This window comes from Salmo salar, chromosome ssa23 (genome assembly GCF_905237065.1).
Source record: "Salmo salar chromosome ssa23, Ssal_v3.1, whole genome shotgun sequence".
Classification (NCBI taxonomy): Eukaryota; Metazoa; Chordata; class Actinopteri; order Salmoniformes; family Salmonidae; genus Salmo; species Salmo salar.
In genome coordinates, this window is record NC_059464.1 from 17,150,472 (window position 1) to 17,294,650 (window position 144,179).

General features: G+C 42.5%; 4 protein-coding genes across 12 annotated transcripts in view; 1 reads left to right on the forward strand and 3 right to left on the reverse strand.

Moving 5' to 3' along the window:
* Positions 1-12,538: 12,538 nt before the first annotated feature.
* btbd8 (BTB domain containing 8) lies at positions 12,539-64,069 on the reverse strand. Of its 4 annotated transcripts, none has more exons than XM_014169101.2 (19): positions 63,790-64,069; positions 62,814-62,992; positions 60,927-61,121; positions 56,629-56,744; positions 55,761-55,881; positions 44,852-44,941; positions 42,003-42,083; positions 34,936-35,032; positions 33,823-33,911; positions 28,371-28,473; positions 27,166-27,348; positions 26,272-26,442; positions 25,228-25,357; positions 23,720-23,781; positions 21,923-22,553; positions 20,420-20,507; positions 19,911-20,047; positions 17,813-19,810; positions 12,539-13,865 (listed from the first exon to the last, which is right to left on the reverse strand). In XM_014169101.2, the coding sequence occupies exons 2-19, from the start codon at positions 62,915-62,917 to the stop codon at positions 13,330-13,332; spliced, it is 4,932 nt and encodes a 1,643-aa protein (XP_014024576.1). In that variant the 5' UTR covers positions 62,918-62,992; positions 63,790-64,069; the 3' UTR covers positions 12,539-13,329. The 4 variants fall into 4 exon arrangements, with proteins under 4 accessions (XP_014024576.1, XP_014024580.1, XP_014024577.1 ...); XM_014169105.2 differs by having other exon boundaries at positions 21,923-22,550; positions 63,790-63,888; XM_014169102.2 differs by having other exon boundaries at positions 62,814-62,997; positions 63,790-63,886.
* Positions 64,070-64,791: 722 nt separating this feature from the next.
* On the reverse strand, positions 64,792-82,653 carry LOC106584162 (epoxide hydrolase 4). Its single transcript, XM_014169100.2, has 7 exons — positions 82,177-82,653; positions 77,496-77,581; positions 74,211-74,368; positions 73,232-73,360; positions 68,402-68,505; positions 67,673-67,821; positions 64,792-65,916 (listed from the first exon to the last, which is right to left on the reverse strand). Exons 1-7 carry the CDS (start codon positions 82,417-82,419, stop codon positions 65,676-65,678), a joined length of 1,110 nt encoding a protein of 369 aa, XP_014024575.1. The 5' UTR covers positions 82,420-82,653; the 3' UTR covers positions 64,792-65,675.
* A 6,841-nt stretch (positions 82,654-89,494) lies between these two features.
* On the reverse strand, positions 89,495-102,135 carry LOC106584160 (bromodomain testis-specific protein). Of its 6 annotated transcripts, none has more exons than XM_014169094.2 (21): positions 101,815-102,135; positions 98,035-98,331; positions 97,677-97,814; positions 97,408-97,549; positions 97,047-97,177; positions 96,293-96,649; positions 96,002-96,130; positions 95,194-95,424; positions 94,927-95,084; positions 94,441-94,739; positions 94,194-94,313; positions 93,864-94,007; positions 92,513-92,571; positions 92,223-92,367; positions 91,440-91,811; positions 91,088-91,158; positions 90,658-90,781; positions 90,463-90,563; positions 90,147-90,331; positions 89,697-89,979; positions 89,495-89,587 (listed from the first exon to the last, which is right to left on the reverse strand). In XM_014169094.2, exons 2-21 carry the CDS (start codon positions 98,233-98,235, stop codon positions 89,519-89,521), a joined length of 3,459 nt encoding a protein of 1,152 aa, XP_014024569.2. In that variant the 5' UTR covers positions 98,236-98,331; positions 101,815-102,135; the 3' UTR covers positions 89,495-89,518. The 6 variants fall into 6 exon arrangements, with proteins under 6 accessions (XP_014024569.2, XP_014024571.2, XP_014024570.2 ...); XM_014169096.2 differs by lacking the exon at positions 101,815-102,135 and adding an exon at positions 101,418-101,795 and having other exon boundaries at positions 91,440-91,607; XM_014169095.2 differs by lacking the exon at positions 101,815-102,135 and adding an exon at positions 101,418-101,795 and having other exon boundaries at positions 90,658-90,778.
* Positions 102,136-114,918: 12,783 nt separating this feature from the next.
* The window catches only part of tgfbr3 (transforming growth factor, beta receptor III), a 147,055-nt gene continuing 117,794 nt past the window's right edge, over positions 114,919-144,179 (forward strand). The window contains exons 1-2 of the mRNA XM_014169092.2: positions 114,919-115,174; positions 121,076-121,300. Coding sequence (XP_014024567.1) covers positions 121,240-121,300 — 61 coding nt within the window. The 5' untranslated portion in view covers positions 114,919-115,174; positions 121,076-121,239. The remainder of the gene's footprint in view (positions 115,175-121,075; positions 121,301-144,179) is intronic.

Consider the following 144,179-nt stretch of genomic DNA (forward strand, 5'->3'; position numbering starts at 1 on the left):
CACTGCAGTACTTAATGCAGCTGGTGGCCACACCAGATACTGACTGTTACTTTTGACCCCCCCCCCTTTGTTCAGGGACACATTATTCCATTTCTGTTAGTTACATGTCTGTGGAACCTGTTCAGTTTATGTCTCAGTTGTTGAATCTTGTTATGTTCATACAAATATTTACACATGTTAAGTTTGCTGAAAATAAATGCAGTTGACAGTGAGAGGACGTTTCTTTTTTTGCTGAGTTTATAATACAGTTTAGCAATCTACTACTGACCGATCTTTGCCAGAACAATAGTCTACCTGGCAATTTGATTATTAATTGTAATATTTCAGATAGGCCTAGTTTGGGTTGCTGCTACTGACTATATGTCTAAAGATAAGCAGTTGTAACATCGCACTGCCTTCAATATTATGGGATGAAGATGTAAAACATATTATGGCGAATTTACTACGATATTTGTAAGGAAGAACAGGGCTACCTCCAGTGCTTGACTTGGACAGGGGCTGACCTGATCCGAGTACAGGCACCTCAAACTTTCTACTTCTTGAGCTCCTGTTCCTCTTATAGAATATTAGCTACAAATTATTGTGGAGCTCCTGCCCCTAAATATAAACAGTACCAGCCCCCACAATGAGTATCTGCATTTATTTCAGTCCAAGTCAAGCACTGGCTACACCACTGGCAACGAGCACTCTGCAGGCAGGCTGCCCTTCAAAGTGATGTAGCGGTGCAGACAGAACAGGCTTTTCCATCCGATTCTGCAACTTTCGCTACAAGTAGGCCGTGTGATTTTGCTTTTTCTGGTACCAGAGACGTTTCCCACGGGGCCCAGAAACAGATCTGTAGAACAGTATGAGTACAGAGCTAAAGTCCTGGACTAAAAAAGCACTGTCAGAGAGAATTGTGCATACTTCTTCTAGGCTTAATCTGTGTCTGGGAACTGGCCCAAAAGGTCTGTCTAATCAATCCAGCTACCTCTCTCCAGTCTAAAATACACGGCATGGACTGGTGAGCCTGCCCTGCCTCTCTACAAGCTATGAATGTAAGCTTACCCCGATCTGGTCATCATAAATACTGCAGTAGACAGCTGCATATTCTAGCCACATACAGTATATCTGCTGCCCTGCATAAGGCAGATAGAACGTGGGTTACGGCACAGATCTAGATTCTCTAATGAAGATCAGGTTTCATTCCTTGAATCCCTTTCTTTCGAGCAATGTGGATGGTATTCATAGCCAACAAGATATCACAATTCTACGTCCAGTTTAAAACATAGACAGTAGCAAATACACTGAGTGTACAAAACTTTAAGAACCTACTCTTACCAAGACTGACCAGGTGAATCCAGGAATCCTTACTGATGTCACTTGTTAAATCCACTTAAATCAGTGTAGGTGAAGGGGAGGAGACAGGTTAAAGAAGGATTTATAAGCCTTGAGACAATTGAGACATGGATTGCGCATGTGTGCCTTTCAGAGGGTGAATGGGTAAGACAAAAGATTTAAGTGCCTTTGAACGGGGTGTGGTAGTATGTGCCAGGTGCACCGGGTTTGTGTCAGGAACTCTGCTGGGTTTATCACGCTCAACAGTTTCCTGTGTGTATCAAGAATGGTCCACCACCCAAAGGACATCCAGCCAACTTGACACAACTGTGGAAAGCATTGGAGTCAACATGGGCCAGCATCCCTGTGGAATGCTTTCGACACCTTGTAGAGTCCATGAACCAAAAAATGTAGGCTGTTCTGAGGGCAAAAGTGAGGGGTGCAACTCAATATTAGGAAGGTGTCCTTAATGTTTTGTATACTCAATGTAGGTCAACATAAGCTGACTGTCAGATTGTAGTGCTTGATTGAAAATATATACTTTACAAAAATATAAACGCAACATGCAACAATTTCAAAGATTTTACTGAGTTACAGTTCATATGAGGAAACAGTCAATTAAAAATGAATTCATTAGACCTTAATCTATGGATTTCACATGACTGGGAATACAGACGTGCATTTGTTGGTCACAGATACCTTAAAAAATGGTCCTCACAATGGGCCTCAGGATCTCACCACGGTATTTTTGTGCATTCAAATTGCCAGGGATAAAATGCAATTGTGTTAGTTGTCCGTAGCTAATGCCTGCCCATAACACCACCACCAACATGGGGCACTCAGTTCACAAAGTTAACATCAGCAAACAGCTCGCCCAAACGAAGCCATACACATGATCTGCTGTTGTGAGTCTGGTTGGACGTAACGCCAAATTCTCTAAAATGATCTTGGAGGTGGCTTATGGTAGAGAAATTAACATGAAATGCCCTTTTATTGTCCCCAGCACAAGGCACAGTGGCTTGCGAAAGTATTCACCCCCCTTAGCATTTTTCCTATTTTAATGCCTTTACAACCTGGAATTAAAATAGATTTTTGGGGGGTTTGTATCATTTCATTTACACAACATGCCTACCACTTTGAAGATGCAAAATATTTTTTATTGTGAAACAAACAAGAAATAAGACAAAAAAAACAGAAAACTTAAGCGTGCATAACTATTCACCCCCCCAAAGTCAATACTTTGTAGAGCCACCTTTTGCGTCAATTACAGCTGCAAGTCTCTTGGGGTATGTCGCTTGTTGGTTCCATTTTTCTGTGCTCCATTTTTTTACTTAACAAATAAGGAATACTCAAAATGTGCACTTATAAATCATAACAATTTTAATCGAAATACAGCTGTAGAAAGAAGTCAAAGATCAAACATCACACATACAACTGATGTCTCTCCTGAGTTCTGCAAAATAGGAAAGGGTCCAAGTTATTTTATTAAGCCCGAAATCCAGCCCTAGTGATGTCACTGCATACGTCATTACCTTCTACTCACGAGACCAAGCCCATGCATACACAGCTATACAAACAATAGTTTCAGTGTTATCTAAAGGCTCAGCAGTAAATGCCCACTCCCCAAGTTGATTTATAGTGGTATGTCTGACCCTATCATGACCCCAAGTTGACCTCATCACTCTATCAGCTTGGCACATCTAGCCACTGGGATTTTTGCCCATTCTTCAAGGCAAAACTTCGCCAGCTTCTTCAAGTTGGATGGGTTACGCTGGTGTACAGCAATCTTTAAGTCATACCACAGATTCTCAATTGGATTGAGGTCTGGGCTTTGACTAGGCCATTCCAAGACATTTAAATGTTTCCCCTTAAACCACTCAAGTGTTGCTTCAGCAGAATTCTTAGGGTCATTGTCCTGCTGGAAGGTGAACATCCGTCCCAGTCTCAAATCTCTGGAAGACTGAAACAGGTTTTCCTCAAGAATTTCCCTGTATTTAGCACCATCCATCATTCCTTCAATTCTGACCAGTTTCCCAGTCCATGCCGATGAAAAACATCCCCACAGCATGATGCTGCCACCACCATGCTTAACTGTGGGGATGGTGTTCTCGGGGTGATGAGAGGTGTTGGGTTTGCGCCAGACATAGTGTTTTCCTTGATGGCCAAAAAGCTCAATTTTAGTCTCATCTGACCAGAGTACCTTCTTCCATATGTTTGGGGAGTCTCCCACATGCCTTTTGGCGAACACCAAATGTGTTTTCTTATTTTTTTCTTTAATCAATGGCTTTTTTTCTGGCCACTCTTCTATAAAGTCCAGCTCTGTGGAGTGTGCGGCTTAAAGTGGTCCTATGGACAGATACTCCAATCTCCGCTGTGGAGCTTTGCAGCTCCTTCAGGGTTGTCTTTGATCTCTTTGTTGCCTCTCTGATTAATGCCCTCCTTGCCTGGTCTGTGAGTTTTGGTGGACGGCCCTCTCTTGGCAGGTTTGTTGTGGTGCCATATTCTTAAAACATTTTAATAATGGATTTAATGGTGTTCCGTGGGATGTTCAAAGTTTCGGATATTTTTTATAACCCATCTCCACAACTTTGTCCCTGACCTGTTTGGAGAGCTCCTTGGTCTTCATGGTGGCACTTGCTTGGTGGCGCCTCTTTCTTAGTGGTGTTGCAGACTCTGGGGCCTTTCAGAACAGGTGTATATATACTGAGATCATGTGACAGATCATGTGACACTTAGACTGCACACAGGTGGACTTTATTTAACTAATTATGTGACTCTTGAAAGTAATTGGTTGCACCAGATCTTATTTAGGGGCTTCATAGCAAAGGGGGATGAATACATATACACACAACACTTTTCCGTTTTTTATTTTGTATTTTTTTTAAACAAGTTATTTTTTCATTTCACTTCACCAATTTGGACTACTTTGTGTATGCCCATTACATGAAATCCAAATAAAAATCCATTTAAATTAGAGGTTTTAACGCAACAAAATAGGAAAAATACCAAGGGGGATGAATACTTTGCAAGGCAATGTACACCTGTGTACTGATCATGCTGTTTAATCAGCTTCTTGATATGCCACACCTGTCAGGTGGATGAATTATCTTGGCACAAATTGGTGCACAAAATTTGAAAAATAAGCTTTTTGTGCAAATGGAGCATTTCGGGGATATTTTATTTCAGCCCATGAAACATGGGACCAACACTTTAGATATTGCATTTATATTTTTGTTCAGTGTAACATAGTAGATGTTCTTTGTCTATCTCTACCTTAGGGTAACGGAGTGTCTCAATCTGTTTTACGATACCTGCTTATGCGAGACAAGGACTGGTCTTTTTTACAGATTCATATAACTCAAAAGATTAAACTTTGCTACAACAGCCAGTTTAATATATATATATATATATATATATATATATATACAATATGTTTATTATTTTCCAATAAGAAATACATTAAAAAAGACAGCGATACAAACATTGACATTCATTGTACTGTTGAATGGGATGGCAAATTTAGAGGACAAAACAAAACTTAACTCACACATACACAAAATAAAACGAAATCCTATTAGGTGGTACATGTATAAGAAGACAGCATATAGTCATTACAAGCAGTGTAGTTAAGCCAAAAATAAATGTTGAGTGGAGTACAGCACAGAGTAGCAACAGATCATCAACCCAGTTATGAAGTGGGACTAGACCATTTATCCAGTATCGGCTGCCATATTTTGTAAAAAATTGGATTTCTATTGGAGGTATTGTATCAAATCTTTTCCATATGTATTACATTCCATAAATCCCGCAAACACATTTCAAAGGTAGGTACAGTCTCCAATTTCCAAAATTGCAATATGAGCCTTTTTGGCTAATAGAGTGCAAAGAGAGACAGCCTTCCCCTCCTGGTTATTCCCATCAACTGTACCAAACAGATCGATCAATGGGTCTGGGGCTAGAACTCTATCAAAGGCTTTAGATAAGTCATCAAAAATATTTTATGCAGTTACACTTTTGAGTAATGTAACCTGTGTATCACCTTAAACTGAACAAGGTTGTGTCTGGCATTCCCTGAACTGTGGTTTATACATCTGAGATTTGTGAACCAAGTTCTTGTTCCCAAGCCCTTTTAAAAGTGTCTGTGGTTACCTCTATGTGGGCCTGTAGCACATCATACAGTCTAGAGACCGACCCTTTTGAATGGGGTTTGACAAGGATCAGGCTGTCTAATGTAGGATTATTCGTCTTAATGCCATGTTAAGAAAATACCAAATCTGTTTCCAGATCCTAAGAGTGTGACAAATGACTGGGTTAGAGTCATAAGTTGCTTTTTTCACATATGCTGGACTATTAACAAGTGCAGGGAGTGAGGAACGTTGACAGGAGGCCTGCTCAATCAAAAGCCATGCAGGCATATCAGAAATACACAATGTTCAGATTAGCAGCCCAATAATACAGTTTAAAGTGAGGAAGGCCAAAGCCCCCCTCTATCTTGTACTTGCATAAATGCTTCTTTGAAATTCTGGCTGCCTTGTTATCCCATAAAAATGGAATTACTACTGAATCCAGTTTCTTAAAATAGCTTTGTGGTATGAAATTGGGGTAGACATTGGAAGAGGTAAAGAAACCTGGGTAGGACAACCATTTTAAGTGCTTATATGACCAACCAAGGAGATAGGCAGAGTTTTCCAAAAATCTATATTTTGTTTAAGCTAATAAATGTTCATATCCCAATTCGTTTTCAATAGCTGATCCAGTTGTCACTACAATGCCAAGGCGTGTGAACTTGTCCATCACTGTTCTAAATGGGGTAGATTACAGAAATTGCATATCCACAGCAGTTGCGGTTCTAGACCATTTCAACTGGAGGGGCCAAGCTGGGGCCAGTTGAACTGTTAGAGGGGCCAGTTACATTAGACGATATTGTTGTCATATCGTTTTCTTCACGGCATTGCAGGCATTAGCAGGCAAAAGAGTTGCCACTGTCTAATAAGGACGTAAAAAAATAACGATAGCAAAAATTAGTTATGTAAAAATTATTTCATACTCCACATTTAGGGGGGCCACAAGGGGGTCCAAAATTGTTGTCACAGGGGCAAAATTCCATTCCAAACCCGAAATGCTCCAGAACCGACATCATATAGTTCCACTCAATCTGATCAAACACCTTCTCTGCGTCAAGAGCAATTACAACTGCCTCAACGTTATGTTCATGATGCATTACGTTGAAAAGGCGTCTCAAATTGTAGTATATATGTCGGCCTGGGATAAAACCTGTCTGGTCAGGGTGTATATATATTTTTTCAATCGGTTTGCCAATATCTTTGTCGACACCTTATTTTCTATGGTGAGCAACGACGCGGGGGGATAAGACGACATCTCCATGGAATCTCTCTTTTCTTCAAGATCAGTGCTATTGTAGCCTCATACAGTGTTTGCGGGAGTTTGGCATTTTCTTTGGAATGTTTAAACATTCGCAACATAAGTGGAGCTAGACTGGCGCAGTACTTCTTATAGAAATCTATTACATATCCATCGGGCCCAGGGGCCATGCTGTTTGGAAATTGTGCTATCGCTGTGTTCATTTCCTCTAAAGTTATCCCAGCATCGAGTGCAGCAGCTGCCCCCCTGTCTAGTTTAGGAAGTTCACATTCAGTGAGAAAGCGTTCCATAGTTTGTGGATCAGTAGCATCGCATTTTGATTGATATAGCTCTGAGTAAAACTGTGCAAAGCATTTATTAATATCCTGCGGATCTGTTACTATATTACCCTTCTTGTCTTTTATTTTATGAATAGCTCTAGATGCCTGTACATGCCTTAGCTGTCTTGCTAATAATTTATGTGGTTTGTCACCCAGTTCAAAATAACTTTGTTGCGTTCTAGCAAGTAAAGAGCCCATCCGTTTCGAAAGGATGGTATTGTATTCATATTTCAACTTTGTGATCTTCTCAAGGACTGCATTCGAGGAATTCGTCCTAAAAACGTTCTCCTGTTCCCCTAACTCTCTTTCAATTTCTCTCAGCCTAGTATTGGCGCGTTTCTTCCTCTCCGATGTATAAGAAATAATGTAACCTCACAGCATTTAGAGATTCCCAAAGGATGCACTCGTCAACATCCCCCGTGTCGTTAGCTCCGAGGAAAAAGGCAATCTGCACCTTTAAATACTGACAAAAAGTCCAATCTTTCAACAAGTATGCGTCTAAGCGCCACGTCGCCGACCTGAAGACATACTGTCGAGTTTCAGCACCATGGACAGAGGAGAGTGGTCCGTAATTAGAATAGGGTGATAGGTAACCGACACAGCTGCTGAAATTAGTTTGGAGTCCAACAAAAACGAGTCAATTCTGGAATATGATTTATGAACTGACGAAAAGAAAGAATAATCCCTATCTGTTGGTTGCGTCAGTGTCCACATATCAACAATGTTAAGGTTTGTCATCAATGTATTTAGACAGACACTGGCATTTGATTGTAGAAGTGACCTTGATAGCTGTTTATCTAAAAGAGGATCTAACGTACAGTTAAAGTCACCTCCAACAATAACACTTGTATCCGAGATATTTGGTATGGCCTTAAATAATCCTTGGAAAAATAATGGATCATCGAAGTTGGGTCCATTTAAATTGACCAATGTTATTGGTTTCGAATTCAGTGTACCAGCCACAATAATATACCGACCATTAGTATCTGAAATCGAGGCTGAGTAAACAAAAGGAATGTTTTTTCCTTATCAGGATTGCTACCCATCTCGCTTTTGCATCAACATTAGACTGGTATATCAAATCAAATCGAATTTATATAGCCCTTCTTACATCAGCTGATATCTCAAAGTGCTGTACAGAAACCCAGCCTAAAACCCCAAAACAGCAAGCAATGCAGGTGTAGAAGCACTGACCGATCCAGCCAACTCGTAGCTTGGCCTGAGCCGAGCGTTTAATATGAGTTTCTTGAAGAAGCACTGTGTCAGCGCCCAGTGATTTAAGATGAGAAAAAACCTTAGCTCGTTTCACGACATGCCCTAAGCCATTACAGTTCCAGCTGACTATCTTTATTCCACCAGGTCTACTCTGTGCTCGGTCAATATGTGGCATTTCTTATTTTAGAGCAAATTGTTTCGGTCATACAAAACCCAAAAGAAAAACGTCCCGCCGTGCGGGAGCTTGTCATGCCACCTGTATTAAAAGTGAACATAAAACACCATTACTGAGTAACTTCCCCAAACGAAGCACTCCTTGACTAACACACAAACCTTAGGGTGTCTAGACATACAGCTTGAACTAACTCACTGGCCGCTTTAAAAAAGGAACACTAGTCACTTTAATAATGTTTACATACTGCTTTACTCATCTCATATGTATATACTGTATTTTATTCTACTGTATTTTAGTCAATGCCACTCCGACATTGCTCATCCTAATACTTATATATTTCTTAATTCCATTATTTTACTTTTAGATGTGTGTATTGTTGTGAATTGTTAGATACTACTGCAATGTTAGAGCTAGGAACACAAGCATTTCGCTACACCCGCAATAACATTTGCTAAAATATGTGTATGTGACCAATACAATTTGATTTGATGCTAGAGGCGCATTAGTCCAGACTATGATCGTGAAAAATGAGAAGGTATCAGACATGACCCCCAGAGATGCAGTATCATTATTTGAATTGGCACTGACAGTAATAATCATTTCGACTTAACAGGTACTGCAGTGTGCTCTGGTGACCTGATGTAGAGTCTTGCGGTCAATATTGAAGAGATATCAGAGGAAAAAGTGAAAACTGGGACTGCTGTCTAACAGAAATGGCCCAGTCATTCATTTATTGTTGCTTTATTTTAATTGTAAAGTTTTTTTATTCTTATTCGGGCTATTTAATAAATACACAATGTCAAAAAATACTATAGGATTAGTGATTTTCCCAATAGAATCCAATAGGATTAGTGATTTTTACAATAGAATCCTATAGGATTAGTCATTTTTCCAATATAATCCTAAAGGATTAGTGATTTGTCCAATAGAATCCTATAGGATTCTCGCAGTCCTGTAGGATTTTGTGTCACCTGTGTCAGAATCCTATTGGACTATTTTTTTCCTATTGGGAATCAAAAGTAATCCTATTGGACCCTATATGATTCTCGCAATCCTATAGGTTTGTGTATCACCTCTATCAGAATCCTATTGAACTACTTTTTTCCCTTTTTGAAATAAAAAGTAATCAGATTGGATCCTATATGTTTTTGATAAGTATTGTAGGATTTGATCACCCCAATCAGAATCCTATTATTCCTTTTTTCTTAATTGAACCCATTAAATTATAGTTTGTTGAAATGAGTTCCAGTACAATACAACAACATTGCTCGGGAAACATCAGTTTTATATTAATTTCTGTTTTATTCAACTGTAAGAAAGACTATAGCCCTTTAAGAGTGACTGATGGCGTCACAGCTAGCTCAGAGGGGCGCTGTTTCGCTTGGTCGGATGCTTTATCTGAGATTGATGCCTCTTTCTGTCCGTGCGCGTTTTGGTCAAATAAATGATCACTATTTCAATATTTCATTTGAATGGGCAAGGAGGTAAAGCAGGGCAGCCTGAAGTTGAAGCAGCAAGAATGGTGACAGCGGACACTTTCTCTTGAGCTACGTTTTGCATATAGGGTACCTTTTAGGAAGACGATTTGGAGGCAGAGAAATAGATGGCTAAACAATATTAATTGAAAATGAAAGGCGCAACGCGCGCTTTGCGACTTTCCCTTTTCAATGATTCTGAACTTTTTTTGATTGCACCTCGACTCACTTTCGTTGAGTGCCCTCCACTTCTTCCCATTATCAATATTTATTTACAGACACTAGTAAACTATAGTGTAACTGCCAGTGCCACATGATTCTCCGCCCATGCATAGGCAACTTAATCTATTTCATTTGAGACCACACATGTAGCCAGGCGCACTTGAATTCAAACGCGGACTGCGCCACAAGGATCTCTGTCGGAACCACAGAATGCAGCCCTCTAACTGGAGGCAGTGGTTGAAAAATTACCCAACTGTCATACTTGAGTAAAAGTAAAGATTCCTTAATAGAAAATGACTTAAGTAAAAGGAAAGTCACCCAGTAACATAGGCTACTACTTGAGTAAAAATCTTAAAAGTATTAACTTTTAACTTCACTAGGGTAGGGGGCAGCATTTGAAATGTTGGATGAAAAGCGTGCCCAAATTAAACTGCCTGCTACTCAGGCCCAGAAGCTAGGATATGCATATAATTGGTAGATTTGGATAGAAAACACTCTAAAGTTTCCAAAACTGTTAAAATAATGTCTGTGACTATAACAGAACTGATATGGCAGGCGAAAACCTGAGGAAAATCCATCCAGGAAGTACTATTATTTTGAAAGGCTGTTTCTCCATTGAAAGCCTATCCACCATACAAAGACTTAGGACGCAGTTCACGATCTCTATGGCTTCTTCTACATGTGGCCAGTCTTTAGGCATTGTTTCAGGCTTTTACTCTGAAAAATTAGGGAGATACAGCACTTTTAATGAGTGGACAGTGGACATTTCCAGACATGAGTCCAGTGCGCGATCGGGAGCGCGCCTTTCTTGTTTCTCCTTTTCTATTGACGAAGCTTTTGTCCGGTTGAAATATTGATTATTTATGACAAAAACAACCTGAGGATTGATTTTAAAGATCGTTTGACATGTTTCTACGAACTTTTATTGTACTTTTTTGATTTTTCGTCTGTCTTTTGTGACCGCGCTTTGTTCCAATGGATTACTGAACAAAACGCACCAACAAAACTGAGGTTTTTAGACATAAATAGGGACATTATCGAACAAAACAAACATTTATTGTGTAACATGGAGTCTTCGGAGTGCAACCATATGAAGATCAAAGGTAAGGGATACATTTTATCGCTATTTCTGACTTTTGTTACTCCTCTTCTTGGCTACTAACTGTAATGATTTGTCTGCTGGGCGCTGTTCTCAGATAATCACATGGTTTGCTTTCGCCGTAAAGCCTTTTTGAAATCTGACACAGCGGTTGGATTAACAAAAAGTTTCTTTAAGCTGGTGTATAACATTTGTATCTTTTATGTATGTTTATTATGAGAATTTCTGTTTTGAGTTTCACACTGCAATTTCACCGGATGTTGTTTGAGACAGTGGATTATTGAACAAAACGCGCTAACAAAATGGAGGTTTTTGGATATAAACATGGACTTTATTGAACCAAATGAACATTTATTGAGTAAATGGGAGTCTTGTGAGTGCAAACATATGAAGATCATCAAAGGTAAGTGATTACTTTTATCACTATTTCTGACTTGTGTAACTCCTCTACTTGGCTTGTTACTGTTTGTAATGATTTGTCTGCTGGGCGCTGTTCTCAGAAAATCGCATAGTATGTTTCCGCTGTAAAGCCTTTTTGAAATCTGACACCTTAGTTGGAGTAACAAGAAGTTTATCTTTAAACCCATGTATAACACTTTTAGGTTTCATGAATTTTTATGAGTATTTCTGTTTTTGAATTTGGCGCTCTGCAATTTCACTGGATGTTGGCCAGGCTAGCGTCCCACACCCCCTAGTGAGGTTAAATATACTTAAGTATCAAAAGTTAATGTTATTGTCAATATACTTAAGTATCAAAAGTACAAATAATTTCAAAATTCCTTATATTAAGTAAACCAGAAGGCACAACGTGTTTTTTAAATTTAGAGATAGCCTGGAGCACACCCCAACATACTTTACAAATGAAGCATTTGTGTTTAGTAAGTCTGCCAGATCAGGGTCAGTAGTTATGACCAGGGATCTTCTCTTGATAAGTGTGTGAATTGAACAATCTTTCTGTCTCGCTAAGCATTCAAAATGTAACAAGTACTTTTGGGTATCAGGGAAAATGTATTGAGTAAAAAGTACATTATTTTCTAAAGTAGTTGTCAAAAACATAAATAGTAAAGTACAGATACCCCAAAAAACAACTTAAGTAAAAAATATTTAAAGTATTACTTAAGTACTTTACACCACTGCCAAAAGGTGATTCTATTTAGTTCATTAGAAACCGTAACAAATGCTCAAATATTCCTTTTGAAGTGTATTCCTCATTTTAACCTGACATGTGCAATAATAAAATCGATATCATTTCACAAATGATCTCTTCATTTTCTAAAATAGAGTATTGTATTTGAATTAACTGTCACTAAACTAGAAACAATCAATGAAACCATTGTATTTAGAAGCACACATGTTTATTTTCATATACAACAATTAATGTAAAGCCAACATGTTCTCTAGTTTCTGTGAAACTCCACTGTCTAACCATCATAAAGACTAAAGAGCATGAGAAATAAAGCTTTTTTATTTTCTTCTAAATGTTGCAAACACCAAGTAAACATACAAAAAATGTCTGCATGCACAACAGCTCATGTGTCTAAACTCTCAGTCCATTAAGTATTTTGGATATAACGGAAGGTGATGGTCTGAATGCAAACAAACAAGCGCAGCTTGAGAGTCCAAAAAAAAAACCTCAAGAGTTCCATGAAAAGCAGCATAAAAAGCAGTAAATAAATAGAGGAATCAAACATAATGAAATCAAGGTATAAAACGGAAGAATTGTTGTACCGTAGTTGTGGAGAGAGACAGAAGACATGTTGTAAAAGTCCAGACAAAGTGTAACAGCTCCCTGATAGACAGTACTGTAGCAGTGTCAGTCTCCTAAATGCAGTCAGAAGTGTTGTATAGTTCAGCGGTATTCAACCGGGGTACTGCAGCGGCCAGCCCAAAAAAATCTAACGTATGATGGGGGGGGGTAATTGCCAGTTTGCCCGGGAGGGGGTCCCTGGGCAAGAAAAGGTTGGGCACAAAAAGGTTGAAGACACCTGGTACAGTATAGTTGATAAATCCAGAGAGAGGTTAAGAGGCTAGTTTCTCTTTAGTCCTAAAAAGCCATCAATCAGTCAGTGATGTGTTTCTAACGCCATGATGATCCATTAACTTTTAAATTCTGTATAGTCTTTGTCAGTGATGTGTTTCTAGCTCTACAATGGTCCACTCCCCCTGCGGCGAGGCAGCGTCTTCAGGAGAGAAGCTGGTCACAGTTATGCTAGTTGTGGAGTCCTCCAGGGGTGATATGAGCTCTGCCCAGCGTTTAAACGTCTCCTTCTCGTGGGGCAGGAAGATCTGCTGGGCGTCAAGGCAGTCCCGGGAGAGGGACAGGGTCTGCTTGATCAGATACTGGGCTAGGTTCAGGTCCTCAGGGACTGGATTTATGACGCCCAGACTGGACTCCTGGTCTGAGAGGAGTTGCTTCAGCATGCTCCAGTCACGCTCGGCAAACTTACTGCTCTCCTCATTGTAACCTTCATCATTCTCCTCCTCCCCCACTGTGCTCCTCCTGCTCCTGTCCTTGATGTTTTCCGAGGAGCTGAGGTGCTCAAAGGCTTCTCCCACGTCCAGTTCGTAGATGGGAGAGAGGGCTTTGGACGGGCGGCGGTCTTGTGTACAGGTTGGGGTTGTTGTTTGATCCAATCTGTCACAATGTCCCTCATTGTCCCCTAAAAACAATTGACAATACTGCACAATGACTTAACGATTCAGCTTTCCATAAGTCCATAGTCATTACACAGGCATTCTTCTGGTCACTTCTTTCCATTATCATCCCAACATTAACATGACTAAAGTTTCCCCCTTAATGCAACTGTGTCCTCTTAACCATTTAATAATCAATGACTGGATCAGGCAATGGCCTGTATTCTACTAGGAGATGGGGGGGGAGCCCTCGTTTCACCATTGCATTGGTACTCACGTTACAGACCAATGGATTATGATATGATATTGTTGATATACTGTACATTTATATCAGATGTACAAACCACGAGTAATCACTGACCTGGACTGTGGGTGACAGGGAGGATGCACAGCTGCCTTAAAGGTGAAGCACAGAGGGATGTAGTTGTCTGGATGTGTCTCTTTTATCCAGCAGTAATTAACACAGTAAGCCATGCATTGCATTGCCAGCACTGGTTAATTAGCCTAACTCTGCATAACTCCGTTTGCTCAGGCACCAGGGATATGTTTGAAGAAGTAAACCATGCAGGTCTCTCTAACTATTGAGCTGACCTTTTGTATTGTACAGATATGATTATTATACTGTAACAACAATCTAAATGCAGGCAGAAATGATTTCATTTGTAGCACAAAAGGAAGTACGCACATCACTCGTTTTCTCTGACATTTCCCATTTGTTTTTATATACAGTTTCTTTCTATCATAAACACTGCTTCAATATCAGTAAATAAGAGGTCTATACAGTTGTGGCCAAAAGTTTTGAGAATGACACAAATATTAATTTTCACAAAGTCTGCTGCCTCAGTTTGTATGATGGAAATTTGCATATACTCCAGAATGATATGAAGAGTGATCAGATGAATTGCAATTAATTCGAAAGTCCCTCTTTGCCATGCAAATTAACTGAATCCCCCCAAAACATTTCCACTGTATTTCAGCCCTGCCACAAAAGGACCAGCTGACATCATGTCAGTGATTCTCTCGTTAACACAGGTGTGAGTGTTGACGAGGACAAGGCTGGAGATCACTCTGTCATGCTGATTGAGTTCGAATAACAGACTGGAAGCTTCAAAAGGAGGGTGGTGCTTGGAATCATTGTTCTTCCTCTGTCAACCATGGTTACCTGCAAGGAAACGTGTGCCGTCATCATTGCTTTGCACAAAAAGGGCTTCACAGGCAAGGATATTGCTGCCAGTAAGATTGCACCTAAATCAACCATTTATTGGATCATAAAGAACTTCAAGGAGAGCGGTTCAATTGTTGTGAAGAAGGCTTCAGGGTGCCCAAGAAAGTCCAGCAAGCGCCAGGACCATCTCCTAAAGTTGATTCAGCTGCGGGATCAGGGCACCACCAGTACAGAGCTTGCTCAGGAATGGCAGCAGGCAGGTGTGAGTGCATCTGCACACACAGTGAGGCGAAGACTTTTGGAGGATGGCCTGATGTCAAGAAGGGCAGCAAAGAAGCCACTTCTCTCCAGGAAAAACATCAGGGACAGACTGATATTCTGCAAAAGGTACATGGATTGGACTGCTGAGGACTGGGGTAGTCATTTTCTCTGATGAATCCCCTTTCCGATTGTTTGGGGGCATCTGGAAAAAAGCTTGTCCGGAGAAGGTGAGCGCTACCATCAGTCCTGTGTCATGTCAACAGTAAAGTATCCTGAGACCATTCATGTGTGGGGTTGCTTTTCAGCCAAGGGAGTGGACTCACTCACAATTTTGCCTAAGAACACAGCCATGAATAAAGAATGGTACCAACACATCCTCCGATAGCAACTTCTTCCAACCATCCAGGAACAGTTTGGTGACGAACAATGCCTTTTCCAGAATGATGGAGCACCTTGCCATAAGGCAAAAGTGATAACTAAGTGGCTCGGGGAACAAAACATCTATATTTTGTGTCCATGGCCAGGAAACTCCCCAGACCTTAATCCCACTGAGAACTTGGTCAATCCTCAAGAGGCGGGTGGACAAACAAAAACCCACAAATTCTGACAAACCCCAAGCATTGAGTTTGCAAGAATGGGCTGCCATCAGTCAGGATGTGACCCAGAAGTTAATTGACAGCATGCCAGGGCGGATTGCAGAGGCCTTGAAAAAGTAGGGTCAACACTGCAAATATTGACTCTTTGCATCAACTTCATGTAATTGTCAATAAAAGCCTTTGACACTTATGAAATGCTTGTAATAATACTTGTTTTCCATAGTAACATCTGACAAAAATATCTAAAGACACTGAAGCAGCAGACTTTGTGAAAATTAATATTTGTGTCATTCTCAAAACTTTGGGCCACGACTGTACTGGCAAAATATCATAAAAATGTCCACTTATCGCTGTTGACAGCAGAAACAAGATTGACATGTTTTGTACTAGGATACCCCTTACCTAGTATGCATCCCAAATGCCACCATATCCCCTATATAGTGCACAAAGTAGTGCACTATATAGGGAATAGGGTTCCATTTCAGACGTAAACCCCTAACTAAGTAATAGCGCAAGGATTTCCTGTATAACATGAGAGTGAAAAAAGAGAGACATATCAGAACCATGGAAGATAAAGATTGTTCTAGACACACCACACACAGAAGGCTACCAGGCAGCACCACACAAAGGCTATTGAACCAAACCAGCACTACAGAATAAAACTAGTAAAACAAATAAACACAAAAATATTGGGTGGAATAAATAAAAAGACAGACAACAAATGGCTTGTATTACTGGCATGCAGATGTCTTTACTAGATAAGCAGACTGAGGAACAGATACAGGCTAGGAGGATCTGACAAATTACAACAAAAACAAGCAGATCCTGGGTAGGTAAGGGTCCCTGTAGGTAGGTAACACGTAGATTGACATAGACTAAACCTTTTTCAAAAGCAATCTGGCCATCATAACAGCTTAGTACTGTGGTCCATAGTACAATACAGATATTTTGGGATTTACCTTCTAAATCAAATGGCCATATTTTTATGTTATTTGATTTGGTAGTAAAAATCATAGCTTGGTTGCATGTATTTTGCATAAAACACAAATTATAAAGATATCAATCCCAATAAATAATATCATAAGCTATTATCTTATTGGCTTGACATAGACCAGAAGCTGTTGGAGTTCATGGCATTCAATAAAAAAAACATTGAAAAATCATTGAATAGGCCTATTTGCATTTTTATGTACATCAAAGTGCATCAGTACAACTAGGCCTACGTCAATCCGCCACACCTTGTCACAAGGCAGGTGGTTTATAACCAACACATGGCATAGTACTTGACAGTAAAATATTACGTTTTAGTCCCCAAATGGCACCCTATTCCCTACATAGTGCACTACTTTTGACGTCAAAAGTAGTGCATTATAAAGGGAATAGGGTGCCATTTGGGGACTAAAACGTAATATTTTACTGTCAGTTTTCTCATTTAAATTAACATAGCTTTTCCCCCCTTTCCATATGTAATCTGAGTAGTCAGGGTCAGAATGCCTCTGAAAAAGTTGAATCATTAGGCTATATGTTGATTATAGCTAAACTACTCCTGCACATTTTTTTGATTGACCAATCTCCAATGTTTTAAATTGGTGTTGCAAATTCAAATCAATGGACTGGTACACAAATAGATGTTTTGTGTAATGATAGCAAGATTTTAGCTATATGGGCATATACAAAAATGATCCCCTCATTGAATTTGAACTAGTTAAGTAATCTGCATAATATCCTTTTTGAGAGGAATGGGATAGCTAAGTGTACGTTTCATGATGCAAATGAGTAGTCCGAGCATTATATCATATGAGACAGAGGAGATTGTATCTTGCCAAGGGTGAACTAACTAACTATGCCTTGACTGATGGAGTTTGGCTGGGTGGGGAAGGAAAATGGGTGAGGGGTTTGGTTTTAGGGTTTAAATTAGGAGGGGTCCTAAATGTAGATTAGTATACATTACCTGCTGGGGACTGTGGGATAGCTGCATGTGCAGGAGACTCCCCTGTCTGCTGAGGGTAATTTAAGTCTAGATGTAAGTCTGCTCTCTTGCTCTCTGCAGGTACAGATGCTTGGTTAGGCTTGGTTGAGGGGTTCCTGCGTGGTGTCCCTCCGTTGCTGTACTGTTCAGCAGGCCGGAGGTCCAGGTGGCAGGGTCTCTCCCGCTCCTGGGGAGGCAGGTCACTGAGGTCAGGGTCCAGGGGAGGGCAGCCAGGGCTGGGCTCTACTCCCTCCACCTTGGTGGGGTTATGGTCATCTACCAGAGGATCCTGGATCTCAGTGAGGAAAACAATGGGTTTGGTGTTGTACTCCTGCTCGGTACCTTGTTCCTGCTGAGGTGTGCTTTTGGGAAGGTCAGACGCCAGGTGCTCCCCAGAGTTTGACACTGAGTTGGGGGCCGACTGAGGGGCCGGAGGAGGGTCACTCTCGAAGACTTCGCAGGGTGTGAGGGGGTCGTCAGGCTGTTGCTGGGGTGGAGTCTGCGCCCCGCCCTCCTCTGATCCCAGCTCCTCACACTCGTCCACAGAGATCAGAACAGAGCGGCGGAAGTTAGAGGCTGACTGGTAGTCCTGCTGCTCGTTGTCCTGGTCAGGGTCAGCTCCATCCTCGAAGGCCAAGTTGATAATGCCCTGGAACTGAGGGGATGGGTCAGCGGGAGGCAGAGGGGCATGATGACAAGGAAGAACCTCCACCTCTGACTTCTCGTCCTCTTCTTCATCCTCCTCTTCCTCAGACTCCTCCGACTCCTCGGAGAAGAGCTGGCTGTCAGGGACCTGCTTCACTGTAACATTGGCCTCCACTTTCTCTAACTCCTCCTCAACAGGGACCTCCTCTCTGTCCCTGCTCAGCCAGGAGCGTGGCCGTCGCCTCACCCCTTCCTCCTCACTGGTGGTCTCTACCTCGCGCCCCTTCAGCCTCACCTCAACCCGTAGCCCACCGTCCAGCATCTTCAGCTCCTCGGGCGTACTCGTGTCACTACTACTACGGCCCAGGAAGTCATGGCAACGCATGGTTCCGCCTCCCTTGGTTCCGCCGCGGTCGTTGGAGCAGCAGTCGTCCACGTCGTCCTGCGAGCCCCCGGCATCGTAGTCCTCAGAGCGGGGCTTGATGTCGTCTGAGGAGGTGGTGGCGCTGCCGGACTCTGACTCAGGGCTGACCTGGTGGTGCAGGCCGCTCCACGAGTCCTCCAGAGGGTTATCTGTGCTGCCCAGGCTGCCTGGGTTCGGGGTGTCCAGGGGAAGATCTGTGGTTGAGCCAGGAGTGTGTTTACATGTGTGTGTGCCCTCTGTGTGCTTAGCAGGCTCTCCGTTTACAAGAGCATTCCCTTGAGAGACGTGGTTGGTTGCTGGTGGCTGACTGGACAGAGCCCTGATTCCTCCTGTGCTGTTAGGTTTACCTGGTTGTTTGGCAGACTTCTGGGGACTCTGCTTAGGGCTGGTTTTCAGGGGTAAGGAGAGGGAGTCCCCTCCTCCACCGAGGCCCTGGGGGCCTGATAGTAGTATACTGTTATGAGTCGGGCTCTGCTCTGTGGATCCTGCTGCTGGCTCGGAGGCCGCCTCCCTGGGATTTGAATGGGAGGAGACCCTCTCTGCTTCAGCACCAGTGTCATTAGCCTGCGGAGTCTCCGCGGAGGTTTTACCATTATATCCTTCTTTCTCTTTTGAGGAGGAATAGTTTTTAACTGGCCCCGCTAACTTTGGGGAGGCTTTCTCTGTAGGAGATTCAGAGGTACTTTTCTGCTTAGGTCCAGATTTGGCCGTTGCTTGCGGAGGCTGTTTGGAAGGAGCAGAGCTAGAGTTGGATTTTGTTGGTTTAGAAGTAGATTTGGCTGCGGTAGCTGGGGTGGGTTTTGGGGTCTTCCTGGCTGCTTTGTCTGCTGAGGCTTTAGGACCCTCCTTATCCTCCTCTTTCCTGGGAGACGCATGCTTTCTGGCACTCAGGGAGGACCCAGGTCTAGAGACTTAATGAGAGGAGAAACAAGAAAAAGAGAAGACTATTTCAATAATTTGGCCCACAGTGAGATGATGTTAGGATTTGTATTGGCACAAACACGCACGCACCATGGTTCTCAGCGGAGCCTATTGGCGTGCTCCTTCCCTTCGTGTCTGCTCTGGCACCCGTTCCTCTGGTTGTTGTTCTTCCTATAGAGGGAAGCTTGGCTTTATTGGCCTCTCTAGCGCTGGGCTTATTGGTTGGGCTGATAAGGGAGATTAAAAAAGACAATCAAATCAAAAGCATACACAGCCCCAGAGAGCAGAAAATGAAGCCTGACACTCACAAAAATGAAAGTTATTTTTAATTGTAAAAAATATATATTGTAATTTAGGAAAACAACAACAATCAATACATTATGGACACAATATCACAGGGTTTGATAACATTAAGGGACAAAAGCTCATAAACCTCATAAGACCTTAGCATAAACAAGCACTGTGTTGTTTCATCCATCTCTGTTTGGACTAGCAACTACCAATATATAACAGTGGGGGGCAGCAGAGGTTTTTCTACTATTTCTCAGGGATGGTCTATCTAAGTAGGAGGTTCTGATTATGGGTGCAGTGCTGCTTACCTGTTGGTCTTTGCAGTGTCTGTTTTCTGGGGGGGTTTCGTCAGTGGAGATTTGGTCAGAGCTTTAGCCTGTGTTTTTGACTTAAGACCTAAAAACACAGGATTGTTATAGTGTGCTTTAACCTTGAACCAAAACACTGAAATGTATTGTTGGAAAATGAAAACTGCTCACTTTGAATGAGGGGTTAAGAGGAGGAATATGATTAGCTATACAGCTTAGTGGGGAAGAAGAGTGCAACAATAAACAGACATCGTTTTGAGGGGTAAAATGCACATTCATCTAAATAAATTCTCAAACAAAGTACACCAATGATTACATTTAAGGGAGAGCTAACAGGGATGTCAATATCTGACAAACAATGAGTGTTTTTTAATTCATATTCTACGAGCTAGAGGCTAGGAGCTGATAATAGTACTGTACTCCAAAGCCAAAATAATGCACAATCAGGGCCAATAAAAATGACAGAGCTGGAGTAGAGTAGGCGGATAGGGATGACTGGTTTGGTTAGAGAGAGAGAGAGAGCGAGAGGAGGGGGGTGTAGGGAGAGCATATGGCACTCCGACTCTCTCTTCTTCTCTTTTGTATGAAAAAGAGAGACAGGCCGGCTGAGGCCCAGTTCCCCAGACAGACAGAGGGTGTTGCTATCAGTCTACACACCACAGAACTCCCCTCCTTCTCCAAACGAGCATACACCGTCACCACGGGAGCTAGGACCAAACTGGGTGTGGAGAAATAATTGGTCTCACCCCTGTGTGTGAGCTATGTTGGTTTTGACCTTCAGCTCTGCGGCTTTTTGGGGTGCCCGTTGCCAGGCTGTGCTACCCACAGGGATATTTATTTCTGTGGTTCTACATTAAACTGATTAATATGCATGAAAGAAAGGAGTGCTTCTTGATTCATATTCATGCACACCACTACTGTATATAATGTGTTTCTACTTCAATGTATTCTCTTCTGTCTCTCTAGAACCCCTCAGGGTTAAAGCATAACTCATGTTAATCAGTCTGCTACTTATTCTCAACAAAACTTTCTGCCAACTATTTCTGCGTCAAGCTAATTTTTCAGATACTCTAACTTCCTGCCATAAAATATAATTGTCATCATAAGAACAAGAATGAGTGAATTAACCCAGATGGCAAAACTGGTTCGATTGACTTTATTACAGCGTCATTAAAACGTAATTACAAAATAATCATGACGTCTTTTCAACCAGTTTTTCCCATCTGGGAGGCAAGTAAACAACATTGGGATGTTAAACCTGGAAATTACAGTTACCCAGCTGGCAAAACAAGTTGAACATCATTACAACGTCATTATGATGTATTTTCAACCAGTTTTTCCCATCTGGGAGGCAAGTAAACAACATTGGGATGTTAAACCTGGAAATTACAGTTACCCAGCTGGCAAAACAAGTTGAACATCATTACAACGTCATTATGATGTATTTTCAACCAGTTTTGCCCACTGGGGAGCAAGTTAATAATGTTGAATGTTAGACCAGACCTGGGATGGCGTGGCTGTTGCGTGGGCTTCCGGAGCTGTTGTCAGGGGAGGCGCTGCCTGATGTAGAGGGGGTGGTGGTGGCGGGGTGGGCCGTGCTGCTGTCTGCCCCCTGAAGAGAGTCACCCTTCCCTGCCGTACTCTTCTGCAGCTTCCCTGGCCTAGCCTGAGCTGTGGAGGTGGTGCTTGGAGGAGAGGTCTTGGGCCTGGCTCCGGGGTTAGGCCTCCTGTCCTGGTCCTTAGCCCCTTTACCCCCCGTTGGGGAGCCCCTGGATCCGTTAGCAGTGGCTACCTCCTTCCTAGCCCCCCCTGGGCCAGCTGTACCGTTGAGCACTGTGGCGGAGGTTGTAGTCTTTGCTTTAGCTGTGGTGCTTCGGTGGTCGCCTGGCTGCTTGGTCTTGCCATTCTTTGCCCTGGATGGGTCACTGTCTCCAGGCTTGGTAGCGTTAGTCCCTCTCTCTGCAGTGGCTGGGAGGACTGGCGTGCCCAGCCCGTCTGACTTCATGGTGCTTGATGATGCAGCCGTAGTGCAACTTCCTGTTCCTGTGTTCCTGAAGACCCGATTGGTCCTGTGGACAGGAGGGCTCTCACACGGAGCTGCAGGACCTGAGGCGCATCTTACACCCCTTGGCTGCTAAAAATAGACAAGAGAGGTTGGAATGGAAAAGTTCGGATCACACAACATCATTTAAAATAATGGCGTAGTGGTCTACGGACTCGACTTAACAGCTAAATACCGAGAAGAAGGAAGTCTGACCTAAACTGGAATTAACACGCAATCTAGAAACTGATTAGCCAGATTTTGTAGATACTGGCTAAGAATGTTTTACTTGTAATGATCGTGATACGTTGTTATTTAACCTACATTAGTTGAATCAATGGACTGAATGACTAAGTTGATCGCGATAAGAGCTTCCGCTAAATTACTCAAATGAAATGTAATGGAATTGAATAATACTGTTGAGGATGCCTGCAAGCTACTGAGCTGTACAGTATACTCAGGCTTGTAAAACAAAAGCAGCCCCGGCCCTCATCACATCCTTCCAGGTGCTCGCTGCCTTGTGTTACAGTTCATCAGTCTGATAAGACACAAGGTCTGTGTATTTATCACTCTGAGGGGCTGAAAGGTAATTGCTTTCTGTGTCAATTACGAAATGACAGCCGTCAGCAGCACTGTGTTGGGGTCAGCAGAGCGACATAAGTATAGCATCCCAAATGGCACCCTGTTTCCTATATAGTGCACTAATTTGGACCAAAGCCCTATGAGCTCTGGTCAAAAGTAGTGCACTATATAGCCAGGCGGAGAGAAACTTACTTCCAGGCGCCTGCTCCGCATCACAGCACTTCTTGTCAATATCTGTCAGGTTGCTGTTGGCGGGGCCCCTCTCAGCCACTCACGTCACACACACACACACACACACTCACGTCACACACACACACACACACACACACACCGCCTCCAGTGTGTGTGTGTGAGGCTGGCTCTAGGTTTTCCACCATTCACATCTCTGTGATGTGTGCAGTGATTGCAGGCTTTCAAGAGCCAAAAGCCACCCTCCTAGATCATAATCACACCATTACATCCACATTTGTGTCATTTAGCATCTAGATGTGCTTATCCAGAGTATAATTTGTGCATTCAACTAAAGTAGGTATCACAACCACATATCATAATCATTACACAGGTTTCTCGGTGTTATAGATGGGTTCATATCACCCGACTAAGTGATTTAACGACGCAAAAGAGGAATAAAACAATTGCTTTTAAATGAGACTAAATAAGCTTTTATCATACATTACCTGTGAGCTGGTAAAAACAGGCTTTTTCCCAAGTCTTCTACTGTCTCCTTTATCAAGAGCAGCTATAGGAGAGAACACACAATTAAAGCAACGTTTAAAACATGTTTCAATTACCATTACATTCAGAAACCTTCAGGGTACCATACTCATTCATAAAACAGGTCAGCACAAACATCTTTTGGAGGGACATTGACATGGTTGTGTCTTTGTATTCTCAACATAAAGAGCATGCAATTTGATGATGGATTTTTCCCATGTGAAATATAGCAATGTTCCTGAAATATGAAATCCAAGACGTGTCCATTGAAGAGACTGATACTGCAATGGGGCTATTCCACCTCAGGCTTCCTGATTTTCATCTAAATGAGATACAGTGGGTGAAACAATGCGTACAATCCTGATGTGGTGAGATTTTCATTTAATCAATGAAACATCCGTCAACTGTGTCTGCCGAGCAAGAAAAGATTTCACAGCTTATCTTACCATTTCCCCAGAGATGCTCCAAATCAAGACCAAACTGCTGCACCGGAATGTAGTCGAGTGAGTGTGTGTGTGTGTGTGTGTGTGTCTGATGTGACATGTGTGACTAGATTACTGTATGCAACTAGCAGTATGCATATTCATTCTATGTGCCTTGCCGTGTGCATGCATGTGTAAACTAGGGTCTCTATGTGAGAGACAGAGAGGGAGATTCCATCAGTATGGAATGTCAGTGGAATTCTAAAACCGAGTTCAACAAATCATTCATGCAATGCATTTCAATGGATCGCAAAGCTAAACAGTCAAAACGAAGCAGTACTTTATTCGTTTCTCAGAGAATGCATGTAATTATGTGAGAAATCCACAAAGAGAGAGAAATTCAACCATCCACCCCCGCCCCTTTCTTTTTACAACACAGAACATGCAGAGTATGCTGCAGTTACCATGTTAGCCTTGACTACGATTGGCTGAAAATGGGGTGAGAGAGACTGAGGCGGCACCCTCCTCGCCCAAACAATAGATGGACCTTCAGGTTGAGGCTGTGTGTGCTCTGTTCTGTTCTGCAGCTGTGCTGAAAGCAGCTATTAATTGTGTGATGTTACCCAGAGGCAGCGGCAACAACATATGCGTCGGGGGGGCTTTGGTTCCTTCCTCTCTAACGATAAAGAGACAGACGTTGTGCTCCATCACTGAAGCCTGGTTCCAGGTCTGTTTGTGTTGTCCCTTACCATCTCCTATGGTCATTGTCACTATAGCCTGGTCCCAGATCTGTTTTGTGCTGTCGCTTGTCATCTCCTATGGTCATTGTCACGCCAAACAAGATCAAACAGACAAAACCGATCTGGGACCATGCTACCATCACTATGTGGTTGGGTTGAATAGAACAAACAAACACACCCTGCATAATATCCCATCTGAGCCGAGAGGAAGAGAGCTCTGGCTCTCCTCTGCAGTGAGGGACAGATCAGATCACCTCCCAGCTACAGCTAAAGCCCCATAGATTAAAGATGGCCGTTTTCTCGTCTTACCTGCCAGTATCTGCTCTCTGTGCTTGGAGGGCAGGGTCTCCCATCCCCGCGTGTGGCGGACGGCGTAGAATGACTGGAGCAGGAAGGTCCACAACCTAGCGCGCAGCGCACCAATCTCTCGCCTGAACGGCTGGTTTAGAGAGGAAAGGAGAGAGGGGCGAGAGGAGGTGGAGGGGCGAGAGAGGGAGGGGGAAAGAGAGAGAGCACGAGCGAATCAGCAGCTGCTTAAAGTACCCGTCACCATGGTAACCATCACCCCCATCCCCCCTTTCTCTCTCCCTCCCTCTTGCAGAATCCACTTGAGCTCCTTTGAACTAAATGGATGATGTCATTAGCTGAGGCTGCTGCCGTGCTCCCGCCTCCTCATCGCCTCAATGTTTATAAGAAACAGAGCTAGGGGGGGGGGTGAGGAGAAGCTTCCTCCCTCACACAAACCCTCCCTCCATTCAGTCCTCTCTCTCTCGCTCTCCCACCCTCACAGACACACACCCTCCCTCCCTTCCTCTCTCTCTCACCCCCGTCTAACACGCCCACCCTCTTTCCCTTCCTCTCACTCGCTCTGGCTCTCACGCCCTCTGACTACTGGCCACAACACAGAGGCAGATTAGAGAAGGCCACTCCCATGTCTCTACATGCTTTCCCTCCCTCTTTCCAACTCTAATCCATCCTGCCATATCCTGCGTAAGGACGTGTGACTTAACCCAGCCAGCCTAACCCTGGCTGCAGCTCAAACCCAGCCAGGCCTCTACGCCCCTGGGAGTAATTACACAGGAATCATGGGGCTCTGGAACTGTGTATCTCTAACTTTTACCCAATGTGTGTGTGTGTGAGAAGAGGGAAGAGAGAGGCAGAGAGCATAGCAGGGAATGTTTTTAATGTTCACCCTTCACAGCTCTTTCTGTGTCATTTCACCATTATCCTTTGAAATGGAAGAAAACCCTTGTCATGCTTAGTCAACAAATAATAATAAAAAAGGCAAAATTGGAATAACTTGATTTTGGTTTGGGGGACTGTGAGTGAGTGAATGTGAGTACTTGTATTCACCTCCTCCCTCTGACCCCCCTCCTCCAGGGGTGTCTCTCCTTCAAGGTCTTCCTCCCCAGCCAGGTGATCCACAGCAGTGAACAGGTCACAACAGTTACCCACCGTGACCCTGTCCCGTATGGCTGAACACAGCTTCTTCAACAGGGCCGGTTCCCGCGTCGACTCCTCTCTCTAAAACACACGTTATTTTATTCATTAGCACACAGTAAAAGTAGAGGATTTAAATATAACTAAATGTATGTGAAAGGGAGGTCGAGAAACCCAAGATGGATGAAGTTGAGAAACCCCACACCAGACCCTCAGAAACCCCTTGCTTACAACCAAATGGTAATTTTGCTGTAGTACAGAACAATTGCTACACTGCAGTACACTGACCACTACACAGCTCAAACACATTAGGATGGATTAGAATTACATCTCAGACTCCCATGCTAATACATGAACTGAATCAGACCAATTTCAGAGGCTGATGAGGATAATCCTTCAGGAAACCTGTTGTCACCACAGCTGTATAGCTCTGTGTCTGTGATAACAGGGTGGAATGATTGGGATTGTAATGCGTATTTCTATCAGGGCAGAGTCAGACAGTGAGTTGGCACATTGAGGACAGACACCCACAGAATGAAATAGACCATTTACATGATGTATGCAGACGCCAACGATACGAGTGCAAACCTCTTGGACTGTGACTCTGCATCTAGAACAGCCTCAGCGTCCAGCAGGATGTTTACCATGAAGCTTTTATGCATAGCATTAGCCTAATTTAATAAGTAACAATGAACCATCTACAACTGATCAAATGAATCAGTTTATAATTGACTGTGAGTCTCTGTTTATGTTGTGTGTAGGTGTGTGTATCCGTCCTGTGTCTGTCATGCGTGTGTCTTCCCTTACCCGTCGTAGGCTGTGGAAGGCCTGCGTGTGTGTGACCTGGGCCAGGTGTGTGACAATGACAGACAGACACTGGTCCTGCAGCTCTGTAGCCAGCAACACTGTCTGTTTAGCCCACTTGACCTCCGGGAGACTGCCCAGCAACTGCTCACTGCCACACAGCAGAGTCACCGTGTTCTGTACATTCTGGATAGAACAGGATTATTAACTGTTATGTCTTATTTGAGAGACTTTTGTATTTCTCTCCTTCACACCACAACACACCCAGCAGGAGTCCAGCGCTCTGTACAGTCTGGATGGAACAATAAAACATTACATCTCTGAGGAACTATTTTTATCACAGCTCTTATGAGCTCTCTTTCTCTCTACCTCAGAGTAGCAGCGGTTTTAAAGAGGGGGGGGGGGCAACGCAAATAGTCTGGGTAGCCATTTGTTAGCTCTTATGATCTCTTATTTTAGAGACCTTTCTCAGACTCAGTACTTCTCTTTCTCACAACACATACACACATAAAAAGTGTTTCACCAACTATCTCATAATTGATCATTCACAGTCTGTGGAACAAGTTATTACGGCTCTTATGTGACCTGTTATCGTAGAGCCATTTCTCAACACATACAACATAGCTTGTCGAACACCGTGCATCTCATCATTCGTAATTCACAATTCATTATATTATGGACAACAAAACACACGTTTACAGTCTTTAACAGTTGTTAAGACATTTACACCTTCGATCAACTCTACTGTGTCCACCACTGTTGTTCCTTCCGACCCTGCACTTGGCTATCGATGCAGGGGGAAACCCAAATTATGCAACACATTTGGCAGCAGGCAGGCCCTCCTCAGCAGCAGCAGTAGTAGTAGTAGGCTGAGCTCCAGAGTGGTGTACCCAGGGGAGGCAGCCGGAGAGCAGGAGGGAAAGACACTGGTTGTGTCCCAATTCTCTACCCACTTGCACACTCCCTGTCATGGACTCCCTCCAGCCAAAATTAGACCAATCCAATGCTTTTAAATCTGGATTACCCTGCTACATCTGTCTGTACTGGACTACTGAACACGCCTGCCATAAAGGACTGTTATTTAACGAAGATGACCCCACTCAGCTGATTATGTTTGACTTCCAGTGGGGGAACATAATGGAAATTGAGGAGAGGAAGTTGGGGTGTGTGTGTGTGTGTGTAGACTTGTGTGAGTGTGTGTAACCCACCATGGCTCCAGTCACAGCATTTAGACAGGCTCTCTGGACCTCACAAGGCAACAGAGCAAAGTGTCTCTCTGACCAGCTCTTCACATAGTGCTCAGCCACCCACCTGTAACACACAGTACAAACGAGTGTTCGAGAGCCTGTCACTTCAGTACACATTCTGACGTATTGCTTGTTAAACACCTTTTAATTGTGTTTTTATAGAGACGGGTATGAACGAAGGAGAGAAAATATTGAGTTGGGTGGAGCAGGGATTTGATGCCACACAGGCGGGGGGGGGTCGTACATGTGCTGTAAGCAGCAGCCCTAACCACAAGACCAAGCCTGGGTACTCGCTAAACCACTGATATACAGTAACCATCCACAGAGTATCCAGCAAGGCTCAGCGTGACTGTGCACTGTGTGTGATGATGTTCAGTGTGCGACTCTGCGCTGAAGGTCTGGGTGAGTGGGGATTAATGAGACTGTGGGACTCAGTGAGAGAGCATGTGATTTGCATCAGTAAAACGGGTCAGGTCCATGACCCAAACCACTTATACAGCCTGACATCACACAGAGAGAGCTGCCAAACTCTATATAAGACACAGGCAGGAGTCCCAAATGGCACATTATTCCTATAGTGCACTACTTTTGACCAGAGCCCATAGTGTACTATATAGTGAATCGAATGCCATTTGGGACTCATTCATTAACCTCATTGGTCCTGGTGCTAGAAAGGAACTGAAGCCAGAAGTGTCCAAAAACATGGCACAGCTCCCAATTACATATCAAAATCCTGCTGCCCCAAATTTCCCAGGCAATGTGTGGCCGCGTTCCAAATGGTACCCTATTCCCTTTATAGTGCACTTCTTTTGACCAGGGTCCATATACGGCACTATAAGGAATAGGTTGCCATTTGAGACACATCCTAGGAATATAAAACAACTTTTAGTTAAGGCAGCGGCACTGAGAGAAGTGATGAGATCCAGTGTCGTTGCGAAACTTAATGATGTGCCATCTCAGTTGCTCAGTCCCATTTTCTCAGTCCCAGCCTCAGGCCCTCAGGGTAGAGGGGCCAGAGATGGTTGGCTAGCTCCAGAGGCCTGAGGGGTGTGAATCGCCACTGGGCTGTAAGCTCAGTTAAGCTCGCATTACTATCATACACACAAGGGACATGACAAATGTAAATAGAATCTTAATGTTTAAACTGACATTTATTAATGGTTTAAACATTTTTAAAAAATCTATAAAAATAAAATGACGTGAATTCACAATCCTGATATGGTTCTGCATATGACCGCTAGGGGGCAATGCAGTTCAATCTACCACAGTCCTAACTACCTACCTACCAGTCGTCACTAGTTACTTCAGCCACAAAGTCTTAAAGCCTGCCTATTACTACAGTTTGTCTTCTTAAAATGTGATTTTAACCCTAACAATAACGATAACTACACTGCTAACCTTAAATTAAGAGAAAATATATGTTTGTTTTCATACATTTTTACATAGCTAATTTTGACTTTGTGGCTGTGGTAACAAGTGGAAACCCTAACAGTCGGCGCTCACCTTACTGCTGTCCCCCACCCACTCAGCAACAATGGTATTAATGCTGTTTTAGGTTCTCTGTTGTGTGCTTCTCCTTCATGTTCAGAATTGTCAGTACGTACTTCATGTCCGACTTCTCATCAATGTGATGGCTCGTAGCAGTGATGCAAGTCTGCGTGTTTGAGAGCTTGCGCTTTGTACTTGCAGAGCAATCATTGTACAATTTCTCCATCCGGGCTGCCCTGTTTTTTTGGAGATGGGATTTAGTAGTCTGGTTCTAGATATGCCATCAGGGCATTGAAGTCGACATCCTATACATTTGACAATGGCTGCATGTCAACTGCAACCATTTCTGTAGTCAGAGCTGTGATTTTCTCACTCTGCCCCTTATTGCACTGCTGCCAGCAATGGTTTGGGTCTCACAGTGCCGCTCTTTTAGCATTGGACGTGTACTGCCACTGTAGCTCAATTCCACCTCGCAAAATCTGAATTTCATCACCTTCTCATTGAACTTCTCAAAGTATTGCCATACAGGACTTAGCTGCTATCGCCTCCAAGTCGCTCTCTGACATTTTTCCAACTTAACAACGATGTCGTGCGGAGCGCTTTATACCGTGACGAGATCCTGAGGCCCATAGTCGTGCTATTCTTTCATCATCTTATGTTTCAGCATGATAATATATAGCCCCATGTTGCAAGGATCTGTACATAATTCCTGGAAGCTGAAAATGTCCCAGTTCTTCCATGGCCTGCATATTCACCAGACATGACACCCATTGAGCAGGTTTGGGATGCTCTGGATCAACGTGTACGACAGCGTTTTCCAGTTCCCACCAATACCCAGCAACTTCACACAGCCGTTGAAGAGGAGTGGAACAACATTCCACAGGCCGCAATCAACATCCTGATTAACTCTATGCGAAGGTGATGTATCGCGCTGCATGAGGCAAATGGTGGTCACACCAGATACTGACTGGTTTTCTGATCCACACCCTTACCCTTTTTTTAAATGTATCTGTGACCAACAGATGCATATCTGTATTCCCTGTCATGTGAAATCCATAGATAAAGGGCCTAATACATTTATTTAAATTGACTGATTTCCTTCTATCGACTGTAACTAAGTAAAACCTTTGAAAAAGTTTGGATGTTGCATTTCTATTTTTTGTTCAGTAAAATTTGAAAGCTGCATATCTTCTACTTACAGCATTGTTACATTAGGTATTTGTAAAAAAAGAAATACCTTTGCCTTTTGGTTGATGATTGGGATCTATTAATGGTAGTTTTGTGATAACTGCACTGTGATATCAAAACGTTTAATAGAAAAGTGTGAGTTTTGGTTTAGTTGTATTTTTTGTTGTTGTAATGTTAACGATCCCAAATTCGTTTAAAACGTCACACCCCTAACACACACACACACAACTCATCAAAAGCTTTCCCCTCAGCGGAGCAGAAGGCAGGCAGCACAGCTCGGCCCACGCACCACGTTTTAGTTGTTTTATGTCTGTATCTTACTGCCAGATGGAATCCACACACAGATGGTGAAGTCAGAGTTAGCCCTGAATGACCAGACTTAAAACACTATCAAGGCCATAATTATTCATAACACTGCCTGAGGGGTGACTGTTTCTGGCATTAGTGCAATTTAAGTTAAGTTTTCAGAGACTTTTGGACAGCTATTACATAGATAGTGACCTACATAACATAGGGCAACATGGTGACCTTATGTTGACCCTGTTCCTCCATCTATTGTGCTCTGGATTATGCAGATTAAGCCAAACCCTTCTTATACAACTACAGAATGTTGAAGGTGATAAACAGGCGTGGGGTCAATTTTTATTCGTTTTCCAATCAATTTACTTCCTGAAGTGACTGAATTGCAATGGAATTGACCCCAACCTCGTCGATAAAAATCTGTCAAACTGACAGCACCTAACTAAAATATAATGTCCCATAGAAATACACTCTAAAATGCTCCATACACACTAGAGGTCGACGGATTAATCGGAATGGCCGATTAATTAGGGCCGATTTCAAGTTTTCATAACAATCGGAAATCGGTATTTTTGGACGCCGATTTGGCCGTTTTAAAAAAACAATTTTTTTAGACCTTTATTTAACTAGGCAAGTCAGTTAAGAACACATTCTTATTTTCAATGACGGCCAAGGAACGGTGGGTTAACTGCCTTGTTCAGAACGACAGATTTTTACCTTGTCAGCTCAGGGATTCAATCTTGCAACCTTACGGTTAACTAGTCCAACGCTCTAACCACCTGCTTTACATTACACTCCACGAGGAGCCTGCCTGTTACGCAAATGCAGTAAGAAGCCAAGGTAAGTTGCTAGCTAGCATTAAACTTATCTTATAAAAAACAATCAATCATAATCACTAGTTAACTACACATGGTTGATGATATTACTAGTTTATCTAGCCTGTCCTGCGTTGCATATAATCGCTTAGATACATGTTGCTCCAACCATAAACATCAATGCCTTTCTTAAAATCAATACACAAGTATATATTTTTAAACCTGCATATTTAGTTAATATTGCCTGCTAACATGAATTTCTTTTAACTAGGGAAAATGTGTCACTTCTCTTGCAAACAGAGTCAGGGTATATGCAGCAGTTTGGGCCGCCGGGCTCGTTGCAAACTTTGAAGACTATTTCTTCCTAACAAAGACAGCCGACTTCACCAAACGGGGGATGATTTAACAAAAGCGCATTTGCGAAAAAAGCACAATCGTTGCACGACTGTACCTAACCATAAACATCAATGCCTTTCTTAAAATCAATACACAGAAGTATATATTTTTAAACCTGCATATTTAGCTAAAAGAAATCCAGGTTAGCAGGCAATATTAACCAGGTGAAATTGTGTCATTTTGCGTTCATTGCACGCAGTCAGGGTATATCGAACAGTTTGGGCCGCCTGGCTCGTTGCGAACGAATTTGCCAGAATTTTACGTAATTATGACATAACATTGAAGGTTGTGCAATGTAACAGGAATAACGTTTTGTTTTCGAGATGATAGTTTCCGGATTCTACCATATTAATGACATAAGGCTCGTATTTCTGTGTGTTATTATGTTATAATTAAGTCTATGATTTGATAGAGCAGTCTGACTGAGCGATGGTAGGCAGCAGCAGGCTCGTAAGCATTCATTCAAACAGTCCTTCGCAATGCATTGCGCTGTTTATGACTTCAAGCCTGTCAACTCCCAAGATTAGGCTGGTGTAACTGATGTGAAATGGCTAGCTAGTTAGCCGGGTGTGCGCTAATAGCGTTTCAAACGTCACTCGCTCTGAGACTTGGAGTAGTTGTTTCTCCTTGCTCTGCATGGGTAACACTGCTTTGAGGGTGGCTGTTGTCGATGTGTTCCTGGTTTGAGCCCAGGTAGGAGCAAGGAGAGGAACAGAAGCTATACTCTTACACTGGCAATACTAAAGTGCCTATAAGAACATCCAATAGTCAAAGGTATATGAAATACAAATCGTATAGAGAGAAATAGTCCTATAATTCATATAATAACTACGACCTAAAACATCTTACCTGGGAATATTGAAGACTCATGTTAAAAGGAACCACCAGCTTTCATATGTTCTCATGTTCTGAGCAAGGAACTTAAACGTTAGCTTTTTTACATGGCACATATTGCACTTTTACTTTCTTCTCCAACACTTTGTTTTTCCATTATTTAAACCAAATTGAACAAGTTTCATTATTTATTTGAGGCTAAATAGATTTTATTGATGTATTATATTAACTTAAAATAAGTGTTCATTCAGTATTGTTGTAATTGTCATTATTACAAATAAAAAAAAGAATTGTCCGATTAATCGGCATCGGGGTTTTTGGGCCTCCAATAATCGGTATTGGTATCGGCGTTGAAAAATCATAATCGGTCGACCTCTAATACACACACTCACCTCATACACAAACTGTGGAGGCTCTGGAGACCAAGGGTGTGGGTGAGGGAGAGGCACTCGAGGATGGTTTTCTGAACCCCATCTATAGGCTGCAGTAAGAATAAAAGAGAAAACAAACATGTCAAAGTGACGGGACTTTTAATGATAGGCCGTCTTTTCAATTGGACATGGATTATAAGGTACTTGCAAGTAAAGGATCTTGAATAAAAGCCTTAATAAACTAAGGTACAAAAACATATCTACACTGTTTGTAGTTGACACACAGATGAGTAACGTCGTACACTGGTCACAGGAATATTGTTTTGTAATAGGAGTGAAAATAGATCAAAAAGAGAGTTCTCTCTGTGCCTGCTGCGGGGTAAAGTGAAGCTGCCTGTCGCAGGGGGCAGAACGGAACACCCCATATGAACTGTATCTGGGCACATGATGAGGTAAGAGTAATGAAACAGAGGCTGTTCAGAGAACCGGAACACAGCGGGACATTGTTTTAAGGGTGCAGGAATGCCCGTGAGATACAAAACAGTACCAAAACAGCTAAATCTGTTCATACAGATGGCTTTCCTCCTGACGCAGACTGGTATGAGACTACAGGGATCTCTCTGGAGATGTTGCACTGATCTAGGCTGGTCCCAGATCTGTTTTAGCTGTATAGGCAACTCCTATGAAGTTGGCAAGAGAGCACAAACAGATCTGGGACCAAGCTAGGGCAGATCAGAGAAGCACTGCAATGGTAGGAAGAGCTAAAACACTCCACAAGAGAGCCATGTAAAAATAGAAAGAAAAAACTGTTATTGTGTGTGTGAATGGGCGGCAGGTAGCCAAGCAGTTAGAGCGTTGGGCCAGTAACTGAAAAGTTGCTGGTTTGAATACCCAAGCTGTCAAGGTGAAAAATCTGTAGATGTGTCTATTTTCCTCCAGGGGTGTCATCATATTACTATGGCTGACCCTGTAAAACAACACCTATCGGGTGTATTTGACAATAACATTTGATTTTGTGTGTGTGTGTGTGTGTTTGCATGCATCACACAATGCTGCATTAAGACAAAAACAAGTCGGCCAAATTGGCCTGCCAACAGACATGTCAGACGTTTTCCCTCACATTCAGAAACCTACCTTGGGGAAGAAGCGGCAGTAGTCTCTGGTCAGCACCATCTCCACCACGTCCTTCAGTCCCTCCAGACCCAACATGTCTGCTGCCAACACCACCTGACTGGGAGAGAGGAGAGTGGCGAGAGGGCCGGTTGAGGTGGTGTTGTGGTTCTGACTGGGAGAGAAGGCTGGGTGAGGTTGTGGTTCTGACTGGGAGAGAGGGCTGGGTGAGGTTGGGTTGTGGTTCTGACTGGGAGACAGGAGAGATGGCTGGGTGAAGTGTTGTTGTGGTTCTAACTGGGAGAGAGAGACAGGTGAGGTGGTGTTGTGGTTCTAACTGGGAGAGGGGGACAGGTCAAGGGACAGGTAAAGCCCTATAGTAGGTACTGAAGAATTCCACTATTATTAAAAATACTTAGACAACTGAAGCAAGCTAACACACTGACCTCAGGAAATGTACCTTCACTAGATGGGGATATTCATTTTTGTTTCTGATGGATTAATTATTTTCTATTCTATATGTATATGGGTTATTCCACAGAGGTGGTGTAAATTGCTATCCCACCAAAAAATAATTCAAGACAAACATATTGTTAAATTAGTAAAGTTTAAAGTCATTGTTTATACACCTATTTCTAAATGAGAGGTGGCTGTCCCAAACCCTGACTGCTAAACGTCATGTTTAAAAATAAAGCAATTCATGAGTCACTTTTCTAACTAGTATTTCAATAGAACATAGAGTTGTTCTATTATCACATTGAAAGATACTGATCTTATAATTAGTTGATTTATTTTTAAACATCTTTCTCTGAAAATGCTGTCCCCACTTTTGATGTCACTATCAAAACAGACATTATAAAAAAAACTGTCAAATGAATGTGCCTTAAGCCACAACCCTACAAATATAACCAGGTGATGGGATTGCACCCCTCTCCAATATGGCACATTGTCAGTATGTCTAAACATTATGAAGAAAATTAGTAAGCAAGTTGGTAAATCTTAAAGTATTTTTAAGAAGTGTCACTACCGAACATCTGATATACAGTTGAAGTCGGAAGTTTACATAGGTTGGAGTCATTAAAACTTGTTTTTCAACCACTCCACAAATTTCTTGTTAACAAACTAGAGTTTTGGCAAGTCGGTTAGGACATCTACTTTGTGCATGACACAAATCATTTTTTCCAACAATTGTTTACAGACAGATTATTTCACTTATTATTCACTGTATCACAATTCCAGTGGGTCAGAAGTTTACATACACTAAGTTGACTGTGCCTTTAAACAGCTTGGAAAATTCCAGAAATGATGTCATGGCTTTAGAAGCTTGTGATAGGCTAATTGACATCATTTGAGTCAATTGGAGGTGTACCTGTAGATGTATTTCAAGGCCTACCTTCAAACTCAGTGCCTCTTTGCTTAACCTCACTAGGGTATGGGGCAACATTCGGAAGTTTGGATGAAAAGCGCACCCAAAGTAAACTGCATGCTACTCAGGTCCAGAAGCTAGGATATGCATTAAATTGGTAGATTTGGATAGAAAACACTCTAAAGTTTCCAAAACAGTTAAAATAGTGTCTGTGAGTATAACAGAACTGATATGGCAGGCGAAATCCTGAGGAAAATCCATCCAAGAAGTGCCTTTATTTTGAAATGCCTGTTTTTCCATTGAAAGCCTATCCACCATACAAAGACTTATGACGCAGTTCACGATCCCTTATGTATGTTTATTATGAGAATTTCTGTTTTGTTGAGTTTCACGCTCTGCAATTTCACCGGATGTTGTTTGAGACAGTGGATTACTGAACAAAACTGAGGTTTTTGGATATAAAGAGGGACTTGATCGAACAAAACAAACATTTAAGGGGTAACTGGGAGTTTTGTGAGTTTTGTGAGTGTAACCATATCAAGATCATCAAAGGTAAGTGATTAATTTTAATCGCCATTTCTGACTTTTGTTACTCGTCTACTTGGCTGGTTACTGTTTGTAATTATTTGTCTGCTGGGCGCTGTTCTCAGATAATCGCATGGTTTGCTTTTGCCGTAAAGTCTTTTTGAAATCTGACACCGTGGTTGGATTAACAAGAAGTTAATCTTTAAACCGATGGATGTGTAACACTTGTATGTTTCATGAATTTTTATAATGAGTATTTCTGTTTTTGAATATGGCGCTCTGCAATTTCACTGGATGTTGGCCAGGTGGGACGGTAAGGTCCCCCCCCTAGAGAGGTTAACATCATGGGAAAATCAAAAGAAATCAGCCAAGACCTCAGAAAACAATTGTAGACCTCCACAAGTCTGGTTCATCCTTGGGAGCAATTTCCAAACGCCTGAAGGTACCACGTTCATCTGTACAAACAATAGTACACAAGTATAAACACCATGGGACCACGCAGCCGTCACACCGCTCAGGAAGGAGACGCGTTCTGTCTCCTAGAGATTAACGTACTTTGGTGCGAAAAGTGCAAATCAATCCCAGAACAACAGCAAAGGACCTTGTGAAGATGGAGGAAACAGGTACAAAAGGATCAATATCTACAGTAAAACGAGTCCTATATCAACATAACCTGAAAGGCCGCTCAGCAAGGAAGAAGCCACTGCCCCAAAAGTGGTGATCCTAACTGACCTAGGACAGGTAATTTTTACTAGGATTAAATGTCAGGAATTGTGAAAAACTGATATTAAATGTATTTTGCTTAGGTGTATGTAAACTTCCGACTTCAACTGTACGTACACTGCATGGCCAAAAGTATGTGGACACTTGCTTGTCGAAAACATCTCATTCCAAAATCATGGCCATTAATATGGAGTTGGTCCCCCCCTTTGCTAGTGTTCTCCTGGCAACCGCCAAAGCCATATTTGTTCGTCGGACTGCCAGGATGGTGAAGCGTGATTCATCACTCCAGAGAACACGTTTCCAGTGCTCTAGAGTCCAATGGAGGCAAGCTTTACACCACTCCAGCCGACGCTTGGCATTGTGATCTTAGGCTTGTCTGCGGCTGCTCGGCCATGGAAACCCATTTAATGAAGCTCCCGACGAACAGTTCTTGTGCTGCAGATGCTTCCAGAGGCTGTTTGGAACATGGTAGTGAGTGTTGCAACCGAAGACACAGAATTCTTTACACGCTACGCCTTTCAACGGTCCAGTTCTGTGAGCTTGTGTGGTCTACCACTTCACAGCTGAACCATTGTTGCTCCTAGATGTTTCCACTTTACAATAACAGCACTTGCAGTTGATCAGGGCAGCTCTAACAGGGCAGAAATGTTGGAAAGGTGGCATCGCTATGACGGTGCCTCATTGAAAGTCACTGAGCTCTTCAGTATGGGCCATGCTACTGCCAATGTTTGTCTATGGAGATTGCATGGCGGTGTGCTCGATTTTATACAACATATAGTGCATTACAAATGTGCATAATATGGTTTTGAGACTAAAATATAAGTTTGCTGGGATGTACAGTGCATTAGGAAAATATTCAGACCCCTTCACTTTTTCCACATTTTGTTACGTTACGGCCTTATTCTAAAATTGATTAAATATAAAAATAAATATCAATCTACACACAATACCCTATAATGACAAAGAAATTACATAAGTATTCAGACTCATTGCTACGAAACTTGAAATTGAGCTCAGCTGCATCTGGTTTCCATTGATCATCCTTGAGATGTTTCTACAACTTGAAGTCCACCTGTGGTAAATTCAATTGATTGGACATGATTTGGAAAGGTACACACCTGTCTATATAAGGTCCCATAGTTGACAGTCCATGTCAGAGCAAAAACCAAGCCATGAGGTAGAAGGAATTGTCCATGGAGTTCTAAGACAGGATTGTGTCAAGGGCACAGATCTGAGGAAGGGTACCAAAACATGTCTGCAGCTTTGAAGGTCCCCAAGAACACAGTGGCCTCCATCATTCTTAAATGGAAGAAGTTTGGAACCACCAAGACTCTTCCTAGAGCTTGACACCTGGCCAAACTGAGTAACAGGGGAGAAGGGCCTTGGTCAGGGAGGTGACCAAGAACCCGATGGTCACTCTGACAGAGCTCCAGAGTTCCTCTGTGGAGATGGGAGAACCACCCAGAAGGACAACAATCTCTGCAGCACTCCACCAATCAGGTCTTTATGGTAGAGTGGCCAGACGGAAACCACTCCTCAGTAAAAGGCAAATGACAGCCCGCTTGGAGATTGCAAAAGGACCTAAAGGACTCTGACCATGAGAAACAAGATTCTCTGATCTGATGAAACCAAGTTTGAATTATTTGGCCTGAATGCCAAGCGTCACGTCTGGAGGAAACCTGGTACCAACCCTACGGTGAAGCATGGCGGTGGCAGCATCATGCTGTGAGGATGTTTTTCAGCAGCAGGGACTGGGAGACTAGTCAGGATCGAGGCAAAGATGAACGGAGCAAAGTACAGAGATCCTTGATGAAAAGCTTGTAGCGTCATACCCAAGAAGACTAGAGGCTGTAATCCCTGCCAAAGGTGCTTGAACAAAGTACTCAGTAAAGGGTCTGAATACTTATGTAAATATAATTTAATTTTTTATTTATATATAAATTTGCAAAAATTTTAAAAAAACTGCTTTTGCTTTACCATTATGAGGTATTGTATGTAGATTGATGAGGGGGGAAAACAATTTAATCAATTTTAGAATAATGCTGTAAAGCAAAAACATTTTTTTTTAAAGTCAAAGGGGTCTGAATACGTTCCGAGCCCAAACACTGACATTTATTTGGCCAAAAATGTATGTCTATAATGTGCTCTACAGTACCCTATTCTACTGTTCTGATATCTACTATACCCCACTCTATTATACTGTACTGTACCCTAATGAACTGTACTCGAGTTTACTCCACTTGAGTTTCTTACAATTTAAGAAAGGGCCCTTGTCATGGTCTCAACTCACTGGGTCTGGATCTTGGGACCAATGTCCTGGTATAAACAAACAACAGTCTTGGCTCCTGGATATTATTTTAGTCTTTGGTTTACAAACCATATGCAACCCAATTCAGGGTTAAAACACATTTTGACAGATGGGAATTTCATAACTTCTCCATGACTTTTAACCAAATTTCCATGACCAACAATTAAGTACATCTCGATGTACTTATAAAAAGGTATGCGTAATATGGTATGTTTTTGGGACATAACGAAAACATTACTACATGCTAATAATAGGTAAACAGTTAACTAGAGGGTACAAGATATGTTTTGAATTGGCTAACTAATTATTAGTCTATTGTCAATCATATTTTATCGGCCAGGCCTACCTGCTGCTGCAATGTCCGACTGTCTCTCCCTCCTTGAGCAACAGCCCACTTGTCTCACACACATGCATGTGATGCGCACAAACACAGACGTGCTAGTGTCATTCCGATCCTGGCTCATTTTTATTTGATTGATAAAATATCTAAAAACTGTGCCTAAATAAATTATATTAACAGAAATGATTAAATACATTTCCATGACTTTTCCAAAAACTTTCAGGATATTATCATTTTCCAAAACTTTTCCAGGCCTGGAAAACACCATTTTTGTATTTTCATGACCATATGAACCCTGCCAATTTGAAGAAGACAATGCTCTCTGATAATTGGCTGATCACTCTCAACCCATAGGAATCCCCACCCACTTGACTAGTTTTAAAAATGGTGGAAACCCTTAATAGCAATGTCTATACCAAAACGAGTAATTTCCATCTAGTCCTCTATTTATCTCTATGATTGACACTTGACATGGAAGCGCCTGGTATTTTGCCAAAATGAAGATAGGAAACGTGATAATTTAAACATCTAACAACATAATTAATTAGATGTACAATAACTTCAATCAATTAAGTTTCAGATTCATGCAATCAACATTGAACATTTTACAGAGAACAATCAAGATTATTTGAAATATTTAACTGAATTCTTTACCACCCCACTAAATGTATCAGTACTGAAACATAGTGGTAAAAGTTGCAATAAAAGGGAGAACCATGCACAGTGGTAATCATTATAATTAACCTTCGATTACACGTTCATTTTAAATAAATGTTATGTTCATACCAAATTAACAAAATAGTAAAACATTTATTTTTAACCTGATTTTCAAAACCTTTCAGTTTAATTCAGAGAGATATATGCAATACAAACAAAGTGTGTAAGAAGTATACAGTGCATTCAGAAAATATTCCAACCCCTTGTCTTTTTCCACATTTTGTTGCGTTGCAGCCTTATTCTAAAATTTATTAAATTGTTTTCTCCCACTCATCAACCTACACACAATACCTCCATAATGACAAACTTATCACATTTACATAAGTATTCAGACCCTTTACTCAGTACTTTGTAGAAGAACCTTTGGCAGTAATTGCAGCCTCGAGTCTTCTTGGGTATGATACTACAAGCTTGGCACACCTGTATTTGGGGAGTTTCTCCCATTCATAGTGACCATCGGGTTGTTGACCAAGGCCCTTCTCCCCCGATTGTTCAGTTTGGCCGGGCGGCCAGCTCTAAGAAGAGTCTTGGTGGTTCCAAACTTCTTCCATTGAATAATGATGAAGGCCACTGTGTTCTTGGGGACCTTCAATGCTGCAGACATTTTTTGGTACCCTTCCCCAGATCTTTGCCTCAACACAAATCCTGTCTCGGTGCTCTACAAACAATTCCTTCTATCTCATGGCTTGGTTTTTCCTCTGACATGCACCGTCAACTATGGGACCTTATATAGACAGGTGTGTACCTTTCCAAATCATGTCCAATCAATTGAATTTACCACAGGTGGACTCCAATCAAGTAGAAACATCTCAAGGATGATCAATGGAAACAGGATGCACCTAAACTCAATTTCGAGTTTCATTGCAAAGGGTCTGAATACTTATGTAAATAAGGTATTTCTGCTTTGTCATTATGGGGTATTGTGTGAAAACTGATGAGTAAAAAAATGTATTTAATCAATTTTAGAATAAGGCTGTAATTTAACAAAATGTTTAAAAAGGGAAAGGGTCTGAGTACTTTCCGAATGCACTGTATATATGTCTACCTGACAGTATGTTGGAAGACGTGTGCTGAAAGTTTGGATACAACTTCACATTTTATAAGGCACATACCTGGCACTGGCTCTGGGTGGTAGGTCTATTATGGCACCATACATGAACTGTAGGAGAATCTCCATCTCATCTGGACCCAATCTGAAAATAACAACACTGTCGTTACCTCTCTAGGCAAAGTAGAACCATCATCCCACTTCAAATCTACCGTATGATCTGGGGTGCTGTAATGGCTGTAGGCTTTTTATTCAAGCTATAAACTTGAAGAAATTCTACAAGTGTCTCTTGCAAAACTGATTTTATCTTACTAAACTAAAAATAATGGTAAAATAAATAATATCTAAACATCTATTTATTGAGCCACATGATGTTTTCATAAAATGCAATTCTAAGCGAAGAGCAGCACTAAAACATTGTCACTCGGGCCTACGGGGTATTTCCCCCAGAGTCCTCCAGTACAGTGCCTCAGCACACCCATCCTGCATGGTGACAGAGTGTCTTCCCCAATTACTCTCAGATCAGCCAGGCTGAGACGAGTGACATTACTCTCCCCTCAGGAGAGCGCTGCCTCGTTTGTCTCTGCTGCCACACCGCTCTGACGGCAAGGGTAGAGAGGACTTAAAAACAAGGGTAGATGACCTGGTTTGGAAATTATCTGAGTGAGTGGAATCACACTGTCTGTAGTTAGCGGTTTGTTTGTTTGTGTGTGTATGTGTATGTGTGTGTGTGTGTGTGTGTGTGTGTGTGTGTGTGTGTGTGTGTGTGTGTGTCAGGGTTGGACTCAATTCAAATTGAAGGCAGTCAATTCAGAAAGTATACAAAAAAATGTAGATTCCATTTAATGACTTCTCAATAAAGTAGAAATTATTTATTTAAAACATTTTTAAATTTCTGAATGTTAAATTCAAATAATTTCCTGAAATGGCTGCCTTCAATTCAAATTGAGCTTAACCCTGGTGTGTGCACGAAACCCCATAAAAAGCCAGCCTGATATAGACTAATATATTCTCAGCACCCACAGTATGAATAATTAATGCAGTATAGGATAGGCAGCAGACTTAAATTGTTGGGAGAGAATGAGCCTTGTTATTGATACACCAGAGTGGAGGTATAGGTTGAGTCCCAAATGGCAGCCTATTCACTTTATAGTGCACAACTCCTGACAAAAGTAGTGCACTATATAGGGAATAAGCTGCAATTTGGGACGCAGGCGTAGACATTACCGACGAATAGACGAAGAAGGACTACAGTCCTAACTATCCCTTGGCCAGTATGTATGTACAGTTGAAGTCGGAAGTTTACATACACCTTAGCCAAATACATTTAATATCAGTTTCACAATTCCTGACATTTAATCCTAGTAAAAATGCCCCGTCTTAGGTCAGTTAGGATCACCACTTCATTTTAAGAATGTGAAATGTCAGAATAATAGTAGAGTATTATTTATTTCAGCTTTTATTTCTTTCATCACATTCCCAGTGGGTCAGAAGTTTACATACACTCAATTAGTATTTGGTAGCATTGCCTTTAAATTGTTTAACTTGGGTCAAACGTTTCGGGTAGCCTTCCAGAAGCTTCCCACAATAAGTTGGGTGAATTTTGGCCCATTCCTCCTGACAGAGCTGGTGTAACTGAGTCAGGTTTGTAGGCCTCTTTGCTCGCACATGCTTTTTCAGTTCTGCCCACAGATTTTCTATGGGTTTGAGGTCAGGGCTTTGTGATGGCCACTCCAATACCTTGCCTATATTGTCCTTAAGCCATTTTGCCACAACTTTGGAAGTATGCTTGGGGTCATTGTCCATTTGGAAGACCCATTTGCAACCAAGCTTTAGCTTCCTGACCGATGTCTTGAGATGTTGCTTCAATATATCCACATAATTTTCCTGCCTCATGATGCCATCTATTTTGTGAAGCACCCCAGTCCCTCCTGCAGCAAAGCACCCCCACAACATGATGCTGTGCTTCACGGTTGGGATGGTGTTCTTCGGCTTGCAAGCATACCCCTTTTTCCTCCGAACATAACGATGGTCATTATGGCCGAACAGTTCTATTTTTGTTACATCAGACCAGAGGACATTCCTCCAAAAAGTACAATCTTTGTCCCCATGTACAGTTGCAAACCGTAGTCTGGCTTTTTTATGGCGGTTTTGAAGCAGTGGCTTCTTCCTTGCTGAGCGGCCTTTCAGGTTATGTCAATATAGGACTTGATTTACTGTGGATATAGATACTTTTGTCCCCGTTTCCTCCAGCATCTTCACAAGGTCCTTTGCTGTTGTTCTGGGATTGATTTGCACTTTTTGCACCAAAGTACATTCATCTCTAGGAGACAGAACGCGTCTCCTTCCTGAGCGTTATGACGGCTGTGTGGTCCAATGGTGTTTATACTTGCGTACTATTGTTTGTACAAGGACAACAAAGCCAAGGTATTGGAGTGGCCATCACAAAGCCCTGACCTCAATCCCATAGAAAATTTGTGGGGAAAACTGAAAAAGCGTGTGCAAGCAAGGAGGCCTACAAACCTGACTCCATTACACCAGCTCTGTCAGGAGGAATGGGCCAAAATTCACCCAACTTATTGTGGGAAGCTTGTGGAAGGCTACCTGAAACATTTGACCCAAGTTAAACAATTTAAAGGCAATACTACCAAATACTAATTGAGTGCATGTATACTTCTGACCCACTGGGAATGTGATGAAAGAAATAAAAGCTGAAATAAATAATTCTCTCTACTATTATTCTGACATTTCACATTCTTCAAATAAAGTGGTGATCCTAACTTACCTAAGACAGGGACTTTTAACTAGGATTAAATGTCAGAAACTGTGAAAAACTGAGTTTAAATGTATTTGGCTAAGGTGCATGTAAACTTCCGACTTCAACTGTATGCATGCATGTGTGCCAGGACCTACCCCTGTAGAGTGATGCATTGTCTGGAGCTCTCCATCCAACTCCCACACAGCATAGCTCGGAAATACTGAGACCGCGCACACAGGACCGCCCTAAAAACAAACACACGTCATATTTCAGCTGTGTGGCCTGTGCGTGTGTGTGTGGTGATGGTGTAGCTGGCCCTGAAGGGACACATGGTGATGGTATGTCTAGCACACAGACCTTCAGAGAAGTGACTGATCTGGACATCAAACAACCATTCTGCAGTCTCTGAACCGAAGCCCATGTTTTTACCAAGATGATGCTCAACGGCCACTGAGATGCACATATGACCCTGCAGCACATTGCATATCTAATATGATCTTCAGATCATCTCTAGCATCATGACAGCTCAGTGAAAATCATCAGAGGGGATCCACAGTTTTACAGTCACCATTATTCACTAGCTTATCTTGTCATGGACGAGGAAGGGCCCCCTCTCTCCCCAGTCACACACAAACCCCTCTGCTTTTCTCTCTCACACACCCACATACTGTAAATAGTATAGACTTTATTTAACCCCCTCATTGCCATACTGTGTTTCCATATACTTGGAGTGTGTTATAATTCTCTCAGAGTGATCATTTAACTACACTTCAGGAGGGGTGTCCTCTTCTGTAGCAGAGCTTATTATAGAAGCAGAAATAGACGACGTGACTGGAGAGAATTTACAGTAAAAAAGGCTGTTGAAAGAATCGTGAATGTCTCCATGCTATTGTAACACATTTATACATCAATTCTCAGTGATTACTGTCACTATTCCTTAAAACACTGGCTGACATCTCCCTGGGGCCACCCATACGAAAATGTATGCACACATGACTAAATTGCTTTGGATAAAAGTGTCTGCTAAATGGCATACACTAAATATACAAAGGTTTGTGGACAACCCTTCAAATGAGTGGATTCGACTATTTCTGCCACACCCGTTGCTGACAGGTGTATAATATCGAGCACACAGACATGCAATCTCCATAGACAAACATTGGCAGTAGAATGGCCTTACTGAAGAGATCAGTGACATTCAACGTGGCACCATCATAGGACGGCAACTTTTCAACAAGTCAGTTCGTGAAATGTCTGCCCTGCTAAAGCTGCCCTGGTCAACTGTAAGTGCTGTTATTGTGAAGTGGAAACGTCAAGGGGCAAAGTGGAAAGCCTTCCCAGAAGAGTGGAGGCTAGCAGCAAAGGGGGGGACCAACTCCTTATTAATGCACTTGATTTTGGATTGAAATGTTCGACGAGCAGGTGTCCACATACTTTTGATCATGCAGTGTATATTAAGAATATTGGACACACTTGTGTTATTGGGAGACACTAAAGTCGTTTAACAAAAGGTGGTCATGATGGTACAGAGCTGTACTCCAAACAGAGTTACTTTAGTAGCACCATCAGCCTAACGTATAGAACATGACAAGTCCTCCTGTATGTGGAACAAAAGAGTGACTTCATACAATGAGCTGTAGAAGTCTTGCTGCTGTAAATGAAAGGCTCCAGATTGTGAATGTCAGTCAGTCTCCGTGAGGAGGGGAATACATCTTCTCTTCCCTCAGCAGAGGTAGGTGTGTGTCTGTGTCAGTCAGTCTAGATATCTCTTCTCTTCCCCCAGCCGGGGGAGGTGGGGATGGAGGGATGGATGAAAGTGATTGGTAGATCACAGCTCAGCCCCAGTGGAGTGGCATCGAGAGAAGAAGGGAGCGAGAGAGAACTGCGGAAGGCAGGCAGGCACCACTGGGCTACCATACTAATCAGATTCAGCAGTGTTGCACTGCAGTCAAGGCTCACACGGCATGGAATGCTAGAAAAACACCAAAAAAGGTTTTCCCGCTTTCATCTGGAGAGGAGCTGCATTACACTGTGTCTGTCTGGGTAGATCCCCTGAGCACAGGCAGGGAGGGAGAAACCTGTCTCCATGTTTACTACTAGCACTACCTCTGCACCACTGAATGACCTCACCACAGCGTAACGGCTTGGTGAAACCCTCTGGCCTTGAGGACTGTGATTGTGTTGTACAGCTTACTTTTTTTTTTTATCAATGAATGATAACAGAAACATGAAGATAAATCAAGCAACATTTTTGGACACAGAGACAGATGGTTGTGTTTGGTGCACATTATTGGTTTAAATGCTGGTCTGGGGGGCTTTTTCAGGTTGATGTTTGATTCAAAGGTCATTGTATAATCATGACAATTTATTTGTGCCTGAAATCCAACTGTTCAAATTGCATGCCAAAATGATAACCAATCTATGCAAATATCCCTTCAAGGTGACGTCTGTATGCAAATGCATAACACTGTTATAACATGATTTCATGTGACACACAAATACATTAAAAAAAAAATACACAAGATAAGTAGCTATTATCAAACTTTTCATGTACAAGAAGCGCATCGGTATGTATCAGCAGATCATTAGCAGTATCTGTACTCATTCCACTTCCAAACAGCCTTGCATGTGTATCACTATTACATGAGGAACTGCCCAACAATCAATCAAGTTTGAGCATCAGGGAAGTCTATCAAATGCCAGAGAATGTTAATGTAGTAACGAAAGTTCAATCAGTAATGCTCGTCTGAATGGATCGTCCCTTCATTTATCTAGTGAGTAAGGGGTAATAAATGAGGGTCTGTTATTTTTATGGAAAATAATTAACGCGTGGAACTGACCTTTCACGGAGTTGCATTATTTTACAGAGATCGCATAGAGCCCCGAGTTGATTATCCCTTGTATACCATGGCTATAATTGAACACATTTGCAGGTAGAAATATGTTCAACATCCAATGAAGTAGCTAGCAAGTTTACTAGATAGCTACAGTAGTTGTTATGGTAACCAAATAAACAGACTTAGTAGCTTAGCTAACTATGAAAATTGAACTCAACAATCTAACTACTGTTTTCAACTGGACTTTAACTTTCAAAAGCAGCTCAAACAAAACTTGTAAATAAAAGTTGTCATACCTGTGGTATAGTCTGATATACCATGGCTGTCAGCCAATCAGCATTCAGGGCTCGAACCACCCAGGTTACAAAATGGGTGGTTTGAGCCCCGAATGCTGATTGGCTGACAGCTGTGGAATATCCATACCAAATCAAATCACATTTTAAATTTGTCACATGCACTGAATACAACAGGCGTATGTAGACCTTACCTTGAAATGCTTACTTACAAGCCCTTAACCAACAATGCAGAAAATATTTCATATAATAATAAATTAAGAAAATAAGTACCCCAATAAAATAACAATAACGAGGCTATATACGGGAGGTACCGAGTAAATGTGTGGTTGTACATGTTAGTCGAGGTAATATGTACATATACAGTTGAAGTCGGAAGTTTACATACACTTAGGTGGGAGTCATTAAAACTAGTTTTTCAACCACTGCAAAAATGTCTTGTTACCAAACTATAGTTTTGGCAAGTTGGTTCGACATCTACTTTGAGCATTTCAAGCAATTTTTCCAACAATTGTTTACAGACAGTTTATTTCACTTATAATTCACTGTATCGCAATTCCAGTGGGTCAGAAGTTACATACAGTTGAAGTCGGAAGTTTACACACACACCTTAGCCAAATACATTTAAACTCAGTTTCACACAATTCCTAACATTTAATCCAAGTAAAAATTCCCTGCCTAAGGTCAGTGAGGATCACCACTTTATTTTAAGAATGTGAAATGTCAGAATAATAGTAGAGAGAATTATTTATTTCAGCTTTTACTTCTTTCATCACATTCCCAGTGGGTCAGAAGTTTACATACACTCAATTAGTATTTGGTAGCATTGCCTTTAAAGAGTTTAACTTGGGTCAAACGTTTCGGGTAGCCTTCCACAAGCTACCCACAATAAGTTGGGTGAATTTTGGCCCATTCCTCCTGACAGAGTTGGTGTAACTGAGTCAGGTTTGTAGGCCTCCTTGCTCACACACTCTTTTTCAGTTCTGCCCACAAATGTTCTATAGGATTGAGGTCAGGGCTTTGTGATGGCCACTCCAATACCTTGACTTTGTTGTCCTTAAGCCATTTTGCCACAACTTTGGAAGTATGCTTGTGGTTAATGTCCATTTGGAAGACCCATTTGAAACCAAGCTTTAACTTCCTGACTGATGTCTTGAGATGTTGCTTCAATTTATCTACATAATTTCCCTACCTCATGATTCCTGAGCGGTATGACAGCTGCGTGGTCCCATGGTGTTTATACTTGCGTACTATTGTTTGTACAGATGAACATGGTACCTTCAGGCATTTGGAAATTGCTCCCAAGGATGAACCAGACTTAAGGAGGTCTACCAATTTTCTTTTAGGTCTTGGCTGACTTTTGGAAACTTTAGAGTGTTTTCTATCCAAATCGACCAATTATATGAATATCCTAGCTTCTGGACCTGAGTAGCATGCAGTTTACTTTGGGCACGCTTTTCATCCAAAATTCCGAATGCTGCCCCCTACCCTAGTGAGGTTAAGCAAAGAGGCACTGAGTTTGAAGGTAGGCCTTGAAATACATCCACAGGTACACCTCCAATTGACTCAAATGATGTCAATTAGACTATCACAAGCTTCTAAAGCCATGACATACTTTTCTGGAATTTCCCAAGCTGTTTAAAGGCACAGTCAACTTAGTGTATGTAAACTTCTGACCCACTGGAATTGTGATAGAGTGAATTATAAGTGAAATAATCTGTCTGTAAACAATTATTGGAAAAATGACTTGTGTCACGCACAAAGTAGGTGTCCTAACAGACTTGCCAAAACTATAGTTTGTTAACAAGAAATTTGTGGAGTGGTTGAAAAACGAGTTATAATGACTCCCATATTAGCGTATGTCAACTTCCGACTTCAACTGTACACTAAGCTGACTTTGCCTTTAAACAGCTTGGAAAATTCCAGAAATGATGTCATGGCTTTAGAAGCTTCTGATAGGCTAATTGACATAATTTGAGTGAATTGGAGATGTACCTGTGGATGCATTTCAAGGCCTACCTTCAAACTCAGTGCCTCTTTGCTTGACATCATGGGAAAATCAAAAGAAGTCAGCCAAGACCTCAGAAAGAAATTGCCGTCATAACGGGTACAAAGGTATCTATATCCACAGTAAAACGAGTCCTATATCGACATAACCTGAAAAGCCGCTCAGCAAGGAAGAAGCCACTGCTCCAAAACCGCCATAAAAAAGCCAGACTACGGTTTGCAACTGCACATGGGGACAAAGATAGTACTTTTCGGAGAAATATCCTCTGGTCTGATGAAACAAAAATTGAACTGTTTGGCCATAATGACCAATGTTATGTTTGGAGGAAAAAGGGGGAGGCTTGCAAGCCGAAGAACACCATCCCAACCGTGAAGCACGGGGGTGGCAGCATCATGTTGTGGGGGTGCTTTGCTGCAGGAGGAACTGGTGCACTTCACAAAATAGATGGCATCATGAGGTAGGGAAATTATGTGGATATATTGAAGCAACATCTCAAGACATCAGTCAGGAAGTTAAAGTTTGGTCGCAAATGGGTCTTCCAAATGGACAATAACCACAAGCATACTTCCAAAGTTGTGGCAAAATGGCTTAAGGACAACAAAGTCAAGGTATTAGAGTGGCCATCACAAAGCCCTGACCTCAATCCCAACTTTTCTGGCAGAACTGAAAAAGCGTGTACACGCAAGGAGGCCTACAAACCTGAATCAGTTACACCAGCTCTGTCAGGAGGAATGGGCCAAAATTCACCCAACTTATTGTGGCAAGCTTGTGGAAGGCTACCCGAAACGTTTGACCCAAGTTAAACAATTTAAAAGGCAATGCTACCAAATACTAATTGAGTGCATGTAAACATCTGACCCACTGGGAATGTGATGAAAGAAATGAAAGCTGAAATAAATCGCTCTCTCTACTATTATTCTGACATTTCACATTCTTAAAATAAAGTGGTGATCCTAACTGACCTAACACAGGGAATTGTTACTACGATTAAATGTCAGGAATTGTGAAAAACTGAGTTTAAATGTATTTGGCTAAGGTGTATGTACATTTCCGACTTCAACTGTAGGTCGTGGTAAAGTGACTATGCGTAGATAATAAACAGCGAGTAGCAGCGGTATAAAAAAAAGAGGGTCAATGCAAATAGTCCGGGCAGCCAATTTATTAACTGTTTAGCAGTCTAATGGCTTGGGGGTAGAAGATGTTAAGGAGCCTTTGGGACCTAGACTTGGAGCTCCGGTACCGCTTGCCGTGCGGAAGCATAAAGAACAGTCTATAACTAGTGTGGCTGGAGTCTTTGACAATTTTTAGGGCTTTCCTCTGACACCGTCTGTTATAGAGGTCTTGGATGGCAGTAAGCTTGGCCCCAGTGAAGTGCTGGGTCATACGCACTACCCTCTGTAGCGCCTTGCGGTTGGATGCCGAGCAGTTGCCACACCAGGCAGTGATGCAACCAGTCAGGATGCTCTCGATGCTGCAGCAGTATATTTTTGAGGATCTGAGGACCCATGCCAAATCTTTTCAGTCTCCTGAGGGGGAATAGGTGTTGTCGTGCCCTCTTCACGACTATCTTGGTGTGTTTGGACCATTATATGTTGTTTGGTGATGTGTACGCCAAGGAACTTGAAGCTCTCAACCCTCTCCACAACAGCCTGTCGATGTGAATGGGGGCGTGATCGGCCCTCCTTTTCCTGTAGTCCACGATCTGCTCCTTTGTCTTGCTCACGTTGAGGGAGAGGTTGTTGTCCTGGCACCACACTGCCAGGTCTCTGACCTCCTCCCTGTAGACTGTCTCATCGTTGTCAGTGATCAGGCATACCACCGTTGTGTCGTCTGAAAAATGTATGTGGTTGGAGTTGTGTGTTGCCACACGGTCGTGGGTGAACAGGGAGTACAGGAGGGGACTAAGCCTGCACCCCTGAGGAGCCCGTGTTGAGGATCAGCGTGGCAGATGTTTTGTTACCTACTCTTAGATGCAGGTGTTTAGTCCCAGGGTCCTTAGCTTAGTGATGAGCTTTGAGGGCAGTATGGTGTTGAATGCTGAGCTGTAGTCAACAAACAGCATTCTCACGTAGGTGTTCCTTTTGTCCAGGTGGGAAAGGGCAGTACGGAGTGCAATGGAGATTGTGTCATCCTTGGATCTGTTGGGGCGGTACGCAAATTGTAGTGGGTCTATGGTTTCTGGGATGATGGTGTTGATGTGAGCCATGACCAGCTTTTCAAAGCACTTCATGGCTACAGACGTGAGTGCTACAGGGTGGTAGTCATTTAGGCAGGTTACCTTGGCATTCTTGGGCACAGGGACTATGGTGGTCTGATTGAAACGTAAACTCAGCAACAACAAAAAAAACGTCCCTTTTTCAGGACCCTGTCTTTCAAAGATAATTCGTAAAAATCCAAATAACTTCACAGATCTTCATTGTAAAGGTTTTAAACACTTTCCCATGCTTGTTCAATGAACCATAAACAATTAATGAACATGCACCTGTGGAACGGTCGTTAAGACACTAACAGCTTACAGACGGTATGCAATTAAGGTCACAGTTATGAAAACTTAGGACACTAAAGAGGCCTTTCTACTGACTCTGAAAAACACCAAAAGAAAGATGCCCAGGATCCCTGCTCATCTGTGTGAATGTGCCTTAGGCATGCTGCAAGGAGGCATGAGGACTGCAGATGTGGCCAGGGCAATAAATTGCAATGTCCGTACTATGAGACACCTAAGACAGCGCTACAGTGAGACAGGATGGACAGCTGATCATCCTCGCAGAGGCAGACCACGGGTAACAACACATGCACAGGATCGGTACATCCGAACAACACACCTGCGGGACAGGTACAGGATGGCAACAACCTCCATCAGTGCTCAAACTGTCTGCAATAGACTGAGACAGGCTGGACTGAGGGCTTGTATGCCCGTTATAGGGCAGGTCCTCACCAGACATCACCAGCAACAACGTCGCCTATGGGCACAAACCCATCGTCACTGGACCAGAGAGGAATGGCAAAAAGTGCTCTCCACTAACGAGTCGCGGTTTTGGCTCACCAGGGATGATGGTCGGATTCGCGTTTAACGTCGATAGAATGAGCCTTACGCCGAGGCCTGTACTCTGGAGCGGGATCGATTTGGAGGTGGAAGGTCCGTCATGGTCTGGGCCGGTGTGTCACAGCATCATCGGACTGAGCTTGTTGTCATTTTTTTAACGCTGTGCATTACAGGGAAGACATCCTCCTCCCTCATGTGGTACCCTTCCTGCAGGCTCATCCTGACATGACCCTCCAACATGACAATGCCACCAGCCATACTGCTCGTTCTGAGGCGTGATTTCCTGCAAGACAGGAATGTCAGTGTTCTGCCATGGCCAGCGAAGCGCCCAGATCTCAATCCCATTGAGCACGTCTGGGACCTGTTGGATCGGAGGGTGAGGGCTAGGGCCATTCCCCCCAGAAATATCCGGGAACTTGCAGTTGCCTTGGTGGAAGAGTGGGGTAACATCTCACAGCAAGAACTGGCAAATCTGGTGCAGTCCATGAGGAGGAGATGCACTGCAGTACTTAATGCAGCTGGTGGCCACACCAGATACTGACTGTTAATTTTGATTTTGACCCCCCCTTTGTTCAGGGAAACATTATTCCATTTCTGTTAGTCACATGTCTGAGGAACTGGTTCAGTTTATGTCTCAGTTGTTGAATCTTGTTATATTCATACAAATATTTACACATGTTAAGTTTGCTGAAAATAAATGCAGTTGACAGTGAGAGGACGTATCTTTTTTTGCTGAGTTTAGGTATTACAGACTCGGTCAGGGAGAAGTTTAAAATGTCAGTGAAGACACTTGCCAGTTGGTGAGCGCATGCTCTGAGTACGCGTCCTGGTAATCCGGGGCGAGCCTGGTAATTCACGGGGCGAGCCTTGTGAATGTTAGCCTGTTTAAAGGTCTTACTCACATCGGCGACGGAGAGCATGATCACACAGTCGTCCGGAACAGCTGGTGCTCCCATGCATGATTCAGTATTGCTTGCCTCGAAGCGGGCATAGAAGACATTTTGCTCATCTGATAGGCTTGTGTCACTGGGCAGCTCACGGCTGGGTTTTCCTTTGTAATTCGTGATAGTTTGCAACCCTGCCACATGCGACGAGCTTCAGAGCCGGTGTAGTAGGATTCAATCTTTGTACTGTATTGACGCTTTGCCTGTTTGATGGTTCTTTGGAGGGCATAGCAGGATTTCTTATAAGCGTCTGGATTAGTGGCCCGTTCCATGAAAGCGGCAGCTCGAGCCTTTAGCTCAGTGTAGATATTGCCTGTAATCCATTGCTTCTGGTTGGGATATGTACGTACAGTCAAAGTGGGGACAACGTTGTCGATACAATTATTAATGAAGCCGGTGACTGATGTGGTATACTCCTCAATGCCATTGGATGAATCCCGGATCATATTCCAGTCTGTGCTAGCAAAACCGTCCTTTAGCTTAGTATCTGCGTCATCAGACCACTTCCATATTGAACAGGTACTTCCTACTTGGGTTTTTGCTTGTAAGCAGGAATCAGGAGGATAGAATTATAGTCAGATTTCTAAATGGAGGGCGAGGGAGAGCTTTGTATGCGTCTCTATGTGTGCAGTAAAAGTGGTCTCTTTTTTTCCCCCTCTGGTTGCACATGACATGCTGGTAGAAATGAGGCAAAATAGATTTAAGTTTTCCTGCATTAAAGTCCCCGGCCACCAGGAGAGCCACTTCTGGGTGAGCATTATTTTGTTTGCTTATGGCCTTATTACAGCTCGTTGAGTACGGTCTTAGAGCCTGCATCAGTTTGTGGTAGTAACTAGACAGCTCCGAATAATATAGATGAAAACTCTTAAGGTAAATAGTATAATCTACTGTACAGCCTATCATGAGGCACTCTACCTCAGGCGAGCAAAACCTTGAGACTTCCTTAATATTAGTGATCACGCATCAGCTGTTGTTGCCTAAGAACAGCCCTTAGACGAGGTATATTGGCCATATACCACACCCTTCTGGCCTTACTGCTTAAATAATTCACATCGCTTCCCATCTCACTCATCAGCAAAGCAGGTATTGATAAGGTAGTGTTTATAATGTTACCTCATCAGCATAGCAGGTATTTATAAAGGTAGTGTCTATAATGTTACCTCATCAGTATAGCCGGTATTTATAGGGTAATGTTTATAATGTTACCTCATTAGCATAGCAGGTATCCATGTTAGTGTTTATGTTACCTCATCAGCATAGCGTCACGTCTTTCCTCCTCCTTTACTATAAGCAAGTGCGCGGAATGTCAGTCACCTATTAACTTCAGCCTATGAGCATGACACACTAAGGCAATTCCACCACGCTCGCTGATTAACCTATGGGCTTACTCGTGCAATAATCACTATCCTTTCCTTCAACATATGAGCATGAATCTAGCGGAGTATGTCAACTCAAACCTTGTGGGGTGGGGTGGGGGACAAGGCCTACCCCAAACTATTCAATAAAATTACATATTGTATTCTGTCTCTGTTTTCATGGAGTTAAGCCTTTACTCGATTGAACTATATGTAGGCCTGGTGTTATGAACTATAACTGCTTTGTGAAAATAATACACCTACTAACGCCACCTACAACCTACTGAGCTGCATGAAATTATGCATAGATAGAAGAGCAATTGAGATGTACAAAGGTTTGATAAGTCCCAGGCGGGGTTTTGTGTAGGAGATAAAAACAAAACAATCATAGTCAATCTCCTACACAAATATTGATTGACCTTTAGACCTTATTATGCTACTAGGTTTCTTCCTTCTTGGGAGTTTTTTCCTGGCCACTGTGCTTCTGTTTGCTCTGTGGTGTCTAGGCCAAGTTACACTAAATCCCTTTGTGACCACTGCTGATGCAAAAAGGACTTCATACATTGAATTGGCTGATTGATTACCTGTGACAGGAGAAGACCTGCTCCCCTACTTGGATGCTGATGTCAGATCCTTCTCCTCTCTGGTAGAGATCCAACAGGTCTGCTCCAAGACCAGAGGCTGGCTCCACAACCACAGCATTATCTGAGGGGGATAGGAATGGAGGGTAATAATAAGACAAGAGAATGTATGTGCAAAAAACCTGGTCCTTTGGCCTGGGCAGATCTGACTAGAAGGACCGTGCACTCCATCCGTTGGACCAGACGCAAAGTGTGTTTGTGTGTGTGTGCCCAGACAGAGAACAAAGCCAAACTGAATAAACACGCAGAACGAGTAGCGTTAGTGTTTACCTAAAAAGGTCAATGAAGCTGTGTTGCCTTATCTGCACTGGGCTGTTATTACCAGTAGCAACAACAAGTTACTAAATGCGATTAAGGGTTAAAGGGAAATGTCACCCTTTTTCAACTTCATATTCATCATCTCCAGCACCACCACAACATCAACATATGTGAAAATGGCGCTTTTCTATGTTTTGTTGTAAAGGAAGATAACTGTTTCCAATAATATCATTAACCAATTAGTAGGCAATCCCTACTCATATTTGGTTAAAAATCACATAATGCACACTGATGATGTCATTAGAAACACTTAACTTCCTCAACTCTTTCCCCCCACAAAACATAGAAACAAGCCATTTTCACATACTGTATGTTGATGTTGGGGTGGTGCTGGAGATGATGAATATGAAGGACAATTTTTTTTAAATGTCCCTTTAAGTCAGATCATTTTGAGTCTCATGGACCTAGGGACCCATAAGGCTTTGGTCAAAAGTAGTGCACTATATAGGGAATAGGAAGCCATTTTGGACGCACACACTGTTAATCTGTTTACCTGAGTCAGTGTGGAGATCGGCATCGGGACCATTGAGGACAATAGTAGGCGACTCCAAGTCCTCAGGGAGTCCTTCTCCAGCCAAGCCCATGCGTTGATCTGCTGTGTACATTCGCCTAAGATTAGTAGAAACAGAATAAAAGGAAGAAGATTACTTTATTGTCCAATGTCCAAGAGGAAATTTGTGTTCAGCTTTATCCCATCCCCTCTATAACACCTAGGATTAGAATGGTAACAAATGCCTAGGTTAGAGCCTTTGTATACATTCTGAGGAATACTACAGTCAGTCATCATTGCTCTGAGCTACAAGGAGACACTAACGCACAGGGTGTAATGTTCCAGAACACAGAGGTGCGCGAGAGGAGCACAGTGCAGTGATTCTGACTGCTGCTAGAGCCCCAGTGCCTGTAAACTAGCACACTGCACCCCAGCCCAGTGCCTGTAAACTAGCACACTGCACCCCAGCCCAGTGCCTGTTAGCTAGCACACTGCAGCCCAGCCCAGTGCCTGTTAGCTAGCACACTGCAGCCCAGCCCAGTGCCTGTTAGCTAGCACACTGCAGCCCAGCCCAGTGCCTGTTAGCTAGCACACTGCAGCCCAGCCCAGTGCCTGTTAGCTAGCACACTGCAGCCCAGCCCAGTGCCTGTTAGCTAGCACACTGCAGCCCAGCCCAGTGCCTGATAGCTAGCATCCTGCATCCCAGTGCCTGTTAGCTAGCACACCGCAGCCCACTGCTTGTTAGCTAGCACACTGCACCCCAGGGCCTGTTCGCTCACCTCACTGCAGTTGAACTGATTCTTCTGCGCCTGATGAGACCAAAACACCGGTTCTGTTTGAATATACACACACAGTGGTCCGTTTATTAGATACACCCATCTAGTACCGGGTCGGACCTCCCTTTGCTTCCAGAACAGCCGGAATTATTTGGGGCATTCTACAAGGTGTCGTAAACGTTCCACAGGGATGTTGTCCATGCTGATGCGAAGCCTTCACACAATTGCTACAGATTGGACGGCGGTACGAACAGCCTGTTCCATCTCATCCCAAAAATGTTCTATTGGGTTTGGTCAGCAACAATGTTCAGATACGCTGTTGCATTCAATTGTTGCTCAATTGGACCTAACGTGTGCCAGGAAAACATTCCCCACACCAGTACACCACCAGCCTGTACCGTTGACAGCAGGTAGGACTCTGCCATCAGCATGACACAACAGGAACCTGGATTTGGTCGGACCAGGCAATGTTTTTTCCACTGCTCAACTGTCCAGTGTTGGTGATTGCATGCCGACTGGAATAGCTTCTCATTTTTAGCTGATAGGAGTGGAACCCGGTGTGGTCGTCTGCTGTAATATCCCAGCCGTGACGAGGATTGACGAGTTGTGAGTTCCAAGATGCTGTTTGGCACACCATTGTTGTACTAAATAAATAAGTACTGCGCTGTGATTTGTGTGTTTGTGGCCCACCTGTTAGCTTGCACGATTCTTGCCATTCTCCTTTGACCTCTTTCATCAACGAGCTGTTATTCGCCCACAGGACTGCCGTTGACTGGATGTTTTTTCCTTTTTCGCACCATTCTCGGTAAACCCTAGACACTGTTGTGTGTGAAAAGCCCAGGAGGGTGGCAGTTTCTGAGATACTGGATCCGGTGCGCCTGGCACTGATGATCATATAGCACTCAAAGTCCCTTAGGTCACTCGTTTTGCTCATTCTAACGCTCAAACAAACATTAACTGAATTCCGATGCCTGTCTGCCTGCTTTATATAGCAAGCCACGGCCACGGGACTCACTGTCTGTAGGAGTGATCCATCTTCATGAACGGGGTGGTGTACCTAATAAACTGGACCCTGGGTGTATATCTGCTGCTGATGATACAGTAAGACTGGTACTAAGAGGTTCTCAATGAAGGATGAAGATAGACAGGAATGATGATCTTTGATAAATGTAGTGGATTAATAAATTACATACCCAAATCTAACTGCCTGTAGCTCAGGACCCAAAGCAAGGATATGCATATTCTTGATACCATTTGAAAATAAACACTTTGAAGTTTGTGGAAATGTGAAATTAATATAGGACAATATAACACATTAGCTCTAGTAAAAGATAATACAAAGAAAAACATGCTTTTTTTCTTCTTTTTGTACCATCTTTGAAATGGAAATGAAGGCCATAGTGTATTATTCCAGCCCAGGCGCAATTTAGATGTTGGCCACTAGATGGCAGCAGTGTATGTCCATGTTTTAGACTGATCCAATGAACCATTGCATATCTGTTCAAAATGTTTTATCAAGATTTCACAAATGTGCCTAATTGGTTTATTAATACATTTTCAAGTTCATAATTGTGCACTCTCCTCAAACAATAGCATGGTATTATTTCACTGTAATAGCTACTGTAAATTGGACAGTGCAGTTAGATTAACAAGAATTTAAGCTTTCTGCCCATATCAGATATGTCTATGTCCTGGGAATATTTTTGTTACTTACAACCTCATGCTAATCACATTAGCCTACGTTAGCTCAACCGTCCCGCAGAGGGGGGGGGGCGATCCTGTAGAGATTAACTCAATTTAACACAGTCTTTTCATGGATATTGTGGCACAGGCAGATACATAAGTTAAATGAGACATGTTTACCAGTAAAGAAGACTTGCAAGCATACACATTGGTATGGTTATGAACAGAACAAATATGTGGTAAATTAAGAGTGAATTGTCCCAATCCAAGAGCTCTCACACATACACAAACTCTGTTTGTGTCCACATATACAGTATTCCAGAGTCATCATCATGGCACAACATGTTCTGCTCTGAAGGCCTGATTAATACCCTGCTAATGAGCTAGCAGCATAATGCATTAGATCAAAGGCTGGTTGTACTCTCTCAATAGACCATACTGCTGCTGCTGGGGCCAGATCTGACTCTAGTCTACAGTATTCCTAATGGAGAGTATCACTGGATCCATACCCTGATGTTGATATTACAGATGGATGCTATTAGTACTAACATGATCAGATAATCTCACAATGCCTTCGTAATCAGATTACACCGTTCTATTAATAATCTGCTTGACAAAATACATACAGCAGGAGTACTCAACTACTATTTGAGAAGGTCCGGTCACACATTTCCTATGTGGCAAAGTTCCGGATGGATATTGCATTTACCAGCGTAGTAACAAACCTCCACTTCACAACCCCTGTGACCCCAAACTGTTCACACACTCTGTTGGCGGAGAGAAAATGTTGCCATTTTAACTTAATTTTCTGCAATTCTACACATTAGGGTGGCAGATAACCTAGTGGTCAGAGCGTTGGACTCGATTCCCACGGGGGACCAGTACGGGGAGAAGAAAAAATAAAAAATGTATGAAATGTATGCATTCACTACTGTAAGTCGCTCTGGATAAGAGCGTCTGCTAAATGACTAAAATGTAAATGAAAGGTTGCAAGATCGAATCCCTGAGCTGACAAGGTAAAAATCTGTCATTGTGCTCCTGAACAAGGCAGTTAACCCACTGTTCCTAGGCCGTCATTGAAAATAAGAATTTGTTCTTAACTGACGTGCCTAGTTAAAAAGGTAAAAAAAGAAATAATCATAATTTAAAAAAAAATTACAATACCTGACAAAAAGAAAAGGGGGCCTCATGGGGGTTGAGGCCCCTGAGCACTTAATCTGGCCATGATAACTACAAGATTTAGATAGGTAAATTAGACTAACCAGCTATCTAGTTGATCAACTGGACATTTATGACAGGTTAGAAATAGCTCTCTAAGGTCTGTCAGTGAATGACATAACAAGAGGAAAACTCCCCATGCGCTACCAACTTTTGAAATTGCACCTTGTGCATTCTACGGTTACAGCTCTAAACAGCAGTAAGTTGAAAGACTGAGTTCTGACTATTTTAAAAGTCAGGACCCGCGGTCCGTATTGACCTCGTTCTGGGTCTGCATCGAGTATGGCTGACTTACAGCATCAAGGTCTGGAGAGAAAAAATAAAATAAATAATAAAAAGAGTATGGCGCCCTCTGGCTGTAATTTAACAGTACAGAAACTACACGCTAAGCACCACCTAACAATCATGTTAATTGACAGAGTTAGATTATCTACATAGAAACACTCTCTTAAATGATTTAGATTAAAATATAGTTTATGCATCTGTGATGTCTATTTGAGTAAGAATAGAGGGCCTACAGATGGATGATTGGACCATAGAAATAGCATTAGTACTTATATTTCGATGGATTGGTGAGTGTACTGAAACTGTAAAGACAATAACATGTATTCTGACTGAGTGTACCTGATATACTGCTTCAGCTCCATGCTGTCATAGTTGTTCAGCTGGATGGTCTTGGGGTCTGGATGAGCATCCCTCCTCAGTATGTGTGGGGCCCTGGCCAGGAGAACAGCCCTGTGAACCAGGAGAGGGGTGGAGCTGGTGCAGGAGCCCACCGTACACAGGCTGACATCTGCCTCTAACTCCTCCTGCAGCAGCCTGGGAAATCACAACACAGGAGTGGTTCACATCTGGCAGTACATAAACACATTGCAACACAAAATAATTTCAGTGGAGCAAGGATAGGATAGAGACAATGATACAATTAATTTCTTAATTGAAGACATTTACATTTTAGGAGGCAGAGGAGTACATTTGGGAGGTGGGTCATCAATGGGATAGAATGGTTAGTAGTGTAGGGAGGTCATAGGCAACCGTAGAAACCCTACAACCCTGCTTAACTATATATAATCAAGCTGACTGGACTTGATCTGGGTAACTCAGCAGCACAGAGTCCTTGGTCCTTCCTGCCCCTGTACCGCTTTCCACCATTATTAACTCCCATTGCTGTGACTGAAGTGGGTGACCCAGAAATCAGCCAGCCTCAAGCCAAATGGGCCATAAGAACTGTGGTACTACTGTAGCTACTGCCTCTGTGCCTACTGGAACTGGGCTATTTTATAGCCCCCAGGGAAGGCAGTGGCTGGGTGGCATGTATGAGCTGTCCTACTGTATGCTACTGCTGCTGTTGTACGTGTCCCCCCCAAATGGCACCATATTCCCTTTGTAGTGCACTACTTTTGACCAGAGCCCTATGGGTCATGGTCAAAAGTAGCAACTATAAAGGGAATAGGTGTGCAGTTTGGGACGCAGACAGTAACTGGGTTGCATGTATGAGCTGTGGTGTTACTGCTGCTGTAGCCATTTCATTTTACAGCCCTCAGGCAGATAAACAGAGAGTGACTGGGAAGTGGGTCACCCAGGATACGAGGAGTTAAATGGGAAATCATGTTCCTTTGTCGTTCCATTTCCCATAACCCCTTGTTGCGTGTGACTATCATGAGCAGCAGGAGCAACACTGTGTCTAACCTGCCAACAGGGGGTACTAATGCTCTTATTACTACCAGGTAGTCGGAGGAAAACGTTTGTTTTAGTCAGGGGAGTAGGGTGAAGTTGGGTCGTCACTAGTTACCTCAGCCACAAAGTCATAAACCTTGCCTATTTCTAAAATGTCTCTTCTTAAAATGTGATTTTAAACCTAACCGTGACCCTAAACTTAACCACACTGCTTAGCTTATGCCTACCTAATGTTAAATTAAGACCCAAACGTTAATTTTGTTTTCAGGAATTTTTATATAGACAATTTTGACTTTGTGGCTGTGCTATCTAGTGGAAACCGTGATGTTGATCTGGAGCATAGTCAGGGTTGGGGTCAATAAATGGAATTTGCCCCAACCCTGGTTGTAGTTGGGCAATTCCACAGTAACAGTGACACAGACTCCAGATACAAAGTTTGGTAACAGAATGACAGTTTGTGCTGTCATTCTGCTACCAAACTTTGAATCTGCACTATTTGTCAGGTAAATGCGTTTTGTAAAATCTTCAGTGGAAATTGTTAAAAGTAATCATTGTGCATTGAATTTAACTTTGCAATCATTGTTTTTGTTTGACATACTTTTTAATGTGAAAAATCAGAGTCTCAGTGTCACTCTGTTACCGCGCAATGCCCTGTAGGCTGCAATTTAGTTTTTTGCTTGATAGGATAATGAGTGTGGGAGTATTTTAGTAATAAGGGCATTCTTGACAGTTGCCTGACAACGCCTTATGTAGAGTGAATGAGAATGGGTTTTTACTAGGCTTCACTGGAAAATAGGCTAAGGTTCTGTGTCCATGAACAGTGTTAATCATTACCTGTTGAGGTCTGCAGACAATGCGGAAGCTAAGCATTTCTTAAGATTGCTTCTGGATTTTCTTTCTTTGGCTTCAAATTCCCGTATTGCCTCTGTGTTGATCATAGTAGTTATGTGCTCCCAAACAACACGTTTGATGTTTCTCCTAAAAACCCACAAGATTGGGGCAGTTCATCACACCTAGGCTCAAAGTAGGGGGACAGAAGGAGAGAAGATCAAACACAAAGAACTGTAATAAAACTCAGTTAATATTTCAGGAATAACAGACACAGGCGTTTTCCCTAGCCATATAAGAGCTTCTTGTATAACTCAATGGTCGGAGGGGTATAGTACAAAGCAGGTTCAATGAGTTAGCCAGCTAACTTCAATAAACAATCAGAAATAACTATTGATATTCTGGCTCATTAAAAAAGCAAAACGTAGATGTGTTTTGGTTGTTAAGTCAATTAGACCATGCCCATTTCAAGGTTATCTAAAAAAAAAAAAAAATAATAAGTTCGGCAATTTACCTGGCTAACTCATTGATCCAGTTTTGTGGTAGACACCTCAGAGATCCTAACTGCACTATTTCAATGTCACCTCAAGAATAGGCTAGCTAGCTCTATCAGTAAAACAAAAAAAAAAACTGTAATTTCTTGAAATTCCCACTTACTATCAACTATCAAACGCAAATCACACCCTTTTTAATTGCATGGTAATATCTACATTAATAATTAATAATAACATATCATAATAGTTGTTTTCCTCAGCTGTCAAAACAGTTGGATGGCTACTCTACGTCACTGAAATAGACGCCATCTATCTCAGAGGAACAAAAACAATGAGTAGGCAGCTCCTAACAAAAATCACAAAAAACAAGAGCTTATAAAATATCTGTCGATTCATACAGCCATAAGAACTCAATATGGTTCAGTCACTGAGTGAGAGTTTGCGTCAGCACTCGACAGAAACAAAGATATTTTTTAATTAATAGCTACCATTTCAATTTCATTTATTTGCAATTAGCACGCTTGCTGTGCTCTCCGACTGGCTGCGCTACCCACCCCAATGACGTACGCAAAAGGAAGTATTTTGACCGTAAATACATGAATATGCGCGAATAGAAAACGGGTCCTAAATGTCATACTGTTTGTAGTAAATGCTCATTAACACATTCGATTTCTAACAAATAAATTAAATGAAACAGTTAACGTAGTATACCACATGAGGCTGCTAAGGGGAGAACGGCTCATAATAATGTCTGGAACAGAGCAAATGGCATTAAACACATGTAAACCACGTGTTTGAAACTATTCCACTCCATTGGGCAAATCGATTTGAACCGTCATCCAACTCGGAATTGCAACTAGGAAACAGACCTCTTCCCAGTGTCTTTCAGTCTTTCCGACCTTAGGAACACTGACGTCATGATTTGACCTCGTATTTTTCCGAGTTCCCAGTCGTTTTGAACGTGGCATGAACCAAGCTATGCTCCATAACTATAATCCTGTTCTAGTACAGGTATTCCCAATGCCGTCGGGGGTACGCCAAATAAAAATGTGATTCACAATTTTCAATGAACAAATAAAGTTGTATATGTAAGATGGTTAAATAAGAGCAAAATGATTGATTATTATTCTATTATTATTTGTGCCCTGGTCCTATAAGAGCTCTTTGCCACTTTTCACGAGCCGGGTTGTGACAAAAACTCACCCTCATTCTTGTGTTTAATAAATGTATCATATAGTGTGTGTGTGGCAGGCTTACAATGATCGCAAAAAACATTTGAGAGTGTGTTGACCCTGGTGCTAGAGGGGGTATGCAGCTGGAGGTTGAATGTTTGAAGGGGTACGGGACTATAAAATGTTTGGGAACCACTGTTCTAGTATAATGACATAGCATGACAGCAGGCATGCAAATTAGGACAGGTTGTATCTGTCCATTTGTAAATCTATAGGTCAGGACTGTCAGTTGAAAAGATTGACAATGGCTCCCCAGGCTTCACATGATAGTTTATTTGCTGCTTAAAAAAACAAAATGGTGCAGACCTGGCTCAGTGGATTTCAGAGATAGGAATAAATACAAACAAAAAAAAGTGTACAATATTTAACCGTCACTGTTGTTCTATACAGGAATCTTTACAAAAATAACAATATTTTCAGTAAGACAACACTACCTGATAGAGAGGGTCTTCGTCCCAAATGACACCCTGTTCCCTGTAAAAGTGTGCACTAAATAGGGAATAGGGTGCCATTTGGGACGAAGACAAGGTGTGGGACAAGAGGGATCCCAAAGGATTGTGAGAGGAGCAATCCAGTGACACATACAGCAAACAAACGCCACAGCTCAACCTCAGAAGACATGGCACAACTTTACAACGCTGCAAAACATTATACAACATTACATTAAAAGGCACCACACAATACAAACTCACAAGGAGATTTTGCCACACATTTGTAATGTTGTAACCTACAAACTTTAAGGCGGATGTCATGTGCAGAAAAGTATTTAATATGCGTCAAACATACTACTGTACTACTCAGTGTCCTCTCAAAAAAATGTGCTTTTTTCCTCTTTCACTTTTCTTTTGACATCTTAAAAAATATCTGAAATGTGTAAAGATTTAAAGAATGATTGCATTATCGTTATGTTGCTTGGTTGGTTTTTCACAGGCATATTCTAGGCTTCCAGTGGTAGGAGTGGCTGGTGGGGACAGAGGGTGGGAGGGAGTGACGGAGAGAGGGAGGAGGCCTCGTTCTAGGATTACATCCCAAATGGCACCCTATTCCCCTATATAGTGCACTACTTTTTACCCGGGCCCTGGTCTTAAGTAGTGCACTATATAGGGAATAGAGTGCCATTTGGGACGCCGACCTAGCTAGATTCAGTTCCTGTGCGTTTTGCGCCCCTCTCCCTCTTTGAGGAAGGTCCAAATGAGTGTGTTGACGATGTCAGGCTGGTCCTGCTGTAGCCAGTGGCTGGCTCCAGAGATGATGTTGAGTCGGAAGTGGTTCCGGATGTAGACCCTGCACGCCTCAGCCATCTCCTGCTCCAGGAAGGCATCCCTCTCACCCCACAACAACAACACTGGAGACTTGACATCATTCTGGCTCAGTGGGAAGGAGCTGTGGAGAGTATGAACAATAGAACTTATTTGGGTTGAGGTCAATTCCATTTCAGTCAATTCAGGAAATAAACTAAATAAACTGAAAAGTATCTGAGAACCAGAAAACTGGTTCAACGCGGACCTTTAATCACATGATTTAGGCCTAGCCCACAGTACTATATTTTCATGTTGTATACATACACTACATACGTTGAAATGTTTGGGGTCACTTACAAATGTACTGGTTTTTGAAAGAAAAGCACATCTTTTGTCCATTAAAATAACATCAAATTGACCAGAAATACAGTGTAGACATTGTTAATGTTGTAAAAGACTATTGTAGCTGAAAACGGCTGATTCTTTATGGAATATCTACATAGGCGTACAGAGGCCCATGATCAGCAACCATCACTCCTGTGTTCACAAATGCTGATGCTCCAGATACTCAACTAGTCTAAAGAAGGCCAGTTTTATTGCTTTTTTAAATCAGCACAACAGTTTTCAGCTGTGCTAACATAATTGCAAAAGGATTTTCTAATGATCAATTAGCCTTTTAAAATGATAAACTTGGATTAGCTAACACAACGTGCCATTGAAACACAGGAGTGATGATTGATGATAATGGGCCTCTGTACGCCTATGTAGATATTCCATTTAAAAAAATCTGCCATTTACAGCTACAATAGTCATTTACAACATAAAACATGTCTACACTGTATTTCTGAACAATTGATGTTATTTTAACAGACAAAACATTTGCTTTTCTTTCAAAAACAAGGACATTTCTAAGTGACCCCAAACTTTTGAACGGTAGTGTATGTAACCTATGTTGTAATCTCTGGAGAGGCTAATTGATTAATTTATTTATAGAGCACATTTGTCAAAGTAATTAATAATAAGTCAGTGACATCCTTTAATAAATTTCCCGAGCAGAACAAAATTTTCTGTTCTGTTTTGAGAGACACTGACTGGCTGCTTTAAGGAAGGAGAGCAGATGGTGAAGTCAGTCATGCACGTTGAGTTCCCATGTCAAAAACATGCACTCTCTGACGTTGTGTGTGTTTGTATGGGTCAATGTGGTGTGGACGTGTGTGTGGACGTGTTTAACTATACTTTTGGGGACAAGAAGTCCCAACAAGGTCAAATGCTATTTCTAGGGGGTTTACGGTTAAGGTTAGTATTAGGTATAGGGTTAGGAGCTAGGGTTAGGTTTAAGGTTAATGTTAGGTTTTGGGGTTAAGGTTAAAGTTAGGGTTAAAGTAAGGGTTAGGGAAACTAGGATTTTGAATGGGACTGAATTGTGTATCCCCATAAGGTTAGTTATACAAGACAGTGTATGTGTGTGCGAGAGAAAGAGCAAGAGAGAAATTACATTGACAAGTTGACTCTTGTAATGAGTCAAAGACAAATAGAAAACAAACCAAAAAACAGAATACATTATTCCAAAGCCCAATTTTTTCTCAGCATCTGATTCCCAGACTGCTGTACCACTGGCAAGTGAGGGGACTTATTATATAGACCACTGAGTTTTCACAAGAGGAACTCATTGAAAGTACAATACTATTATATAAGGTAACATAATTTCCAACACAAGAGGGCAGTAATGATTTACATTTTTAGAGGGTGCTTGTGGTAAAATGAAGAGGCACAATAACAATGGTCAGCTTCGACATGTTCACTTTGTGCATGTCCTACATAAGTATGGGAGCCCACAGCAGAGATCCTAATACAGAGCTCACTAATGAATAATTTTATATTTTCATAATCTTCCTCACCTGAAGACATTCCTGTAGTAGTTGAGGGCCCCGGTCAGGGCCCCTGGCTGGGAGAAGGCGTAGAGATAGGCCTCCATGTCCTCTGCAGTGAGCCACCGACCCTTCCTCCCAATCCCTGTACTACGGCTGGTGAACAGGCCCTTCAGCGCCTATAATACAGAGGGGACAAAAAGACACACTAGGTGGGTGAGTAACTGTGTGTGTGTGTGTGTGTGTGTGTGTGTGGATGCGCTCAAGGTGTGATTTGATCTGGATGGCACTCACAGACAAGGTCCCTTATGTCACCATCACAGTAATACAGATCAGACAATCAGAGTTACTATAAATGGGATGGTTGTTGTGTTGACTACTGCGAGATGAGCTACACTCAAATGAGAAGGACTTAGGCACAACACAATGATTTACTGCTGTTACGCGCCCTATAATTTGGAACAAAATGGGAATGCATTATTTATTTATTTTTAGGCCTGATCAATTTGATCACCTTCTATGTTGCACAGTCAATAATTGTTAGACATGTATATTAATGATAGCTACCAGGAAGAACAATCGTGTTTTTGCCAAAAACATTAAAACAATTGTACCAAATGTTTTTTGCTCCATTTACAATGAAATCATAGCTACAATCCATAAATTGTTGCCATACACAGACTCCTTGAGAAACAGCCATCACAACCATTATCCCTCAACACACACACACACACACACACACACACACACACACTTCACCTTAAAATCATTGATGGAGAGCATGAGCTCTGGGAAGCGAGGCAGCTGGAAGAAGAAGAAGTAGCTGGATTTGAGCAGCTGGCTGGGATGACGCAGGGCATAATCTGGAAACATGGAGGAGAGCGGAGTGTAGAGAAGAGAGATGGAGTGAATAGAGGTAGAAAGAGGAGAGGGAGAGAGGAGAACAGGAGAGAAGAATAGAAGAGAAGAATAGAAGAGAAGTGAAAGAATGCAACAACAAAAAAAGAGGATGAGAAGAAATCAAGAGTAAGGAGTTCCAAAATAAACACTAGCTTAACACTTAGAATGAAGCAATGGTTTTGGCATGTATGGCATGCATGTATGGACATTGGCACCTTGCAAGTGTGTAATTTAGGCAAGACACAAATGCAGCACAGTGCATTTGCAAGGGACAGAGAAGGGCTGTGGATGGGCTGTCGGTCAGTGACCTCCACTCTACAATGCATTAGGAAAGTATTCAGACCCCTTGACTTTTTCCACTTTGTTGCGTTACAGCCTTACTCTAAAATTGATTAAATACTTTCCCCCCTCATCTACACACTATACCCCATAATGACAAAGCGAAAAAAGGCTTTTAAAATGTTTTCTTGCTAAAAACAGATACATTATTTACATAAGTATTCAGACCCTTTGCTATGAGACTCGAAATTGAGCTCAGGTGCATCCTGTTTCCATTGATCATCCTTGAGATGATTCTACAACTTGATTGGAGTCCACTTGTGGTAAATTCAATTGATTGGACATGATTTGAAAAGGCACACCTGTCTATATAAGGTAACCCAGTCGACAGTGCATATCAGAGCAAAAACCAAGCCATGATGTCGAAGGAATTGTCCATACAGATCCGAGACAGGATTGTGTTGAGGCACAGATCTGGGGAAGGGTACCAAAACATTTCTGCAGCATTGAAGGTCCCCAAGAACACAGTGGCCTCCATCATTCTTAAATGGAAGAAGTTTGGAACAACCAAGACTCTTCCTAGACCAAACTGAGAAATCGGGGGAGAAGGGCCTTGGTCAGGGCAGTGACCAAGAACCCGATGGTCACTGACAGAGCTTCAGAGTTCCTCTGTGGAGATGGGAGAACCTTTCAGAAGGACAACCATCTATGTAGCACTCTACCAATCAGGCCTTTATGGTAGAGTGCCCAGAAGGAAGCCACTCCTCAGTAAAAGGCACATGACAGCCCGCTTGGAGTTTGCCAAGATTCTCTGGTCTGATGAAACCAAGATTAAACTCTTTGGCCTGAATGCCAAGCGTCACATCTGGAGGAAACCTGGCATCATACCTACGGTGAAGCATGTTGTATTGTATTGTTGTGAATTGTTAGATATAACTGCACAGTTGGAGCTAGAAACACAAGCATTTCGCTACACCCGCAATAACATCTAAATATGTGTATGTGACCAATAAAATCTGATTTGATTTGGTGGCAGCATCATGTTGTGGGGATGTTTTTCAGTGGCAGGGACTGGGAGACTAGTCAGGATCGAGGGAAAGGTGAACGGAGAAAAGTACAGAGAGATCCGTGACGAAAACCTGCTCCAGAGCGCTCAGGACCTGACTGAGGCGAAGGTTCACCTTCCAACAGGACAACGACCCTAAGCACTCAGCCAAGCCAACGCAGGAGTGGCTTCGGGACAAGTCTCTGAATGTCCTTGAGTGGCCCAGCCAGAACCTGGACTTGAACCCGATCTCTGGAAATACCTAAAAATAGCTGTGCAGCGACGCTCCCCATCCAACCTGAGAGCTTGAGAGGATGTTTTTGTTTATTTTTTTATTTCACCTTTATTTAACCAGGTAGGCTAGTTGAGAACAAGTTCTCATTTGCAACTGCGACCTGGCCAAGATAAAGCATAGCAATTTGACACTTACAACAACACAGAGTTACACATAGAATAAACAAAACATACAGTCAATAATACAGTAGGAAAAAAGAAAACAAAAAGTCTATATACAGTGAGTGCAAATGAGGTAAGATAAGGGAGTTAAGGCAATAAATAGGCCATGGTGGCGAAGTAATTACAATATAGCAATATAGCATCTGCAGAGAAGAATGGGAGAAACTCCCCCAAATACAGGTGTGCCAAGCTTGTAGTGTCATACCCAAGAAGACTCAAAGCTGTAATCGCTGCCAAAGGTGCTTTAACAAAGTACTGAGCAAAGGGTTTGAATACTTATGCAAATGTGATATTTCCATTTTTAATACATATGCAAAAATGTATACAAACCTGTTTTTGCTTTGTCACAATGGGGTATTGTGTGTAGATTGATGAGGAAAAACACTATTTAATCAATTTTAGAGTAAAAGGCTGTAGCGTAAGAAAAAGTGGAAAAGGTCAAGGCGTCTGAATACTTTCCGAATGCACTGTATCCTCTTCACCCATGTCCTCTCCTCCAGCCCAGCTGCTCCAACTACATGTTAAGGCATTACTCTATAATTACCTCCTCCATCTCCCCCTTAAGGAAGGAGACTGAGGAGCTACTAGATGAATGGAGTAAACACTTCGAGGTTATTACACCTTATAATTAAAGATGGTAATCATGGTAATAACCCCAGAGCCAAACATATTTTCTCTAATTAGTACAAGGAGGAAGAGGTTTCTCTCCATTCATATTGAACTAGTAATTGTACTAGTGACATACAGTAGGTCGTTTCATCTGTTGTTTATCTAAGGATGGTGGTTGGTAATGACGTACAGTGGGGGGGGAAAAATTATTTGATCCCCTGCTGATTTTGTACGTTTGCCCACTGACAAAGAAAGGATCAGTCTATAATTTTAATGGTAGGTTTATTTGAACAGTGAGAGACAGAATAACAACAAAAATATCCAGAAAAACGCATGCCAGAAATGTTATAAATTGATTTGCATTTTAATGAGGGAAATAAGTATTTGATCCCCTCTCAATCAGAAAGATTTCTGGCTCCCAGGTGTCTTTTATACAGGTAACGAGCTGAGAATAGGAGCACACTCTTAAAGGGAGTGCTCCTAACCGCAGCTTGTTACCTAGAAAAAAGACACCTGTCCACAGAAGCAATCAATCAATCAGATTCCAAACTCTCCACCATGGCCAAGACCAAAGAGCTCTCCAAGGATGTCAGGGACAAGATTGTAGACCTACACAAGGCTGGAATGGGCTACAAGACCATCGCCAAGCAGCTTGGTGAGAAGGTGACAACAGTTGGTGCGATTATTCACAAATGGAAGAAACACAAAAGAACTGTCAATATCCCTCGGCCTGGGGCTCCATGCAAGATCTCACCTCGGAGTTGCAATGATCATGAGAACGGTGAGGAATCAGCCCAGAACTACACAGGAGGATCTTGTTAATGATCAAGGCAGCTGGGACCATTGTCACCAAGAAAACAATTGAACACACTACGCCGTGAAGGACTGAAATCCTGCAGCGCCCGCAAGGTCCCCCTGCTCAAGAATACATATACATGCCCGTCTGAAGTTTGCCAATGAACATCTGAATGACTCAGAGGACAACTGGTGAAAGTGTTGTGGTCAGATGAGACCAAAATGGAGCTCTTTGACATCAACTCAACTCGCCGTGTTTGGAGGAGGAGGAATGCTGCCTATGACCCCAAGAACACCATCTCCACCGTCAAACATGGAGGTGGAAACATTATGCGTTGGGGGTGTTTTTCTGCTAAGGGGACAGGACAACTTCACCGCATCAAAGGGACGATGGACGGGGCCATGTACCGTCAAATCTTGGGTGAGAACCTCCTTCCCTCAGCCAGGGCATTGAAAATGGGTCGTGGATGGGTATTCCAGCATGACAATGACCCAAAACACACGGCCAAGGCAACAAAGGAGTGGCTCAAGAAGAAGCACATTAAGGTCCTGAGGTGGCCTAGCCAGTCTCCAGACCTTAATCCCATAGAAAATCTGTGGAGGGAGCTGAAGGTTTGAGTTGCCAAACGTCAGCCTTGAAACCTTAATGACTTGGGGAAGATCTGCAACGAGGAGTGGGACAAAATCGCTCCTGAGATGTGTGCAAACCTGGTGGCCAACTACAAGAAATGTCTGACCTCTGATTGCCAACAAGGGTTTTGCCACCAAGTTCTAAGTCATGTTTTGCAGAGGGGTCAAATACTTATTTTTCTCATTAAAATGTAAATCATTTTATAACATTTTTGACATGCGTTTTTCTGGATTTTTTGTTGTTATTCTGTTTCTCGCTGTTCAAATAAACCTACTATTAAAATTATAGACTGATCATTTCTTTGTAAGTGGGCAAACTTACAAAATCAGCAGGGGATCAAATACTTTTTTCCCCCACTGTATCAGTGAGGGATGGGGGCTGTTCAGGACAATGACGTGGTCAGGGACTAGTCGATTGGTGTATTCAGTCTATTGCATTCAGTGTACCCACCTATGTATTCACCTATGTAGTCCATGTCATTTGTCAATGTATTTGGTTATGTCTTTTATGTTTGACTATTGCTGCAAAACAAATTTCCCTCTGGGGCACTAAAGTTGAAACTTCAACTTGAACACAGAGGGATGGTAAGACGTACCAGTGAATACAGAAGGATTGCGGCAGTTTAGGACGATGAGTTTGGATTGTGATGACATACTAGTGCATACAGAGGGGTGTGGGTAGTTCGGTCCCGTACCAGTGAATGCAGAGGTACCCGAGGGCTTCCTAGCAGCTGCGGGGCCCTAAGCGGCTGCATATGTCACTTATTGGCTGGGCCTGCACGGACAATGACCTACCAGTGAAGACAGATGATGGGGGGGCAGTTTGATGACCTATCAGTGAACACAGAGGGACGGGGGGCCCGTTTAGGACCTACCGGTGAAGACAGAGGGATGGGGGCAGTTTAGGACGATGAGTTTGGTCACCATCTCGGGGTAGTGGATGGCGAACAGCCAAGCGATGGTTCCTCCCCAATCATGGCCGACCAGGTAACATCTGTTGTAACCTGAGGAGAGACGGAGGAGAGTCTGAGTGCGCGTGTCCAGCACCATTTCACTGGCCTTCCGTCAGCCGAGCCTTCCATCAGCCGAGCCTTCTATCAGCCGAGCCTTCTTGCCAAGATATACCTCCTGAAGAAGAACAATCGTCCTGCAGTGTACAGTGAAAACAACGTGCTGCCTGATTATTCAGCGTATTAGTCATCTTCTTAGGAAGGTTATTGGAAACAACTGAACCAGTCTGGTGTGCAAGTCCAACAGATTATGTTTTGGGCAGGAGTCTTACATGATGAATATAATATACTGTGACCATAGCTCATCTTGTTCGTTGTAAAAATTGACATTATTTTCCATGTAAAGAAAATAATATTGTCAGTGGTACTGCTATTTGAAATATCAGCCTGACACAAGGTGAGGGACACTGGTCTTACATAGAGGCCCCCAGGTCTATGAAAGCTTCCCGTTTCACAAAGTAAGTGTGCTCCGTGCTGCCAGGTCTGTAGTGTGTATGTGTGTGTGTGCGCGCATTCTGTATCAGCACGACTACCCATAGTCAGTCAACATGAGTCAGAGGAAGCCTGTCATGTCCTGCTGTGTTGTGGACCCACAGGGTGTTCACAGGCTGTCCAATCCACACAGTATAGCTACAATGAGAAACTTTGACTCAGCTTAGGACACCAGGCCGTGTCACCATCTCGCTTTGTCCCCATGGAGTGATGTTTCATAATACGGGTAGTCATGGTCCCTAAAGTGTTCATCCCTGAGTCAGAGTGGGCATGTTTTGTTTCATCATATATACAACATACACCTGTCTCCTTATGTCTTTGTGTATAAACTAATTCAACTAATTAAACTTACCTAGGTATTCCACAATGTCCTTGACGTCGGTGACCAGGTAGTCAAAGCGGTAGCTCTGTGTGGATGACGGCAAGTCAGACTCCCCGTAGCCTCGCATGTCAACGGCCACGACACGGAATTCACTCTTAAACTCACGCAGCTGGTGGCGCCAGGAATACCTGGAGGCAGATGGACAGACATCCCGAGAGAGAGAGAGAGAGAGAGAGAGAGAGAGAGAGAGAGAGAGAGAGAGAGAGGTTGAAAGAGACAGAGAGAGACATTAAGACAAGAAACATCTTTGTCTTAATGACATGGGAAAGTCACACACAGGACTGTATTTCCTAACTAAACCCTATCTTCACTACTGCAATCAAAAGATGACATTCAGTAGAGCGCACACAGTTGAAAAACCACTCACAGATAAACCGTGTTTCTCTCTTGAATACACCTACAAAGTTGATATATCCTTAACTGCATTATTTCTACTGGCACTCAGTTTCCCTTCCAAACTGAGTGAAGGTCACCTTTATATAAGAGTTGTTCCCCCCCCGATTCTAATCCTCACAGTCATCACCGTGGAGAGGAAAAGCTCTCTGGTTGAAGATCTTGTCTGAGGTGGACTGGAGGCCGAGGCTCCTCTGAACTGAAAGCCCCATAGAGGAGGACCACAAGGCCTGACTGGGGTTCTGATGAGTCAGGATAAGAGCTGGGCGGTGTCCCAAATGACACCCTATTCCCTATATAGTGCACTACTTTTGAGTCCTATGGGCCCTGGCCAAAAGTAGTGCACTAGGGTATAGGGTGCCATTTGGGACACACATCGAGAACAGAGAAACCAAACGTTTCAGAATATAGAGGAGGTTTAAAATAAATACAGGCACTTCCAGTTCCTCCACATAACCCCATCTCGAACAGCAACCCTCCACACCCCAACCCGCTCTCTCTTCAGAGTGATATGGGAAGCTGTGGTTTAGCACTTTTTCAACACTGAAATAATTGGGAGGGGGAAGTTGTAAGTGTAAAAGAGTCTTTCTGTCCAGCTAGGAAGGCAGAGATAGAGGTCGCATCCCAAAAGGCCTCTGGTCAAAAGTAGTGCACTATGTACAGAACACGGTGCTATTTGGGATACACACAGAGTTCATCATGAATTCTTGTACAGTAGATGGGCAGTGAGGCAGAAGACCCAAGAAGACCCGTTCATTAATAATACACAGTGGGCTCCAAAAGTATTGGGACAGTGACAAATGTTTTGGCTCTGTACTCCAGCACTTTGGATTGGAAATTATACAAATTAAATTTACATCCATAACTCCTGTTTCAGGAGACCAAAAGTATTGGGACAAATTCACTTGTGTATTAAAGTGGTTAAAGGTTTACTCATGCTAAACTCCCCTGTTATGGTAATGGTGAGAGGTTAGCATGTCTTGGGAGTCTGATATTTAGTGAATAATGATGAGTGAAAAAGTTCAACACACAAATATCATATCCCCAAGACATGCTAACCTCTCACCACTACAATAACAGGGGAGATTAGCATTTGTGGGGGCGGCTATGATATTTGTGCGTCTAACTTTCTCACTCATTATTATTCATTATTCATTCAGAACTATCCGTAATCTTGGTTGCATCCAAATGAATGTAGAAGTGTTTAGAAATAAATTATATTGTTATTTACAATAAAAGTGACGACAAAATTACACAATACATTATTGACCATTCATTTCTATTGGGCACAAAATAATCTGAAAACACAACCAAAACAAACTTTGTAGTCACAAGCTTGACGTAATCAATACGTGCTACTGTTGGAATCTGGGACCAAATACTAAACTTTGGACTACTTTAATAAACATCAATGAATTTGTCCCAATACTTTTGGTCCCCTAAAATGGGAGGACTATGTACAAAAAGTGCTGTAATTTCAAAACGGTTCACCCGATATGGCTGAAAACACCCTCAAATTAAAACTTCCAGTCTGCACTTTAATCTCAGTCATTGTATCAATTCAAATCCAAAGTGCTGGAGTACAAAGCCAAAACAACAAAAAATGTGTCACTGTCCTAATAGTTTTGGAGCTCACTGTATAACATATATGCCATTTAGCAGACACTTATATCCAAAGCAACTTACAGTCATGTGTGCATACATTTTACGACTGGGTGGCATGGGAATCGAACCAACAACGCTGTCAGTGCAAGCACCAGGCTCTACCAACTGAGCCATACAGGCCATACTGTAGTATGAAGACTTCAACTAAGATATGTTCTTATGATGCAGTAGCAATGTACAGTAGAGAAGAGGTTAAAACGTTGGTTGCATAACAGAGTAGGGTGTCCACTCACACTGCCCAGAAGGAATTTTACCAAGACAAATATGATTCTTCATGTTCCCGAATCGTTCAGTGGGGTCTTTCTGTAACATATCATTATATCAAAAAAGTCGGATTTCGTTACCCAATACATCCGATAATAAGCACAGAGCTCTGTTTGACAGAGCGCTAACGTTACCGCTTCTCGCAGTGACTTTCGAGGATTTGACATCTTCTGCAAAGTTCTGTCCGCGGGTCGCAAAAAAAGCAAAATTAACATCACACGAGCAAAATGAAATATAAAAGGCTTTGAAAAGAAAAAGTGTCGAGTAGGCTCAGTGCTCTGTTGACATTTCAAAAAGATATGCTTGTTTTTCGCAGAAATCTTCAAAAAAATAACAGGAATTTCACATGAATATAAAAAGCGAATACTAAAATATGAAAATACTTCATGTCATGTCTCAAAATCGATTTTGACCACTTGTTTCTCCACCTCTGGCCATTGATTTAGTCACCCTAATCTCGGCCATCCTACAAGGGTAAAAACTCCAATAACCTTTGACCGGATAGAGACGTGGTTTGGACCATTGATTTTCTTAGAGGAGTATCTACATAACATATTATTTTACTCATTGGTCAAAATATGTGTTTTTGATAGGACACCCACGATAGAAAACTGTTGTATGAGGTTGATACAGCAGTGGGCTACTGTAAGGCTCTGTGATTCATGGAGGGCCTGGTTGGTTAGTTTACAACAGAGCTCCTTTCAAAAATGCTTTCTTACTATAAAAAAAACACAAACTAAAAAGAACAAAACTTCACTTGACAGGCAATACCAATATAATAGTTTGGTCTATATTAAAACTACATATTCGTGGACAAAAAAAACAAGATAAATTAAGAATTTCTATTGAAAATGACTATTAGTTCAGGACTAGGCTTAAGGCCCCACATGTGTGAATAATGTGCAGATGCAGTGTGTTGTCTAGAAGTCTTACCAGAACTCTGGGAAGCCATGCAAAAACAGCATGAGTGGTTTCCCTCGCTCTCCAGCAGCAACATAGTGAAACCTCAGACCAGACTCCTGAGAATAAAGACAGAGGATAGATCAGTCAGTCATTCACCAGGGACACACTGTAATATCGTGTCATCACTTCTCTGCCCTCTATCACATAGGCTGTTGCTGTCTGCGCCCCAAATTAGTCATTTAGTAGAAGCTGTTATCCAGAGCAACTTAGTTGCATTCACCCTATTCCATATACAGTGCACTATGTAAGGAATATGGTGTCATTTAGGACGAAGATACTGTCTACTCTCTGTGACATAAAACTCTCATCCTCAAACATCGCTGTGTGCTTTATGGCGCTGTAAAACAGGGATAGAACAGGGACAGAGCAGGGCCATCGCATAAACTCAGCCCTGGCCTGCCTTCTGGTCATGACAGTATGAAGCATTCTGTATATTATGAAATCTGTCATTTATTGCCAATTTTATTCAGATTATTGTAAATTCATGTTTTAATGGTTTGTAGAATAGGTTGTTTTTATGGTCAAACCATTGAGTAAAGTTGGAATTCATTTGTTTGGTTTTTGTTCATCTGCATGGACTTGTAGTTTACTGTATCTGTAAAAACAGCCATGCAGTCATGTATGTATGTGTCATTTTAGTTAGAATGCCCGACAGCCCCTTAATCAATCACCCTTCTTTCTCTAACCAGAGACATTCTCTGTCACTTGCTCGTTGTAAGTCCCGCTTCCAGCCAGTGAGTTGCGGTGAAGACAAGTGGACACTGTGAGTTCTCCTCAGAAGACAAGTTGCACCAAGTTTTAGTGTTGAGCTGAGCATGGACCGCCAGTGTTTACACAGCCAGCGTGACGAGATTGATGAGCTTATTGAAGCAGTCAGGAAGATGGAAGGTTCCTACAGTCCACCCGATCACCGTCGCCAGTACTTACCTGAACCTGATGGACACTGCCAGTTGTCACATGACCGGCTCAGCCAGTCCTTCAACAGTTCTCTCCTTTAACAACTGAAAGAAGTCTTAGAGGGGGAGAACAGGGACTTGTGCCACCAAGCTGTCCAAAACGTTGATGACATCATCTCAGAGATTGTCATGCAACAGAAGCACCAGAATGAGGTCCAGCGGTTCTACAGTCTTCTCCAGGGACAGAGGAGCTACCCGAGCTCACCCAGTGGGAGCACCCCTTGTCCCACCAGCTCCTGTCGCAGTCTCAACTGGTACCATCGCCGTCTCCAATGACAGAGGTTTTGCCGACCCATGTTCTGGACCCAAGAGAAATCCTCACATCCCCGACTGTTGTCGAGGAGGAAAACCTACAGACTTCTCAAAGTATGGAGGAGCTGCCAGAGTCACCCTGAGGGAGAGGCCTACTCCTACTCCATCTGACACCTCCGAATGTCAGTTGGTCCATAATGCGGGAGCACTGCATGCAGGTGCTGTAGGCGCCAAGTCCAGCCCTGCCACTCAGACCTTTCCGGTCCCTGCCTGCTGGGATCTGCCTAGTCTTACCTTCGACGTTCAGCCTGATGCTGTGCAAAGATGTCTCCCTGCCCCTCCCTGGGAACCCCTCCAGTCTCTGCTGCAGTGGCTCGGTCTGTGTCTGCTGTCCAGGCCCGGTCAGTCCCTGCCGGTCTTAGCCTTAGGGTTCTTGCTAGCCCCTCCGAACTGTGTCCCTCTAGCTCCTGCCTTGGGAGACTGAGGTGTTCAGTATCCTGTCGTAGGAGACACCTCACCCTCTGCCCTACTAGGTCTTCAGTCAATAGACTCAGTAGGTCCAGAGCATCTTAGCCCTCAGTTCCCTGATCACCTAGGGAAAGGGGATACCTATTCAGTTGCCTAACAATGCATTCAACCGAAATGTGTCTTCCACATTTAACCCAACTCCTCCGGATCAGACAACATTTAGGTCCCCAGTTTCCTATCCCAGTAGGCCCCAAGTCAACAGCTCTGGGCAACAGTCAGTCAGTTTCTCCTGGACCAGGGTTCCAGCTTCTCCCACCTTTGGGTATTTTTCTCCCTCTCTTTTAGGTGTGCAGCTGTCTCCTGTCCTGAGATCTCTGCCTATCGCTGCTGTGGGGATCCAGCTGATCTCAGCTCCCTCTCCTGTAGCTGATGTGGGGGTCCGGCCGGCTGCTATCCTGAAATCTCCGCCCATTGCTGCTGTGGAGATCCAGCCGACTTCAGCCCCTTCGATTTCTCTTAAAATTATATATATTTCACTGTGACTTGCTGCTGACTGTCAGGCAGTGAGGCAGGCTGTTGCTGAGTGAGTGAGTGGTGGGGAGGGTCAGAGGAGTGTGTTTGTGTGTGTTAAGAGAGCAGTACAGCTATTGGATGAGTCACTTCTCACAACTTTTTACCAGTTTTAGGTAGGCTATTTATATTGTCATTATGAAGACACCTATTTCCAACCCATTTCCCATAAAACATATTCATACGCTAGAACCGATGCACATGAAGAAATAATGGAGACAAAGCACTAGATCACATTACATAAATAAGTTTGGATGTGGTTTAAACTGCATTCTAATGTTGACTGCTTAAAGAAAAATGGTATCAAGCGAAGTGCTTTATGCATGCTCAGTTCCTTGGTCTCAGGGGCTGCCCGTGTGGAAATTTGAAATGGAAGTTTTGGAAATCCCTCGCGTGGTTCTTTTTATTGTGGCAAGTCCTCAATGAAACGGCCATTAGGCTAAATGTGAAGAATTATACATTTGCCTCTGTTGGCCGTCAAGTAGTCTATTCATGTATATGCCATTGTAGTCTACCATTTGATCCAATAAATATGTTGAAATGACAACATCACTGGAGTCATTGCAAATCAATTTGTTCCACTTCTGTAGCCTACCTGGAGCTGGCAAACCAATTTAATAAACATCCTTTAACTTCAGTTTATTGTTGTTGTAGCCTTGTGTTATTATGCAGTTATTAATGGACATGTTAAGTTAATTCAATTGGAAATGATCAAAGCTCTATCGCAATTGCCAATCAGTTGTTGGAACGCAATAGATTGACAGACTGTCACGTCCTGACCAGTAAAGGGGGTTATTTGTTATTGTAGTTTGGTCAGGGCGTGGCAGGGGGTGTTTGTTTTATGTGTTTCGGGGTTTTTGGTTTATGTTCTGTTTGTTCTAGTGTCTCTATTTCTATGTTTAGTTTCTTGGGTTGACCTTCAATTGGAGGCAGCTGTTCCTCGTTGCCTCTAATTGAAGGTCCTATTTAGTAGGGGTGTTTTTTCCTGTGTTTTGTGGGTGGTTGTTTCCTGTTTTGTGTATGTTGCACCTGAGGGGTCTGTTTTCGGTCGTTTGTTGTTTTGTTGTTTAAGAGTTTAATAAAAGTAATTATGAGCACATCACACGCCGTGTCTTGGTCCCCATTAGACGACCCGCGTTACACAGACAGTAACAGCAGTCAGATTAGGCTACAGGTAAAACAAATTCTAAAAAATAAACACTGGTTGTTGATGACAAGCATATTCAGTTCATATACATAATATTTAATTCAGTGATTGAAATTATAACCCCATCCTCAGTAGCCTATTCCAGCAGGCTATTGGGAAACACAAGCACTCTTAATCACCTCACTATTCATGTTGAATAAATTAGTCTGTTAATTTGAACTAAGCAAGCTGCTAAATCGTTCAGTTTACATCTTGCCTACATCTTGTCTAGGCTACTGTAGACTATCTGAATTGAGATGTAGGCCTATCAGGGGCTATAGGCTACCTGCCTTTATCCAAGAAAACCATGGCAAAATGTAATTACATTCATAAACCCAGATTTTAATCTGTAGCCTATGCCTATTGAAATCAAGTCAATCTCGCAAATGAGCCATTTGTTGTCTTATAATTTGGCACATAATATCAGCACAATTACCAGAAAATAAAAAACATTAGTTTATGTTCATCCAAGATTTTCTTGTTCAGAGATTTTCGAGATCCTCTATCCATCTTTCATCACTCACACTCTCAAATGGTCCTTCGATTCTACAACCAAGCCATATTTTTTCAGTATCTCATTTCTGATTTAACAACATCACAGTATCCTAATATCCCCAGATACACAGCTCAAGTTTATTCTGGCAAAATGTAGCTAGGCTACTTACTGACTAAATTAAATCCCACAGTTACTTTGGATTTCAACATAGATTATTCTTACAGTTGAACTGTCACATTCTTATTATGAGTATGCATTTTATGCTATGTGTATCCTACGAGGGATATTGTCTTCATAAATAAATACTTAAACAAAAAATAAAAAGGTGAATTTACAGTTTAGTCTACATTCATTCTCCGTACTCATATGAAATCGTGATATTTGTCACGAATCACAACAGGATAATATAATTGCTGCTGCTACTATGGAGCTCTTTTTTCAGCACTACCTCAGAGTTGAGCGCAGACAACAATAGCCTACCTACACTGTAGCCTACCTACACTGAACATCTTATACCTGCATAACGTTTCTCTGAAATGCCCCAAAAAATAAACAGATGCGTCCACGATTTGCATGTAGCCTGGAGGCCTATTTTGATTTATTTCTGATTTCAACGCTACAGGCAAGCTAGGCGCATACAAAATTACCTATGCAGACCTCTCGTGAACACAAAAGGCTATTTCCTAATCCCACATAGGCGTCCTGTCACCTGCGGTGCCTTACCTTTATTCTAACATAACAGTGCGTTCCCAAGGACGTGTCGTTCAGGCATGCAGGGGGTGTTTCGCGAATTCCCCACTGGAAGGTTGTTGACGGCCTTAAAATGATGTTCCACCAAAGTTTCAGGAGCGCTACGGCAGTGCAAAGGGCACAATAACCGTATATCAACGACCAATACCCCAAAACTCGGATCCTCTGCGTGAGTCCGATTGTAAACATGAGCAAGTTATAGAGCACTCTCGCCATCTTTACATTAATGCGGAAAACACCGCGGTTCACGTTACCTACCTAGCTACCTATTTATTATTTTGTTAATTGGTTGATTATCATAAAATATCGCTCATCGTTATCCGGTAGTCCGGTGTCGCCCTACTAAAAGCGTATCTGCATGACTGTCTGTCCGCCACTCGCACCAGGGAGGATCCCTGTTCTATTCTAAACCGGCGAAAAGAATCGTTCACGACTGGAGCAGCAAATCAGAATTCACGCGTGAGTTTGATGACAATGGGGGGGGGGTCGAGATGGTTGATTAACACTTCTGCTGTATAAATCTGTGAACTCCTAGAAATTAATCTTGGAAAAAATATGAGACCCTGCGTCACCTCCAAAACCTTTCCATGTGTTTAGACTGCAAAACAGGAGATATGGAGTTTCTGACTGAAACTGATCTTTACACCTCATCCTCTCTGGGATTAAAGGTGAAAGACCGTTATTCATGGCTCAAGGGTAAAAATAATCTCTGACTTCAAAGGCTGTAATCCACTGATCAAACCAAGGGTGAGGGATGCTGACATGGGAAGTATATGGAAGTAAAAAGGTTCATGTACAGAACTGACTCCCAGTGAGTGTGTTGCTATTATTGCAACATACTGGCACACAGTTGGGGACAACAGCCTTTGGGTGCATGAGTAAAAAAAAAAAGAAATATTTCAGAGATATTATATACAGTTGAAGTCAGAAGTTTACATACACTTAGGTTGGAGTCATTAAAACCCGTTTTTCAACCACTCCACAAATGTCTTGTTAACAAACTATAGTTTTGGCAAGTCGGTTAGGACATCTACTGTGTGCATGACACAAGTGATTTTTCCAACAATTGTTTACAGACATATTATTTCACTTATAATTCACTGTATCACAATTCCAGTGGGTCAGAAGTTTACATACACTAAATTGACTGTGCCTTTAAACAGCTTGGAAAATTCCAGAAAATTATGTCATGGCTTTAAAAGCTTCTGATAGGCTAATTGACATCATTTGATTCAATTGGAGGTGTACCTGGATGTATTTCAAGGCCTACCTTCAAACTCAGTGCCTCTTTGCTTGACATCATGGGAAAATCAAAGGAAATCAGCCAAGACCTCAGAAAAAAAATGTAGACCTCCACAAGTCTGATTCATCTTTGGGAGCAATTTCCAAACGCCTGAAGGTACCACGTTCATCTGTACAAGCAATAGTACGCAAGTATAAACACCATGGGACCACGCAGCCATCATACTGCTCAGGAAGGAGACGTGTTCTGTCTCCTAGAGATGAATGTACTTTGGTGTGAAAAGTGCAAATCAATCCCAGAACAACAGCAAAGGACCTTGTGAAAATGCTGGAAGAACCAGGTACAAAAGTATCTATATCCATAGTAAAACGAGTCCTATATCGACATAACCTGAAAGGCCGCTCAGGAAGAAGCCACTGCTCCAAAACCGCCATGAAAAGCCAGACTACGGTTTGCACATGGGCACAAAGATCATACTTTTTGGAGAAATGTCCTCTGGTCTGATGAAACAAAAATAGAACTGTTCGGCCATAATGACCATTGTTATGTTTGGAGGGAAAAAAAGGGGGGGGGGGGGTGCTTTGCTGCAGGAGGGACTGGTACACTTCACAAAATAGATGGCATCATGTGGCTATATTGAAACAACATCTCAAGACATCAGTCAGGAAGTCACAAATGGGTCTTCCAAATAGACAATGACCCCAAGCATACTTCCAAAGTTGTGGCAAAATGGCTTAAGGACAACAAAGTCAAGGTATTTGAGTGGCCATCACAAAGCCCTGACCTCAATCCCATAGAAAATCTGTGGCCAGAACTGAAAAAGCATGTGCGAGCAAGGAGGCCTACAAACCTGACTCTGTTACACCAGCTGTCAGGAGGATTGGGCCAAAATTCACCCAACTTATTGTGGGAAGCTTGTGGAAGGCTACCTGAAACATTTAACCCAAGTTAAACAATTTAAAGGCAATGCTATGAAATACTAATTGAGTGTATGTAAACTTCCGACTTCAACTGTACACGTGTACAAAACATTAAGTGCACCTGCTGTTTTTCCATGACATAGTTTTAACCTGGATTTACCTGGTCAGTCTATGCTTTGATCCCTTATTGATGTCAAATCCACTTCAATCAGTGTAGAATAGCGATGAAGGGGAGACAGGTATTTTTAAGCCTTGAGACAATTGAGACATGGTTTGTGTATGTGTGCTATTCAGAGGGTGAATGGGCAAGACAACATTTTGAAGAACTGCAATGATGCTGGGTTTTTCCACTCAACAGTTTCCTGTGTGGATCAAATGGTCCACCACCCAAAGGACATCCAGCCAACTTGACACAACTGCGGGAAGCATTGGAGTCAACATGGGCCAGCCTCCTTGTGGAACAGTTGACACCTTGTAGAGTCCATGCCCTGACAAATTGAGGCAGGTCTGAGGGCAAAGAGGCAGCGCAGGGGGGGGGGGGCAACTCAACATTAGGTGTCATTAATGTTTGGGATGAAAACAAGGGGCTGCAGTGCCATGAGTGCACTCTTTTTTCCAGTATTGAGTAATCACCTTTTTATTGTAATGAAGACTTCCTGGTTATCCCCCTTGATGGGACAGGCTGATCACCCATGAAATCACAACACAACACAGAAAATAAACAGTGCTTTAATTAAAAATATTTAATGCTTTAGCTTTGTGTGATTTTCTCAATTATATTAGTTCTTTCTCTATATGGTATGTCATGCACTCATACCACAAGATACAGAATAAAGTGCCGCTGTTCATGTCAAAGTGAAGAAAACAAAATACCCACTGGAGAACAGCTGGAACCATAGGATAGAAAAAACAACATTAAAGTCTTACTGTCTGCCAAAAAAAATGTAGTGAGGGTTGGAGCTCATTAGAAAAAAATCAACACAATATAGGCACCAACAATGCCTAAAGTTTCCAAAGCACACCACTATATATGGCACCTTAACAAGGTAAAGTGTAGTTTTAAATAAGTCCAGCATTTGAAGACCGACATCCCCAGCCCGTGTAATAAAATACTAAGTATAATTTTATACAGAAACAAATATTTTATGTCCACACATGTATAAAAATCTGTTCCCAAATAAGTCAAAAATGACATGTACAGTATAGCTCAGAGCATCATATTGAATATTTTTCCACAAAAAGGTGAAGAATTGACTATGAATGACATGAATGAGTAAAGAACTGGAGATTAATTACAGTACATGGTATAGATAATAGTATTACTATTGGAATGAAGCCCCCCCCAAAAAAAAGTCAGGTTATGCATTTCAGCCAAGTCAAAAAGTTGGAACGTTAATAAGCGTATAAAAACAGGTTGATGTGAATACCAGAGGAGGCTGGTGGGGGGAGCTATTGGAGGACAGGCTCATTGTAATGGCTGGAATGGAATAAATGAAACAGTCAAACATGTGGTTTCCATATGTTCACCGTTCAAATTATTCCATTCCAGCCATTACGATGAGTCCATCCTGCTATAGCTCCTCCCACCAGCCTCCTCTGGTGTACATGGGAGGACTCACCAAGTCAACTGTCCGAAATGGCACCCTATTCCGTATATAGTACTCTGATCAGAAGGGCAATAGGGTGCCATTTATGACGCAAGTTGGTGAAAAGGGAAAGAGGACTCAACATGTTGGTGGAAAAATTAAACAGCTCTTAATTTTTTACTCTTCTTTCTCGAAGAGTTAAGCATCACTTCAGTGCAGCTGGTATTTACAAACCAACCATCACAAGTACAAAAAGTCAAAGTCCATCTATATATGGTCTGTGTATGTATAACTCAGCAAAAAAAGAAAAACGTCCCTTTTTCAGGACCCTATCTTTCAAAGATAATTTGTAAAAATCCAAATAACTTCACAGATCTTCATTGTAAAGTGTTTAAACACTGTTTCCCATGCTTGTTCAATGAACCATAAACAATTAATGAACATGCACCTGTGTTACGGTCGTTAAGACACTAATAGCTTACAGACAGTAGGCAATTAAGGTCACAGTTATGAAAACTTAGGACACTAAAGAGGCCTTTTTACAGACTCTGAAAAACACCAAAAGAAAGATGCCCAGGGTCCCTGCTCATCTGCGTGAACGTGCCTCAGGCATGCTGCAAGGAGGCATGAGGACTACAGATGTGGCCAGGGCAATAAATTGCAATGTCCGTACTGTGAGACGCCTAAGACAGCGCTACATGGAGACAGCTGATCATCCTCACAGTGGCAGATCACGCGTAACACCTGCACAGGATCGGTACATCCGAACATCACACCTGCGGGACAGGTACAGGATGGCAACAACTGCCCGAGTTACACCAGGAACGCACAATCCCTCCATCAGTGCTGACTGTCCGCAATAGACAGAGAGGCTGGACTGAGGGCTTGTAGGGCTGTTGTAAGGCAGTTCCTCACCAGACATCACCGGCAACAATGTCGCCTATGGGCACAAACCCACCGTCGCTGGACCAGACAAGACTGGCAAAAAGTGCTCTTCACTGACGAGTCGCGGTTTTGTCTCACCAGAGGTGATGGTCGGATTCGCGCTTATCGTCGAAGGAATGAGCGTTACACAGAGGCCTGTACTCTGGAGCGGGATCGATTTGGAGGTGGAGGGTCCGTCATGGTCTGGGGCGGTGTGTCACAGCATCATCGGACTGAACATGTTGTCATTGCAGGCAATCTCAATGCTGTGCGTTACAGGGAAGACATCCTTCTCCCTCATGTGGTACCCTTCCTGCAGTCTCATCCTGACATGACCCTCCAGCATGACAATGCCACCAGCCATACTGCTCATTCTGTGCGAGATTTCCTGCAAGACAGGAATGTCAGTGTTCTGCCATGGCCAGCGAAGAGCCCGGATCTCAATCCCATTGAACACGTCTGGGACCTGTTGGATCAGAGTGTGAGGGCTAGGAACATTCCCCACAGAAATGTCCAGGAACTTGCAGGTGCCTTGGTGGAAAAGCAGGGTAACGTCACACAGCAAGAACAGGCAAATCTGGTGCAGTCCATGAGGAGTAGATGCACTGCAGTACTTAATGCAACTGGTGGTCAGACCAGATACTGACTGTTACTTTTGATTTTGACCCCCCCCCTTTGTTCAGGGACACATTATTCAATTTCTGTTAGTCACATGTCTGTGGAACTTGTTCAGTTTATGTCTCAGTTGTTGAATCTTACGTTCATACAAATATTTACACGTTACGTTTGCTGAAAATAAAACGCAGGTGCCAGTGAGAGGACGTTTCTTTTTTTGCTGAGTATATACACACGCAACCAGTCAAAAGTTGACACACCTACTCATTCCAGGGTTTCTTTATTTTTACTATTTTCTACATTGTAGAATATTGAAGACAAAGCTATGAAATAACACATTGAATCATGTAGTAACCAAAGTGTTAAATCAAAATATATTTTATATTTGAGATTCTTCAAAAAAGTAGCCACCTTTGCCTTGATGACAGCATTGCATACTCTTGGCAGATTCATGAGGTAGTCACTTAAAATTATTTTCAATTAACAGGTGTGCCTTGTTAAAAGTTAATTTGTGGAATTTCTTTCCTCAATGCGTTTGAGCCAAGCAGTTGTGTTGTGACAAGTTAGGGTTGGAATACAGAAGATTTACCAAATAGGGCTAAGACCAAGTCCATATTATGGAAAGAACAGCTCAAATAAGAAAAGAGAAGACACGTCATCATTACTTTAAGACATGAAGGTCAGTCAATCTGGAAAATTAAGAACTTTGAAAGTGTCTTCAATTGCAGTCGCAAAGACATATCAACTTTTAAGAGGAGACTGTGTGAATCAGGCCTTCATGGTCAAATCGCTGCAAAGAAACCACTACTAAAAGGACACCAATAAGAAGTGACTTGCTTGGGCCAAGAAACACGAGCAATGGACATTAGACCGGGAGAAATCTGTTATTTGGTCTGATGTGTCCAAATTTGCGATTTTTGGTTCCAACCATTGTGTCTTCGTGAGACGCAGAGCAGGTGAACGGATGCTCTCCGCATGTGTGGTTCCCACCATGAAGGATCGAGGAGGTGGTGAAATGGTGTGGGGGGGTGCTTTGCTGGTGACACTGATTTATTTAGATTTCAAGGCACACTTAACCAGCATGGCTACCACAGCATTCTGCAGCAATACGCCACGCCATCCCATCTGGTTTGAGCTTAGTGGGACTATCATTTGTTTTTCAACAGGACAATTACCCAAAACACAACTCCAGGCTGTGTAAGGGCTATTTGACCAAGAAGGAGCGTGATGGAGTGCTGCATCCGATGACCTGGCCTACACAATCACCCCGACCTCAACCCAATTGAGATGGTTTGGGATGAGTTGGACAACAAAGTGAAGGAAAAGCAGCCAACAAGTGCTCAGCATATGTGGGAACTCCTTCAAGACTTCTGGAAAAGTATTCCTCGTGAAGCTGGTTGAGAGAACGCCAAGAGTGTACAAAGCTGTCATCAAGGCAAAGGGTGGCTACTTTGAAGAATCTCATATTTTGATTTATTTAACACTTTTTTGGTTACATGATTCCATTTGTGTTATTTCATAGTTTTGATGTCTTCACTATTATTCTACAATGTAGAAAATAGTAAAAATAAAGAAAAACCCTTGAATGAGTAGGTGTCCAAACTTTTGACTGGTACTGTATATTCTTTGCAATATCAATATTTTACAGCAATATCAATATTTTACAGCACCCATTATGTCATGTTAGGTTGCCATGCGACAGTACAAGCTTCTCCTGTTAAGGATAATAATAGCCTGCATCCCAAATTGCACTCTATTCCATTTTTTGGGGGGCTATTATGTTTGACCAGGGCCAATCAGGCCCAAAAATAGTGCACTATATAGGGGATAGGATGTAATTTGGGACACAGCCTTAATGACCCGTTTCTGTCATCTAGATGCAGCGTGGTTGGTTCAGACAGCCAGTGCCTGGAGGGAGAGAAGGAACCTAGGGTGTCGTTTACTAAAACAACAAGCTCTATTATTTATTGTCTAACAACAGAAGACAGACGTCAGTCACCAGCTGCATGGTCTACTGCCATTTTATTTTAGTCCAGGTTCTTCTCAAATGTTGCCATGATGTCACTCTGCATTGTCATGTCAATGACACCAGACATCTGAGGGAGAAAAAGGTAAGACGTTTTATTACAGTCTGGATAGAACTACAACAAGGAACAGAAGAATGACCGGCACAATACAAGACAAACGTGAAGGAAAGGAACGTACAGCCTCTCGTCTGCGTCGCTCCTGTTCTCTCCTGCGGGCCATCTCCCTTTCTCCGTCTACAGAGGTCTGGGGAGTGAAGGGCGGAGGTGGGGTTGAGGCAGCCGCTGGAGGCTCCTCTTTCAGGGCCTCCGGAGCTTTAGGAGGCTGAGGCTCCACGATGGCCTCTGTCGGCAGGGGGATCTCTGCTGGCTCTGGCGCCGGAGTTCTACATGGCAGGTGCTCTGGTTCCGCAGCTCTAGGTGGCACGGGTACTGCCACTGGCGACGATACTAGCATGGTCAGGCTGAAAACACAACACTTTTAGCTGGCTCATCAGGTACCACTCATTAATAGAGATCTACTTTATTGGAGGAGTTTGGGTGAAGCAGCATTACCTACAAGATACACAACTGGTAAGAAAAGACAAAAACAAAAAGATTTAAAAAAATAATTGGCTAGATGAATAAGTACCTGCTCTTCCCCGAAGCCTTCATCTGCGTCCTCTTTAGAATAAGAGCTCTCTCTCGCTCCTCCTTCTCAATGGCTGCCCTGCGGAACTTATCAAAGCTCTCCTTTGAAGACTTCACCGTGGAGGGAGTGGAAATGGCCATCTTCCCCAAACTAGCCCAGGAGTCTGCGTTCTTCAGGACAATATTCTACACAGGATAGTTTCACAAATCAAGTGTCACATTTTTTTGACAAATACAAATGCTTCCGATGGGCATGCATACAGTATATTTCAAGTAATTCATCGTGCTAGTGCTATGTTTCAGTTACATTAGCTTACCTTTTTGGCGGGTGTGTTTTTTCCATCTGCAGTGGGTTTATTAGCTGGATGAGAGAGGCTGGTGTTTCCACCATTAAACACACTGTCAGAGTGTCTGGGATCTGGGGAGGTAGAGAAAATATATTCAGTCCATTAAAAAGATGTCTGCAAATAAATTCCAAAAACATTTCCACACCCACACACAGTTCTGCTTACAAGGCTGTTTCTGCAGAATCCTGGAGTGGGTCTCCCCCAGTGCTTCAGAGGGCCTCCTGTCATCCTTCACAGGCTGTAATGGGCTGTCTTGTAGAGGGGACAACAGCACTGGGCACGGCTTCTGCTACCGCAAAGTGAGATTTAGAGTATTATACCTCCATTACCACTTCCAGGGCTAAGGCCAATGCTATTTCACACAATCAAACCGGCTGTCTCCACCCCTGAAAGATTTGGCCAATGAAAAACATTTCAATTGCAACAGAAAGCACTCCGTAGACCTGTATCGATTCTAATTAAATTACCTTCAAAGAAAATATACCAATCAACTCTCTTGCAATATTAATAAATGCCAAGAACGGAGACATTTATTTAAAGTGTTTTAATCTAACGTCACAATTCATCCATCAACAACAGGAAGATGAGAGCATACCTCATATCTGCCATCAGCAGCCTGTAGTAAAACTGCAGGAGAGGTCAGAGGGGTCAGCAGCGCAGACAGACCTGATGGACGGGAGAAAAACAGAGCAGGGCTTTATTCTCCACACAGACAGAACAAACACTATGGATGTAAGCCGGCAGGCAGGCAGTTGAGGAGCAGGATGAGACACGCAGCCAGGGCTACAGCGATGGTGATATGGCATCTAACACTGCAAACAATGAGACAAAACATCTACAGGCGACACACAGACCGTACCAGCTATGGGTTGAGAAGCATGCAGCACGCAGTGGAGGGGACATGCTAAAAGCTAGGGGGGATGCTAAGCTGACTGAAGAGCCCTTACCTTCCTGTTGTGCCCTATCAGGTGGCCCGGTTTTCACCTCCTGTGTCTGGGCTAGTGATTGACACAGAGGAGAGGGGAGGAGTGCTAGAGGAGAGGGAGGGGTTTGGCGGGAACAGAGCAGGCTGAAGGGAGGTTCGTGTGGGAGTGCAGCTGGTGTGTTGAGTGGGTCTGTGGGCAGAGTAAGAGTGGGGTCACAGGAAGAAGGGGGAGTGAGAGAGGGAGTAGTCGGGCTCTCAGAGGGGGGCAGGGGGTCCTGCTGTTGTTGGGGCTGACTGTCAGTGATCTGCAGTGGGGCCACCATGTTTTTGCGAGGTAGTGGTGCTGCTTTGGCACTTGGTCTTGAAGGCTGTGGAGGCAGGCGGTTGTGTAAGGCTGAGAGTGGAAGGAAGGAAAGGGGGAGATTCAAGAGAAATAGTGAGTAAATGTTGTAGGCTTCTGTCCCTAATCGGACCTCCTGATTAAACTAAACATCCCATGAGACAGAGCAACACGGCCCAGAGAAATGACCAGGCACTTATCTCTAATCCAAACAATACAAGCTTCTCATTATGTGATTTCCACAAGGGTCTCAGTCAAGTCTTAGACTTTCCATGGGCTTAAAACCTGCTGTTTTACAGGGGAAATTGTATTTCCATAGCTAGGGCTGACACTACGGATTTGTCAACAAACTCTAAAAATGTAATAATCAAAAGACAGTGTTACAGAACTTGGCATGGTTGTCCATTGTGTTTCTTTATAGCCAACACACTAACACAGAATGTGAAGGCAACAAACATTGGCTACCTGGGGGAGATGCGAGTAGCTCTAGAGGCAGGTCTTTTGTTACTACTGCCGGGACTAGCGAGGCAGAGGCAGGTGGGGGCTGGCTGGTCTGGAGAGAGGACTCCGACAATGGGTGTTTCTTAGCAGATTTCTTCTTTTTGGAATTCTGTTTGATGGGGGGGGGGGGGAATGGCTTACAATTTATAATGAAAACACTGTGGGTTCCAAGTATATTAATCCAAATATAAGGTATAACCCATGTGAACTAGACCACTGGGTTAGAGGAAGTAGGGGCCATGTTAGATATTTACCTTGGTCTTCAACTTGTGCGGAGTGTCTTTGCAATTCTTTTTCTTCTTAGATTTCTTTACTGAAAGACATGCGCAATAGTAATTCAATTTATCCACAGTTGGATAAATGGAGAATAAATAAAAGCATCTTTACTTACCTTTAAATAATACTAAAAACAATTCCACTGATCTACTCTGAAATCACTACTTTCATACAGTTTTCAGTAAAAGCTAAAGTTGTGGTTGCAAGCGAATGTGTCTAGTAGGATTGAGCTGTTTGACGATGCGATACAAATTCAAAGAAAAACACAGTTTAACCGTAAAATGTAAAATTGTCTATCAAAATGTATTTATTTCAAACTCTAGGTGTTGACCACCAAGACACATATGTTTAAAATTCTACTCATATTAGGTACAAATGGAACAAAACAAACAAACATTTGCCATGGCTACAAAATGAAACTGTGTAGGACAAATCCTACTCCATCAAGCTCTGCATTAGCGTTACAATCTGTCGAGTACTTCAAATACAAATCTGATGTACGTGTATTATGCTTATATTGCTCCATACAAAATCTCGCAAATACCAAAAAAACAACAACAAAAAAACTGAGTACAATCAATTGGTGAACAGGGATGAGTGCCGCTGTCTAAAGTGAGGACCAGCTTTGACTCTGCAACGGTTCAGAGAGCATGGAGGGTGAGATGAGAGGGGGGTTGAAGGGTATTGTAATGCTGTCTGGTACTTCTCTAACCGTATTCATCTGATTTTTGCGATGTTTCTAGAAGATATATAACGGTAGGAGAGTAAATAAGATCTTTGGCTTATAAATAGCACTTGGCCTGTATGGGCTGTTTTTAATAACTTGTCCCCATTCTTAATTTACTTCAGATTTGCACGGCAGCAGTCTGGTGCCCGCTGGATAAATGACATTTGGCACAGAAGGCTGGCTGGCCTCATTTCAAACTAAGCACCGTTTGTTTGCACTAAAACAATAACATACAAATAAATACAGCACCGTAATAATCAAAAGATAGACTTTTGTGACAGAGTTCACTGCTTTCTGTAGTACAGACTAAGTGCACAAATAAATAAATAAATAAAATTAAAAAAACACCCATTGAACGAACATACAAAAACATGAAACGATAACACAATTGAATATTTCTTCAAGTATTTTGGTTTTGCCAGCAGGTGAAAAGGTTCTGTGCTACAGAGGCTAGAGTCCAGGTGAGTATTTAGCCGTATCTTTTTCTCTCACTCCATTAGGTGTACAGCGAGTGGGGGAGGTGGGGAGGGTGTGCCCTTGCAGGAAAGCGAGGTGGGTATGTGGGGGGGGGGTAGTGCTTAGTGCTGAGGAGAACAGCTAACCTGATTCAGAGTCACTGCTATCAGAAGTGCTAGAATCACTACTACTGCTGGAGCGGTCAGAGCCAGAGGAGGAAGAGCTGCTGCTCTCACTGAGACGGGACGGCCGGGCCAAGTCTGGGACAGGAGGAGCTATAGGGGGCTCATCTGGAGGGAAACAGGGACAATGGTCACGTGTAGGACAATAGAGAGAAAGACAGACTTGCACTGCACAATTGTGTTACTCACTATTGGACAGCAGAGAGAAAACAGAAGAACCCGTTTCCCCCGGACAACAAGGCCCCTAAGTCAGACATACTGGTCCTTACTACCACAGCTTCAGAGTTCACTTACTTGTTGCCTTTTTCTTCTTGGCCAGTGAGCTCGGCTCATCAGTAATACACTGGCGAGGTTTCTCTGCATCCTGCTCCTTCACAGTCTGCATCTCTCCTTTGGCTTTCACCAGCTTATTCACTGGAAGAATAGGGGAAATAATGACATTTGAGCCTAGTAAAGTCCTTGGTCAGGAGTACAGAGATGCATGTGCAATGACCAACCCGCAAGGAACAAAGAACGGAAGGTGTGTACTGCAACGACTCACGGCTGGGTTTCTTGGGCCGTTTCCTGAAGCAGGTCGTGACGAAGCTCTCCAGGGCCCTGAGTGTGGAGGGCTTGAGGGTCTCAAAGTCGATCTCCATCTCCTCAGGGTTGGCGTCTCGGAGCGAGGCCTCCCTGGCCTGGATGATATTCACCACCTTGCCCAGCTTGTCCCCCGGCAGCTTGTTGATGTCCAGGCTCAGCTGCCTCTTCTCACCGTACAACATGGGCACCGCCAGCACCTCGTCCTCCTCAGACTCATAGGGCACCACAGGGAGAGCCATCTTCCTCCTCTTGCCGTGCCTTTAGAGAGGTAAAAAGACATTCAGGAACACTTTGTAGGACAATGAAAGTTAGTAAAATAATAAGAGGCCACTGGCAACACGAAAGTAAATCCTTTGAATTGGTTAAAAAAAATAAAAAAAGAGGTTCCACTGGGGAGGGAGATTACAATTTTTTTTTAATCATCAACAACGACTTGGTCACTTACACAGCTGGCATGCCCTTGTTAATGCACTTCTTCTGTACTTTGGGTTTTCTCAAGTCTTCATGCTTCGGTCTTCTACGCGCTTCCTTTTTTCTTCTCTCCTTTGGTTTGAGCAGGGGCTCCTGGGTGAGTCTCTGCAGCTGATCGTGCACCGCTTTCAACTGAGGAGAAGAAGAGCGGAGGGGGCATCAGTTAGATACACAGTAGTAGGTAAGAGAACAGTGACGTCAGCATGGCCAGGTACAATGACAGAAGCAGGTGACGGCATACCTGTTCCTCTAGTTTAGCCAACCGTAGAGCTCTGGCCTCTTCTTCCTCCTCAGAGTCTGAGGAGGACTCTGATTCCGAGGAGCTCTCGCCAGTACTGCTGCCTGTGCTGGAGGAGCTCTCAGGCCCATCTCCTCTCCCTCTCTTGTCCCTGTGGTGACCATGGTGTCCTGGACCACCCGCCCTCCTCACTGGCTCGTCTGGAAGCTTCAGCCAGCGATCCTCAAACACATCCTGGTGGGTAGGGCCACAATTCATCTAGTCAAACATTCTCACCAACCATCCATCTTCATATTCAGGGATGCAAACTGGTGACTTTTTTTGTTCTGCACTGTAACACATGAAGAATGCGTGTGAAGTGCAAGAAAATGTGCTCATTTTCAGAGTAGTGTTGTCCTAAAACCAACATTCGACTAATGAAGTGATACCAAGCAATATCACAGTACAGAGTAGTATCGTGACACATTCATGTCTGCACACCCCAGCACGCCATCACACCTTAATATCATTTTAAAACTGGAGATGCGCAGAAAGAGAGGACAGAGAGAAGCAGGCGTGAGCAATGGTTGGAGGGGATGCAGCTGGCTGATCACAGCTGTCACACGTGACATTGGATAGAGCACATATCTAACATCACGGTCTGAATTCTACATGAGAAAGACATCCCCCTTCCTTCAGATCTACACGATTCACGTGGATGGCCCATTTTGAGATCAAATGCATGCCTGCATATTGTAATATCGTTATTGCATTGCAATTCATTTAGACAACTTCTACAGACAAGACTGGTTGAAAACACGGGCAATCATACCTGGAATTTTCTTGCCATAATAACAACCTCATGGGTGGGTGGGTTGTATTTGTAACAGTTGGAGAACATGAGTCTGAAATCAGCAGCAAAATCCTGGGCATCCATGTATTCCCGTTCAACCATTTTTTTCTGTGAAAAAACACGTACGTCTTCAGTATCATCACAAATACGGTAATCTTCAATAGTGAGAGAGAACAAGGGACAAGATATAGATTGGCCAATGTAACCCTAGCAGATACTAAGTGGCCTCTCTCGTTCCAACACAAGTTTAGTGTAACACGGCCATCTAACCCGTATGGTGCCCAGGTCCATGGGCTGCATGATGATGTCGTGGTAGTCGTGTAGACCCAGGGCCTCCGTATCCACCGGCTTGTAGAAGGGCCAGGTGTAGGCCGCGTGCCTCTTGGTGAACATCTCCTTCAGGATGCAGTTACAGAAGCGGAGCTGATCCGAGAGCTTACTATTCTGGCTCTGATGGTAATCAGGCAGGTCTTTCCTGGGGGGTTTGATGGGCCGACCGCTGCCCCGCCTGGAGAACAGCTTACAGGGCGTTGAGCCGTAGACGACGGGGGACGCCTCGCAGCTGGCGATCGGAGAAGAGGCTGTCGGCGTGGTGGCGTGTGCTTTTCTCTTCACACCCTCCTTGATCTGAAACGATGTGAACACAACAGAGAAGGGTAGAAATGCAATCACAAAATACAGACTAAACCGTTTGCACAAACTTCAAAAGGTGATGTTTATGTGGCATGTTTAAGTATTATAGAAGTTAAATCTCCGCTGTTGAAAATAAAATGTGAGATAATGTATAAATCATTTTTATAGTGGAGCTCTAGTATATAAATTGCCTGGCTGGGCTGATGAGACAGTGGATTGTGCAGTCAGAAGGAACAGAGTAAACAGGCATTTTAACGTCATAGATTTAGCTGGTGGTAACTTGTAGAATAGACACAGGCTGGAAAGCAGTTTTAACCAAATCGGCATTGAGGATTAGAACCACCCGTTGTATAAAGTACATATAGTGAGGTAATTGTGAAGAGGTACTGACTTTGGCTGCTATCTGAGAGGAGAGCTGCGCAGCAGGGGGGATGGTGTGGTGGGCCTCAAGAGGGATGACTGTCACCGTCTGCTGGAACACCACCTCAGACACAGGGGACTGGGGCCTCAGCTTTATCATGCCTACAAAGAGGACATTAAGAAGTCAGAATGTAGTCATTGGAATACATGAAAGACAGTACAGTTGCATCCCAAACGACAACCTATTCCCTTTTATAGTGCACTACTTTTGACCAGAGCCCAATGGCCCTGGTCAAAAGTAGTGCACTATAAAAGGGAATAGGGTGCCACCCATTTGGGACGCATACAATGTTTGTGTAAGATTAAGCCGCTGGACAAGCTGTGTAGCTTACCAGCAGAGGACTTCCTCCCACCCTTCACTGGGGTCTTGGTTGTGATAGCAGATATCTCAGTCTCCTCCTGGGGCATCTCAGCCACTCTCTGTAGGAAGATCTTCTCCAAGGCCTGGGCCATCAGAACTATGTCATCTCCAGGCTGAAAACATGTTGAATAACAATTATTGAGCATTCATTGAATGGGAGACTATGTAGGCCGACACCATGTGTGTGGTGAGTGAATACAATATGATTATGACATTTCAACGTTTTTTTTTCTCCTTTACCCGATTATATACATAGCAGTTGGTGAACAGTTTGTTGAAGTCTTCTATGCATTCCATCGCTTTCCAGTAATAATTATTCTGAAGACGCTTCTTGATGGTGCTCAAGTCCATTGGCGTCTTGATAATTGTATAGTAATCCTAAAAATAGAGAGACAACAGGAAAATCATTCAAAAGAGGTTGTGATGAATGTGCATGGAGGAAATGTAAAAAATAAACAAGTACTAAAATGAAAAACATTTGATAATTACATTTAGCAGATGCGCTTATCTAGTGCAACTTATAGTCAGTGCATTCAACTTAGTTAAGTAGGGAAAAAACCCATATCAGTCATTGCAAGTAACAAAAAGTGATACTTACTGGAATGTGCAGTCCGACAGCATCCACAGGCGTCCTGAAAGGCCAGGAGAAGTTGTGTCTCCACAGGGCCTTGACCACCACCTTCTCCAGGTACTGCAGCTGGTTTGTGATGCGGCCGGGCTTCTTGGGATTGTTGAACTCCGGGGGAGGAGGGTTCACACCTCCCACCACAGACATCGGGGGACATACGGCGTCTGTCATCGTGGTGCAGTCCGAAGGTCGGTAGACACGGGGTAGGAGTTCAGAGCGGCACTTGTTTCCTGTAGCTCAGCTCTCACACATATTCCTCCAAGAACACTGAAAGAGAGGGGTGGTTTTGAGCAAGGATGTTTTTTTCCCCTCCCCGCACTAAATAACTGCACAATTGTGTGACAAAAAAAATGTCACACTGCCATGCGAGTTGCTGAACTGACTGTTTAATTAGCACAGGAAGGCTTTTGCTCTGAAAGTCCAATAGGTCAGTGGTTTTAAAACCTCTCCTCTGGGACCCCCACCTGTTCATGCATTTGATCTATTCCAGAGCTAGCACACCTGATTCAACTAATTATCAAGCCCTTGAGTAAGTGAATCAGGCGAGCTAGTTCAGCGCTACAACAAAATTGTCTAGGGATCCCCAAGGAAAGTTGAGAACCGCTGCAATAGGTAAACTAGTCACTGCCATATCGTACACCAGTGTGTGTCCACAACAAAAAAAAAATATCTAAAATATAACATTACTACAAAAAGCAACCAATTTAAAGCTGCAACCTTTTGGACAATCCAACCAAATTCACATAGAAAAGTGTGTTGTAGATCCATTGTGATCATTGAAAGCAAGTCTTTTTTATTTATTTTACCTTTATATAACTAGGCAAGTCAGTAAGAACAATTTATTTTCAATGACGGCCTAGGAACAGTGGGTTAACTGCATGTCATGGGGCAGAATGACAGTTTTGTACCTTGTCAGCTCTGGGATTTGAACTTGCAACCTTTCTGTTATTAGTCCAACGCTCTAACCACTAGGCTACCCTGCCGCCCCAAGTCTAAGGAGCAGTAGATCTGATCTATTTCTATGCTTCCTTTTACTTTTGGTTTAGTACACCAGCGGTTTCGACAGTACAATGATTCTCTACACTACACTTGCTGGTTTTGTCACAAACTGAAATTAGGCAAACTATTAGAATTTTAGCAACCAGGAAATGGCGGAGCGATTTCTGCATCTGGCATCTTTAACCTTATGCACTTCAGAACTGCTGGTTTCTACTGCCATCTACTGGAACAATGTATTGTTGGCCACAGTCAACATTACAATTCTGGTGTCCAATGTGGCATCTAAAGCGCCAAACTCGCTTACCTCATATCTGTCAGAGGAACATGGCTTGATAAACAAGACCGGAAATAGTTTGACCAATTCTCCTATCAAATCCCTGCAAAGCACCTGTGAGCTGCGCTTTCCTCGCTACCATCAACTAAAACAGATAAATTAGTTTTATTAAAAGTATGGTTGTATCAATTGACACAAAGCATGCGAACTGATGAACTTCGAAACAATGTTTTCAGTCAAACATTTTTTGCAATTAGTTACACTCAAGAAGCAACTTTCTAGGCATCAACCCATGAAAATGCATTAGGCCCATTTTCTCTTCAGTGTCCCAAAAGTAGAAAATAGTCACTAAGTTCAAGGTTCTGCTTCACAGTACCAACATTATATTCCAGGACAATCGCTACTACATCTTTTTATGATGGGTCAACCCCTTGGTATTCCATTCAGAACATCTTCATAAAATACATAAGTTACTTGCATAACATATGAACAAACTACATGGTCTATAATAAAGGTCAACTATAGGCTCCATCTCACTGGGAATGCCCAGTCAGTTAAAGACAAGGTTTCAGGCTTAGGCCATTTACTGTAACTTAAAGCAGTGAAATTCAAACTAGGTGACAGCTCACACACACAAAAAAAATTGTGCTGGCACAGATGGATGCCTTTGTCACCTACTTACCCCATCAAGAATATTACTATCTTCAAAGTGCGTATTCAATTAGCTCGGACTTTTGCCGATACCCAATCAAAGAATTTACATTACAAGTTATATTGATCTTTCTAGGCAGTTTATTTTCATTAAATACATTGGATTGTTACAGAGAAACCATAATTTTCCCTACCAAAGGACAACATACAAAACCAGTATCAAAGAAAACAAACATTCATAACAAAACTCAAATCAGTTTCCAATTAACGTTACGTAATATAAGCGGTAGTATCTTATTTAAGAAATATACACGACACTAATATTGAACAAAACATTTGAGGTGTGAAAGTCAAGGAGTGAATGTAAAAGAAACAAAAATATCATTGTTTTATTTACTAGAACCTAATGTTACACATTAATGGGTGCATTACATGCGATTTGTGATGGATGGTAAGGGTGTGTGTCATTATTAAAAGCTGTTTACTCGTCCGTGCTATCCGGGGTACTTTGAGACGTCCCTACCCACTGAAGTCGCAATGCACAATGGTTAAGGTATGGGTTATGGTTGGAAAGTACCTGGTGCCAGATGAGGCATGTATTATCACTATAAATGTTGCCATCACTAGCAGCACAATATCACCAAGTAAAATTCTGAGTATGTCCTTCACTTAGCTAATGTAGGTAATAACAAAGGTTAGGGTATGGACGTCCCAAGGATCCCTGATAGGACCGAAAAACAATGCGTCACTTTGCCATTTCTGACTGCCGATTGCCTGCCCTCTACTGGTAGACATGATAGTAACTAGTTAGCTGGCATCGTTAGCCATCAAGCGAGAAGGGGGATGGGGGGGGGGTGTAATTTAATACAAATAAAGCTAGTAACATATCTACTATAGCTAGCAAGACGGCTACAACGATCAGACCAGTTAACGTTAGTATGCTAGTTAACAATCGTTAGTTCTTTAGTTCGTTTGCGCCCATCGTCGGTCAACTCTACGCTTGAATGATGCATTCAACGTGGTCGACCAAAATGTGGTGGCCAGTAGCGCGTGAACTAGAAAATGTTAGCCTAGATTAGCAAGATAGCTGACGCGGAATTCGTACCAAAACACGAACGCTTTTCCCAGCCAACATCAAATTCTACATCAGATTATTGCACCGAATGTGACACAAGCGAACCTTAACTACTACTGTATAACTTTATAGCTAACGTTAGTTAAAAATGTTAGCTAGCTAGTTTGACGGACCAAATGGTGACAGGAAATGATCTGTGTCTAAAGGCCACCACACAAAAAGTAGGTCAACCTCTCAAATGAAACAGCTCCCCCCCACACACCTTCCGTTTCAATGGTATGAGATACAATAAAGTAACCAGCTGATTGAATGCAATGTGTTGGATATTGATCCCTCAACTCTTTACACATTTACCTTTCCGTCTCTGGCACAACAAGATTGTTTTTACTGCCGAACTGAGACAGACGCTCTTTGCCGACCGTGTTCTGCTGGAAGGATGCCCAATGAGACTGTCGCAGATGATGCGGTGGATAAAAACGGTGCAATTTTTTTAGCCTTTTAACGAATAAAAACACAATACAAGGTTTAAACAATATTAAGTACGTTGAAAACGAGTCTTCAATGGCGGACGTCTCTATGGGCAACCGCCTCATATTTATACGCTTCAGTTCAGAAGTCGATCGGTGATTGGTCAAACCAGTTCACGTGCTACATTCAGTTCTTGATTTATTCTATAGCGTGGGACAGGATTTAGTTTTACTTAAACACAAATATCCTAGTAACGTCAAACATCGGTTCACCATAAGCTCACCGACATTCGTGTCCTTTTTTCGATGTAGTAACCTAGATAGTTTGACAGCTACAGAGGCATTCGCAAAAAAACCAATCACGGGTAACCCAGGGTATTTTTCAAAATGCAACACAACTGGTCAATCCACATCACATGACCATTCTAGAACCTTCGGTTGATGTGTGAGTAGGACATGTCCGCTAAACAATCAATTTCTTTCGAACATTATACAAAAATGCGTTTCTAAGCCCTGTTTCATCGATATGGTGCCCGTCCTAAAGAAAGCGTTCAACCAAACGGTGTAGTTCAGCTGAGAAATATGTTGGAAAAGCTTTTCGAGTGGGGTTAGTGAATTCCGTCAAAATACGCATGCGTACTCTTTGGCTCTGCGATTGGCTCAGCAATTGGATCTTAACTGACGTCATGTCTAGCCATGTTGTTAGCCCAGCTGACATATAATTGATTTGTGCTCAGTGGTAAGATGCTGTCCAAGAGTTGATGATTTAGATTCCAAACTTCTCTGATACTTTTCTGTCGTCGTGGGAGGGATATGGTAAACCAGCCGCTCAACTTGAGTGGCAGTCTGTGCTGTCATTCATTATATGCCAAACATTGTTACAGTAACCACGTTTCCATTCTAGGTTTTTATGTGAGGAAAAAATCACGACAGCTGTGATGGAAACAGGAAGTTTCAGTTCAGTTTTATAAATGCTGACGGATAATTTGTTCGTTCAAAGGTGGGATCTTTTTGTGTTGGTAAAATGAATAATGGAGAACTGGTGGTGGAAACGCCATATGTGCGCAAAATATTGGTTTAAAAACCGTCATATGGAAGTAAACTTGGGAGTCATGATGATATGGTGTGGTCCTCCCACTACGACTTGTGACAACATGCAGTTTATCAGGCTACAGATGAAATAATTTGATGAAGCCCGCTGTTTGGTGAAACTGAGAAGACATTGACAGTCGTTTTGAGTTTTGAAGTAGGGTCTTTACCTGATAACGGCATGATGTGATATGTCGGCTGAGTTATCCAATGAGAGCCTTTGTGCAGAACCCACTAAGGTGTTTCAGATGTCAAGTGTTGAAGCAGTGTGTAGGAGGGAAATTCCCGAGATGTGATAATTGTGTGGGAGGACATGGGACATAGGAATGTGTTGTATCGGTGGGAAAAAAAATGGTCTATGTGGGGATGCTCATGTTGCTGGGGATCAGAACTTTCCGGTGCAAGAGAGACCGGTTGAAATTGCCAGGGTCAGAGTAGAACAGAAGGTGTCATTCAACCTCCAGCTGCGTACCCCCTCTAGCACAAGGGTCAGCGCACTCTCAAATGTAGTTTTTTTGCCATCATTGTAAGCCTGCCACACACACACTTTACATTTACGTCATTTAGCAGACGCTCTTATCCAGAGCGACTACAAATTGGTGCATTCACCTTATGATATCCAGTGGAACAACCACTTTACAATAGTACATCTATATCTTTTTTTTGGGGGGGTTTAGAAGGATTACTATATCCTATCCCAGGTATTCCTTAAAGAGGTGGGGTTTCAGGTGTCTACGGAAGGTGGTGATTGACTCCGCTGTCCTGGCGTCGTGAGGGAGCTTGTTCCACCATTGGGGTGCCAGAGCAGCGAACAGTTGAGTGGGCTGAGCGGGAACTGTGCTTCCGCAGAGGTAGGGGGGCCAGCAGGCCAGAGGTGGATGAACGCAGTGCCCTTCTTTGGGTGTAGGGCCTGATCAGAGCCTGAAGGTACGGAGGTGCCGTTCCCCTCACAGCTCCGTAGGCAAGCACCATGGTCATGTAGCAGATGCGAGCTTCAACTGGAAGCCAGAGGAGTTTGCGGAAGAGCGGGGTGACGTGAGAGAACTTGGGAAGGTTGAACACGAGACGGGCTGCGGCGTTCTGGATGAGTTGTAGGGATTTAATGGCATATACGATACATTTATTAAACATAAGAATGAGTGTGAGTTTTTGTCACAACCCGGCTTGTGGAAAGTGACAAAGAACTCTTATAGGACCAGGGCACAAAACGTAATATAATAATAATCAATAATTTTGCTCTTTATTTAACCATCTTACATATAAAACCTTATTTGTTCATTGAAAATGGTGAATAATTCACCACAGCTTAATGGGAAGGGTATGCTTGAAAGGATGCGCATAACTCTGCAATATTGGGTTGTGTTGGAGAGAGTCTCAGTCTTAAATCATTTTCCACACAGTCTGTGCCTGTATTTATTTTTCATGCTAGTGAGGGCCGAGAATCCACTCTCGCATAGGTACATGGTTGCAAAGGACATCAATGTCTTAACAGCTTGTTTTGCCAAGGCAGGATACTTTGAGCACAGCCCAATCCAGAAATCTGTCAGTGGCTTCTGATTAAATTCAATTTTCACAGAACCGCTTGTTGCAATTTCGATAAGGCTCTCTTGTTCGGATATCGGTAGGTGGACTGAAGGCAGGGCATGAAAGGGATAACGAATCCAGTTGTTTTGTTTGTCATCCGTTTCGGGAAAGTACCTGCGTAATTGCGCACCCAACTCACTCAGATGCTTTGGTATATCACATTTGACGTTGTCTGTAAGCTTGAGTTCATTTGCACACAAAAAATCATACAATGATGGAAAGACCTGTGTGTTGTCCTTGTTAATGCAGACAGAGAAGAGCTCCAACTTCTTAATCTTAGCCTCAATTTTGTCCCGCATGTTGAATATAGTTGCGGAGAGTCCCTGTAATCCTAATTTCAGATCATTCAGGCGAGAAAAAACATCACCCAGATAGGCCAGTCGTGTGAGAAACTCGTCATCATGCAAGCGGTCAGACAAGTGAAAATGATGGTCAGTAAAGAAAACTTTAAGCTCGTCCCTCAATTTAAAAAAACGTGTCAATACTTTGCCCCTTGATAACCAGCGCACTTCTGTATGTTGTAAAAGCGTTACATGGTCGCTGCCCATGTCATTGCATAGTGCAGAAAATACACGAGAGTTCAGGGGCCTTGCTTTAACAAAGTTAACCATTTTCACTGTAGTGTCCAAAACGTCTTTCAAGCTGTCAGGCATTCACTTGGCAGTACGAGCCTCTCGTGGATGCTGCAGTGAACCGAAGTGGTGTCGGGAGCAACTGCTTGCATGCGCGTTACCGCTCCACTATGTCTCCGTGTCATGGCTTTTGTGCCATCAGTGCAGATACCAACACATCTTATCCTCTCCTGTTGTCCAGGTTTCCAGTGGTTTGCAGAAGAGGATGTCTTCCTTAATTGGCCCCCCCATAAACATAGCGGACATACACCAGGAGCTGTGCCAGGCCCGCCACGTCTGTTGACACATCCAGCTGTAACGCATAGAATTCACTGGCTTGTATGTGAAACAGTAATTGTTTCAAAACAACTCCTGCCATGTAACTGATGCGTCGTGAAACAGTGTTGTTTGATGAAGATATTGCCTGAATAGTTTTTGGGCCTTTTCTCCCAGCAATGTCCCAGCTATATCCACGGCAGCAGGAATAATTAAATAATAGGATGGGGCTTGTCTGTCCTAGCCAGTCGGTAGCTCACCATATAAGACACTTCTAGTCCCTTCTTATTAATGGTATCTTATGCTTTTATACATGTATTACTACTCGAAAGTCGTCTTAATTCTCACTCAAGCAACTCCTGTGGCTTATTTTTCAAATGGGCATGTTTTGTTTCTAAATGTCTGCGCAAGAGTGAAGGATTTCATCGAGTTGTGAGATAGTACTTTTGCACATATAACACTGTGGCTGAGGAAAGGCACTACTCCCAATATAAGTGAACCCCAAATCAATGTAGTTCTCATCATATTTGCTCCCCTTCGATGATCCAATGTCCCTGTCTGTTGTTCGGTGCTTTCCCGGGTAAGGGGGCAGTAGCTCTTTGGCTGCATCAGATTCACAACTGTCACTGTCCATGCTAGCTGGGCTAACAACAAATGTAGAATTACTGATGCTAGCATTGGATGTGCTCGTGGAAGCAGAACAACTTGTGTCGTCTTCAAGTGGAGGTGTAGTACTGCTGGTAGTAGCAGTACTGCCAGTAGAGCTGGTATGTGTCTTGTTGGGGTAGGTTCCTTGTTCCTTGTCAATCATTTGCTTATTGGTGAAATCAGCAATCAGACAATATCTTTAAGTAAATCAATCATTAATTTATTAATACAATTGCAGACAGAAGTTGACAACGGGAACATAGCACGCATGTTTCAGAGTAAGTTCTGCAAAATAGGAAAGGGTCCAAGTTTCTTTAATATGCTTGTAATCAACCCCTAGTGATGTAACTGCCTACGTCAACACCTTCTACTCATGAGACCAATCCCATGCATCAGGAGAGACAATAATTCCAGTGTTTTCTAAGGGCTCAGCATTCATTTTCCACTCCCCAAGTTGCTTCATAGTGGTATGTCTGACTAGTCTCTTATCTCTTTCACTCCCCTGCAGGGGGAGTGAATCTCTTTTAGCCTTGAGGCGCTTTCTCACAGACACCCTGTTTTGACTGCAATAACTCACACATCTCTGAGACAGTTTCTTATAAGAAGCAGGGACTAGAAAGGAACTGTGGAATAATATTAAATCTCTATATATTGCTAATCTGTAGACGGACGGAATGAGCAGCAGCTACGTTTGGCTACATATGGACCATTAGTGGAATTCCCTCGGGAAAGTAACGGTTAATGTGATTTGGATGTTAATTATTTGACTAGGCTACCTGTATTTGATATTGTGATGTTATTTCGCTGACCACTAGATGGTTTAATTGTATTTTTGGCAGTGAAACGAGGCTACTCAGGCGAGGAAAAAAACCTCAACCAAATGTCACGATAGGGGCTGCACCATTGGAAAATATAAATGGACTGTTTGAAAATGTGAAGTAATTATTATATATATATTGGGGAGTTTTTTTCCCTCGCCTGAGTAGCCTCGTTTCACTGCCAAAAATACAATTAAACCATCTAGTGGTCAGCGAAATAACAACACAATATCAAATACAGGTAGCCTAGTCAAATTATGCTGCTCATAAGTGTATATAAACTTCCGACTTCAACTGTATACATGAAGTCGGAAGTTTACATACACTTATGTTGGAGTCATTAAAACTTGTTTTTCAACCACTCCACAAATTTCTTGTTAACAAACTATAGTTTTGGCAAGTCGGTTAGGACATCTACTTTGTGCATGACACAAGTAATTTTTCCAACAATTGTTTACAGACAGATTATTTCACTTATAATTCACTGTATCACAATTCCAGTGGGTCAGAAGTTAACATACACTAAATTGACTGTGCCTTTAAACAGCTTGGACAATTCCAGAAAATTGTCATTGCTTTAGAAGCTTCTGATGGCCTGATTGACATAATTTGAGTCAATTGGAGGTGTACCTGTGGATGTATGTCAAGGCCTACCTTCAAACACAGTGCCTCTTTGCTTGACTGCATGGGAAAATCAAAAGAAATCAGCCAAGACCTCAGTAAAAAAATGGTAGACCTCCACAAGTCTGGTTCATCCTTGGGAGCAATTTCCAAACGCCTGAAGGTACCACGTTCATCTGTACAAACAATAGTATGCAAGTATAAACACCATGGGACCACGCAGCCGTCATACCGCTCAGGAAGGATACGCGTGCTGTCTCCTAGAGATGAACGCACTTTGGTGCGAAAAGTGCAAATCAATCCCAGAACAGCAGCAAAGGACCTTGTGAAGATGCTGCAAGAAACAGGTACAAAAGTATCTATATCCACAGTAAAACGAGTCCTATATCGACATAACCTGAAAGGCCGCTCAGCAAAGAAGAAGCCACTGCTCCAAAACTACGGTTTGCAACTGCACATAGGGACAAAGATCATACTTTTTGGGGAAATGTCCTCTGGTCTGATGAAACAAAAATAGAGCTGTTTGGCAACAATGACCATCGTTATGTTTGGAGGAAAAAAGGGGGAAGCTTGCTTGTAAAGAGCACCATCCCAACCGTGAAGCATGGGGGTGGTAGCATCATGTTGTGGGGGTGCCTTGCTGCAGGAGGGACTGGTGCACTTCACAAAATAGATGGCATCATGAGGGAGGAAAAGTATGTGGATATATTGAAGCAACATATCAAGACATCAGTCAGGAAGTTAAAGCTTGGTCGCAAATGGGTCCTCCAAATGGACAATGACCCCAAGCATACTTCCATAGTTGTGGCAAAATGCCTTAAGGTCAACAAAGTCAAGGTATTGAAGTGGCCATCACAAAGCCCTGACCTCAATCCTATCGAAAATTTGTGGGCAGAACTGAAAAAGTGTGTGCGAGCAAGGAGGCGTATAAACCTGACTCAGTTACACCAGCTCTGTCAGGAGGAATGTGCAAAATTCACCCAACTTATTGTGGGAAGCTTGTGGAAGGCTACCCAAAATGTTTGACCCAAGTTAACAATTTAAAGGCAATGCTACCAAATACTAATTGAGTGTATGTAAACTTCTGACCCACTGGAAATGTGATGAAAGAAATAAAAGCTGAAATAAATAATTCTCTCTACTATTATTCTGACATTTCACATTCTTAAAGTTAAAGTGGTGACTGGGAATATGGAGGAATACAGACAGTGTAGTTATTCCCTCCGTAAGGCAATCAAACAGGCAAAACGTCAGTATAGAGAGAAAGTGGAGTCGCAATTCAACGGCTCAGACATGAGACGTATGTGACGGGGTCTACAGACAATCAAAGACTACAAAAGGAAAACCAGTCACGGCGCGGACACCGATGTCTTGCTTCTGGACAAGCTAAACGCCTTCGCCCGCTTTGAGGATAACACAGTGCTACCGACGCGGCCCTCGACCAAGGACTGTGGGCTCTCCTCCGTGGCCGACGTAAGACATTTAAGTGTGTTAACCTTCAAGGCTGCCGGCCCAGACGGCATCTCTAGTCGTGTTTTCAGAGCATGCGCAGACCAGCTGGCTGGTGTGTTTACGGACATATTCAATCTGTCCCTATCCCAGTCTGCTGTCCCCACATGCTTCAAGATGGCCACCATTGTTCCTGTACCCAAGAAAGCAAAGGTAACTGAACTAAATGACTATCGCCCAGTAACACTCACTTCTGTCATCATGAAGTGCTTTGAGGGACTAGTCAATGATCATATCTACCTTACCTGTCACCCTAGAGCCACTTCAATTTGCTTACCTCCCCAATAGATCCACAGATGATGCAATCGCCATCGCACTGCACACTGCCCTATCCCATCTGGACAAGAGGAATACTTATGTAAAAATGCTGTTCGTTGACTATAGCTCTATAGCTCAGCATTCAACACCATTGTACCCTCCAAGCTCATCATTAAGCTCGAGGCCCTGGGTCTGAACCCTGCCCTGTGCAACTGGGTTCTGGACTTTCTGACGGGCCACCCCCAGGTGGTGAAGGTAGGAAACAACACCTCCATTTCGCTGATCCTCAAAACTCGGGCCCCACAAGGGTGCATTCTCAGCCCCCTCCTGTACTCCGTGTTCACCCATGACTGCGTGGCCATGCACACCTCCAACTCAATCATCAAGTTTGCAGATGACACAACAGTAGTAGACTTGATTACCAAAAATGACGAGACAGCCTACAGGGAGGAGGTGAGGGCTCTGGGAGTGTGGTGCCAGGAAAATAACCTCTCACTCAATGTCAACAAAACAGATGTCCGTGGACTTGAGGAAACAGCAGAGGGAGCACCCCCCTATCCACATCGATGGGACCGCAGTGGAGAAGGTGGAAAGCTTCAAGTCCCTCTGCGTACACATCACTGACAAACTGAAATGGTCCACCCACACAACCTCAGGAGGCTGAAGAAATTTGTCTTTGCGCCTAAAACCCTCACAAACCTTTATAGATGCACAATTGAGAGCATCCTGTCGGGCTGTATCACCGCCTGGTACGGAAACTGCACCGCCCACAACCTTAGGGCTCTCCAGTACACCTAGAGCACCCGATGTCACAGGAAGGCCAAAAATATCAAGGACAACAACCACCTGAGCCACTGCCTGTTCACCCCGCTATCATCCAGAAGGTGAGGTCAGGACAGGTGCATCAAAGCTGGGACCGAGAGACTGAAAAACAGCTATCTCAAGGCCATCAGACTGTTAAATAGCCATCACTAGCACATTAGAGGCTGCTGCCTATATACAGCAGCCTCTAACATTTAATAAATGGAACACTAGTCACCTTAATGTTTACATATTTTCTATTCTCATTTCATATGTATATACTGTATTCTATTCTACTGTATCTTAGTCTATGCCGCTCTGACATTGCTCGTTCATATATTTATATGATCTTAATTCCTTTACTTAGATTTGTGTGTATTGGGTATATGTTGTGAAATTGTTAGATATTACTTGTTATATTTTACTGCACTGCCGGAGCTAGAAACACAAGCATTTAGCTACACCTGCAATAACATCTGCTAAACACATGTATGTGACCAATAAAATTGTAATTGATTTTGAACTGCGCTCAACATGCAGATGGCGTTTCTTAGGCTGTGTTTACACAGGCAGCCCAATTCTGATCTTTTTTCACTTTTGACCAATCAGATCAGCTCTGAAAAAGATCTGATGTGAAAAGATCTGATGTGATTGGTCAAAAGACCAATTAGTGGAAAAAATATCAGAATTGGGCTGCCTGTGTAAATGCAGCCATAGGAAATCGAAATATACTGCTCAAAAAAATAAAGGGAACACTTAAACAACACATCCTAGATCTGAATGAAAGAAATAATCTTATTAAATACTTTGTTTCTTTACATAGTTGAATGTGCTGACAACAAAATCACACAAAAATAATCAATGGAAATCCAATTTATCAACCCATGGAGGTCTGGATTTGGAGTCACACTCAAAATTAAAGTGGAAAACCACACTACAGGCTGATCCAACTTTGATGTAATGTCCTTAAAACAACTCAAAATGAGACTCAGTAGTGTGTGTGGCCTCCACATGCCTGTATGACCTCCCTACAACACCTGGGCATGCTCCTGATGAGGTGGCGGATGGTCTCCTGAGGGATCTCCTCCCAGACCTGGACTAAAGCATCCGCCAACTCCTGGACAGTCTGTGGTGCAACGTGGCGTTGGTGGATGGAGCGAGACATGATGTCCCAGATGTGCTCAATTGGATTCAGGTCTGGGGAATGGGCAGGCCAGTCCATAGCATCAATGCCTTCCTCTTGCAGGAACTGCTGACACACTCCAGCCACATGAGGTCTAGTATTGTCTTGCATTAGGAGGAACCCAGGGCCAATCGCACCAGCATATGGTCTCACAAGGGGTCTGAGGATCTTATCTCGGTACCTAATGGCAGTCAGGCTACCTCTGGCGTTCACATGGAGGGCTGTGCGGCCCCCCAAAGAAATGCCACCCCACACCATGACTGACCCACCGCCAAACCGGTCATGCTGGAGGATGTTGCAGGCAGCAGAACGTTCTCCACAGCGTCTCCAGACTCTGTCATGTCTGTCACGTGCTCAGTGTGAACCTGCTTTCATCTGTGAAGAGCACAGGGCGCCAGTGGCGAATTTGTCAATCTTGGTGTTCTCTGGCAAATGCCAAACGTCCTGCACGGTGTTGGGCTGTAAGCACAACCACCACCTGTGGACATCAGGCCCTCATACCACCCTCATGGAGTCTGTTTCTGACCGTTTGAGCAGACACATGCACATTTGTTGCCTGCTGGAGGTCATTTTGCAGGGCTCTGGCAGTGCTTCTCCTGCTCCTCCTTGCACAAAGGCGGAGGTAGCGGTCCTGCTGCTGGGTTGTTGCCCTTCTACGGCCTCCTCCACGTCTCCTGATGTACTGGCCTGTCTCCTGGTAGCGCCTCCATGCTCTGGACACTACGCTGACAGACACAGCAAACCTTCTTGCCACAGCTCGCATTGATGTGCCATCCTGGATGAGCTGCACTACCTGAGCCACTTGTGTGGGTTGTAGACTCCGTCTCATGCTACCACTAGAGTGAAAGCATCGCCAGCATTCAAAAGTGACCAAAACATCAGCCAGGAAGCATAGGAACTGAGAAGTGGTCTGTGGTCCCCACCTGCAGAACCACTCCTTTATTGGGGGTGTCTTGCTAATTGCCTATAATTTCCACCTGTTGTCTATTCCATTTGCACAATAGCATGTGAAATGTATTGTCAATCAGTGTTGCTTCCTAAGTGGACAGTTTGATTTCACAGAAGTGTGATTGACTTGGAGTTACATTGTGTTGTTTAAGTGTTCCCTTTATTTTTTTGAGCAGTGTATAATTAATGTTCATTTGGCAGAGTTGCTTTGTAAGTGTATATTTTAAACACAAACAATACTTCTTCAAACTTACAAATAGTGCCATGATGAACCACAAAACATTAGCATTTGTCTGACAATACAGTGCTGACAATAGAAGGGTGAGGAAGAGGAAACATTTGTTGGCCTGCATCTTACTAGGAATCAAGAGGAGTGCTATTTGCAAACAGCCACATGAGGGCAGTATTATGTTTTACAAAAAATTCTGACATGCTAGGACCAACCAATTCCCCAAAATAGGTTATCATGCAGACATCATGACCATGCATTTAATATGCTGTTATTTTCCATTAATTGTTTGATTAAAATATGGTGTGTGTGTGTGTGTTGACTTTTTCACTCTATTCAAACTATGAGCTATTGTCCAATGGGCATCTTTTGATGCCTTTGCATGTTCGCTCATTCATACCTCAGGTAAAAAGCATTATCAGTCTTCGTGAGACAGAGGTCAGTGGTTATACACCACATTCCACAGAGATCATTGCTCATTTGTGAGAAATGGTTCCTGTGACAAACTGTGCTTAGTAAATGAACAACAAGTTAACAGAGTAGAGCCAAATATGCCAAAGGCACATCACTTGGCTGGCTCATGATAAAATAGAGTGTGGTTTGAAGTTATGACCTTGCATCTGCAACGGTTTTGTCAAAATCGAAGCCAAATGTATTTTTTCCTTACTCTTCGGGTTTATATTAAAATGTGAAGAATTCATTTTTCATACAAAGTTCACCCCAGCTCCTTTCCTCTTTTTGGCCAATTCTCAATGTTACTTTTTTTCCCTTTTCACTGACCTGACAAGTAGGCTACTAACTATAGGATAGCATACTATACTAACTATAGTACTACCTTTACTTCACAGAAATTCGAAGATATCATGTTATTTTTATTTTCTTAATCATACATTTTTTTCTCCCTGTCTGAGATGTCGGCCTACCCTAAACCCAAACATTGAACGCAAATAAACATAAAATACATGCAGGCATTTCACCTTCATCATACATATGTATGAGATGTAAAATGATTTTAGCCCTTTGAGCGTTAGCTTGTCAACTCTCAGAAGCGGCACATCAGTGTTGCCGTGAAGGTATCAAGGTGTTCCATAATAAAGTTTCCTCCCCTCCTGTCACAGGTGCCGGCTAATTAGTGGCAAATCCGCTCTCTGAAATTTGTGTTGTACCCTTCCGTATAGCATTTACCTCTCTGTGGAGAGATGATATGTTTTGCTTTGCTGTGATGTCTGTTTGTTCAGAGATGTCGAGGTAGGTGCATGTATGCAGGAAAAAATATCAATATCCTCTCTAACACAGACACACATGTTTGTTTGACTATCCTTGTGGGGACCAAACAAATGATTCCCATTCAAAATACAATTTTCTTTAAAACTAGCCCCTAACCCTAATTTTAACCCTAAACCTAACCCCTAAACCTAAAATAGCGTTTTGCCTGGTGGGGCCCGGCAAAATGTCCCCACTTATCAAAATGTGCCCTGTTTTACTATCATTGTGAGGACTTTTGGTCCCCACAAGGATAATAAAACCAAAAATAAACACGCAGACTTGCTTCCTTCCGTCCCTCTCCTCGCCCCAATTTGGGCTTCAACCAGGAACACTGAACACAGCCTTCCACGAAGCATCGTTACCACCACAAAACCTACAGCCTTTGCAGTGCATGGCAAACAACTACACTGAGGTCTCAGACCAAGTGACGTCACTGATTGAAACGTTACTAGTTACGTTAGCACGCACAGCGAACTAGATAGTCACAAAGACATGCCAGATGATAACTCTCTGGGAGGCGGTGACCACATGGAACATTTTACTATTCAGCTTTTTTTTTTACATTAAATATAGCTCCCTTGCAGAAATCTACATTTGTATTTTTTCTACATATTCAATTGTTTTCCTATTTTCTTGACCATTCGATGCTAACAAAACAGTAATGTAATAAACATGTAGCCGTTGTTAGGTTATGTCAATGGCATGAATAGAGAAAACCAAGGAACAAGACCTTGATGGGAGAGAGAGAGAGATAATACTTCTGGTATATCTTTAGACAGCTTTAGACTTCTGATGCCCAGTCTGATGCTTTCCCTTGAACGGGGCTCCACTATAGCCAATGTTTTTTTTGGCAATACAATTGTTCCCTGATTGGCTGAACGGGGTGTGTAGACAAGTAGTTGAGCGCAAGAAGAAACAGTTTCGTGCATGTGCTCAAATATGTTTTGTTCGCACGCAGTTAGCAATTCGCGTGTCCGAATGTGTATAATTTTTAATTTGTGCATGCGTTGAAACATTTTGTGCTTGTGCAGGTGAATGCCTACAGACATGCACATATTGTTTTCCTCTCACGATTTAGAGGATACCAGTCTGCAACGTAACGTGCAATCGAATGAGTTAGAAAATTCACGCGCACAAATCATTTGGGTTCACACCTTAATGTCTGTGTGCACGAATCAGCTTTCCCTCGTGTTAGAGGTGGCATCAATATAACGCCATAGCTCCAACTTGGTTGGGCATGCTTTTCTCAACAACAAAAAACAACAACATTGGAAAATGCTGCTTGAAGAGTACCAACATTGTCCTTTAATATGAATTATTAATGTCATATTTTAACTTCCCCTGACATCCCCATAACTTCATTTTAAATCCCCATAATAACAATAATCTGTTATGAATTAGATAGTTCTATTAGCCTATATTGTGTGTGTCTAATGCCATAATGTGCAATCTGTTTTTACCATAATTATACTTGCACTTTAATGACAGCAGGGCCGCAATTGTCTGCTCTAGTCTACCTTGCACCCTCCTCCTATCACAAGACCCACCCCCAAAATGAAGTTCTTAGTGAAAAGGGGGATAGGTAGCCTATTTCAAACTTTTAAGCGATAGTAGTAGACTCACTATCCATAAACTTGGCAAATTCTGTAACCTGACAACTAACGTTGTTTTCCAAGGACGCGGTTGTATTTGTATGTTTTTCAAAGTAAAGGAAAGGATACATTTCGCATCCATTCGAACCGCTGCAAGGCAAGCTACAACTTCCAACAAAGTTTGCGTTGACATTTCTGGAGATTCTGCATGGTAGGCTACGTCAGAAGTTTTACAAGTTTTCCAACCTGTTATGCTAGCGTATAGCAAGAAAAATAATGAATTACGTTAAGCCTACATAGTACATTGTTTTATGAAAATCATTTTTTATAATGTACACAACTCTGACTCTGAAGCAAATAATTAGCCCCTTACTGGATACAAAATACGGCACGTTTTATGTCTGTTTGATGGACAGTATGTTTGCAAGTGAAATTTGTTGTCGACTGTGTTACACATTCGTAAACCAAAATGTGCTTTGGCTTTTGTTTTGATTGTTTATTTGATAACACGGCACAGCGCTGCGCAAAATGTTCTTCCGATGAATTCACACATGAAATTCAGCATTATGGGTGTTTTTCCTCTTATCTACTTGTATGACTTCCCATGCTGTCATGGCTAAGCAACTGTCTCAACAGCTATTTGCAAACAACATTTTGAGTATATTGAAACATGCTCTCATAACCAAACACACATGGCAGCTGCATGGTCTTTCCATACACCTACAGCTACCTATCCCCTCTCAATTGATGTGTCATCATTGTTGCTTCAAATATGCAATTAATGGTTTATAACTGTCTATAACTAAATCAAACATAGTAATGCAGGCTTTATGATATTGGGTTACATTAGTATTAGACTAGGGTATTTATTTGTGCAACCTTTGATTTAGACAACAAGGTCAGAGGATCACTGTTGGGAATTAAGTTCAAAGTTACACCACTGACCTGCCATAAACAGATAGGCCTATAGCATCTTCGTGCTGAACAACACTCTTCTGTGTTATTTTGTTGTGTATCCCTGCCTTCAACAAGTTGTGTTCCAGTGTGACGTCACTGATGTGAAAGCATGCACGATACAAACTTACTTTCGATAGGATGTGAATGCATTTACAGTAACGATTGGTACGTTCGCAGTATGCATGTACAGTATCTCCCTTTAGTTTGAGTTCTCACGAACTTATGCTGATTTTGTCATTTTAGGAGCCGTTTTCAGAAACCCGTTTATGCATCATAATAATGTTATTGACTTGATGAAAGTGGACATACAGTAACCGTTTCCCTTGTTATTATGAACGAATATCCGAGATATATTACGTCTGATATGGGAAAAGTCATAATTAATATAGTTATAAAACATGAGCTAAAAAAAAGCTTTTGATTTCAAATCGAGCTCTGTGTCAGAAAGCTGATTTAATTACTTTCTAAAGACTTGCTTTAGGGAGTTCCGAGGAGGATTATTATTGTGCAGCTCTGAAGGGCATGGTAGGCAGAGTCTGGGGCATGATAGACTGTGTTAATCAGGTGAAGCTAAGCCCATTATACTGTATAATGAGACATACTTATGTTTGATAGCAACTATAGTGTTGTGCCAATGTTTGAATGCTATATTTCTGATAGCTTAGATTTGACCTGCGTTTGATAGCTATGTTTGATAGCTGAGGTAAGGGCGTGTACCTATTCCATGGTGTCAGAAGTATGAAGACGGGTGAGAGACCTGTGACTCATGCCTTAGGTGAGGTGATGAAAACACACAAGGTGAGGCCGTGCCTGATAACAAAGCATGCCCTCAGTCTCTATATCAGTGAATAACTGAACTGACTCAGAGAGAAAAGCAGGGCCAGGGAGAATTCCTGCAATATGTGCTTGTTGGTGCTTGTGTGTATGTACTTAGTTGTGACCCACTCTTATAGATCACAAATACTGTCTAGGGCTGGGAATTGCCATGGACCTCACAATATTATATTATCGTGATACTTAGGTGCCGATACGATATGTACTGCGATTCTCACGATTCCATATGTATTGCGATTCGATACTATGATTTTATTGCGATTCGATTTTCTAAACATATTTCTCACCGTATGTCTTCTGCGGAGGGATAAGAGAGAGCCATTAGAAAACGAGTTACGATCAGTCATGGAAGAAAATAGCTGAAAACAAATTGTCTCCCTATTTAAAAATACATGTAAGATGAAGAACAGGCTAAGTACAGCCAACTAGCACAAAAATAATGTGTCGATATTGTCAAAATGATACAATATATTGTCAAAAATAATATCCCGATATGTAACTGTCGATTTCCCCCCCCCCCCCCCAATCACTACTAATACTGACGACGTTCCGTGTATGAGCGGAAGGTCTGGCTGTATGTGTGGGTTCACTCACTCGGGTCATAGGCATAGTAAATAGTACACAGATGGATGGAGAGAGTGTGCAGCTGGTCAGTCTCGGTCACACACACTCACGCATGCATCAAGACTTACGTCCCTAGTGTATCCTTGCATTGACACTTGGCATTGCACATCCACAAGAGGGGATGTGGGGAGGGAACATTGGTCTCTTCTGAACGACCACATTTTCTATTATAAACAAGTGGAGTTACTCTAGTCTGCATCATCGGTGTCTTACGCAATTCAGAAACTGAACATTGTTTAGTCTGCAACCAGCCAGCCTACTTCAATCAGTGAAGTAGTGAAATGACAGCAGACAAATGAGTGTCATTTTAGGTTATGAAACTTCTCAGTGTCCTAGTGCATAAACGTAGTTCATTTTCTGGAGGGGCCGTTATCCAGATGGACTAATGAACTGAGATTAGGTGGTTGGGGATGCTCATTCAGACACATTAGCTGTATTTAATAGGTGATTTATGCTTGATCCGGCATAAGAGTGGCCAAGCATGCAAGTAACTGGTCTCTGGGTGGTTTGCGACCGGCAATGGACATCCTTCATTACACAGCCTTTTCCCTCCTTTGTTAGATAGCAGGGACTTATATTAACAGCCCTATCACACCGTTGATTCATGGTCTGCCTACTAGGGGTGCCTAAAACTCATAAAACTGTTTTAGTATCATTTTGCATTAGGCCTAGATGTGACCAAGGGCCATATGTTTCAAGCGTCTCAGAGTAGGAGTGCTGATCTAGGATCAGTTTAGCCTTTTAGATCACAATGAATACGATTACATGGAGCGGCTTGACTCTTCCTAGATCAGCACTCCTACTCCTAGAAGGTTGCTACATACGGCCATAGTAGTACGTTTGTTTTTTCATCTCAGTTTATGTTTATGTAAACAACTCTGCCTGTTTTGGAAACCTTGTGGCATTTGTGCTCCCTCTGACGCTGCAAGAGTGTAGAGTGCTTCATAGCTACTTATTATGTTCAGTCTGGGGTCTGCAGTGTTTCTAATGTGTTTTCCAGAGCAGCTTGGAGTGAAATGGAAGCTCTGCTTAGATGGACGGCTAGAGTTTAAAGAGAAGTCACATGAGGTGATCCTACTGTTACGGCAACAAAAAGTCTGTCAATTTCTCGCATCGGTTTGAATCCAGAGTCCAGACCCATGCAATCAACCAATAGAATGGTTGACTTGACTCTTTCACGATAGGCTGGGCCAGTGCTTTTTTTCCTCCGGCAACAATTAGGCATAATGAAAGTGCTGCTGAACCAACTGTCACAACCATCAATCTGATCTCTGGGAGCAAGCAAAAACCCTTCAGTCCGTTTATCTTTCTCAGCACTTTCTCTTGTTTCGCTCTTCTTGCCCTAGGCCACTCTGTGCTCTGTGGTGTCGCAAAACAGTTCAGCCCTGGCCTCAATGCTGTGTGAATAATATCTTGTCATCTATTTTCCCTTTGATATTGTCTTTGTCCTAGAGAGGAGTTATGGGGGGACACAGTTTACCTCCACATGAAGGGGGAAGAGGGGCGTTGGGAAAGGGGCCCACAAGTCAAAAGAAGGCACTAGCCCCGCCCGGCGAGCTGGAAGTGTAATATTTGTTGTGATCCTCCAAAATGACTTCCCAGCCCACGCAGCCGCCAGGGTCTGAAAGGCCCTTTGTTCCAGCCGCTGTTTGCGCTGTGGAGCACAACGGTGCACCTTAGCCCTCCTTAGGCTTCCGTCCGTCCGTACAGCTCTCCTCCCATGCACTCTGCTGCTGTGGAAAGGTGAAGAGGTGTGTGAAGTCGGAAAAAGACAGAGATGCTCCATCTGTAACATGACCACATCTCTCTCACTCGGATCTCAACACTGGCCGGGCGGTCACACCAGATGACCAGCATGTCTTCTTACAACAGACTTGTCAACAACCGACGGCCGCCATGGTCCATGAGCGCTGCTGGCCACTGGCCCAACTATTACATTTTCTATAGAATAGATTCTGAACTCATGTTGCTTTGAGGTGGGTTGGCAGGTAAGTCTAAGGGGAACAAACATGAACATTTTAATAAGATTCTGACGTTGACACATCAGATCATCACATGATAAGGCAGACAGTACATACAGAGTAGAGAAATACAGAGCACAATGCATTACTCAAGTGTGTGTTGTCTCTACAGAGAGAGGAAACCACTGGGGCTGGCCTCTGGCCTGTCAGGACTCTGCACTGGGGTCCTAATCTGAAGGGCTTTACTGCAGTGTTGCATTCCTGTGTGTGCTGCGTTATTGCTCTATTGTTCAGAGAATCCACTGCTTTTATAAGGTAATCCTAACAACTCAATGAGCTATGAAAAAGGTTTTTCCCTTTTTTGACTGATGTTGTGATACTGAGGCAGGCTTATTGTTCACTTATTATTTTACGAAATATTTCAACATATTACTTTTAGAAGAGAAAAAGTTCAATCTGCTCATAAACTGTTTGGAAAAAAACGAACAAACAGTTTCACCCAAATATAACTGAATAATAACAAGGCCTGTCACCATGTTGAAAAAAATCCAGGATAAATGACATTCAAAGCATATTTTTGATCTAGCTGGTCCCCTACCTTATATGCTGTAGCCAACTTTTCTATAGTTGTCAAGCCATACATACTGTATCTTTGGCATGCCAACAAATGGACACGAGAGCATTTGGCTAAGACACAGACAGACTGGACCACCAGTCTAATTCCAATGCCTTTGTGTTTCTGAAAATTACTGACAAGGTTTTTTTTTAAAGACTGATTTCATGTGGATGACACATGATAGTTGTTGCATTGTTGTTACCGTTTTTGACATATCAAAGCTTTGAGTTGCAAAATGTTGAGAACCTGTGGTTTAGAACTCCAGTACAGAAGCATTTAATTAAATATAATGGTAAAAAGACACGTTTTTTATTAATATTATTCTGTTTTATCAGGACATATGATCCATTGGATTATCCATTCATTAATTTGAGAGCATTTATTGTTATTGTGTTAATATGAGGAACAATAGCAATTGAATGAATTGAGACCATAAGGATGTTATGGTCCTCAGCCCTATTAGAGAGGGTGGGCTAGCAGTATATGAGCTTAGTTAGCCCTGTCAAGTTCAACAGTTCAGCCATGGTCATGCTGATTAGCAGCACGGTCAACCCCACCACCACTAAGCAGTTTAGCCAAGACCCCGGTGGAGGATCCAGTCTTTCCCAACGATCTCAATTAAACTTTGTGAAATCCCCCCCATACCATGTTCAGAAAACAGGGTTTTCACACCCAGCATTTCCTCGACCCTCAGACACACCTCTTTGACTGACCGGGCATGGGCTATGGTGGGGTAGGTGGGTGGCCGGTATGGGTACCAAGAACAGGGACCTTAAGAACTCACATGACGTCTAATTATCCCTATGAGATTAATCCTCCTGGTCTCCGGGCTGCTGTCTTCCCTCTTTCTCCCCTCTCTCACGTCTCTTCTCATTAGTCCAACAGGGAACTAGATCCTAATGCCCCTTCTGTTACTTACCACTTCTGCGTTCCAAATGGCACCCTATATAGTGCTTTACTTTTGATCTGGGGTATGGTCAAAAGTAGTGCACTATGCAGGGAATAGGATGCCATTTGAGACATACACTCTCTCTGACACTTTACTCTGGCCATGCTGAACGGTTATGCACCACATTTCTCTGTCTAACTCTCTCTCTACTTCATCTCATTCACTTTGCAGCAGGAGCTTCTGTGAGGTTTCTCTCTACTGACGGACTGTGAGGTGAAAGAAGAGTTGTCTTTGTGAAGAACCAGGAGGAAGGGAAGGCCGGCCAGTGATCACATCCTGTCCTCTTCTGGAGAAGCTGTAGGCCAGTACTACTACAGTACGACTACAATACTCTGATGGCAGACAGACCCATTCTACCCCTGTTGCTTCTGGCATTCTGCTGCTCAGCATTTGCAGGTAAGTTATGTTTGGCTGCATATCTGTAGACATAGGGATTTGAATGATATATTACAGGCTATACTTTTTATTACAAGTTTTCTCAGAAAGATAAGAATAAAGGCTTTTGGTAATGCTGTAGCAATCATTGAAATGGAAACGGCATGTTTAGAGAGAGATATTTTTCTGTTTGAGGGAGTACACATGCATGCTTTATTCGATTGAGCCTTCATTGTGGAAGGCAGCCAAGCAGTGGAATCACTCGTAGGAACTGGAAGCACACTTTGCACTCCAGGCCTCGTCAGGACGAGCCTAGTGTTGCCTGTTTTTGTCAGGCAATCACAAATCGGTACACACTTGGGGAATTTCCACTGTCTCCCCCAGCAGGCAGGCAAGCCTCCCCAGAGCAGAGAGTGGTTGTCAGAGCTTTGAGACTGAGGCAGGGCTCAGCCAGGGTTGAAACAAGACTGTGGAAGCAGGGTTGAGGAGGCAGGGCTGAGGCTGGGTTGAGACTGGGCTGAGGCAGGGGTGAGGAGGCAGGACTGGGACGGAGGTCGTGCTGAGGAGGCAGGGCTCAGGCAGGGAGATTTGCATTAAGAAAGTGCTGACAGCTTCAATCTTATAGCAGGTCCAGAAGGCCTCCATGACATTTATCTGCCTTCAGACGAAGCCAAAAGCACAGTGATTTATAGCCATTTGGCAGGGCAGACCACAGAGAGAGAAGAGAAAAACAACAACAAGCAAACAAATAGGATGACGCTTTCAGAAAACCTGTGGTTGGTTCTAGGAAGGGTGTCGGATGTTGAAGATTCAGTCTGCTAATCAACATTGGGTCCCACTTTAACCAAACTTCATAAACTCCTCGTAAGACCTATGTAGATTCTTCAGAAATCATTCATAAGTGAATGATTATGTAATGACTGCTTGTCAATGATTTGTGAAGCATTTATCTTGTGTTTATTAAGAATTGATGAATGCCCTATACGGTCTGTAATGTGTGATCTAACATAAAAAAAACGTAGTTTTGTATTGTGAGTGCCTGAAGTGGAACATTTTGATAACAACCGTCATCGTAGGAAACAACTTACCGTAACACATCAGCTTTGACTACAGCCTTCGCACTATTCTCTGTAGGCAGTAGCCACTCTCTCCAGAGACTTGATGTTGACCATATAGCGAACAATAGCGGCCCAGGCAATATCTGCTCTGAGTGGAGCAAACACTATCTCTCCCACTTTGACACAATGAGCTCACGCATGATGTTTTCCACTAAATTCCTCCACATGCACTCGGCTGCCAGCATTGTTGCATTTCGTAGTGGTGGAAAAAGTTCAAAATGTTCATTCTTGAGTAAAAGTAAAAATACCTTAAAACCTGTTAGGGCTAGGGGGCAGTATTTGCACGGCTGGATAAAAAAAATGTACCCGATTTAATCTGGTTACTAATCCTACCCAGTAACTAGAATATGCATATACTTATTATATATGGATAGAAAACACTCTAAAGTTTCTAAAACTGTTTGAATGGTGTCTGTGAGTATAACAGAACTCATTTGGCAGGCAAAACCCTGAGACATTTTCTGACAGGAAGTGGATACCTGATGTGTTGTATTACCTTTAAACCTATGCCATTGAAAAACACAGGGGCTGAGGAATATTTTGGCACTTCCTATTGCTTCCACTAGATGTCCCCAGCCTTTACAAAGTGTTTTGAGTCTTCTGGAGGGAGGTCTGACCGAACAAGAGACATGGAACGATGATGGCCCATTAGACACCTGGCGCGCGAGTTCATGTTGGGTACCCTCGTTCCAATACGTTATAAAAGAGTATGCATTCGTCCACCTTGAATATTATTCATGTTCTGGTTAAAAAAGGCCCTAATGATTTATGCTATACAACGTTTGACATGTTTGAACGAACGTAAATATATTTTTTCCCCTCGTTCATGAAGTGAAGTCCGGCGGGCTTAGATCATGTGCTAACAAGACGGAGATTTTTGGACATAAATGATGAGCTTTTTTGAACAAAACTACATTCGTTATGGACCTGTGATACCTGGAAGTGACATCTGATGAAGAGAATCAAAGGTAATGGATTATTTACATAGTATTTTCGATTTTAGATCTCCCCAACATGACGACTAGTCTGTATCGCAACGCGTATTTTTCTGGGCGCAGTGCTCAGATTATTGCAAAGTGTGATTTCCCAGTAAGGTTATTTTTAAATCTGGCAAGTTGATTGCGTTCAAGAGATGTAAATCTATAATTCTTTAAATGACAATATAATATTTTACCAATGTTTTCTAATTTTAATTATTTAATTTGTGATGCTGACTTGACTGCCGGTTATTGGAGGGAAACGATTTCCTCAACATCAATGCCATAGTAAAACGCTGTTTTTGGATATAAATATGAACTTGATAGAACTAAAAATGCATGCATTGTCTAACATAATGTCCTAGGAGTGTCATCTGATGGAGATTGTAAAAGGTTAGTGCATCATTTTAGCTGGTTTTATGGTTTTGGTGACCCTGTCTTTGAATTGACAAAACATTACACACAACTCTTGTAAATGTACTGTCCTAACATACTCTAAATTTATGCTTTCGCCGTAAAACCTTTTTGAAATCGTAAAACGTGGTTAGATTAAGGAGATGTTTATCTTTCAAAGGGTGTAAAATAGTTGTATGTTTGAAAAATTTGAATTTTGACATTTATTTGGATTCAAATTTGCCGCTCTTGAAATGCACCTGCTGTTGATGGAGTGCACCACGGGTGGGACGCCTGCGTCCCACCTAGCCCATAGAGGTTAAAGCTGCAATATGTAACTTTTCCGGCGACCTGACAAAATTGACATAGAAATGTGAGTTATAGATCTGTCATTCTCATTGAAAGCAAGTCTAAGAAGTGGTAGATCTGTTCTATGTGTTACTTCTATGCTTCCCGTTCTTAAGTTACATGTTTACGTCTTTTACTTTTGGTTTTGTACACTAGCTTCAAACAGCTGAAAATACAATATTTTTGGTAATGGAAAATATATTTTATAGCGGTTTAGATGGTACAATGATTCTCAAATCAAATCAAACTTTATTTGTCACATGCGCCGAATACAAGAAGTGTAGACCTTACCGTAAAATGCTTACAAGCCATTCGCCAAAAGTGCAGTTCAAGAAGAGTTAAGAAAATTTTTACCAAATAAACTAAAGTAAAAAAATAATAAAAAGTAACACAATAACGAGGCTATTTACAGGGGGTACCGAGTCAGTGTGCGGGGGTACAGATTAGTTGAGGTAATTTGTACATGTAGGTAGGGGTAAAGTGACTATGCATAGATAATAAACAGCGAGTAGCAGCGGTTTCCAAAACCAATGGATGGAGGGGGTCAATGTAAATAGTCCGGTGGCCATTTGATTAATTGTTCAGCAGTCTTATGGCTTGGGGAAGCTGTTAACCTGTTAGGGCTAGGGGGCAGCATTTGCACGTCTGGATAAAAAAAATGTACCCGATTTAATCTGGTTACTAATCCTACCCAGTAACTAGAATATGCATATACTTATTATATATGGATAGAAAACACTCTAAAGTTTCTAAAACTGTTTGAATGGTGTCTGTGAGTATAACAGAACTCATTTGGCAGGCAAAACCCTGAGACATTTTCTGACAGGAAGTGGATACTTGATGTGTTGTATTGACTTTAAACCTATCCCATTGAAAAACACAGGGGCTGAGGAATATTTTGGCACTTCCTATTGCTTCCACTAGATGTCACCAGCCTTTACAAAGTGTTTTGAGTCTTCTGGAGGGAGATCTGACCGAACAAGAGCCATGGAACGATGATGTCCCATTAGACACCTGGCGCGCGAGTTCATGTTGGGTACCCTCGTTCCAATACGTTATAAAAGAGTATGCATTCGTCCACCTTGAATATTATTCATGTTCTGGTTAAAAAAGGCCCTAATGATTTATGCTATACAACGTTTGACATGTTTGAACGAACGGAAATATATTTTTTCCCCTCGTTCATGACGAGAAGTCCGGCTGGCTTAGATCATGTGCTAACAAGACGGAGATTTTTGGACATAAATGATGAGCTTTTTTGAACAAAACTACATTCGTTATGGACCTGTGATACCTGGAAGTGACATCTGATGAAGAGAATCAAAGGTAATGGATTATTTACATAGTATTTTCGATTTTAGATCTCCCCAACATGACGTCTAGTCTGTATCGCAACGCGTATTTTTCTGGGCGCAGTGCTCAGATTATTGCAAAGTGTGATTTCCCAGTAAGGTTATTTTTAAATCTGGCAAGTTGATTGCGTTCAAGAGATGTAAATCTATAATTCTTTAAATGACAATATAATATTTTAGCAATGTTTTCTAATTTTAATTATTTAATTTGTGACGCTGACTTGACTGCCGGTTATTGGAGGGAAACGATTTCCTCAACATCAATGCCATAGTAAAACGCTGTTTTTGGATATAAATATGAACTTGATAGAACTAAAAATGCATGCATTGTCTAACATAATGTCCTAGGAGTGTCATCTGATGGAGATTGTAAAAGGTTAGTGCATCATTTTAGCTGGTTTTATGGTTTTGGTGACCCTGTCTTTGACTTGACAAAACATTACACACAACTCTTGTAAATGTACTGTCCTAACATACTCTAAATTTATGCTTTCGCCGTAAAACCTTTTTGAAATCGTAAAACGTGGTTAGATTAAGGAGATGTTTATCTTTCAAATGGTGTAAAATAGTTGTATTTTTGAAAAATTTGAATTTTGACATTTATTTGGATTCAAATTTGCCGCTCTTGAAATGCACCTGCTGTTGATGGAGTGCACCACGGGTGGCACGCTAGCGTCCCACCTAGCCCATAGAGGTTAAGGAGCCTTTTGGTCCTAGACTTGGTGCTCCTCTACCGCTTGCCATGCGGTAGCAGAGAAAACATTCTATGACTTGGGTGACTGGCGTGTCTGACAATTTTATAGCTTTCCTCTGACACAGGCTATTATGTAGGTCCTGGATGGCAGGAAGCTTGGCTCCAGTGATGTACTGGGTCGTACGCACTACCCTCTGTAGCACCTTACGGTCAGATGCCGAGCAGTTGCCATACCAGGCGGTGATGCAACCGGTCAGGATGCTCTCAATGGTGCAGCTGTAAAGCTTTTGGAGAATCTGGGGATCCGACCACTGTTGTGTCGTCAGCAAACCTAATGATGATGGTGTTGGAGTCGTGTTTGGCCACGCAGTCGTGGGTGAACAGGGAGTACAGGAGGACTAAGTACACACCCCTGAGGGGCCCCAGTGTTTAGGATCAGCGTGGCAGACGTGTTGTTGTCTACCCTTACCACCTGGGGGTGGCCCGTCAGGAAGTCCAGGATCCAGTTGCAGAAGGAGATGTTTAGTCCCAGGGTCCTTAGCTTAGGTGTTCCTTTTGTCCAGGTGGGAAAGTTCAGTGTGGAGTGCGATTGAGATTGCATCATCTGTGGATCTGTTGGGGCGGTATGCGATTTGGAGTGGGTCTAGGGTATCCGGGAGGATGCTGTTGATGTGAGCCATGACCAGCCTTTCAAAGCACTTCATGGTTACCGACGTGAGTGCTACGGGATGGTAATCATTTAGTCAGGTTACCTTCGCTTCCTTGGGCACAGGGACTATGGTGGTCTGCTTGAAACATGTAGGTATTACAGACTCGGTCAGGGAGAGATTGAAAATGTCAGTGAAGACACTTGCCAGTTGGTCCGCGCTTACTTTGAGTACAAGTCATGGTAATCCGTCTGGCCCCGCAGCTTGGTGAATGTTAACCTGTTTAAAGGTCTTGCTCGCATCGGCTACCGTGAGCGTTATCACACAGTCATCCAGAACATCTGGTGCTCTTCTGCATGCTTCAGTATTGCTTCCCTCAAAGCGGGCATGAAAGGAATTTAGCTCGTCTGGTATGCTTGTGTCACTGGTAAGCTCGCGTCTAGGTTTCCCTTTGTAGTCCGTAATAGGTTTCAAGCCCTGCCACATCCGAAGAGCGTCAGAGCCGGTGTAGTAGGATTCAATCTTAATCCTGTATTGACGCTTTCCTTGTTTGATGGTTTGTCTGAGGGCATAGCAGAATTTCTTATAAGCGTCCGGATTAGTGTCCCGCTCTAGCCTTTAGCTCAATGCGGATGTTGCCTGTAATCCATGGCTTCTGGTTGGGATATGTACGTACGGTCACTGTGGGGACGACGACGTCGTCGATGCTCTTATTGATGAAGCCAGTGACTGAGGTGGTATACTCCTCAATGCCATTGGATGAATACCGGAACATATTCCAGTCTGTGCTTGCAAAACAGTCCTGTAGTGTAGCATCCACGTCATCTGACCACATCTGTATTGAGCGAGTCACTGGTACTTCCTGCTTTAGTTTTTGCTTGTAAGCAGGAATCAGGAGGATAGAATTATGGTCAGAATTGCCAAATGGGCTTCCTGAGTGGTGCAGGGGTCTAAGGCACTGCATTGCAGGGATATCTTTGTCTCATCTCGCATTAGCGACTCCTGTGGCGGGCCGGGCACAGTGCACACTGACCAGGTCGCTAGGTGTACGGTGTTTCCTCCGACACATTGGTGCGGCTGGCTTCCGGGTTGGATGCGCGCTGTGTTAAGAAGCAGTGCGGCTTGGTTGGATTGGGTTTCGGATGACGCATGGCTCTCGACCTTCGCCTCTCCCGAAATTGGGGAGAAAAGGGGGGTCATTTTTAAAAAAAATTTAAGATTTGCCAAATGGAGGGAGGGGGAGAGCTTTGTATGCATCTCTGTGTGTGGAGTAAAGGTGGTCTAGAGTTTTTTTTTTTTTTTTCCTCTGGTTGCACATGTGATATGCTGGTAGAAATGAGGTAAAACTGATTTAAGTTTTCCTGCATTAAAGACCCCTGCCACTAGGAGTGCCACTTCTGGATGAGCATTTTCTTGTTTACTTATGGCCTTATAGAGTTGGTTGAGTGCGGTCTTAGTGCCAGGATCGGTCTGTGGTGGTAAATTGACGGCTACAAATAATATAGATGAGAACTCTCTTGGTAGATGCTGTGGTCTACAGCTTATCATAAGGTACTCTACCTAAAGCGAACAATACCTCGAGACTTCTTTAATATTAGACATCGCGCACCAGCTGTTATTGATAAAAAGACACACACCCCCACCCCTCGTTTTACCAGACGTAGCTTCTTCTCTGTTCTGCCGGTGCATGAAAATCCCGCCAGCTCTATATTATCCATGTCGTCGCTCAACCGCGGCTCGGTGAAACACAAGATATTACTGTTTTTAATGTCCAGTTGTTAGGATAATCGTAATCAATTTTATTTTCCAATGATTGTATGTTAGCCAGTAGAATGGATGGCAGTGGGAGTTTACTCACTCGCTTACGGATTCTCAGAAGGCAGCCCGATCTGCGCCCCCTTCGTCTTTTCTTCATGCAAATGACAGGAATTTGGGCCTGTTCCCGGAAAAGCAGTATATCCTTCTCGTCGGACTCGTTAAAGGAAAAAGCTTCTGCCAGTTCGTGGTGAATAATCGCTGTTCTGATGTCCAGAAGTTATTTTCAGTCATAAGAGAAGGTAGCAGCAACATTATGTAAAAAATACGTTTCAAACAACGCAAAAAACCTAACGAAATAGCACAGTTGGTTAGGAGCATTTAAAACGTCAGCCATGCTCTTGGGCACCATCCTAACAATCTCTCTACACTATACTTCCTTGTTTTGTCACATAAACTGAAATTAGGCTAACTATTAGAATTTTAGCAAGCAGGAAATGGCGGAGCGATTTCTGCATAGTGCATCTTTATAGAAAATGACTCAACTAAAAGTGAAAGTCACCCAGTAAAATACTACTTACGTAAAAGTCTAAAAGTATCTGGTTTTATGGGTACGTCAGTACAGTGGTGGAAAAAGTGCTCAATCATTTATCATACTAAAAGTAAAAAGTAAATGCTATACATAAATTCCTTACATTAAGCAAATCAGGCGGCCCAATTTATTTTTTATTTTTTTTACGGACAGCCAGGGGCTCACTCCAAAACTTACAAACACAGTATTTGTGTTTAGTGATTGATAGGTGCGTTAGTAACCATATTACTGTCCTGCCTGAGCGTTTGAAATGTAGCAAGTACTTTAGGGTGTCAGGGAAAGTGTATGAGAGTTAGGGTTGGACGGTATCCAGACTTTCATACCGTCGGTATTACCAAATATGCACACAAGGGGCACTATTATATATATTTTTTGACACACAAAATTATTTAGGCAATAGGGATCTTGATCAAGGAGGGGATTGAATGTCTCTGCTGTAACCAAGAAGCTTTATCTTGACATCTAGCCACTTAGCTAGAAAGTTAGCAAACCAAATGCATAGTTGGAGCCCTGAGCTGGATATAATTCTTAGATTTCTTCTAGTTATACTTAACTTATAGTTATACGCAGTGGTGTAGCACGCAGCCCCCGCGAGGCAGTGGTGCGTGTACTATTTAATGAAGCTGCCAGTTGAGGACTTGTGAGGCATCTGTTTCTCAAACTAGACACTCTAATGTACTTGTACTCTTGCTCAGTTGTGCACCGCAGCCTCCCACTCCACTTTCTATTCTGGTTAGAGACAGTTTGCGCTGTTCTGTGAAGGGAGTAGTACACAGGGTTCTTCAGTTTCTTGGCAATTTCTCGCATGGAATAGCCTTTATTTCGGAGAAAAAGAATAGACTGACAAGTTTCAGAAGAAAGTTAATTGTTTCTGGCCATTTTGAGCCAGTAATCGAACCCACAAATGCTGATGCTACAGACACTCAACTAGTCTAAAGAAGGCCAGCTTTATTGCTTCTTTATTCCGAACAACAGTTTTCAGCTGTGCTAACATAATTGCAAAAGGGTTTTCTAATGATCAATTATCCTTTTAAAATCAATAACTTGGATTAGCTAACACAACGTGCCATTGGAACACAGGAGTGATGGTTGCTGATAATGGGCCTCTGTACGCCTATGTAGATATTCCATAAAAAATCATCCATTTCCAGCTACGATAGTAATTTACAACATTAACAATGTCTACACTGTATTTCTGTTTAATTTGATGTTATTTTAATGGACAAAAAATGTGCTTTTCTTTCAAAAACATGGAAATGTCTAAGTGATCCCAACCCTTTGAACGTGTGTGTGTGTGTGTGTGTGTGTCACGGCTGTTTAAAGTATCGGACCAAGACGCAGCGTGTTTGTAGTTCCACATATTTATTATTACCGTGAAACGTTTGCAATACACCAAAAACTTGAAAGAACAAAACAACAAACTGTGACGCAGAGAGAAAACACACTCAAAAATGAACAACCCACAAACACAAGTGGAAAAACCCCCTACATAAATATGATCTCCAATTAGAGACAACGAGAACCGGCTGCCTCTAATTGGAGATCATCCCAACAACCCCAACATAGAAATAGAAACCTAGAAAACCCACATAGAAACAGATAACAAGAAAACCACCCAAAAACACCCCCTGTCACGCCCTGACCTACTCTACTATAGAAAATGACATCTTAAAATGATGTGTGTGTGTGTGTGTGTCAGTTGAAGTCGGAAGTTTACATACACTTAGGTTGGAGTCATTAAAACTCGTTTTTCAACCACTCCATAAATGTTGTTAACAAACTATAGTTTTGGCAAGTCGGTTAGGACATCTGCTTTGTGCATGACACAAGTAATTTTTCCAACAATTGTTTACAGACAGATTATTTCACTTATAATTCACTGTATCGCAATTCCAGTGGGTCAGAAGTTTACATACACTAAATTGACTGTGCCTTTAAACAGCTTGGAAATGTCCAGAAAGTGATGTCATGGCTTTAGAACCTTCTGATAGGCTAATTGACATCATTTGAGTCAATTGGAGGTGTACCTGTGGATGTATTTCAAGGCCTACCTTCAAACTCAGTGCCTCTGCTTGACATCATGGGAAAATCAAGTCTGGTTCATCCTTGGGAGCAATTTCCAAATGCCTGAAGGTACCACGTTCATCTGTACAAACAATAGTACGCAAGTATAAACACCATGGGACCATGCAGCCGTCATACCTCTCAGGAAGGAGACGTTTTCTGTCTCCTAGAGATGAACGTACTTTGGTGCGAAAAGTGCAAATCAATCCCAGAACAACAGCAAAGGACCTTGTGAAGATGCTGGAGGAAACAGGAACAAAAGTATCTATAGCCACAGTAAAACGAGTCCTATATTGACATAACCTGAAAGGCCGCTCAACAAGGAAGAAGCCACTGCTCCAAAACCGCCATAAAAAAGCCAGACTACAGCAACTGCACATGGGGACAAAGATCGTACTTTTTGGAGAAATGTCCTCTGGTCTGATGAAACAAAAATAGAGCTGTTTGGCCATAATTACCATCGTTATGTTTGGAGGAAAAAGGGGGATGCTTGCAAGCTGAAGAACACCATCCCAACCGTGAAGCACGGGGGTGGCAGCATCATGTTGTGGGGGTGCTTTGCTGCAGGAGGGACTGGTAGACTTCACAAAATAGATGGCATCATGAGGGGGGAACATTTTGTGAATACATTGAAGCAACATCTCAAGACATCAGTCAGGAAGTTAAAGCTTGGTTGCAAATGGGTCTTCCAAATGGACAATGACCCCAAGCATACTTCCAAAGTTTTGGCAAAATCGCTTAAGGACAACAAAGTCAAGGTATTGGAGTGGCCATCACAAAGCCCTGACCTCAATCCCATAGAAAATGTGTGGGAAGAACTGAAAAAGCGTGTGCGAGCAAGGAGGCCTACAAACCTGACTCAGTTACACCAGCTCTGTCAGGAGGAATGGGCCAAAATTCACCCAACTTATTGTGGGAAGCTTGTGGAAGGCTACCTGAAATGTTTGACCCAAGTTACACAATTTAAAGGCAATGCTACCAAATACTAATTGAGTGTATGTAAACTTCTGACCCACTGGGAATGTGATGAAAGAAATAAAAGCTGAAATAAATCATTCTCTCTACTATTATTTGACATTACACATTCTTAAAGTAAAGTGGTGATCCTAACTGACCTAAGACAGGGAATATTTACTAGGTTTAAATATCAAGAATTGTGAAAAACTGAGTTTAAATGTATTTGGCTAAGGTGTATGTAAACTTCCGACTTCAACTGTATGTTTTTGTATATCATATCGTCAAAATATATGGTATAAACGGTATATCGCCCAAGTCTAATATCGCGCAAGCTACTACTTTAATTCAATTTAAATTTAGACTCAGCTAAATGACATTGCCACGAGCAGCACCACAGATGTTGCGATCAGCGAGATGCAAGACTTCGCTCTTACGCAGTCACACACAGTATCTACACATGTGCATGGTTTCACTTCACGCTGTTAGAGCGTGGTAGGTACGGGACCAAAACTGCTGAGAAGTTTATCCTCGCACTTCAACGTTCTTAGTTGTTGCGGAAATCTACTACACCTGTTGTTTACGAAGCATGTGGCATACAATTCTAGTCTACCTTTAAGTAGTACTTCAAAGTGTTTGTACTTAGTTATTTTACACCTCTGGTATTTCTTGCATAGTTCTTATATAAAGTAAATATGTGCATTCTTGAGGCACTTATGTTGAAGCCTTCCTAATGTCCCAATGCACCTCACACCTCACAGCATACACGCGGATGCACGCACACAGACGGACAGACACACACAAACACAACCATGCCACACACACACACACACACACACACACACACACAATAACAGTGCGAGAGCTTGGGACTATAAGGTTCTTTCGGCATTTTTGTTAAAATTGAGTTATTGACATAGCCTTGTTCTGTTCAATGTACTCTAAAATGTCAATAGTTCAAAAGAATACAAGATTTAAAAAAATAGCTGACACCATTCAAACCAGTGAGGGTTAGGGACTTTTAAACCAATTATCTCAGAAGCGTTCTCTTGCAGCTAAAACATTATAATCCGTAGCTCTAGAAGTGTACCACACTAGTTCATAAAGGACCAGCACAGTTAGTCTTCAATCACATCTTTATCATCACAAGGTTTAGGGTTTCACACAGGACTAATATTTGTGAAGTCTTGTAAGTGTGAATATCCTACTGATGATGAAAGATCATGATCATATATTGTCTCAGTCATTGAACTAAGTGGTGTTAAAGACTTTACAATCTCTTCTGTTTGTCTCTGTCTCTCTCTGTCTTGAAGAGTCACATCTGCCCTTTAAACTTGTCAGGAGTGCTTTTAGTTACGTAGTGTTTAAATTGGTCTGTGATGAATCTCTCTCATCGTAATGCAATCCTGGATACAAGCCATAACTCTCTGAAGTTTTACTCAAAGCACCTTGATCTCGCTCTACCCGTTTGTCTGTCTGCCCCACTCTGCTCTGCTGTCTTTCTCTCTCTCTCTTTTCACTGAGACTGTTTGTTCTTTTTCGTGCAGTTACCCTGCCTCCTTTTTTTCTCCTTTTGTGTGCCTCTCTTCACCTTGCCAAACTCATTTTTTCTCCAAAGGATATATTATGGATGGATTGTGTCGACCTCAGGTTTCGCTGCGAAATAAAAAGTGGAAGTCATGCCAGATATTAATTTGATGCACTTGCCAAAAACAGCTCTGGCAGGATGGTGGTTATTATGAAGGCACAACGCAGGGCTGAAGGCTCTCTCAGAAACACGTGTTGAGTGCCAAGGCACTTTTTCTCCTCGATCTGTTCCATCATGTGTTATGATCTCACAGGCAGCTCGTTCTGGTGAGTGATACATAGCCGAGAGAAGAGGGGTCTGTAATGCCAGATTGGGTTGAATATTGACATGTTGTTGTTAATCTTCTGGATCATTTAGTGTCAATTGGAAGGCATGGTGGTACTGTATGTTAGGACTTTGGAATGATGACAGACACATATAGATAGTTGGTGCTCAGGATTCACTCATATATAAGAGCTATAAAAGACAATGGTAACGTGACAAACCAAGTGAGTCACCCAGGCCTGAGTAACCAATTACTTAAAAACCCACCCCACCTTCCCTAGAACCTCAATGATCACCTGATTTACTTAACAAAAGGCACACCTCAATAGGTGGTACATGGCACAAGTGGGAGGTGGGCCTTTAACGTTTGTCCTCAATTGCTCTTTTATTGTTCCCGCAAGCAAGGGGGAGGCAGATGATATCAGAGTGCACCATCAGACCAACTCCTTGAATTGCCAAACCCTTGAATGTCTAAAAAACACTATTTTGCTCAAAACATATTTTTTTACCTTAAGTGTGTATACTTTACTGTATGTATACTTGCAAAATAGTTTTTCAACTGGAAAAGTTCAAATATAGAGTGGGACTTTATTTTGGAGTGGGACTTTAATTCCATGACTCCAAGTGAAATAAATATGGCTTCAAATACTCTTATAAATGTAACTTTGATAGCAATCTACCCTTTTCGTTTTAATGTTCTCGGTGTACCACATTTCTTAACTCTTTTATTTTATTTCCAGCTCCAAGCTTAGCTGTCAGACACACACCTCTGGGTGCTAGAGAAGCTGTTTTAGCCCATTCCCTATAGTTGAACAAAAGGTTAGCCTGTAAATCACCATCTATATTCACAACGCCTGCAGCATGAGGAGGGGACTGCCAAAATGGATTGTGCAACTGCTGTAATCTGAGAGGGGAGGATGGCGGACGAGAGTGGGAGGAGAGCGAGTCAGACCAAATGGGCACACACACACACACACACACACACACACACACACACACACACACACTTACACACTGAGCCAAACCAAAGATTGAGAGAGTTCCTTCCCAGGACGTTAAACCAGACGTTGGAGTGTGATTCATGCTAACAGTCAGAGCAGCTAGCCAGAGCGGTACGGAGACTATGGTTGCGTCTCAATTAGTAACCTATTCCCTATATGCAGTAGTGCACTGCTTTTGACCATAGGGCTCTGGTCAAAAGTAATGCACTATGTAAGGAATAGGATGCCATTTGGGATGGACTTATGACTGTGCGGTGCTACAGACTAGAGAGTTGTTTACATAGCAACGGGAGCTGTAGTTGCCTGAGCGTCTCTACCTACAGGCCTGTGCCGTCCCCCGTGATGAGGCCTTTATCTCAACAACACCGCCTATGAGGGAGGTAGGAGGGAGAGGTGCAGACGTTCTCTCGGCTCGAGAAAGTCATTTTGTAACTAAGTGTAGATGTATTATTGAGATTAGTGATGAACAGCAGTGGATGTATAGGAAGCTGTAGACTGTGGTACACCCCGTTTTATTTTTGGAGACTTGAGTGTAGGTGGGGGGGCCAACAGGGACAGTCGAGTCAAATAAAATCAAACTTTATTTGCCACATGCGCCGAATACAACAAGTGTAGACTTTACCATGAAATGCTTACTTACAAGCCCTTAACCAACAGTGCAGTTCAAGAAGAAGAAAATATTTACCAAGTAGGCTAAAATAAAATGTAATAAAAAGTAACACAATAAGAATAACAATAACGAGGCTATATACAGGGGGCACCGGTACCGAGTCAGTGTGCAGGGGTACAGGCTAGTTGAGGTAATCTGTACATGTAGGTGGGGGTGAAGTGACTATGCATAGGTAACAAACAAACAGCAAGTAGTAGCAGTGTACGGGGGGGGGGGTGTCAATGTAAATTGTACGGTTGCGGTTTTCATGAATTGTTCAGCAGTCTTATGGCTTGGGGGTAGAAGATGTTGAGGAGCCTTTTGGTCCTAGACTTGGCGCTCCAGTAACGTTTGCCGTGCGGTAGTAGAGAAAACAGTCTATAACTTGGGTGACTGGAGTCTCTGACAATTTTATGGGCTTTCCTCTGACACCACCTACTATATAGGTCATACTGAATAAGGCCTCTCAGGAGTGTTCATTGTCAGAAAGGCATCACTCAGGCAAATGCACGCACGCACGCCTCGTACCTAGAAACTTGGCCTGCACTCATGGAGGTTCTTCTCTCTTGATCAGTGAGTCAGAGCTGGCAACACAGAGAGCTGGGTTCCATGTGCCAGTAAGGTCTCACCAGATAATAAAGCTGTGCTATAACTGACGCATCTCCTCAACACTTCCTCACGTCAGCTAGCTTCCCTGAAAGCGCACACACGGAGGGCTCTTCTCACTGTTCCAGTCTCTCTCTCCCTCTCCATTCCATATCTCTTTCTACTTCTTTCTGTCTCTCTCTCTCTTTCTATATTCTTTCTATATTCTATCTCTCCCTCTCTTTGTCTCGCTCTTTCTCTTTTCTCTCTGTCTCTGTTTTTCCTCTATCATATAAATGAAGATGTTCTGAGATGTCTCGTGACATGTCTTAAGACCGGGGTATGTTCACTTTATTTTGTGCACATTCTTTTTTTGGAGGGGGGGGACAAACTCAATATACTTTAAAATGACAAATGGAAACTGTGTAGAAATATTTAATACAATTTCTTGACACATTTTTTTGTGTGGCCCTCTGGATGCGTCCCCTGGGAGAAAATGAGTTCAACTCCCCTGTCTTACAAAATGAAGACGCCTTTAAGACATTCTATAGGCACTTCTGTATTCTATTCTATAGACACATCTTGGAAATCTCGACACATTTTACAATTTATTGTTTTAATGTTTTATTAGTTATTGAAGAGTACTCCGGTACTTTGGTGACTAAAATAATTTTTTTAAACCTTCCACTTTGGGCTGGATGTGTCAATGTGTAGTTCATACATGCATAATCTATTAGCAGAATTACTGATTTACCTCAATTAACCACGAAATCCCTAGTTTGAAAGCAACTATTTTCTTGAAGCTGTGCCGCACCATGTCCCCTACATTTCCCCCCACGTTGGCCAGCCCCCTAGCAATTTGCGTTCTAGCCAATGAGCTTCAGCCCCTCGTATTTGAGTGACAGCTAGCAAAAGGCCTGCCCAGCATTATCCAATAAGGTTACAGGACGAGAGAGAGAGAGAGAGAGAGAGAGAGAGAGAGAGAGAGAGAGAGAGAGAGAGAGAGAGAGAGAGAGAGAGAGAGAGAGAGAGAGAGAGAGAGAGAGAGAGAGAGAGAGAGAGAGAGAGAGAGAGAGAGAGAGAGAGAGAGAGAGAGAGAGAGAGAGAGAGAGAGAGAGAGAGAGAGAGAGAGAGAGAGAGAGAGAGAGAGAGAGAGAGAGAGAGAGAGAGAGAGAGAGAGAGAGAGAGAGAGAGAGAGAGAGAGAGAGAGAGAGAGAGAGAGAGAGAGAGAGAGAGAGAGAGAGAGAGAGAGAGAGAGAGAGAGAGAGAGAGAGAGAGAGAGAGAGAGAGAGAGTGTCATATCTACACATGTGACAGTATGCATTTTTCAGGGACCACTTTTGGCTTGTGAGTGCTAATTTCAGAACTACTGGCTGAAAAGTATACGAAAGTACTGGAGAATCTCTTTATTACTAATCATTCAATCTAGAACTATCATGCACAATTTGTACTGCACACCAAATAAAGTGATCAGGATTTATTGACCAAAATAACCATTTCAGATTCAACAAAATAACTTGTGGTAAAGGCGGTATAGTGTTTCGAACAACGCCTATCTTCAAGTCTTTACAGCCAGATGATCATCTCTTGTTTGGGGATTTCAGATCTCAGAGCTGCTTCTCCTTAATCTGCTGGAGGAAAAATGCCATTATGTATCATATCATAAATACAGCAATAATAATACCACATATATAAAACTCATAGACTAAAAAGGAAAGTTTCCATCTTCCTAAGTGTGAGGGTGGATTTAACCTTCCACGCTTGGAATTGTATCAACTCACCACCCAGGGCTTTTACTAGCAACATATAGTTAAATGAAAGAAAGAGGAACAATGGTTAAATATTGAAGATGCACATGCTCATCCCCAGAATTTTTAGTTAGTCTTGGTGGTTCCAAACTTCTTCCATTTAAGAATGATGGAGGCCACTGTGTTCTTTGGGACCGTCAATGCTGCAGACTTTTTTTGGTACCCTCCCTTCCCCAGATCTGTGCCTCGACAGAATCCTGTCTCGGGGCTCTGCGGACAATTCCTACTACCTCATGGCTTGGTTTTTGCTCTGACATGCACTGTCAACTGTGGGACCCTATCTAGACAGGTGTGTGCCTTTCCAAATGATATCAAGGATTATCAATGGAAACCGGATGCACCTGAGCTCAATTTATAATCTCATAGCAAAGGGTCTAAATACTTGTGTAAATAAGGTGTTTCTGTTTTTAATTTGTAATAAATTAGCAAAATGTAAAAAATAAAAGTGTTTTCGCTTTGTCATTATGGGTTATTTTGTTTAAATTGCTTAGGATTTTATTTATATTTAAAAAATACATTTTAGAATAAGGCTGTAACGTAACAAAATGTGGAAAAAGTCAAGGGGTTTGAATACTTTCCGAAGGCACTCTTATTTCAAGACATGGCATATGAGGGTGCAGTGAGGTACCCGATAGTTTGGACGATATTTTACTTGTTGTTAACCTCTATGGGCTAGCGTCCCACCTACTCAACAGCCAGTGTAATCCCGTGGCGCGATATTCAAATACCTCAAAAATGCAAAAACTTCAATTTTTCAAACATGACTATTTTACACCATTTTAAAGACAAGACTCTCGTTAATCTAACCACACTGTCCGATTTCAAAAAGGCTTTACAACGAAAGCAAAACATTAGATTATGTCAGCAGAGTACCCAGCCAAAAATAATCAGACACCCATTTTTCAAGCTAGCATATAATGTCACACAAACCCAAACCACAGCTAAATGCAGCACTAACCTTTGATGATCTTCATCAGATGACAACCCTAGGACATTATGTTATACAATACATGCATGTTTTGTTCAATCAAGTTCATATTTATATCAAAAAACAGCTTTTTACATTAGCATGTGACTAGCATGTGACTAGCATTCCCACTGAACACTGCCGGTGAATTTACTAAATTACTCACGATAAACGTTCACAAAAAAACATAACAATTATTTTAAGAATTATAGATACAGAACTCCCCTATGATAGATAGCCCGGCATCACAGGGCTAGCTATTTAGACACCCAGCAAGTTTAGCACTCACCAAAGTCAGATTTACTATAAGAAAAATGTTATTACCTTTGCTGTTCTTCGTCAGAATGCACTCCCAGGACTTCTACTTCAATAACAAATGTTGGTTTGGTCCCAAATAATCCATTGTTATATCCAAATAGCGGCGTTTTGTTCGTGCGTTCAAGACACTATCCGAAAGGGTAAATAAGGGTGACGAGCATGGCGTATTTCGTGCCCAAAAATTTCTAAATATTCCATTACCGTACTTCGAAGCATGTCAACCGCTGTTTAAAATCAATTTTTATGCCATTTTTCTCGTAAAAAAAGCGATAATATTCCGACCGGGAAAGCGTGTATACGTACAAAGAGAGAGAAAATAAAAACATCTCGTGCCCTTGTGCACGAGCCTGAGTCTCAGAGTACTCTGACCGGCCACTATCCAAACGCGATAATGTGTTTCAGCCTGGGGCTGCCTCGATATCATTCAGCTTTTTCCCGGGCTCTGAGAGCCTATGGGAGCCATAGGAAGTGTCACGTTACAGCAAAGATCCTCAGTCTTCAATAAAAAGAGCCAAGATGAACAACAACTTGTCAGACAGGCCACTTCCTGTTCAGAATCTTCTCAGGTTTTTGCCTGCCATATGAGTTCTGTTATACTCACAGACACCATTCAAACAGTTTTAGAAACTTTAGGGTGTTTTCTATCCAAAGCCAATAATTATATGCATATTCTAGTTACTGGGCAGGAGTAGTAACCAGATTAAATCGGGTACGTTTTTTATCCGGCCGTGTCAATACTGCCCCCTAGCCCTAACAGGTTAACACAATGGAAAGGTCAAATGCTTTATTATCTAAATGTTGAAAGTGCATGGGCGACAGAGAGAAACAACATGGTGCAGTTTGAGGCCATGTGGCAGAGAGTGATGTGGGCGCTGGAGATACGGTTTTGAGCATGTGGTTCTGGGCAGATGTTATGGAGTTGATGTTTGTGTGATGTTGTCTTTTCTATGTGTATGTTTTGTATTGTTAAAAAAAAAAAAAAACATAAACAACAACAATACCACATCTAACCTGCTATTTTATACTTTAATTATGAATAGGTTACATGAAGGAGAACACCCTATCGTCCATGAGGGCTTAATGTTTGACACCATTGACACCAGATAACAGTGCCTTCAGAAAGTATTCACTCCCCTTGACTTTTTACACATTTTGTTGTGTTACAGTATGAATTTAAAGGATTCAGTTGAGATTAATTGTCGCTGGCCTAAACACAATACCCCATAATGTCGAGGTGGAATTATATATCGTTTTCATTTTTTTATTTGTCTGGCCACTGAAACGTCTTTAGTCAATAAGTATTCAAACCTAAATATATAACAAAAAGGATTGCCATAAAAAATGTGACAAAGCAATTAACTTTTTGTCCTGAATACAAAGTGTTATGTTTTGGGCAAATCCAATATAGCACATTGCTGAGTACCACTCTCTGTAATTTAAAGCTTAGTGGTGGCTGCATCATGTTATGGGTATGTTTGTAATTGATATGGATCGGGGAGTTTTTCAGAATAACAAATAAACGGAATGGAGCTAAGCACAGGCACAATCCTAGAGGAAAACCTGCTTCAGTCTGCTTTCCACCAGACACTGGGAGATGAATTCACCTTTCAGCAGCAGGACAATAACCTTAAAAGGCCAAATCTGCACTGGAGTTGCTTACCAAGAAGACTGAATGTTCCTGAGTGGCCGAGTTACAGTTTTGACTTAAATGTGCTTGAAAATCTATGTCAAGACCTGAAAATGGTTGTCTAGCAATGATCAACAGCCAATTTGACAGAGCTTGAAGAATTTGAAAAGAATAATGGGCAAATGTTACACAATCCAGGTTTGGAAAGCTCTTAGAGACTTACCCATAAAGACTCACAGCTGTAGTCACTGCCAAAGGTGGTTCTAACATGTATTGACTAAGGGGGTTGAACATTTGTCAAATCAAGATATATTAGTGTTTTATTTTACAAATGTTTGCATTTTTTCCTCCACTTTGACATGACAGAGTGTTTTGTGTAGATCATTGCCAATTAAATAAATTTTAATCCCACTTTGTAACACAACCAAATGTGGAAAATGTCAAGGGTATTTTGTTATTTTATTAGGATCCCCATTAGCTGTTGCAAAAGCAGCGGCTACTCTTCCTGGGGTCCACACAAAACATGAAACAATACAGAATGACATACAGAACATCAATAGACAAGAACTGCTCAAGGATAGAACTACATACATTTTTTTTTTAAAGGCACACGTAGCCTACATATCAATGCATACACACACACACTATCTAGGTCAAATAGGGGAGAGGTGTCATGCCGTGAGGTGTTGCTTTATCTGTTTTTTGAAAGCAGGTTTGCTTTTTATTTGAGTAGTATGAGATGGAAGGAAGTTCCATGCAGTAAGGGCTCTATATAATACTGTACGCTTTCTTGAATTTATTCTGGATTTGGGGACTGTGAAAAGATCCCTGGTGGCATGTCGGGTGGGATAAGTGTGTGTGTCAGAGCTGTGTGTAAGTTGACTACGCAAACAATTTGGGATTTTCATCACATTAATGTTTCTCATAAAAAGAAGAAGTGATGCAGTCAGTCTATCCTCAACTCTTAGCCAAGAGACACCGGCATGCATAGTATTTATATCAGCCCTCTGATTACAATGAAGAACAGAACTTGCCTCTCTGTTCTGGGCCAGCTGCAGCTTAACTAGGTCTTTCCTTGCAGCACTGGACCACATGACTGGACAATAATCAATATTAGACAAAATATTAGAGCCTGCAGAACTTGCTTTCTGGAGTGAGGTGTCAAAAATAGCAGAGCACCTTTTTATTACGGACAGACCTCTCCCCATCTTTACAACCATTGAATCTATATGTTTTGACCATGACAGTTTACAATCTAAGGTAACGCCAAGTAATTTAGTCTCCTCAACTTGTTGAACAGCCACACCATTCATTAGCAGATTCAGCTGAGGTCTGAAACTTAAGGAATGATTTGTACCGAATACAATGTTCTTAGTTTTAGAGATGTTCAGGACCAGTTTATTACTGGCCACCCATTCCAAAACAGACTGCAACTCCTTGTTAAGGGTTTCAGTGACATCATTAGCTGTGGTTGCTGATGCGTATATGGTTTAATTTTTTTTAATATATTTTTTTTAACCTTTATTTAACTAGTCAAGTCACTTAAGAACAAATTCTTATTTTCAATGATGACCTAGGAACAGTGGGTTAACTGCCTTGTTCAGGGGCAGAACAACAGATTTTTACCATGTCAGCTTGGGGATTCGATCTTGCAACCTTTCGGCTACTAGTCCAACGCTCTAACCACTAGGCTACTTGCCGCCCCAATTAAGGGAATCATAAGCATACTTGGACACACATGCTGTGTTTAATGCCAGTGGCATGTCATTGGTAAAAATAGAAAAGACTAGAGGGCCTAGAGAGCTGCCCTGCGGTACACCAACCTTTACATGTTTTACATTAGAGAAGCTTCCATTTAATATAACTCAAAGGGTTTTCTTTGATTGATTGCCATATTGTGGATTCAGAGCTGAGATTGAAAAGCCATAACACGTATTTTTTCAACAGCAGGTTATGGTCGATAATATCAAAGGCTGCACTGAAATCTAACAGTACAGCTCCCACAATCTTCTTATTATCAATTTCTTTCAACTAATCATCAATCATTTGTGTCAGTGCAGTACATGTTGAGTGCCCTTTATAAACATGCTGAAAGTCTGTTGTTAATTTGTTTATAGAAAAATAGCATTGTATTTGGTGAAACACAATTATTTACAACAGTTTGCTAAGAGCTGGCAGCAAGCGTATAGGTCTGCTGTTAGAACCAGTAAAGGCCGCTTTACCACTCTTGGGTAGCGGAATTACTTTGGCTTCCCTCCAGGCCTGAGGACAAAGACTTTCCTCTAGGCTCAGATTAAAAATATGACAGATAGGAGTGGCTATAGAGTCAGCTACCATCCTCAGTAGCTTTCCTTCTAAGTTGTCAATGCCAGGAGGTTTGTCATTATTGATCAATCATTTTTCCACCTCTCCCACACTAACTTTACAAAATTCAAACTTTAAATTATTTTCTTTCATTATTTGTTTTTTTATGCATGAATACAATTGCTCACTGTTCTTTGTTGACATTTCTTGCCTAAGTTTGCCCACTTTGCCAATGAAATAATCATAAAAATAATTGGCAACATCAAGTGATTTTGTGATGAATAAGCCATCTGATTCAATGAAAGATGGAGTTGAATTTGTCTTTCTGCCCATAATTTAATTTAAAGTACTCAAGGTTTTTCCCATCATTCTTTTTATCATTGATCTTGGCTTCATAATACAGTTTCTTCTTCTTTTTGTTGAGTTTAGTCACATCATTTCTCAATTTGCAGTAAGTAAACCAGTCGGATGTGCAGCCAGACTTATTAGCCACTCCTTTTCCCCCATCTCTTTCAACCATACAGTTTTTCAATTCCTCATCAATCCATGGATCCTTAACAGTTCTAACAGTCAGTTTCTTAACAGGTGCATGTTTATCAATAATTGGAAGAAGAAATAATTGCTTCCTCGTTCCCCGTTCCACAGGAAGTGATGTCAAAAGGACTCACTTCCTGAATACTTTCTGAAGGCACTGTTGGACCCCTGCTTTATTGTAGGTCCAGTCTGAAAATAGAATGAATCAGTTAAGCACCCTGTCTGTTCTCACAGGCAGTGCCTCAAGACGTCTTCAAAATGTGAATTAAGACTTCTTGAGAACAAAAGTATCTCAAGATGTCTCAATTGCATATCTCAAGACGTCTCAAGACAAAGGTGATGCCTGGGTATGTATCTATAT

Coding starts and splice junctions, on each gene's coding strand:
- LOC106584162 (XM_014169100.2), bottom strand. CDS start 82,419: ATGGCGAGAGTGCTCTATAACTTGCTCATGTTTACAATCGGACTCACG. Junction 74,369..77,495: donor CATGGCTTCCCAGAGTTCTG/GTAAGACTTCTA, acceptor ATCTGCCTCCAG/GTATTCCTGGCGCCACCAGC. Junction 73,361..74,210: donor GGACATTGTGGAATACCTAG/GTAAGTTTAATT, acceptor GTCTCTCCTCAG/GTTACAACAGATGTTACCTG.
- btbd8 (XM_014169101.2), bottom strand. CDS start 62,917: ATGATCAACACAGAGGCAATACGGGAATTTGAAGCCAAAGAAAGAAAA. Junction 56,745..60,926: donor GAGCTGAAGCAGTATATCAG/GTACACTCAGTC, acceptor TACTAATCTTAG/GCGAATGTACACAGCAGATC. Junction 55,882..56,628: donor CGATCTCCACACTGACTCAG/GTAAACAGATTA, acceptor TATCCCCCTCAG/ATAATGCTGTGGTTGTGGAG.
- LOC106584160 (XM_014169094.2), bottom strand. CDS start 98,235: ATGACAGACGCCGTATGTCCCCCGATGTCTGTGGTGGGAGGTGTGAAC. Junction 97,550..97,676: donor ACTGCTATGTATATAATCGG/GTAAAGGAGAAA, acceptor ACATGTTTTCAG/CCTGGAGATGACATAGTTCT. Junction 90,564..90,657: donor GATTCTGCAGAAACAGCCTT/GTAAGCAGAACT, acceptor CTACCTCCCCAG/ATCCCAGACACTCTGACAGT.